This window comes from Excalfactoria chinensis, chromosome 9 (genome assembly GCF_039878825.1).
Source record: "Excalfactoria chinensis isolate bCotChi1 chromosome 9, bCotChi1.hap2, whole genome shotgun sequence".
Taxonomy (NCBI): Eukaryota; Metazoa; Chordata; class Aves; order Galliformes; family Phasianidae; genus Excalfactoria; species Excalfactoria chinensis.
The window spans coordinates 5,659,735-5,803,913 of record NC_092833.1 but is presented as its reverse complement, the minus strand read 5'-3'; the positions used below and the strand labels follow the sequence as shown (position 1 = coordinate 5,803,913).

The following is a 144,179-nucleotide window of genomic DNA, read 5'->3' as shown; positions in this document are numbered from 1 at the left end:
AGCTGACAATTCAAATTGCATTTGAAAAGATATGCTCCACTGTTATTTGTCTTTTAACTTGGGATTCCTTGTTTCAGTCAGTCAGGCAGTAAACGACAAAGCAATATAAACACTGCTTAAAATAAGTAATATTTGAATTTTCATTCTGGTCTAGGAAACATTCTACCTGCCACATCAGAGCATCTGATGATTAGTATGTCAGCCTTGCTCCTCTCTTTAATCTCTCTGAAAAGCAGCAAATTGTTTATGAATTGCAATTTGGCAGTTAGTAAATTTGGTGGGTTTCTTTCATATACATTCTCCAATATTGCTGACAGTTACAATTTATAACACGTTATATAAGGAAACAGATGATTTGCAACTACAACTCCAGAAATCCACTGCAAATGAAGGAAAAATTGCACTGCCATCGCTGAGCACAAAGGAAAAGTAAGGGAGGGGTCCTTACGCCCCACAGACATTTCAAACTACCTCAGGTAACCCAAATCTCACCTACCGACTTGGAAGTACTACATGCACTTACCCTGGGGAAATGAAATGAATGGCCACCAGCTCCACCCAACAAGCATACTTGCTGGATATCCGCAATCCAAGGACACTGCTGACGCTTCCTGGATTGTAATGGTTGTTAAGAACTTTCAAAGCAAACAAGACTCCTGCAAAGAAGAATAAAATAACATGAGCAGAGAAGCACTTGTGCCCAAACAATAGAGAAATTATTATGATGATTTAATTGCTGAAATGACAGCTATTGAAACTGGAACATCATGCAGTTGCACAGCACCAGAAAGCAATACTGTTGCATGTCGGAACAACAGCTCTGTTTTTGGTTTTGTTGTTTTTCAGGAATACTTTTCAGCCACTTAAAGATTGAAATTACGTATTTGTGTAACGTAGCCAATTCAAAGCTCCTTTTAAAATACAACTATTTATTGTAGCTATTCAAGTAAACCAAATACAACAAGATGTAAATGGGAGTTCTATTTGTAATAAGGGACGAACTTAATGAACTCAAAACGTTCAGTGAGCTGAGAAAAGCCACGACTGAAAACAAGACAAATGCATTTGTGAAGCTCGGCAGTACGCTCAAAAAGTCTGAGTTAATGGAAAAATCATCTTACATAGACTCCAGAATCACTTGCTTCTGCAAAAAAAAATGAGATAAACCACCTTTAATCACAGTAATTTATTTCTAATTGATTGCAACTGTTTTATCATGCAAATAAAGCCAATATGACAGAATGAATTCACATTACTTATCAGAACATCCAAAAAAGGTTATGAAACTCTCAGGAGAAAATGCAATCACTTGGAAAAAAAAATAAAAAATAAGGAAAAGTAAAATACTTAAATATGGAAAAGGCAGTCGAGTTGGACATGAATAAAGATATACTAAATCTAAACACAAGACAAAGGTTTCCCCCTCTTCTAACACCATGGGGAACACAAGACAGCAAAACTCCTTTCTCTATCTAGTGAGGTAAGCATTCTTATTTTAGGATAGTACAGACAAAAGTTCCTTTGAACATACGTATGCTCACATTTATTGCTGCTGACAGACATTATTCAGAAACTACACATTTACTTGAGAGCAGAAATATTTGATAGCAGCACATAGTTCAGGAGTGTTCCCGTATCCAATCCTCCCTTGGCCCACCAGAATATCCTATGTACAGCTTCAAGTTTTATTATTACTTTTGAGGTCTAGCAGCCTACTGGAAGGGCCTAGGCCCGCTGTACCATCAGGTTCCTGCAATGGGAAAAAGGGCCTGGTCCATTTCATCCAGTTGCAAAATAAGGAAATAAATTCAGGCATCCTAAAACTCTTACGAGATGAAAAATGAATGGGTCATAAATACGTATCCAATCTGGCTCCTAAAGAAATAGTTATTGCCAGGAAAATACTCATTTCTTCTTTAACATCTGTTCCACATATATGACACTTGCTCTGACTGAAATTACATACGTTGAAGGTCACAGTGAGAATGCTGAAGGTTTAGAAAGATCAACTACAGACACTAAGCCTGTCAGAGCTACTTCAATTGACTGCCTGAACAGAGCACGCACACACAGGCTGCTGCTCACAAGAACTCAACACACAAGGAGAACATGCTTTAAATTTCAGAAATGATTACTTCAGTGACATAATGTACACAGATGCACCCAGATGTACACCTGTCCATTTACTGCATTCAACAAACATCATATATTATCCATAATTATTTATTTTCGCATTTAAATTGGACCAACTTACCCGAGAAGCCTACAGCACAACTCATTTCATATGAAGGATCGTCCAGAATCTTCACAAGCATGAATTCCAGCAGCACGTAGACAATTCCAGTCAGCACTGAAAATACTGCAATTATGTATGCAAACCACATACTCCCAAGTTTCCTTTCCAACATTATTCCCTTCCAAAGCATGGAAATCATGTTATAATATAAATGCCAGTCATCAACGTGGTGGACAGGTGAAAGCAGTAGACGCTGCCAGTCCTGTCTGTAGAAAGCTTCCCTCACACTGATACATGATTCATGCAGCGGCCTCAGGGGATTCAGAAAGAAGAAAGTATTCAGTACAAGCACTGCGAGGGTAACAGAAGGAATGTTCTGAAGTCCTACTTGAGAAATCTGGTAAAGCAGCAAAAGCAATCCGGCACTGGCTCTTCCTTGTCTTCGTTGCATTATCGCTTCTCACTCGAGGAAACGTGAAGTTCACTCTGCTTCTGCTCTTGTTCAGATCCAACACCACACACGTTTTGGAAACACTGAAAGAAAAACACAACTGCATTATAATACATGTATTATTGTGTTCTCAGGCTCAATGATCTCTTAAAACAGTAACAAAACAAACAAACAAAAAAACCCAGCAAATTCTTCAAGCTAAACAATTGAAATGAGAAGAAAAGACAATGTTAAACTGGTCTATACATGTTAACTGGTCTAAGACAAACAAGAAAAGAAAGGACTTATATGGATAATGCAGACAGGCATCACAAGAAGCAGGAGTCTGCATCCTCCCTCCCTCGGCCCTGGACAGACTCTGTTATGTACAGTTCCTGAGTGCTCTACACACCTTCTCAATATCCTGACTCACAGTTATTACATTTTCAGGCACAAACCCTTTGAAAAACAAGACACCTGGGTAGAGCCTTGGCTCTCAGGCCTCTCACCTTTGCTATATGGATTGCTTTCAGGATTCTTTTCCCAACTTCTACTTATACTCAGTACAAGCAGAGAATGAAAACTCCAAGTTACTGTTTCAATGAGTAAGAAACACAGCTAAGGGCTTCTCCATGCAAGCTTTGGAAATGGCTCCTGCTTCTATAGATTAAAAGTAAAATTTTAGTTTCAAAGCTTGCAGTGGGGAAAATATTATAGGAGGAAAGCACATGTTAGAACAGTATAAACAAACTGAAAACTACATCAACATCTCTTCTCTGTTTTATTTATGGCAGATAAAGACACAGGACAATAACAAGGAGCTCTAAAGTTGTAGATCTTGCTACAACGACAAACTGAGAAAGCACTCCAGGGTAACTTCTGCAGGTCCGCAGAGGTGGGAGGCACCTGCACAGGTAGAACACGGCACAAAGTGACACAGAGACGGCAGAGTGGATACCTTCATCAGGACAACAGCTCAAGGTGCAAAGTTTAACATTCCACATGATGCCTATGGGGATTCACTAGATCCCGCATTCCTACAGACAGCATCTCTCTGCAAGCAGTTTTCATTGAGTATTCACAGTACTGCTAATAAATCGATGGCACTGCAGCAAAGTAAGCCAACACACAGGAAAGTCAGGGAAAACACCTCTGAACTGCGCGAGCCTGCAAGAGCAAATGGAGCTACCAAACCTGCAGTGGGCAGAGCAGAAGAAAAGCCCACCTACAGCCCAGCCTCTCATCAGCAAAAGCAGCAGACACCACTATGGCAGTTCACAGTGGGCAATAAGTGGCACTAAACAACTGATCAAATCAAATTTACGATGCCGTAATCTCTGGATTTCTCGTTCAATTGCATTTATGCTCAGCACAGCACTTGAGGAAGAACCCGCTCGCATTTTCAAAGCGAATGTAGTAGAACAGAACACAAATAAACTCATCTGCTGCAATGAAAGGAAATTCACAGCATTTTTGCTGTGTTCTAAGCTTGGTTTGAGAGGCAGCAGCAGAAACCTGCTCCATTCCAGGCCCCTGAATGCAGAACTCAGCCGTGCTGGGACCTTTAGGGAACAGATTCTAATCCTCCTGATGTAAGTACACAGCGGAGGTAAGAGCTCCTACAACACAAAATGATTGTTGTAAATGATAATCAGCAGTGTCAGACTTGGTCTGTTTTGTGTTTGTTTTTTAATGTCAAGATTATATTCCAAAGAAGTAACTGAAACTTTTGCTAATATTTAAGTAACGTCACCTTCCACAACACACCACGTTGCAATGTTGGTATCAGCACTTCCAAATATTCTTATATCCATGTGCCCAAACCTCTGACTTTTCTTTTTTGCCACTGACGCAGCTACATTTTTCCCCACCACAAAACAGCTGACGAGAACTGCTCGAATTTAAAAGCCAACCCAATTTAAACACAGGCTACGTGGAAACCCCAGCTTCTTGCCATACCACAATGTTCAGATTGCCAAATAGTACATAGTCTCACTTCTTAAAGCTTTCCCTATCTACTGACAGTCTTTCTTTTCCAGTTTTAATACTTGTAACATACACACTCCAAGGAAAAACAACCAGCACGCAGCACCATAACCATGTAGAGTGGGATGGCTTTGCACCACGACTGCAGTAACACTATGTACTGTAAATCCTTCCTACTACTGGGAGCAAACAGAAGTGGGTGCCAAAAACACTTCACGTGGTTGATTATAAATGACAAATTTATAAAGAAAAACAAATTAGTTATTTAGTTAAAGTAATTTCACTTTCAGCTCTCTGAACATTCTGAGAACAGCCTCTACTCTGTTCACTAGAGGTCTAACAAGACTTCAAACAATGAAGCATTTATTCTTCTGTTTTTTGAACTAAGCCACCCACTTCCCAACGCACACATTTCCAGCAGGGCCTGCAGCAGCACTTTGTGTTGCTCCTCGGCTGCCACGTGTCCGCATTTTTGTCACCTACTCAAGATAAAGGTCTGACAGAAACATTCTCAGAATCCTTCGGTTTGGTGCTGACCAAGAGCAAAGCATGTAACTTCTGTTTTTACTGTGACAAACTCCCTGGCTGGCCTGACAGCCATAAAATACAATGAGTTCAGATTACTGAAAAGTCATGCCATTAAGTAAATATTTTCATCATTTGGTTTCATCAAATGAAACATAGCCGTCTTTTCCTACTACAGCTACAGTTTGAAGTTGAAGATTCTCCTTAAACCACCTCTAAAAGCTCACTCTAAAACTGATTCACATTGATGTGAAACAACACCCAGCCCATCGCCCTGCTCCTCAACACCCGTGCTACAAGGTAAGCCCAGATATTACAGACAGGACAAACGCTTCTCATTTCCACTGAGGGAAAGCACAGCTGTCATTACCTGCGTTGCACATCCTGCTCTTTGGAGTCAGGTCAAATCAAAAACAAAAAACCAAGACCACACCACTAGAAACACGTAAAGGATGAAAAGGGCGAACATCTGATCCTGAGCATAAACTGTTTCAGACTGCAGATAAAGCTCAGCAGACACCCACTATTCATCTATGAAGACACAAACTCAGTACAAAGAATTATATCCAAGAAAGAACAAAACAGAAACTGCGATTTTAAAGCAAAAGGAGTTCTACACAGGAATCATCAGCTAAACGCCCTTACTATTGGCCTGAAACTATTGGCCTGAAACTATTGGCTTGAAACTTTAAGGGAGACCAAGGAAGGCAGAAGCAACAAAGCAAGAACAAATAAACGCAAGAAAAAGCACAAAGATTTTAAACACAGCGAACCACCCTGCTTTTATTTAATACATACGCAAGGAAGAGGTCAGACGCAGCTGTCAGTTACAACAAGCTTTGAAACATTCAATACAATGACATTACCAAGATCCACTATTTCCTCCTCTGGAGACAAAGCTCACATCACTTCTCACAGTGCAATATGAATCAGCTCCCCGGGTGGAACAACCTAATGTTCTTATTACGGCCTTTGTGCAGGTGTATCTATATGTACAGAGAAAGGCATTTATCCACACACACTCTTTTCATGGGTGCAGAATATTCTAGTCAGGACGAATGCTTCAGGCTTACCATCAGAAAGAGTCATTTTGGCTCACATAAATTCATATAATAGGAATTATGCTACAATTGTAGCAAAGCACAGACAGAAACAGAAACGTTCATGGATCTGCCTGTCAGGTTACCTGTCAGGTTACCTTTTAGTATCTCTCCTTAGAAACCAAGTTCACTGGAAATTGATCAATTCCGTGTTTTCCTTCACTGGAAAAAAACTCTGTTCCAAATTCACTCGGGAGCCACGTGACAGACACGTGCTGCTGCTGGTTTCATCACTTAGAAACGCTAAAAGCAGCATCGAGAGCATTTCCCCGTATTCCTCAATTTATGTGCCACGTGTTGTCAAACAGATAAAGCATTTCTGATCGAGCACAAGCAGTTCAGCAGATAATCCCTGTGAAACTGCGCACTCCTCACCTGCACGGCCACAAGGGACAGCCTGCCCTGCACACAGCTCGCCGTGGGAAGCCAAAGCCACCTGACAGCACAGCACAGCACAGCACAGCACAGCACAGCACAGCACAGCACAGCACAGCACAGCACAGCACAGCAGCCAAGTGCAGCCCGTGAGCACGTTCGGTGCTGACTGCTGGCACCGCCTCAGGCCTCTCTGCACCAAGCGAGTGCGCTGCACTCATCCTGCGAGCATCAGAATCGCACTGCCCGCCGACACCAACGCTTGTCAGCGCCTTGCCTTTCACACAGATAACCGGCAGGCTGTTACTTTTCCTGACCATCTTATCGCTTTAAGGGGAAAAAAAAAGAAACGAAAAAAAAAAAAAAAAGTGACTGCGGTTCTAGTAAAAACAACAACAAACAACAGTAATTTGTATAAATTTAGCCAAGATCCAGGGACTCAACTGCCGCGGCAGCCCGGGCTGCAGGGGGAACCCGGCGGAACGGAAGGGGCGGGGGGGACGGCCGACGATGGCAAACAGCCAGGCGGGCCCCGTGTGGCGGGGTGCCAACGCCGACCGCTCCTCACGGCTGGAGGAGGAGGAGGAAGCAGAGGAGGCAGAACAGGAGGCAGAGCAACAGGCCGAGCCCTTCCCGGGGCAGCCGGACACATCCGACACCACACAGCGGCGCGGCCGCCCCCTCCCCCCGTGCCGCCCCGCCCCGCCCCGCACTCACATTCTCTGCGCAGCGGCGGCCCCACTCCCGGCGCCGCACCACGTGACGCGGGGTCCGGTCCGCGGATTCGAGGCGCTCCCCTCAGCTGCGCACGCGCGAGAGGAGCCCCGCCCCGCCCCGCCCGCGCCTCACAGGGGCGGGAAAGCGCGGCCGTGCCCTGCGCGCGGTGAGTAGCGCAGACAGAGCGGGACCAGGTGCAGTGAGGCGATGCGGTGGTGTGTAATGAGCTCTGTAAGTCGGACGGTTCAACTACTTCAGCTTTTCGTTCAGGCACTACGGGTTCCGAGGAGAACGCATCGGTTGAGCTCGTGTGTTGCGCGAGTGGCTGCGTTAAGCGCCGTTCCCAGCTCTGCTGCAGGCGCCGGGCCGCGAGCTGCGTTACTGAGAGGGAAACGCAGTGAGCACAACGTAGGTGCCCGGATTGGGGTATCACGGCGGCTGGTGGTGCAGGTGTGAGAAAGGAACGGTACACAGAGCACAGCTACCTGTACACCGCCCTGCTGGGCTGCCAGTGCTGCAGCACTTTGGTTTCTCAGAACGTCTTGGCAATCCACACGATTATGTCATCGAATTTATCCGAAAATTGTAAGCCAATTCCAAGCCCAGCTCAGCAGACTGGCGGGCACGGAAGGGGCTGGATTCCTAGAAACAGGGTGGGGATGGAGTTAAAGGAGCAGGCTGTGCCAAAACAAGCGACTTGAGCGCGCTGCTCTCTTCCAAGAACAAACAGGAGCCAAAAGAGGACGGCATGTTGAGCACACCGCCATCCACACACCTTGTCTTAAGCCCTTCAGTTTTGGCACGTGGAGTTGTTACCTCAATGAATGCTAATCATGGTAATTCATAGAAATCAGCGGATTTGGGAGTTAGAAAATCTGTCATTCTGGCATTCCTAACATACACCGGGTTTTCTATAATTGCACCACTTTCTGCAATGGCCTCCTCAAGTTTCATGTCACTGTAACTCCAGGCTGTAATTCGTAACCATGCAGTATTTAGTGCATGAGCGTAGGCTCAGATCTTATGACTGGATGTACAAGACTTGAGGTTGTGGCTTTCTGGGACCTGGAAGGTCTGCGTTCTTAGCATCCTGTTCAATCATATATTTTCTATCTTACCTGATAACGTCCAAATAACAGGAGTCACGGGAACAACTGTAGGCTAAGGTTAAGTAAGTGAACGATTCAGGTTCTGTGTTTCACAGGCCATGTGTGTTCTTGTGCTTAATAGCCGAGTGCAGGATTTGATACTGCATTAAGCTGGGTTTTTTTTCCACGTTTTCAATAATGTGCTAAAACCCCCCGCAGAACATGGCTGTAACTTGTCCCTTACATAAATAGCTGTAAGTTTACAGCTGTGGACACATGAGAATTAAAAGCCCTGCTTCTCTCCTTCTCTGATCTATTTACCTCATGGATTTCTTTCACCCTTTTGTCTGAAAGCTCATTTTTCTTATTAAAAAATAGAAAATACCGTCTTACACACTACAACTTTTGTATGGTCAGTTTTAAAACAAGGTGACATTGATTTCTTTAGCCATGCTCATAGATTTCCCATACATGAGGTCACCCAGTTGTTCTTAAGATGCCCTGAAAGATGTTTTTGAGTAAGAGGAGCAATTTAGGTCGGAGCTGAGGAGCTGGCACCGAAAAGTACAACACGTCCAACAATTTCACTGTCCATTTAAGCAGCTGTTAACAGTCCAGGTTCTGTTTCCTATATACGCCTGACCTGATTAAGAAGAGAATTCAGTACTTTGAAAGAAAATAAGAAATAAAAACGACATTTTCACATCCCATGTACAGTTAGCACAGCAGTGACGCATTAAGGCTGCTTACGCCTTACTACTAGCTATATAATCCATGTAAATATTTATATTACACCTATTATCACTGCAAACATACAGCTTAGTCATATGTTGACCAGTAATAAAAGTGACATTGAGATCTTTCTCTTGCTTAACGGCACAAGGTTTAAACAGGTTTTAAAGGCAGTCAAGCAGGCCTCATTTTTCTGAGATACATGCAAAGGTTTTTCATCATGAAATAATTGGGAAGGAGCAGCTTACTATGGAATATGTGGATTCTGATTAAATCCATATCTGATTATTTGATTTTTAATTAATGCTGGAAATTTGATAGCATAATTGAAACAGTGCTGATGTTAATCTTGAAGAAACTAGGCAGGACTAGCTCAGAAATATTAAAATACATCAATGCAGTTACAGGAAAGGAGGTGCAGCTCTCCTGGACATTGCAGCAGGTTGGATGCTGTGGGAAAGGCATTACAGCAAAGGCATGACGATGGAAGGACTGGAACAATCTTAATGTTCATTAACAAAACAGCCTGAACCGTAATAATGCTGTATGCAGAAAGTATTCCATTGGATAGTTCTTTTTTCAGTTGCAACATAACTTACATCTCTTCATTCATAGTTGCTATGAATTGCAAAATAAAGTTGCATTCTGCTGCTGCCGGAGAGTTTTCGTTAACACCGTAGCTGTGAAAATATGTGATTATTTCCCTTTTCTGTAAAGCATTCAAATACTGCAGGTTTTTTGTTTGCCCTTTGTAATGAAATCGTAGGTTCTGATCCAATGGTGGATTTTCTGTAAATTGTTAACTGCTTTGTTGCAATGCTGTATGGGAAACTGGGAATTGTTAGTTTGCTTGTTTTTGTTTGCTTTTTAACTTTCTAGAATTGTCTTTGAATTATGGGGAGTGCACCCATAGGCCTCAGTTGCTCTAACCAGCCCCACTGAGTCCCCACACCTGCTGCTCAGGATCCCCATTTAAGATCAGTCCTGGAGTTTCCCTTTCCTTTAGTTCTGTTTTTAAAGCACTTAGCAGAGATTGTAAAGCTGCAGTATAAAGCAGAACGAGAAATGAAACGAAGATCAAATGGGTTTTATGGCTCATTTAAGTCTTTCTAACATAGGCAATATTGTAAGACTATAATCAAATACTGTAAAACTACTGAATACTGCCAAACCAGAGGGTTGCATTGTTTGTGGAGGTTGTAACTATCAGGTTCCAATTGAGAGAAATTTCAGCCATGCCTGGAGAAAAGAAAGAAGTTTTCTGGCAAATGGAATCTATCTCATCTGATCAGCTGGAGGATGGGAAAGAACAGGAAACTTTCAGGCATAGGAGGCCTTTCCCAAGTCTGAAACAGCAGACTTCAAAGTTAAATACGAATTGAGGGAGGTTTTTCTTGATTAACTTTGGAGCATCCTGGAAGTTGTGCACAGCAGCAGAGTGGCAATAGCTGTGAGTCCACTGGAGGTGATCCTTTCTCTTCTGTGTGTGTAGGAAGTAGGTGTTGTTTGAAACCAACTTAAATACAAACAAGTTTCATCCCCCTTTTCTGTGGCAGTGTTGCCGTAGCCATCATGCTCTGAGAACAGAGACAGAAGTGTGGAGAGCTGCTTGTTGGCAGAACCAGCAAATACAGGTAGAAGTTTTCTAGACCTAGAACGGAAGTGGGAGCTACTTCAGTATTGTACCTGTGCCTGCCTCTCATGGTGTGCAGCTGAGGCTGTGAAATGGCCTACTGTGATGCAGTCACTGTACAAGAAGCTTCAATACCCAAGGAGGCTGCTGTCCTCCTGTAGCTTACTTTGTTTTATTAGAAATGGTTGCTTTCACCCATCTGCTGATTGAGGTGTCTAGTTGTAGGGTTAGAAGCTTGGGACTCAGTTGGGGCTGTCTCCAGAGGCTGAAGGTACTGGAGCTCGTATCATCCTGCTTAGAGCAGGCAATGCAGCTCTGAGCACAAATAGGCAGAGCTGTGTTACCTCTCCCACAGACCATCTTGAAAGCAGGAATCTCATACATCAAAGGCCATCTCTGGAACAAAGCAGAGGCTGCAGCAGAGAGCATGTCATTGATAAGGAATGGGCTCCAACAAGGGAGTAAAGATAGTGCTTGGCCTTCTGTGTATATGCTGGTGTGAACTTGTTCAGGTTTCTGGGGATGTTCCTGCTTTCTATGTAGAAGGGCAAGTTTTCCAGGTGTTCCAGGGAGACGAGCCCTCCTTCCTGGACAGTCTAAGGATTTCCTTGGGGATTCCCCTGGGAATCTCTTCTTCCTCTACCAAAATACATGTGGGCATTTGCAGCTCTTTCCTTCAGCATCTGTGTGATGTGTATTTCTCTGCTACCTGTCACATCTCCTTTGGTTCTTCATTGTTTTTTCATTTTGATTTCTGTCCAATCAACTTGAGAAATAACTTTAACTATTTGTTTTCTTTACTGGCTTTCATTCTGTAATGAAAGCTTTTGGCACTGGGAAGTACCAAGTCCAGTTGCAATGAGGTGACTCAGCATTCTGCACAGCTGCTTGGGAAGATTTCAGCCAGGCTTTTGCTTGATTAATGAGCATTAGCCTCTTCTTGAGATAATTCTTGCTGGAGTTTGCCCAAGGGCTACAGAGTGGGCACTCGAGGGAATTGAGAGGAATAAATCTGCATTTGAGATGACTTCTCTCTTAGGTGTGTTTACTTAATGATTGCTTGCTTGAAGGTAATGCCCATAATAAGGGGGAAAAGTCAGTTGAAAGTTCTTCTGTAGTATTAGGTTGGGGGAGGTGAAATAGCAAAAATTAAAGAACTAGCCTTCCACATGCATAACCTATGCCTTATTTGAGTGTATCTATTGGTGTGTGAAAGAAAAGCTTCTCTGAAGTAATCCCATAATTCCAGAATATACATAAGAGTGCACTGAAATGAAGAAAGTACCAGAAGACAAACAAGGTCTGTTTTTAGAGTATCTGTCAATTTGTAGCCATAGTAAACAAGTAATCAGGACCTTCTTAATTTGTACAAGTTGCTGCATTTAAGGGCTGAATTAACTAAAGCATATCCCTATGAAATAACCTTTATTACATAAATCAGTGTGCTGATGGATTACTGAGTTTGCAGCCAAAATACTCCACAATGGGTGTGAAGTTTCCTGATCATCTAATAAATTGATAACTTTGGAGCCTAGTTGTGACAATTTAAATGTCATCACTATTAAACAAGTTGCCAAAATGCAAACAACTATCCTAAGTCATTAAAATGTAATTATAAAGGACAGCTGGGTCTGCTATCAATCTGGGCTGTTGGGACTCATAATGGCGAAAAATATGAAAGTTCCACACAAGCAAAATGAGACTGCTGTACGTGCCAATGAGAACCTGCATGGGAAGCAAATGCAATGTGTACTTTGTGCATAGAACGGTTACTGATGCTAGTAGAAGGCTTACGTTACAGATATGGGCAGAGAAGACAGTGGCTGCATGACATCTAGTGAATGTTTGTACCTTCTCTGTGCTTTATGTGAGAAGCCCTTTTGCTTTGGGTAGCTTGTTTCTAATGAGATGGATAGACTGGATAGCAAAGGCAATCTAGCAGAAGTTCCTATGAAGGAGGACTGCATTTGCTCTCTTGTAGAGAGCCAGCACAGGTGTTAAGCCCCATTCTGAGAACCAGGTGGATTTTAAATTATAGTTTGCCTATTTTAGTTAAGAATATTGATAGAGAGAAAAGGAACTGTCAGGCTTTGCAGGGCTGTACTAGGTCTGTTTGACAGCTGCTTTTCCTTTTAATAGGCAAGAAAAATGGAAATAAAGATGAGCAAGAATTGATTGGAGGAATGAGTGAAGATGGAAGAGAAGACTGCACAGAAAGTAAGCACTGAGAGTCAACCTGAAGCACCATGGGGTTCCCTGGGAGGAGAGGGTGCTGGGGCAGGGACTTGAGCACCAGGAGGACTGTGGGATGCCCAGCCTGGGGAACCGGGAAGCCCTGTTATCTGCCTCTGGCTGTAACTGTGCCAGCCCCCAGATGCCTTTTTCTGCCTCGGCTGTTTCTCATTATCCCTTGTTGGAGACTGCTCCCCTTCACCTGCTGGGTGCAGAACTATGATAGAGAAGATCAGTAGTTTCACCTGCACATGCCCGCAGGGTTCATAAAACAATTGCACAGAGCTAGAAGATCTGAGCCCTCCTCCAGTGAGGTGTGGAAATATCTTCCTTAGCAGGCCAAACTATATCTTAAAAAACAGTTATGAATGGCCTCCAAACAAAACATCCAGGTTCCAAGACACGCTGAAATGTCAGGCATGCAAACAGCAACCCCAGTCCTCGCTCAGGACTTACAGCTCCTGCTCTATGCGGTATAACTCTAAATTCATGCTAGTTTCAGCTGCCCAATTGGTTTTGTCTGTTACTGCATGATGCAGCATGTAGTTGTTTGTAGATTTGCTACTCTTATGTGCTGTGTAAGTGGGGGTACAAGCTGGAGTTGCTAAACTGCTTCATTGAAGTAGGAACATCAAATGGGTTCACGGTCTCCACGTATGCTGTTCATACATATTGTGGGGCTGCCAGCTTCCGTAATTAAGTCCTGTTTTCCTTGCATGTGCAGGAAAGGTAGGAGTTGATAACTGCTAATCTAAAAGAAACATTTTATATTGTGTATCTTAATGCATAAGTTACTTTTTGAGGCTTTTGCAAACCTAAATGCAGACAAAATGCCTACGAATGAATGCTACCATATTATTTGGAATACTTTGATATTCCTTTCCTGTGAACCAGCCTACAATATACTGTTCATGTGAGATAACAGGGGAGTATTCTGCAAAACGTTCCACTGTGTGTTCTAATTGGTCAGTATTCCAGGTATCAAATTCTCCATGCATCTTTTCTAATGTGGAGTAAATCCTTATGACACCTGCCTTGTGTGTTTCTGGAAATGAGATAATGATGTAGCCTACGAGTGTAATTATCCACTTTTGACCGTTCTGAACTGTATTTTTGTTAGCTTTTGTGGTTGAATCAGTTGGGATGGAGCTTAGAGAACCATGTAAGATTAGGAATGGTTTCTAATGAACGCATTTTCCAATGCAAATCAAAAGCCAAGTTGAGTGACCTTTTTCTTTTATATGCAGACTAACACATCTGTAGGTCACAACACACTTGGTTCTTTTTTGGGTGTTTCTGGGAGTGAAGCTTCAGCCTATCACTATCAACAAAAGAAATGAGATGCTAACCTGTCAAACACAGGGAAATGGATAAATGGAAACACAATAAAAGTCAGTAAAGTAGGAAATCTCATGCAGTGTGAATGATTTCCTATGTAGCGTAAGCAAAATTTGCTGCTGTTTGTTTCACACTGCTACACTAAGACAGAATAAATTTTAGTCACTAGTGCTGCTATGAAAAGCATGCAAATCCTACAGATCACACTGACTAATGGATGGATTGGTTATTTTGAAAAAGATAAGCTTTCCTGTAATTTCCATTCAGGTCCTCCCTGTGTGAGATGACAATTTACTGCTGTTTCAGGAAATTAAAATGCTTGTTTTCCGTGAACACTGAGAAGGTTTTGAAATTAACTTAGTAAAGGTGAGGCTATGTGGTATTTCTCGCTGCATTGTGAGAATCAGCAGAATGACATTGTAAAATATCCACAGTGATAGTCAGTTAGAAAGTCTGCAGGGAGTAAGGTCAAAGAAAGGTTAGCAGCTGACATCAAATCAGAAGCCAGGTGTGCTGACCCTTAATCATAGGCTTTGTGGACTGCAATTCAGCATAACATTATTGAATTCACCTTTAGATTTAGCTGGCCTGCTTTGACATATACAAACCCATATGCAAGTTAATGGCTGTGGCATCCACTTAATTATGCAAGCTTTGATAACAGATCAGTGAGGTGACCTCTGCAACCACTATTTTCAAGGTCCTTAACTGTTTGCATTTTCAACAAACAGAAAGTGGCATTCCCCATTTAGGTCACGTCAAACCATTAGTTCTGCGTGTACAAATTACAACCTGGGAATAATAATCTGCACAGAAGATTTGTTTTTGGTGATTACATTAGAGTTGTTGAAATCAGCTCTTGCATGTTGAAAGTCATCTGTTTGGGTGCTGATAGCAACTCTTCGGCTTTGTGAAGGAAACGCTCTTAGAGACAGCAGTCCCTAATACTCAGTGAACTCAAATTAAGCACATATGCAAATACTAACTTCCTTGTTGCTTGTATGATTCTGCTGTCTTTGATCATGAGATTGCTCAGTAGAGATTATTTGCCTTAATGCTGAAGTAGAAGAGGGCTCACGTGGTGCAAATGAAAGAAATTTCTTCTAGTTTAACAAATATTTTTGGATTAATGTAAGCTTTACATAATGACATATTGATGTGGTGTTATCTTTATTCAGTGGATGTGCTTCTCACTTGCTCACTTATGCAGTGCTTACTCAACAAACTGCATGGTAATCAGTAGCATTAAGGTCACCATCGGCAGACCCGCCTGTTACGCTATGCACTGAAGACACTTGGTGATTATTGCACCAATACAAAATCAAACTCATTGCTGATTCCCCTTAATGCAACTGCAGGATGGGATTTAACCAGAAGCTGATCAGGGTCTTATGCCCTTCGCAGTATGTATTGTATGTAGCTTGAATGGTACCAAATAAGGAAGATGTGCTAAAGGGTTGGCATATTTCTGAGACTGCCCAGCTCACCCTCTTTTCAGAGAAGTTACTTCAGTGGGAATTGTGTATTTCTACAGTGGAAGACCTTGATAGTGTTTGTAATGACCTGGAAACCCTTATAGAATGTTACAAACAAAACATAGTGCCCTGGAACTCAGTGGTCCGTTCCCCACGAGGCAAGGTGGTGTGGGTGGGTGGGCTGTGTCTTTAGGCCAAGATTTTTCCATGCTTGATTTTAGGGTATCTTTTGTGTTCATCAATTCCTGTTTTATTCTCTTGCATTCTGTTCTTTGCTCTGATTAACTGTTGCTATGGGAAGAAAACTATTTCTATCTGAAGAAAAGTCTTGGCTGTATAAAGCTGCTTCTATAGAGTCAGCTGTAGTCCACCACTACTCCTGTAGAAGTGTACTTCTAACAGAGAACCTCACTTCCAGGTCTTAAGGCTTCATTGTCTTTACCTTTTTCATGTATGCATATTGTCTTTCAGATGCCTGCTGTGCATTAGTGAGAGTTATGAAGTGCAAGATTCCTAAAGTGTGGAGCAGATATCCCTACTGTTTTGCTGCTAAGTTGGCATGAGTTGTGTTGTGTAGGTCTCTGATTGACTGGCAGAAGTAGACGATAGAATCTAGTTCATCAGCTGCACCCCTCATAGAGAGTGCCTATAGAACAACTAATGTGTTAATCATAGAATCATAGAATTACCCAGGTTGGAAATGACCTTGAAGATCATTTTAACTCTTACTCTGAACAGCTGATACCAGTGGCAGTCACCAGGTTCAGCTGGAAGAGAGCATAATGTCTCATATGTTTAGGAGTCTCAGTAAAGTAGTGCAAATAACTCCTACCAAAGCCAGACTGTGGCTGATTGGTGGAGCTGCATTTTGCTGTAGCACACATACACAGGACCCTGGTGCTTGGAAAGCTAAAAGCTGTTTAACAAGTTGGACCTATGTTTTATACCAGGTTTGCTACAGCACAGAAGTAACAAACGAAATGGGATCTACAGTAGCTTAATTAAAGTCAAAAGAAGACATTTGAAGTTATTTAAATATGAAAGTGTTTCATAATGAAAATGAATTCCTCTGGGATATTATTTTGTCATTTATTTTTCCACCAAATGGGCAGCTTTGGACTGGAGGTTAAGAACGAAAGCTGGATGCTTCTGCTGAAATTCTCCATATAGGAATAATTACCGAAGGCAGCATTTTAATTTATCTTTTAGTTCCAGACTTGACAACCCTTTGAGACAATTGGGGTGAAGCAGACCTCTCCATTAACTTCTTTCAGGTTGTTCTGCAGACTCGGGAAGACATTATTTATACTCTCCTCATGTATTTAAGTTGATCTTTGTCACTGTGTGGCCAGAAACATCTGCTTGAAACAATAGAAGCTGAGAGTGAATTAATTCCATCCTCTAGAATAGTGATTAACAGTAACAAACTGCATAGCTATAGAATCGTGCAATACCTGGAGCCTTGCTGATAGTACGGATAAATGGAGGATTTCATTGTATTGAGATGTCAGTCTCAAATCTGTCATCGTTGCTAAATCATTTTTAAAGGATTAAAAAGCCCTAGAGGTATCCTGTCCTTGTGTAAATTCACAGTTCCTTTGCTATCTCCTGGGTGCTATTTTTAGAGATAGTAGAAGAAACAGACAAATCAGCCAGGCAGCTATATTCACGCTCATAGCTTAATCCTGTGAAAGAGGGAACAAGCGACGCATCTGCGGAAATCAGAAAATCCTTAGTAGCGTGTTCAGGTTTTTATTTTGGGTAAAAATATTCAAGCTGGAAAACTGTGATCCTTAAAGATTTCAGCATGAGGAAGCAAGCAAAGGACCTGCAGGTGGACACAGAAGGGGTGGGGTGTCTGCAGGCAGCCCCTATGAGCACTGTCAGTGACTATCAGGAAATGACAAGGTGCAGAACGTACAGAATAAAGTCAAATATTTTGCTTCACACTATTTGCACTAGCTTTGTGTGTATAATAGGAGGCAATAAATACAGAAATTATGTGAACAGCTACAGGAATACAAATGCTGCAAAATTATGGAGATATTGGGTGAGAAAATAAGTAAAGCTGCTCTATAGGTACTTGATGTAAGGAACCTCCAACAGAGCAGCAAAGGTACAATTCCTGCAGGGACTAACCTCAGGTTCATCTTCTGCAACTCAATCTTTGTTTTAGAGCTTTGCCTCGAGCTTTATTCTGACACAGGATGCAAAGTCAAGAGTGTGGTCATGCTGCTCCAGTAGATCTCCTCATAGCACTGTAGTCTTATGAAGGGAAGGCCCAGAAATCAATCAAATGCAAACAACTTATTTCAAGGGTCCCCAGCTGTTTCTTAATAGTCTTGATTTCCCAGATTTCACAATCATGTTCTGCTGGTTCCTTCAGTCTGCCAGACTCCATCAGTAGACAAGTGTTTTATTGCCTACCTACACCTAGAGACAAGGAACACAAGTACTGACCACTGAGACCCTCCTCTCCTTACTTGGTTTCATGTCTTGGGTGACAAACATTGGCTTGCTGTTCTTTCAGCATCAGTGAAAACACGTAAGTCTGAGTAAGGATGCTGTGAGAAGAGGCTGCTTTGAGACTGTGTTTGGATGGTATGGAAAGGCATTGTGTGCTCTGATAGCTGCTGGCTACTAACAATTCTCAGTAGTGCTTTGTAGAAAAAAATCTAGTACATGTATAATGGCATAATAGGAGGGGAGGATGTATTCATGTAAATGAACTAAAACATCCCCGAGAATTAATAAATTAAGTGGTTGGAAATGCCAGCAGAGGATAATAGGCACGGAGACCTTCTGCTTGTCAGCAGAGATGGTGAATTGGTTGGACTTGCTGTAGCATTGTGCATGCCAAAGAGAAGCAGAATCATTTTCAGTGTGAGAAAATCACCTAATAGCAATAACTCCAGAGCAATAGGTTGTATTCATGTATTTATCTTGTTATATGTTTTCAGTGCTGTTATTAATACTTGTACGTGTGTTTTATGTGAATGCATAGTGAAAGAATCAAATCAGAAGCCTCCAATTTATTCAGTAGCATTTTGGCAGGCACTCTATTATGAAAAACCTCCTAAGAATTCAACCTGAATTTCTTAAAAGGTCTGAATTGGGGTTTCTAAATGTAAAAAAAAGAGTGAAAATGGGCTCCAAATTTTTCAGAGCAATTAGTGGAAAAGATGGAAATCCTGCTCTGTTTTTCTAAGCTACGTCATACTGAATATTGTATTAGGGCAACAAATAGCTTTCTCTAATATGGTCATACACACTGAGGAGACCAGTATGTATTTAATACCCTTTAGTTTAGAGAAGTTGGCTTAATTTTTGATAAATGTGATGTTGACAATGACAGCACTCTGTCAGAACTTTTTTATTTATAATGTTGGGGATTAAGCTGCAGGTCCTGGGTTGGTTACAGACCATGGCTGAAAAACAGCAAAAATGCAAGAACCCGAGAACTCCCGTATAGGAATGGTATAACCCATCAGTTCTCATTCTGTAACCCCGGAGAGGCTGTGCAGACTGCATGGGACGTAGTTGAGGTCTTCAAAAACAGCTGTCAGAATTGGAAAAAAATAATTAAAGTCAGGTGAACGTTTGATTTGTAATGTTTGTTTTTCAGTCCTTGTGTCTCATTCTTCTCCCAGGAGAATTCCTTTAATTCAGCTGATGCATCTTCGCCAGATAAACATTTGTGCATAAATTACTATTTCCATTTCTCTATGTACTACATTTTCCTTTCTGCTGGAATATTTTCAGTACAAACAAATGGAGTTTACCTTGGTCCTGGAATGAACGGTATCTTGGATCTTCTCGGTTTACTAATGAAACATTTGAACTGATATACAAGAACATACTTTTATATAAAATGAGCTCAATAATTGTTTTATAGCTAGATCAAGACTTGAATGACAGTCCCTATTTCACTTCTGGTGAGCAGAAAGAAGCAGTATTTCCCTGTTATTAAGCTCCCAGCAATCTCAAAAGACAATTTTTGGAAGGAAGTTTCATTATCCATGGAAAAAGCAGTTCTTCAAAGTAGTTATTAGAAACAAACAATGTAACAGCACTGTGGGAGAGTTTTATTTAGGGATAAACATACATATTTTGGTCTGGTAAGCAGCTTTTTGTTGCATACAGGTAGCCTGTGTTGCTCATTAAAGATAAGAACCGGACCTTTTTATGGTGCTCCTAGAATCACCTCTAATTCAGGCCATCTCAAATGGAAAATTAAAGATGAAAACCAAACCCTATTATTTTTAGCACAATCCTTTTCAAACCAGCCTGTTTCAGTCGATCTTGGACAAATAATAAACCAGTTCTAAGACTATTCAGTAATATAATCTACGTACAATTCTTCAATAATTTAACAATTATATTAGGAATGTTACCCCACAAGGCTGAACTGCTGACTTTCATAGACGAGCATCTGATTTTCTTGCTCATTTCTAAAGCATTAGACATCTTAAAGCACAGAGAAATAATATTTTAGGAAAGCAAATAAACCCTTATTTGCATTTTGATTATCTTGCTCATTTGCATTAAAATAAGTTGCCATTACCATTACTGCATCTCCCATCAATGTGGTTTCCAATGATTGGAGTCCAATATCAATATTGTTTTGGCATTGCTCATCTTCAAAAGCCCCAAACCCAATATTTATACCCAATTAACTGTTCTGTGCTATCCATTTGAACCTGGTTGATATTCTTAATCCTGTCTTTTTGGGGTGATCAAGCTGTTCCAAGACTCCGAGTCAGGCACACTGTGCCGTTCCAGGTGCCAGGCACATCCCAAGTGTTCACATAGACTGACAGATGTGGTCCATGGAGCACCTTGGTCCTTCTGGAGGAGTATCTGCAGTGGTTCCTCGCTGTGTCCTTCTGAGTCTATGAAATGTTTGCAGAAATCAATTCAGCGGGCGTTTTTGAGAACACACTTGTTGTGACCTGTTAATTAAATTTGACCATATTGAAGGAATAATGGTAATGATGGTCCAAGTAGCGACTATTCATTTCCATTAGGGTGGATCAATTTCTTCAGAGATGTGCCCCAAAATGACTGTTTGATTTGGCACGCATCATTTGAGTGGCAGTTACTGAGGCAGCATTTTAAAGGTATGTAGTGCCTTTTATTCTATGCAGGAAATCTGTTCTCAGAAGTTAAGAGAATCTGATAGATTTGAGCTGGGCTGTTTAGAAAAGGAAACATATGATTAGTGGCGATGGAGAAAACATTAGTGTTGAGTTTCTTCATGCAGACCAAACTGAAAACTGTCAACTGGATTTTCTTTAACTTGTCTTAAATTTCCTTTTGTCTGGGATCAGTCAATTTTGAGTTCTGGAACTAGTAGGAACATGATCTTAACATGAACATGGAAGTTAAGTTCTTCCAGTGCTTTCCTTTGCATCATAAAATGTGCGTACATCCAGTTGAAATGACTTCATGGTAAGTTTGGTTCAGTCTAGAAAAACCATTTGCTATGGAAGGCAGCATGATTACAAACTTCAGGGTATTATTCACACACACAAAGGCTTTTTGCATGAGAGGTGTAATGTAAAATAATGTAAAACAGTTTATTTCTAGTGAAATTACTGTATTACTGCTGCTTGAGTTATACAGGAGCTCACAGATATTTTCTGGGTCTTATCCCAGAAACTGCTCAGCTAGTATGCTTTAGGAGAGGTATGGGATTCTCAGTAAGTCGTTTACTTTGTACTTTGAATCATTCCCTGTCCAATAGATCTTTTAAAAACTTCATCCTATAGTAACTTAAAGGAGCATTTGGCAGATTCATAAATGTCCCTGTTTAAATAATGTAGAATGAATACTACTGTTTAGAAATGAATGTTTCCTAAAGCGCAGAGAACTCCACTGGCCATCTTTCACAACATGAAATCAGTTAGTAGTATGTGCAAAACAAATGATGCTTTGTCCAATGAAAGCTCCTGTATCACCGGTGTGATCTCAAAAGATCCAGCACTTAGTCTAGTACTGTAATGAATTTCAAAATCACACTTAGTGATGGGATTGGCTTATTCTGACTAGGAAGCAGAGGCTGGATTGTGCATCCTGACTAGAGAAATAAAAAGCCGAAGCACTGGAATAATAAAAATCACCATTACAATACACTTAGACTAGTAATCTCTATTGTGTGCCATGCATGTGAATTTTCATGATTTGATCTGTTGGAGTCCAAGTTCTTGGTTTGTGGTCCCCCTCGACAGAAGGTAATTCTAAAAAAAAAACATTGCAAATTGCGTCAAATAATGGTTCAAAAATAATGGAGTACTTCTTGCAGTATTTTGTCTCACTATAGGTTGGGTTGTGGGTTCAAACATGGGAGATGCAAAGAGTTGTAACTCAATAGGATCAACCAAAACACCTGTGAAGTTTGCTGTAAAGGCATTAGCACGTGCTGGATAAAAAAGCTGATCTGAGCTTGGTGTTATTGACAGAGGCCAACAGCTGTGTAGATGCATGTGCAAATACTGCCCATAAATAGTTACGCTTAACTAACAAGCTCCCAGCTTCTGCAGATCTGTACCCGGTGCAGTTTTGGAGCTGGATGTGGTATCTTTGTGTTGTGTGGACAGAGTTTTCTCCAGGTACCTGCCTGCTGATGTTTGAGTCACTGCATCCTTTGGTGATGATTTCCTGAGTTCACTGACCTTATCTGGAGAAGCAGCTTCATATTGATTTTGAAGCTTATTGTTTTGTGTCTTTTATCACGTGTCTTGAAACAATCCATCTTCTCTTTCACTTTCTCCTTTCCGGGAACAATATTTGCAGATATGTCACATTGCTCCCAAGGCATTCTTTTTCCAGCCTGAAAAATCTTAGGCTGTTAAGTCAGATTGACCTACCTTTTATCACATATTTTTGTCTCTTTGAATTCTTTAATAGTGTTTTCAAGACTAGAAAGTAGAATTTCCCATAGGCAGGCCAAGGCAAAGTATACAATAGATGTCTTCTTTTACAAAACGTTATCCTTTACCCTTTAATTACTAATGATACATTTGTTCTTGATTGGTTTTTTTGACCTCTGTAAGAGAACTGAACTGATGTTTTCATAGAGATGCCTCCTACAATCCTAAGATCAGCTACATTTGACTAAGTAGTTGGCTCAGTTTGTCACTGAATATACAAGGTCAGAGTTGCTTTTTCCTCTGTTCATGTTTTATAGAAGAGCAAGCATAGCACAATGTGATGCGACTTTTCCGCAGCTCTTTGAACCTACAGTAATTCTTTGGAAGGCTTAGGAAGTATTTTCCATTTACAATCAGTGTGCTGCAATTAAGTTTTCCTATTGCATGAGTGAAAGCTCAAGGAAACCTGGATCGTAGGTGGAGCCTGTGGAACAAGTCCTGGTCAGGTACTGGCACAGGCTGCCCAGGGAGGTGGCAGAATCACTGTCCCTGAAGGTGATGTACGTGTACTGAGGAACATGGCTTAGTGGGCGGTATTGGTGGTACCTGGATGGTTAGACTAAATAATCTTAGAGGTCTTTCCCAAGCTGATGGCTCTGTGATTCTTTGCCATCTTCAAGCAACCATGAGCAAAACTGCCTACTTGGCTTCATTTTCACACTCTTTAAGGACTATCCTACAGGGGCTTAAAAAAAAGGGTGGTTTTATGCAAGTCCCTCAGTCAAAAGCCACCTGAGACCATTGCCTTCAGACCTGCACAGACAAAAATTAGTATAAATTGGATTAAAGATTCTGTGACTTCGCTTTTTAAATTCTTGCTCCAGGCAACTTTGTCTGCGGAGAAGGAAAAAGAATTAAAGCAAAAAAGAAATCTGCGAAGCATTGACACCTTTACAGAAGAGATTACAAGATGGAAAACTAAAGATAATAGATGCAGAGCTGAAGGTTAATCAGTGTAGTTTGGGAACTATCCAAAAGTGCTGCTTAGCTTCCTGTTGGTTTATTGATGCTTCTCTGGGACAGCCAGATTCCCAAGTGGAAAGCATAGGAGCGATGTTTTATCTTTCCTTGCTTCTTTAAACAGAGCCATACTTAAGGAGGTAGAAAAATAATAAGATATATATTAAGCCTATTTTTAAGATAAGAGCTGGTTAATTGACTATGACAGATGAAATATTTCATGTAGTTAGTGCATGTATGTACTCTGTATGTTGGTACCAGTAAAACCAGCCAATCCACAGAAAATACACTGCAGAAACAATTCTAGTAAGCAACAGATGGAAAAGATGACTAAAATGTTTTTTTTGTTCTCGTTACTGTGACACAGTTAAGCACAAGTGCTATCAGATAAGCTTACTGCTTGTAATGGAATACATTTGAAAGCTGTCATTAGCTGTTCCATCAGTGTGCTTGATTTGCCTCAGAGATGACAGTACAAGTTGGGGATGTAAGATCTTCTGTTCTGTGTTTCTGCTGTACTCATGATATTACTACCACTCCTTTAATAGGAATCAGACAGCTTGTTTACTCAAGTAATGATTTAACCAGCTTACAGCCAACTGTGCTATTTTTGAAAGCCATGCAAGTTTCATCCTGACTGTTGAACGTAGAGGAAAGTAAATACTACAAATGAGCTTAAGCAAATAAAATACGCAATGAAGTCAGCCTTGGAACAAGGGCCAGATTGTAACTGTCAACGTGCAGAAATACCTGGTGAGAGGGATGCAGGGCTGGGTGCTTCTCAGTGATGCCCAGTGGCAACAGGCACAGAGTGGGATACTGAGAATCCTGTTCAAACACAAGTCTTCCTTACGGTGAGGGAGGTCCACCACTAGAGCAGTTAGTCTAGTGAGGGATCTTCATGCCTAGGGCTGTTCGCAGCCTAAGTGGACAAGGGCCTGAGCAGCCTGTTGCACTTTACCCTGTCTTGATTTACTGCCAGAACATTCTGTCACGGGAATCCCTGTGATATTAATTGTGCAGCCTGAACTCTCACAGGTTCACTGTCAAAGCCGGGGGGATATTTATATGTGAACAGTAAGGATGCGTTCTTCTTGGTCTGCTGGTCTGTGTGCTTACCTTAGTGAGAAGTGTGGTGTTTCAGAGCCTTGGAGCTCAAGGAGCAAACAAAAGAACGACAAAAAACAAACCCAACCCAACCGCTCTGAGATCTGCTGTCGGATGATGTAAGCTATGTCCAAAAAAGCTCTTTGAAGATATGCTAGAAGTGTTGGCTACTGTCTGTTCTGATGGACAAAATACGTGAATCCGTATGTGAAGTTTGAAAACTCTTCAGGGACACAAAGTGCGTCTCTCTGAAAAACAGCCAAGAACAACCAAAAGTCAGTGTGTCTGTCAGGCCGGTTATGTTGCTGTTGGGGAGAAGGAAAGTAAACAGAGCACGTGCTGTGGCCAGGACCACCTCCTGCTTTCACCCCCAGTTCTGTGTCCTTGTGCGACACTGCACATCAGGTGGATTTTGTCCTCCATCAGGAGATCGTTCCATTTGTGTGCTCCATCGCTTGCCAAGTGCATCAGGATCCTCTGGAAGTCAAAGATTGGGGCAGAGCACATGGAAGTTATTACTTAATAGCATTGCCTGATATGTGCAGAATATCTAATTAAAACTGCATGTGTTTTCCATGCACAAACATCCCTCTGGAGGGACAGGGAAAGGAGGGTTAGGATCTCTCCTCTCCCCGTAGGAACCAGTGCCTTACAGTGTAACGTGACTGTAGTTCTGCCCAATGGCTGAAGTCTGTTCCACTGTGCCCTGACATGGGGAAAGAAGTTCCCATCATCCCATTTTGAGCTTCTCAAGGTACATGGAATGGATTTGTTTTCAATACGAATGTTTGTTTCTGTCACGGCAAGCTACTGTGTAGAGAAAAGAATGAGATGGTACACATCAGTGGTATGGCGTGGGTTGTTGTCTGCTCAATGCTTTGGTCTCACCAGGTGCGTTCTGCTCATACATTATAAAGTGTGGTTGCCTTTTAATGATGCTGTGCTTTGTGTCAGTCCTAAGATGCCCTAGCAATATGGCCTGTGTCCCCTTGCATCTCTGCACGTGTGCAAATGTGTCCGACGAACACAGTGGCAGCCTCAGACAGCTGTACAGCCACGAGGTCCTTCACAGCAGAGCTGCTAACGGCGAAAAGGCCGCTAATGGAGAAAAGGCGTGAAGGGAGGAGACCTGCCCTGAGTTCTGCCCGCAGCGGAGCGAGAGCTGCCCTGCAGATGGCAGCATTGAGCAGCGCATCTCCCGGCTGGCTGGCGGGCTTGTTTCTTTCTCGGCGATGGGAGTAATGCATGCAGAGCGTTTCAGCCCTCTGAGCTGCAGAGCACGTTGACTATTCAGTTTAATTTAGCGCAGAACGATGCGGGAAAATACGCTCTGCTGCTCGACGCTACGGGGAAAGGAGGGGAAAAAAAAGCTGCTCTCATCTGGGAGCCCCCACCCGGCGCTTTTGCCTCGCGGGGCTCCGTGCCTCTATTCGGGGCACGGCGAGGAGGGGCGGCCGCGCTCGAGCCACGTAAGAGCCGGAAACGCTCCCGAGGCGCTGCGGGGTTCGGGCCGGCTGGGCGCTCGGACCTTCCCGGCCACGGGGCGAGGGAGGGCGGCCCCCCGCCCGCCGCCTTCCCGCTGCGCTCCGCAGGGCCGCCACACTGCAGAGGCCGCCGCCGGCGGTTATAAATAACACGCCGCCGAATGGCGTCTACGCCTCCTTACTACGCTCCTCGGCCCGGCCCCGCCTCCCCGCCTTCGCCATGACTGACGGGCGGCCGCACCAATGCGGGCGCGGCCCCCGGCGGGCGGTGCGGCTCGGGGCCGGGCCCGGCGGTGGCGGCCCCCGCGGCCGCGCTGACTGAGGGCGGGGAGCGGCGGGGCGGGCCGCGGGGCCGCGGCGCTGGGCTGGCCGGGAGCCTGGCGGCGGCGGCGGCGGCGGCGGCTCCGGGGATGGTCCACGCACTGGCGCCGTCACGTGTCGTTCTGCTCGCAGCGAGCCTGAGCCGCGGCGGCGGACGGAGGGGCCGGAGAGCGAAGCGCGGCCCCCGACGCCCGTTTCGGTGCGGGGCGCCGGGAAAGTCCGCGGAGAAGCCGGCGGGGATCGAGTCGCCGCGGCCGTGCCCGCGTCCCCCGCCAGCCTGGGGCGCGGGAGGGAGCCCTGCCGCCGGCCGCTGAGGCGCTGCCGCCTGGAATGAGGAGGAGGAGGAAGAGGGGATGTTGGTGCCGCGCTCGGGCTGCCTCCCCTCCTGCCGCCGCCGGGTCGCGTTCCGTGTGGAAATGGCACTTTCTCTGCCTAACGAGATGGGACTGAATGGGGTCGCCAGCCTCCTCCGCGCGCCCGAGCGGGAGCAGCAGCAGCAGCCGCGGCGCTGAGCCTGGGGGACGGCTGTGTTGTGCTGTGGGGGCTTTTCTGCTGGTTTCTTTTTTCTTTTTTTGTATTATTATTTTATGATTATTGGGGGAGGGGTGGAAGAAACGTGCTTTTTTTTTTTTTTTTTTTTTTTTTTTTTGGGTGCAAACCCCGGACTTTGCAAAACAATCTCCGCCCCCGAGAGGATATTTAATCTGCAACAAGAATCGCAGCTCGCGGAGGTAAAGTTGAGAGAGGAAGGGCTGCCGGACCCCGCGCCTCGTGGGGACCCGAACCCCGCGGACCGAGGATGCGATTCTCCCTCCCGGCGGCTGCCCCCGGGACGCGGCTTTCGCCTGGACTGAGCGGGACCGGACTGTAACTTATTAAAGACGCGCTCACCCACGTAGGGGCGATTGGGGCACAAACAGCGACACGAACTCCGGTCTGGTGCCGGAGGCTGCCTCTGCTGCCGAACAGCTGCTCGCCCCGTCCTCCTGTCCCTCCCCCGTCCCGTTTTCAGAAGGGGATCCTGAGCTATTTTCCTTTTTTTTTTTTCTTTTTTTTCTTTTATATATATATTTTTAAATTTTAAATTGTTGCATGCATTTTGTTTTGGGTGGTTGCTGACTTTTGCAGCTGGCTCAGTTGTTTTGGGGTCTCGTGGACTGCTGGCGGTGGTAGCAGCAGCACTACCTCTCGCCATGGCCAGCCCCACAGATAACAGCGAGGGCTTCTTCTCGGATGTCAGAAAGGTGGGTTACTTGCGCAAACCCAAGAGCATGCATAAACGCTTTTTCGTGCTAAGGGCAGCCAGCGAGTCTGGACCCGCCCGGTTGGAGTATTATGAGAATGAGAAGAAATGGAGACACAAGTCGGGGGCCCCCAAGCGCTCCATCCCGTTGGAAAGCTGCTTCAACATCAACAAGCGGGCTGACTCCAAGAACAAGCACCTGGTGGCCCTCTACACCAAGGACGAGCACTTTGCCATCGCAGCTGACAGTGAACTGGAACAGGAGAGCTGGTACCAAGCGCTGCTGCAGTTGCACAACAGGGCCAAGGGCCACCACCACCTCCACCACCACCACCATCACCACAGCGACGTCACCTTTGGGGGGGGCAGCAGTGTGGGGCTGGGGGAAGTAGGTGAGGACAGCTATGGCGAGGTAGCCCCTGGCCCGGCTTTTAAGGAAGTTTGGCAAGTAATTCTAAAGCCTAAGGGGCTAGGCCAGACAAAGAACCTGATTGGCATCTACCGCCTGTGCCTGACTAACAAGACCATCAGCTTTGTGAAGCTGAATTCGGATGCGGCTGCTGTGGTGCTGCAGCTGCTCAATATCCGCCGTTGTGGACACTCTGAGAACTTCTTCTTCATCGAGGTGGGACGCTCGGCGGTGACCGGGCCTGGGGAGTTCTGGATGCAGGTGGATGACTCGGTCGTGGCGCAGAACATGCATGAAACCATCCTGGAGGCCATGCGAGCCATGAGCGAGGAATTCCGACCCCGCAGCAAGAGCCAGTCCTCCTCCAACTGTTCCAACCCCATCTCCGTGCCCCTTCGTAGCAGGCACCACATCAACAACCCTCCGCCCAGCCAAGTGGGACTCAGTCGCCGGTCCAGGACTGAGAGCGTTACAGCCACCTCCCCAGCTGGTGGTGGAGGCGGAGGTATGGGTGGCAAACCCAGCTCTTTCCGTGTCCGTGCATCCAGTGACGGGGAAGGCACCATGTCAAGGCCTGCCTCGGTGGACGGCAGCCCAGTTAGCCCCAGTGCCAACCGGACCCACTCGCACAGACACCGTGGCAACTCCAGGCTCCATCCTCCACTCAACCACAGCCGTTCCATCCCGATGCCTTCCTCGCGCTGCTCCCCATCGGCCACCAGCCCAGTCAGCTTGTCGTCCAGCAGCACCAGTGGCCACGGCTCCACGTCCGACTGCCTGTTTCCTCGAAGGTCCAGCGCTTCGGTTTCTGGCTCCCCTAGTGATGGTGGATTTATTTCTTCTGATGAATATGGTTCGAGCCCATGCGACTTCCGCAGCTCTTTTCGCAGCGTGACCCCGGATTCGCTAGGACACACCCCACCAGCTCGAGGCGATGAAGAGCTCAACTACATCTGCATGGGGGGGAAGGCCGCTTCGTCCTGCTGCAGCCTGGCAGCTCCCAATGGCCACTTCATCCCACGCACCTGCCACCCGCAGCAGCAGCCCCGCTACCCCAGCACGTCGTGCTGTCCCCGAGCTGGTAGTGAGGACGTTGCTGACTTGGACAAGGCATTCAGGAAACGGACTCACTCTGCGGGCACTTCGCCTACCATCTCCCACCAGAAGACACCCTCCCAGTCTTCGGTGGCCTCCATTGAGGAGTATACGGAGATGTTGCCTTCTTACCCCTGCGGCGGCAGCCGGCTGCCCTCCTACCGGCACTCGGCCTTTGTGCCCACTCACTCCTACCCTGAGGAGTGTCTGGAGATGCACCACCTGGATGGCAGTCATCATCGGACCAACTCCGCTCCGCACACAGATGACGGCTACATGCCCATGTCCCCTGGCGTAGCCCCCTTGCCCAGCGGCGGGGCTGCCCCTAAGGGCGGTGACTACATGCCCATGAGCCCCAAGAGCGTGTCGGCCCCGCAGCAGATCATCAACCCTGGCAGAGGGGGCCGCCACCCTGCGGCCACGGTGGACTCCAACGGATATATGATGATGTCCCCTAGCGGCAGCTACTCCCCGGACAACGGCTCCGCGGGCTACGGCAAGATTTGGACGAACGGTGCCGGCCACCACCCGAAGCTCTCGGTAGAGAGCAACGAAGGGAAGCTGCCCTGCGGCGGCGGCGACTACATCAACATGTCCCCGGCCAGCGGCTCCACCACCAGCACGCCGCCCGACTGCTACTTCGGGGCGGCGGGGCAGCCGGGCGTCGAGGAGGCGGCGGCCGCGTCCCTCCACAAGCCCATCTACTCCTACTTCTCGCTGCCGCGCTCCTTCAAGCACGTGCACCGGCGGGGCGGCGTGCCGGCGGGCGAGGAGGGCAGTCCCCAGCCCCGCGTGGCGCTCGGTTCCGGCCGCCTCCTCTACGCCGCCGAGGACTCGTCCTCCTCCACCAGCAGCGACAGCCTGGGCGGCCCCGGCGGCCCCGAGGGTCCCGCGCCGCACTCGCAGCCCCCGCGCAAGGTGGACACGGCCGTGCAGACCAAGGGCCGCCTGGCGCGACCCACGCGGCTGTCGCTGGGCGGCCTGAAGGCCAGTACCCTGCCGCGGGCCCGCGAGCAGCCCCCGTTACTGCTGCCCCCGGAGCCCAAGAGCCCCGGCGAGTACGTGAACATCGAGTTCTGCCCCGGGGACAAGCCGCCTTTCCCGTCGGCCGCCCCGGGGCTGCCGCGGCCGCCGGGCAGAGAGGCCGCCGAGGAGTACATGAACATGGAGCTGGGGCCGCCCCGCGCCCACTGCCCCAGCGCCTTCGCCGCCGCGCGGGCGGCCCCCGCGGCACGGCCGGGTCGTGGCGCGGCCCCCCCCGGGCGGGACTACGTGAGCATGCAGCTGGGGGGCTCCTGCTCGGACTGCGCCGACAGCCCCTCGCCTTCCTCGCCCGCTCCGTTGCTCGACTACGCCGACGTGCGGGCGGGTCGCTCGGCCGCCGAGAAGCCGCCGCCGGCCGCCGCCGCTTCCCCCGAGCTTCCGCGGCCCCCGGCCGAGCTGGCGGCGGCGCCGCCGCGCTCCTCCTCCCTGCTCGGGGGCCCCGGCGCGGGCAGCGCCTTCACCCGCGTCAGCCTCAGCCCCGGCCGTAACCAGAGCGCCAAGGTGATCCGCGCCGACCCGCAGGGCGGCCGCCGGCGGCACAGCTCCGAGACCTTCTCCTCCACCCCCAGCGCCGCCCGCGGGGCGACGGGCGGCGGCGGCGGCGGCCCCGGGGCGCCGTTCCCCTGCGGCGGCGCGGGGGGCGCCGAGGAGGTGAAGCGGCACAGCTCGGCTTCCTTCGAGAACGTGTGGCTGCGGCCCGCCGCCGGGGAGCCGCCCTCCGCGAGCCGAGGGCCGGGGGCAGCGCTGGAGAACGGACTCAACTACATCGACCTGGACTTGGTGAAGGATTGCGGCCACCGCCGCCACCACCTGCACCTCCCCGCGGAGGGCGCCTCCGGCCCGGGGGGAAAACCGCCGCAGCCCCGCTCCCCGCGCGGGAGCAGCCACTCCAGCGACGACCTGAGCGCCTACGCCAGCATCAGCTTCCAGAAGCGGGAGGAGCCCTAGGAGCCGGCCGGGAAGGTGAGCGCCGTGGTGCCCTTGCGGGGCGTGCCGGGGGGTGCCGTGCCCGCGGTGCCGTGCTCGGGTACGGCCCGGCTGCCGTAGCCCCGTCCCGGAGGGTGCTCCTGAGATACGACTGCTGATATCGGGTCTGGACTGCGAGGATGCGGTGTTGTGGTGTGTAGTCACGGTGTGGTCTGTAAAAAATGAAAACGTGAATTGGCTGAGAGAATGGGGCTGGAAATAGGAAGCTCCAGCTTTAATCCTCCTTTGGCCAGAGTTTGCTCCTGCGGCTCGGGAGGGCGGTGAGCCGTACTACTCGTGTTTTCCCACGTGTAGGGAGCTCTACTGGCAGCATCACCTGGCAGGGCTGTGCTGAGCTGGAACCTCAGCTCGATTTGGAAAGTGCTCTGAGTTTGGGGACGTCTCCAAAGCATTGTGTCCACCATGTGTGCTTCAGCTGATGTGGAGCATAGCTGCCCCATACTTGCGGCAGTGTTGCAGACAGCATGAGAAGCAGGCCCCAAAAGTGCACTTTTGTCATAGGCCAAACTGGTGTGTTTTGTTTTTCCCTAAAGCTTTCCAGCCTTCACTTGGGGAAGCCTGTTGCTGGGCTGTTGCATGCTGGTAGCAGGTGGCTGGTGAGTAGAAGTGTTGCCACCATCAGTGCCACAATTGTGCTCTCTAGAAGCTTGATGCAGCTCAGAGCAAAGGTATCTGGTCCAGGAGCTGGTGCAGAACGGTGCAGGTGTGGGAGTCACTCAGTGCAAGTGCCTGGCAGCCAGCTCCCTGGTTAGCTCTGCCATGACATGTTGTTAGCAGCTCTCGGTGTGTTTGAGCAGCAGCAGCAGCCCCAGCGGTGTCAGTGTGTGTTGGCACAGGTGTGTACGTGGTGATGGGAGAGGATGAGTCTCGTACTGCTCGTGTTTGTTTTATTGTAAGTATAATGAGGTATGATAAACATATTTCTTGTCTGTGTGTTCACTTGGTGCAAGGGTGGGATGCTCAGGACCACAGCTTCCATTTTGCACGGTGACAATGTTTATGGAACCTGAACAAAGGCAGACCAGGCTGTCTGTGTTTGCTGCCTGTTAGAGCAATACGCTGCTAGGTGTTGATCCTACAGGACTTGTGAAGACCAGAGGCAGTTCAGAGTTCAAAGAGAGGTCTCAGATTAGCAGAGGTGTTGCTGCTCTGGCTTGGATGGTGGCAGGAAGGAAGTGTTTTGTTTGTGTCCATGTGGCTGTTACAGTGCTCAGTGAGCAGACGCACCGTGCTGCGCCGTATTCTTTGGGGAAGCTGCCAGGGCTCTGGGGTGTTGTGGTCAGCATTGCCCTGAGCTCCTGGGGAGGTTTGCCAGGGGATACAGCATGCTGTTTTGTTGCTTCCATTGACAGGAATATGGCTGTTCTTCTGTGTGCAGAGTGAGGAAGCAAGTGTCAGAGGAATCCACTGCTGAGGTCTGAGGGAGTGCTGGATGTGTGCAGGAGTCAGAGACTGCAGGTCTGAGGGGCGGCGGTGCCACAGCTGTTCACAGATGTGCTTGCTTTGCTGTGGACACCTTGCTTTAATTGATCCCACGTGTCACCTTAACACAAAGGCTGTGGCAAAGCTCTCCGTCCTGGCAGTGGGGAGGTCACTGCCAGAGCTGTGCTGATCAGTGGGACAGAATGTGCCCACCTGTCCCAAGAACACACTGAAAGCACCTCACAGGTGCTAGTAGAGGGGTGTGGTGAAAGGTGTTGTCTAATGGAGGAACTGCTGTTTGAAGTTGGCTCTTCTTTCCCCAAATGAGGATTGGGCTAAGCAAGCAGAGCTTCTCCTGGGAGACCGGGAAGAGTCAATCTGTAATTATGTGGGTAGTCTGCAGCCATGCTGCCCTGTTCCCTCCCCATCACACAGCTCAGCTGCCTGCTCAGATGTTAACCCATCAGGCTCCCATTTCCCATGCTGGATTCCTTGCCATCAGCTGGAGTCAAGCTGCCATCAACTTTCCTCACAAAGTTCAGCCTGACTGGTTTATCAAGTTCTTGAGTTCATTAGAGGGAAAAAAAGAATTGTCCATGTCAGACCATGCTTAAATGTGTTTGCTGTCAAGTCCTCAGACTTTTGCTGCTTTGGAGGTGGAATTAGGGTTTGGCTGGGGAGTCAGCCTGTGCCCCTGTACCTGACACCATGCTTGAGAAACACTGCCTGGAGGTGAGTGGTTTATCAGCCTGCAGGCAGAGTGCTCACACATGCCTGGAACAGTTGTGAACCTTAAGGTAAACTGTGCTGTGCTGGCGCGAGCAGGGAGTGCACTCCAGGTCTGAAGCTTTGTGCACCCCTTCCATGGGGCGGCTGTGCAGGCTCCATCTCACCCTGTGTCACCCTGCACTGCTCCTGTGGTGTGGATGTGCAGATGCTTCCTGTAAGGGCAAGTAGGCAGCTGTTGTTGGTCCTGCTGCTGCTGCTGCCTAAGCATTGCAGAAGAGTAAAGAAAAACCACTTGAAGTACTGCAGGTACAGTGGAGAGACAACACCATGCCTGGTGAGGGAGAGATGGAGCTGCAGGTATCAGTAAGGGACAGGGAAAGCTGCTTGAAGTGCCCTGTCTTTGCTCTCCATCTCTTGCATAGCTGTGGGTTTTTATTTATCCCTTTAATCTCAGAAGTGGCGGAAGGACTGTGCCTATTCATTTTTCTTTCTCCCTCTCCATAGAGCAGGCTTCTTTCCCCTTTCCCCCCAGTGAAGGCCAAAACTATCTGGATAACTTTTGTTTTATCCATTCTGGAATGTTTTCTTGTTCCAGACTACAAGGCAAGGACCTCACATGTTTGCCATTCAACTCCCAGTGGGTAAAATGATTACTGCTGCTCTGCTGCAAGCCAGCGGCTCCTCTCCTTGTCCTGCTGCCCTGTCCTTCCCCCTGTCCCTGCCACTTCCAGGTTGCTGGGTCATTGCGCTCTTAAGGTTTCTTTTAACTCCTTTGAAGTGTGCTTATTTCTCTGAACATTAAAGATACTGGCTGAAACAATCATGTAGGTTTTCAAATTAAAGAAGAATCTTTCCCACCCTCAGCTCTTCTCTGCACTCTCAAATCCCATTGCTTCCATTGTCACGCACTGTGGGCTGTTTCCTAACATCTGGCCCTGTCTTAGCCTTTGTAGCTCTCTTCTTCTCTCATTCTTTCAAAAGTGCAGCAGTAAAACTGCTGGGAGCTCCCCTGCCCACGTACTTTATTCTGCTTGGGAGAACTGGAGACTGCTGCTTGCGCCGAGGCCAGCCTGTGGCTCTTTTAGTGCTTGGATCCTGTGGCAGGTGGACTTTTGTGCTGCTGTAGCCAAATCCTGCTGGAAAACGTCAGCCTGTGGCATGACGCTGAGGTGAAGTTTGGGGAGTGGTGTTGCTGTAAGGCATTTTATTCCTGCTTAGGATTTCGCATGCTCAAGTGATTAGATGTAGGAAGCACGTTCTCAGCTTTGGGATTGGTATGAGAAGAGATACCTCCTAGGAGTGTCAGGGGGATGAAGAGGAACTGCAGGTAGCTTGTGTTCAGAGTGTGCCATCAAAAAATATTCCAAAAAGGAAGGCGGTAGATGTTGGCATATGAGTAACAGGAAAGGCTGAAGCAGGATGGCAGAATGAGGCAGGTATGTGGCTTTGATCTCTGGAGCTTCAAAGCAAAGGCATTATTCCCCCGCCTCATTTCCATTTTGTTGATGAGCATGAGAACTTGTGAAAGTGAGCACTAATAACACTGCATAGAATATGTGCAGCCTGAACAAGTGGTAACTTGGCTCCCTGGCAGCTGTAGGGATGCCTCTTTGCCTAATGTGTGGTGGGGCTTTGGTGCTGTAGGACAGCAGTGCAACAGCACCTGAAAGGGGTCGTACCTTGTGTCTGGCTCTAGCTAAAGCACAGCCCTACTGAAGTGAGAAACTGAAATATGTTTTGTGTCTCATGAAGATATACACCAGGGTAAACAGCAGATTACTCTTGTATTAGTGTCCGATATAAGTGGGTTGGCTTCTTGGGGCGTTGCTTTCTATTGTATTTTATTTATTTATTTATCAATTTTCTGTAATCAGATTTGCTTCTGCAAGTTAAAAACTTGAGGTGGAACAACTGAAACACAACAATGACCACAAGATGTGTACCATTAAAATAAGCTTGTGGGGTGAGGTTCTTTCCAGAGCTGTACGAGCAGAAGTTCCCCTAGATTTGGATCTGCACCAACACAAATACCAGTGCGTTATGAAAGTTTTCCATGCGCTGTAGGCATTACTGTAGTCAAAACTCTGCATTACTTACTGTATGAGTGCACCAGTTTTCCCCATACCTAATTATCTGCTAAAATTGAGCTTGTCTCCACATATTTGCGTATTTGCAGTTGCCCTGTTTAACAAAACCACAAGCTTATAATTGTTTGTTTGTTTGTTTTTGTAATTTAGATACTAGATCCGTTCCTACATTAAAATTTAATACTTGTTTATTTCCCCATCCTTAAGTTTTAAAGACAAGTTTCTCAAGACTCCTCTTTTTTTTTTCTTTGTTTTCCTGGCTTAAAAATTACAACAGTAAGATTTATTAACCAATGCAGTAGACGATGAAGTACTATCTGGACTTGTTTGCCCCATAGCTTTCATGTTTATCGTAGAATCATAGTGTCATTAGGGTTGGAAAAGACCACTAAGATCCAACCATCAGCCCAGCCCCACCGTGCCCAGTGAGCCGCATCCCTCAGTGCCACATCTCTGTGCTTCTTGAACACCTCCATGTGTTGTGACCCCCCACCTCCCTGGGCAGCTGTGCCAGTGCCTCACCACTCTTTCTGAGAAGTTATTCCTGATATCCACCCTGAATCTCCCCCAGTGCAACTTGAGGCCATTCCCTCTCATCACTGTTACCTGGGGGCAGAGGCCAACCCCTGCCTCACCACGACCTTCTTTCAGGGTGTTGTGGGAGAGCAGTGAGGCATCTCCCCTGAGCTTCTGGACTGAACATCCCAGTTCCCTCAGCTGCTCTGCATAAGACTTGTGCTCCACACCCGTCACAGCTCCCTTGGCCTCCTCAGGGCATGCTCCAGGGCCTCAGTGTCTTTCTTGCAGTGAAGGGTTCAATGTCGGTGTTTTAACTGGTTTCTGAATGTGGTTTAATCTTGAAAATGGAACAGAACATTGTAGGGCGAGGAGGACACTGATTTTTAACCAGCAACTGTAGTCACATGTGTTTCCTTAGATGACACTCAGAAGTGGAGAAATACAACTCCTAAATTAAGAACAAAACAAATAAGAATGAGTGAACTTTGATATCCCAAAAAGTATTGTTGTGAAATGTGTGGTGAAAGGAGAGCTGCATTCACACAGAGTTTCTGTAACTGCACTATTTCCTTCTTTGCGCTGCACTGATTGGACAGTACAATAAATTCCATTGAAACAGGTTCACTGGAGTTCCACAATTTTTCTTCTGGATTAGGAAGTATAGATTCCCTTCAAATTCTTTAACGTAAATAATGTCTTGTGGAAGAGAATCTTAAATGGCAAAAATGTTGTGGCTTGTTCCAGCAGGTCTTGGGGTTTTCACTTTGTGGTAAGAGCTGCGATGCAAAACTGTTAATATTAACAAATGCATCTAAGCTCCCAATTTGTCAGAATGCTAAAAGCTGGCTTTGGGTCTTCTATATGTAGTGTGTTACAGTACCCGGTTATAAAAGTGAGCAGCCTTACTCTATTTTAACCTTCTTCTGCCTTCCAGATCAGTGGTGATCGTGATGGTCATTATTTTGAATGTGTGAGGTAAAGGTAGTGAAGGAGAGGTGGCAGTGTCTTAAAAAAAATATCTCAAGTTTAACAGTTTTATTTTCTGCTTACAGAAATGTTGGGAAATAGAACAAAAGGCAAGGTGTGAACAGATAAAGGAGATTTAAATAAGTCTGGCACTCTTTAACTAACTAAAAGATGTCTTGATACATATCTCTCTGATCATGTTTGACACATCTAGGTCATGTTCTCTGAAGGCTGTTATGAGAGATTTAACCTTGGGTAATTGCAAACTGTATTTTCTTCAGAGCAGTGTTTGATCAGGTACGTGGGGCAGCAAAAGTTGGTGTGTGTTCAACTGTTCGTATTGATTTAGGAGTCTGGTTAAGGGATCTGCTGTCAGCCACCTGAACCATACGATGAGATGCGCCCGGCCTGTGGCGTAGCACAAAGGTTTGCCCGCGTACCACTTGTCAGCTGTTGTAAGATCCCATTTATTTGGAAACCAGGGATGTGGAAAAAATGACCGATTGAGTTTTCAAGGAAGGTACGCTTCAGGAGAAAGGAAGTAGGTTATGGGGGTGTTGCACTCCTTGCAGCTAGCAGAACCACTGACGTGTGCCTGTACGTTTGAACTGTCTGAATATACATGCTATAAATTCAGTGTGGGAACATCTGCAACTACAGTTTAATTTGCTATTTCTTTGTATTTTTTATTTCCCAAGTCTGTGTCAGTTGGGTATTTCTAAGTCACGAGGGCACCTGAGCGTTGGACAAGCTTTCTTTGAAAATCAGAATCTGAGGAAAAACAGGAAATATCCATCAGCCTTCATTCTTATCCTCTTTCAGTGCTGTGGCTTTCCGTGTTGTGCACAAGTGTTTGCTAAACCGTAACTGTGAGGCGGGAACTCCTTAAGCTGGCTGTGCAGCTCAATAAAATGCACAACCAAACTCTGCAGGGGAGCTTTCCTTCGGTGGAGCAGTTCTCTGAAGGGGCAAAAGAAAAACCAGCGACTGTGAGTTCCTTCTGCCAGCATTTGGCTGAATTTACACTTAAAGCAGAACAAACAAAAAACAAACCAGCAATAACAAAAGCAACAGACAACGGAAAAACAACCCTTTATTCCTGCCATGAAATAATGCACATGTAGACATCACCAGTAACATCCGTTGTTGAACACTGTGTTCAAACGTGTATCTTGGCTAAGAGAAAGAAAGAGCCTCCAGGACTGTAGATCGAGGTGGAAGAGTTTGTTGCTCCTCTTCCTGCAGTATCTTGGTTTGAGTCTTGCTTGCCAGTCCGGAGGTGACTGCAGGGGAGCGGGGCAGAGATGTGGAGCTGGAGACACTATGGTTGGAGCCAGGGCTCTCCTGCTTCAGTTCTGACTCAATCTTCCCATACTCCAGAGGTGATGAAGAGATCTAAGTGACATCTGGTGGTGTCCACCAGGAAATCTAGATTAAAACACTTGGTGGTAATTCATCTTCAGCATAGCCTGGCCTGCATTTAAAGAGCAAGGTAGGAAAGGAATTTTTTACCCATTGAGAACAAGAATAAGCAGCTCTTTACTTTGGGTTATATCCTTGAGGATGTTTCCTTCCATAGACTGCTTGCGTTTCATGGAAGAGACTAACAGAGGTAGCTCAGCTGCACAGTTGTTGGAAGAATTAGGAAGATGAGAAAGGATCTGGAGGGCAAGAGGTGTGAGGAGCAGCTGAGGTCCCTTGGTTTGCTCATCCCAGAGCAGAGGAGCTGAGGGGAGCCCTGATGGCAGCTGCAGCTCCTCACAGGGAGTGGAGGGACAGAGCCCAAGGGAACAGCATGGAGCTGTGCTGGGGAGGGCCGGGTGGGATCAGGGAGATGTTGTGCAGCACAGGGCGGTGGGCTCCGCTCGGAGCTGCCAGAGTTCAAGAAGCATTTGGACAGTGCTCTCAGGGATAGGATTTGGGTGGTCCTGTGTGGAGCCAGGGGCTGGACTTGAGGATCCTTGTGGATCCCTTCCAACTCAGGATATTAATGATTCTGTGACAACTAGGCTTGCTCAGAAGATTTGGAATGACTTAGATTTCAATGAGGTAATAGATTGCTTGTTGTGGGAATGAGGATGTTTATGATGGCTGTATGAAGAGAAATGAGCAGTGTGGCACATCAGGGAGCTCAGCAGGTGTGCTGGGAGGAGAATGGCTGAGGCCAGGGTGCATGCAGCCGTCCTGTCCTTCACTCATCCCGTACAAGTAAGTGGTGGCTGTAGTTAGGCTGGCTTATTGGTTAGCAGCTGTTTCTATTTCCCCATTTTGCATATAGCAGCATTCAGATTTTTTGAGAAACAGCAAAATAAAATGAGGAATTTAGTTTGTTTAGGAAGCTGTAGGTTGAAAGCTGTAAATATTTTTCTTATTGAAAGTTAATATTTGTTCTAGTGTCAGTATTTTGGAAATAACGTTGTGTTTTGTTGACTTTATAATCATCTGGTGGACGTGATGCTGAATGTCCTTGAGTTCCTAGGACAGCTGATGTGGGTGGGTAGCCAGAGTGACGTACCTCTGTCTGGAAGGGAGGCAGAGGCAGGTGAAGGTAAATAGCAGAGGGTGGCACATGGGTGTGCTGTGCCTGCCGCTGTGCTTTGAGAGTGCAGCTGACGAGTATTCACTCTTATATGGAGCCAATTAATTTATATCCATGCTGGTTTTGAATGCTTTAAGCAATATCAGGGTTCTTAAACAATGAAACAAAGCTCTCCAATACATTTCATTCTTTCGGGTATGCAGCTTTTCCTCACAAGCTGCGGTAGAAGGGAAGAGCCCTCCTGGAGGTGTGCAGGCATGTAGTTAGGGCATGTTTTTTCATGCCTTTGAACTAGGTTAGGAATGTGTCTCAAGATGGAAGAATGAATAGTTATTTGGTGCTCTTAGCCTGCAGGCTTGAAGCGAGAGAGGAATGTTATTGTGTCTTCAGCGCCTGGCGCGCACAGCCGTGTTGTACGGGGACTGGCATGGCTCAGTGCCACCCTGCACGCAGCTGCTGGCCACCAGTGGTGTTTCCTCAGTCGTAAGTCTCTGGGAAACCAGGGGCATATCTTCAATTAGGAAATGCCCTTCAGAGCACAGGGACTGCAGCCTAACAAAACACTCTGATTACACTGATGTGATTCTCTGTACCCGTGTTCCCTTTTTCCTGCCTCTCTATGAAGTGCTTTCCCGGGAAGAGAATAAGTATTTACATTTCTCTGAAATTCTGTTTTGACTCTGAGTTGGTGGCAGGGTGCCCCTGGAGAGAAAGGCAAGCAGGGGCTGAGAAAGTAGGGTGGTTCAGGCTGGAATAACCCTTGGAACGCGTTCTGAAAAGTAAACCCGTATTCAGAACTAATTGTGCTTTAATACGCTGGTGTTAGTTAAACTAAGACAGACCTGTTCGGTCAGTGCTGTTCTCAAGTGCCCTCGCTGTAGAGTGTGATTTGGTGAGGTATCCAGCATTGGGGATTCAAGCACTGAACGCTTATTTTTGTGTTTTTTGGGAACAGGAGCCACTGCAGTAGATACCCAGAGAACTTTGGGTTTATTTCAATATATGACTTGTGTAATTACGTGAGTGGTTTATTCAAAGCTGAAAGTGAAAAGGTAGAAAAATGGATTTCATGACTTTGGTTGTTTGATTAATAAATAAATAAAACAGCCAAAAAACACCTTTACTAAATGTGAGATATGGAAGTCCACAGTAACCAGGCCCACTCAGTTTCACTTAGTAGATATAGAAGAGTCTTTAATACAATAAATTACTGTTAAATGCAAAGTTTATTTAGGTAAGCAACTTTTTAATGTATTCATGTATTTGAACTTTTCACTGGGACTCAGCTTGACAAGTCATAAATAGCAGATTGAACCAACTAGTAAATGATGACTTGTACTGGCCATTAATTTTATTGGTCAAGAATCTGCATAAATATACACTAATGTTATTATCTAACTGGGAATTACATCAAATGCTAAATTAAAAGGTTATATTGCAAATCAGCGTGATTTAGTGGTTATCACTCTTTGAGAATGACCATTAAGAACATAAAAAGATAAGTTTCCTCATTTGCTAATCTAAATGTGATTATTTTAATCACTTTAATTTGAATTAATCCACCATGAAGCCAAGTGTCAGTATATACATGATAATTAAATGTGCTTGAACTGATACGATCATGCAGAAATAGAGCATAGCCACAGAAAAAACCTAGTTCCAGGACCTTGTGTGATCTAGAGAGGAAAGCAGACAAAACATAACGCAGGAAGAGACTGGGAGGGTGCAAGAAGAGGACAAAGCACGAGGCCGGGGAAGTGATGCTTAAATGCAGGGAAGGGTAAGAACTGGGCAGGCCATGTTACTTGGCTGGCCTGTTAGTGGGTCGTCTTTGGGAGGGGTTTCACAAGGTTCAAGAAGGCAAAGTTGTGTAGGAAGGGGTGCAAGGAGTGAGTGAGCAGGAGGAGGAATTGGAATAGTGCTGGAAAGCTCGCATTTCAGTCAGCGTAATTGGGCTTTAATGACTTGGATGACTCATAATCTCTTAGCTTGATGGGTCGCTATAAAATTTTAAACATAGGTATGAATGAAGTTACTTACACTGGTTTCATTGTATGGTTGCTGTAGTAGAAAGCACGGATTTGCCAAGGATTGTCAAGAGGGAAAGAGAAAATAAATGGCATGAGATGTCACTAACATTTTTGCAGACATGTTTTGGAGGAAAGTTTGTATGATGATCCTTCTGCATCACTGCTATGAAATATTTCTCATCTTGCTGGGGCAGCGGGAGGAGTACTCAGTCAGTAACATACTTGAAGCTGATGGGACCAGGGCAACATTCCTCCTTTCAGAGTCTATCCCTTTAAACTTTTTTTTTTCCCCTCTGTGAGCTGTTACTACATTGTTCTGTTTGAATTAATAACAAGTCCCCATTAATTTTAATTAGCTCTGCTAACGAGTTACTTCTAAAGTGCTACAAAATGATCAGTAATTCAGCGTCTGATTTATCTCCTACGCTGCGTATTTCATCTTTTCTGAAAACCCTTCTCCTGCAGATCAGTGAAGACATCTGATCTGTCTCGATTTGAGCTTGTTTACTTCTGTGTTTGTTAGAGTAGCTCATCAGCTGTTATTCCTTTAGCAAATAGCTCCTGTGATGTTAATTGTGTTGTATGGATTTGGGTCACAGCATTTGTGTTTAGGCTGAAGAAACAGGTAGAGGCAAAAGTCTGCTGAATGCTGAGTGTTGTGAATAAGTGGGATAGCAGAACACTTAGTTGTAGTGTTTGTGTTGTAGGATTTGAATGGCTTCTGTGGCTTTGCAACCTGTGGGTCAGATCTGTCAGCCCCAGAAGCCTTTGCATGCTGGGCGGTGGTGCTGGATTTGATTCTTAGTGGTTTTATCAAAATGGGTTTGCTTCTTCACTCTTCGTGAAGGTGCTGCTATCAAATAGGAATATAGTATAGCTGCATGGGTGCTGTTGAGGACACTTTTCCATTATGGTCTGTTTTGGTTCTGGTGAAAAATAGCAAGCTGTTTCTGAGACGAGGCATCTTTCACTGGCAAAGCTGCTGCTGTAGTATCCATAGTGGTACAGCCGTCTGTGCTTGATATGTGTTCAAACAAATCTTTTCCCTCAGACTAACAGCCTCACTGACAAGCTGAGTTCCTAGTTTAGATAAGGACATGTGTATGTGGAAAGCAATTTCAGGTGAATGTGTCACTCAGCCCTGCTGCAGTCAGAAGCAGAGTGGGTCTGCACCCAGTCCTAGTTCTCATTCAGAGACGATAGGAGGATTCAGTAAATCACGGGCTGACACAAGGAAGCATAAGTCTCTCTAAAACATACTCTGCTGATGAGGCAGCAGCTCAGATGAGCACGTGAAAGAAAATTGTTGTCCATTCATTAAACATCTTGTACTTGTTCTCCCCTGTGATGTGATGTAAAAGCCAAAAGTGTGTTGTCGAGCAGACTTGTGATGGTGAGAGCAAAGCTTGCTTTAACTATTTGATGAGCTTCTAGCACTCTGATCTGCATTAGGAAGTAAGCTCTTACAGATAGCCCTGCTGCTCCACAGAATGCTTCCAGATGGAGTTTGGGTGCAGTTGGAGGATTAACATGCGTGATGAGCTACTAGAATCATCTGTGGCTTGACTTCTTGTTTCTTCCTTCACTTCATTTTTCTGTAGCTTTCTGCTTTAAGCCTTCTTTATTAAGAAGTGTTACTCCAAACTACTGTGTCATTAATTTGGCCGGAGAGGAGGAAGGTTAAAGTTCCTCCTTACCTTCTCCCCCTCTGCAGTGAAATTTCTGATTGTTTTCTTTAATGAGTCATTTTCTCTACAGCTGAAGTTAATTTAACAGCTCATCCAAACAATGGATGTTTTCTGAGCGAGGGAACTCCAGTTCTTTCCCCTTTTCTTTGTGTAAAGGTATGTCCTGGGTGTTTCCAAAAAGCACAGAAAAGAGCACAGACACAGATTTCTTAAGGTTTTGTAGAAAGAACTTCATTTTGTGTGTGTGTTTTGTTTTGTTTTTAAATAAGCTTATTTCACTCTGTTTAGATTTTGTTCCTCCTCCTCACAGACTCATAGAAATCCACTAGTCCGGATAGATGACTGGGGTTTTTTCCCATCTTAAGGGGCTCCAGCAGTGCAAGCATTTTGGCACCTTGTGGTCGGTGTGCTTGCCTGTCAGTGACAGGATTCCCCCTGGTTCGTTCTGCTGCTGCAGCTGAAGGTCACACAGCACGCTCTTCATTTGCCATCTGGCAGTTTATTATTAGCGATGGTATGGAAAGAAGCAGTCAGAAAAGCAGGACCAGAATGGCCAGCATGTCACACGTTGCAGATGTGCAGTGCAGGCTGGGTTCCTGTGGCACCTGCTTGCTGACCAGCCTGTGGGTAGTGTTGCCATGTGCTGCAGGCCTGGCTCTGTGCGTCTTCCCCACATCCATGGTTACCTTCAGGGTCCATTTATAGTTGGAATTGCTGTGCCTTAGGAAAGTAGGTTTCGTTTTGCCTTCTGAGTGCCACTATGATGTTTTAATGTCAGGTTATTGTTTGTACAGTTACCCCGAGGGCAGCAGGAAGGGATGGCTTTGTGTATGTGTATGCACACTGTGGAGAAATGTCATCTTTTGAGAGTCTGTTAGCAGAACTTCCATTGGCATGAGTGGAGGGGAGCATCCTCAGCCCTACGGACAGGGCAGATGGAAGCAGATAAGGTTTGCAGTGCTGTGGTACAGCTCTGTGTCCACAAATGTTCCATGGGTACTTTATCAGTGCTTAAAAGTTGATTGCAGATGTTCCTGAGCTCTTAATTTTTCTGGTTCATATTTCCTATACTGGAACATTGTGCGCATCAGAAGGAGGGTTGTGTGCGCTGTGCTGTTAAAGCCAATGTGCTCAAGTTCATTGTTTTCTGGAGAAAAAGGGTCATCAAAGATTGGAAATGAAAATCACGTGTGAAATATTTCTGATGTGTATGTCATAGATTTGTAAAATCTGTTTCATACTTCTGTTTGTGGAACGTGGGGTGCTCTGATTTGGCTGCATAGCACCAAGTTATTGTGTGTCAATGTCCCCACACAAGGCTTTGATTAAGCAAGAAAAAATGCTGTGATTTTAAAGGCTGGCTTGTGTACAGACTTGCACAGAGGAACAAAAAGTGTGAATTCAAGAAGTTAGCATTTTTATGTAAGCGTTTTAATACCACGCATAATAGTGGCTGTTCTGAAAGCCATGGAATAAAGGGAAATACTCCTTTCAGCCTTTGCTGAATTTTATTTATTTATTTTACAACTGGGTATGGTGTTAACCAGGGTAGGCTCGGTGACTGTTTACTTGTGGGCTGCAGGTATAGGCAGCTATGTAAGTTTCACTCACCAGCTCAAGTTCTGTGTGGCTCAGCCAGGCCTCCCTACCCCCCATACAAACCCTTTACGGTTTTGACTGCAGCATATGATATTATATTCCTGTGTTGAACTGGGCTGCTGATGTGAACACGCTGTCTTTGATTTGGACCTCTTTCTCCAACTGTGCATCTAAATATTGTAGACTTTAAAATTTAAGAGCTGGCTTTTTATTCCTGCTTTGCCCATTCAGCTTTCATCCAGGGTTTTGTCATTTGAAGTAAAAACTATCTGCTGTTTTCATCCCCTGCTTGATTATTTTTCCTTCATCTAATCCTGTATGTAGCTGAAAATACAAGTATCCTAGACTATTGGGCCAACTGGGTTTGTTCTTCTTTTGCAGCTTGTTGATAACTCTTGTTTTTTTCCACTGCATCAAAAATAAATGCCTTGTATGCTTGTGGAACCTTAATTAAACCTCTGCTTCTTCCAGCTGGCAAACAAGAGGTCGCATTCCCTACTCTGTTCCAAACTTCATTGTTTTCCACTTAATTCCTACCTTTCTCCCCAAGTGCTGCTGATCTCCGTTGGCTGGAGGAGCCCACACCTCTGGAGCACTGCTCCCTTTTGGGTTCCTTGCACATCATGTAATTGGTGATTCTATGATAGCAAAGAGGTGTTTCTAAGGCCTTACTCTGTGCAAGATGTGTGTCACTTACAGACACAACCGCTGGCACTCATCAAGTTGTGTGCCCTGTACTTCTTGGCTCAGCACAGTAACAGATAGGAGTCCTCGCTCTTTGGATGAAGTTCTCTGATCAAATGTGGGAAGGAGTGTGAGTAGTTGCACTGCTGCAGCTGTTTGTTCATTAGATGATGAGAAATAGCCCAGCTGCATCCCTTGGCAAGTTGCACACGCAGCTCATGACACGTTGACAAATATCACGCTGTTAGTTCCCTGTACTTCAATGTATCTGCTTGTCTCTTTTCTCTCTCCCAGTAGATCTGCTCGGACAGGGGCTGTCGTTTTATTCTAGTTGCTCTGCAGTCTGCAAAGTGAGGCCTTCACTTGTGTCCGAGGTTGCCATGTGCTATCACAGCACAACACAACAGTAACTGCTGTTGCTGGTGGTTGCATCTTGTCCTGCGTTGTGCTGGGCCTTGTCTGAACCTGTAATGTGCTGCTGAGGTTCCATGTCTTCCTAAGGCCCAGAGCCTCACTGTTCTCACAGACCTTGAGTGCCACTGCCAGGCCTTCTCCCTCTCCTTCCCAGTAGCTGTTCCTGCCAAAACATGCCCAGAAGTGCTGGCAGAGGGATTTTTTTCCAAGGCTCTATCATCAAGGTTATACCCAGGAATACGATGTGTGTACCAGCTTCCTTTCCTCTGTGTTTAACTTTGAATCACACATGTCATTTCTGTCATTACCTTGTAATCTGTCTTGCTGCCTCTGCTTGCTGATTGGAATTTAAGAATAACAGAGAGCTTTTTAAAAAGCCTATCTTTCATTAATCTGTAAGAATGGGGTCTTTTTTGATGTCAAGTGATATTCAGTTAAGAAGCAAATGACAGACAGTCTGCCTTTTTTTCTCTCCCTGTGAGCCCCAGCTTCTCAGTGTGGTGGAGCAGACAGACCTGGTCTCTGCCTAAGAACTTCCTGCACCTCAGAATCTGAAGAGGAAGGAAGAGCTTCTAATTGTTCCATTTTCTGACCCTGATCACTCAGATTTCAACTTTCAATGATTTCAGCAGTGCTGAAACTGGATAGCCTGGGAGGTTCATCTTTTGGGGGCACCTGAGAGAGCACCAGCCCACTGACATAGTCAGGCAAAAGGCATCCAAACGCACAGCGTGATCACTGAGCGTGCAGGAGGGAGGGCTGAGTTTAACAAACAGAGGTGCTAGGAACCAGACTTCAAAGGAAGCACACCCATCCCTTCCCCAGCTGTGCTCTGCCATGGAGGAGAGGCAGGGAGTTCTCCGGTGGAAGTTTGCTTCCTACTTTTGCCTTGGGGAAGAAGTTCAGAGAGCTCTGAAATTAACTTAGAATTTCAGAGAGGCAAGAGGAAAAGAGCAGATAATGATGAATTTTGATGCCAAACCCATCATTCAGCAGTAGAATTTTTTTATTCCATTTACACTTGAGGGGATAAAAAGGTGATGTGTTCTTTTCCCCTGTGTTTTCTTTTCCTTTATTCTTTCTTAACGTGAATTAATACTAGCTTTCTTACCCGCTGCCATCTACAGATCTTCCCCCGTGTTTATTGCTGAGAGCTGTTTGCGTTACTGAAGCATGGATGGACAGTTGCAGTATCTTTTTGTGCAGAGCATTCATGGTCCTTGTATAGCTGAAGTCCTTTCTGTAAGGTAGGGTATAGCTGTGATTCTGTTTGAGTTTTTTTCCATTCGCATATGAAACCATAAACTGTAAAGGGAACTCGATATACTCGTACTGTATTTGCAATTTAGATTGCAGAGTGTTTTGGAGTGCACATGTTTGGCTGCCAGTGAAACCACTGGCTGTGAGTCAGAAGGCATTGAACGCTGTTTGCTAAAGTGTCCTTAAGGGCGAGGTCACGTAAAGGATGGAAAAATGTTTCGGAGCATTCTGGGAAGCAGGAGGAGGGGATTTGAGTCTTGTGAGCAGGTGACCTGGGGGGCTGCAGGGTTTGTGTCAGCTTGCCTCTCCTGTATGGGCTGGATGGCCATTTTAGGTGAGGCAGAGCAGCGTGCCGTGCCATGAGCCGTGGTGCTGTGGGCTTCATGGGGCGCTGGGATTGTTCCCGCTCTGCTCCACATGGCACAAGAGATGGGGCGGCTGGTGGGGAGGCAGGCCACGAGCTCCTTCTGGAAGGTGCTGCTGCTGGCAGCGTGCTGCTGACAGGCACTCAGAGAGCAGCCTCACTGCCCGCCTGCTCGCAGTGGGAGCCGCAGGGATTTGGGAAATGGGGCAAAGTTCAGGCGCTCACCGCAGCTCGCAATGCGCCCAGCCACGCCAGCTGCCGCCCAGCTGTAGCCTCGATGTGCTTCCTCCTCAGCTCCTTTAGCTGAAGTGCATGCTGTTAGCATGCTCGGTTGCTGAAGCTGGCTCCTGGGATAGCCTCACTTCTGCTGGAGAGGCCGAGGAGAGTTGTCAGCAAGCAGAGGGGTTGGTAGCACCGGCAGGACCTGCGCCGTCAGTATAGGGGGCTGTGCACGCCCTTCAGGCAGCTCAGACTCCAGCAAACACAGTGCTCACAAGCACTCAATGAGGTGTTCTTGAAGAGTGCACGTGCAGTGTTTACTTATTTTTACCGTTGTCAATATACATACTGTTTCTTTTGCAATTGTACAGTTTGTTTTGCATTCTGTTTTCTTCAGAGTCATTAATTAGCGCTGAAGTCCTTCTCCCTTGCTGCAAAATATCAGCTCATTAGACCACCATCTTGTGTGTTTGTTTGGTGTGAATTGCGCAGGCTGTTTCAGTAGGGCCAGCAGCAGGGTTAGCTGTTTGGGAAGCTGCAGGGCTGCTGACAGGACCCGAGCTTGTCTGCAGGCTGGGCTGCACCTGACCGACAGTGCTGTGCTCTGATCTCATCTAACTGGGATGAGATTGGTGTTAAGTTTGCGCCTCTCTGCGGCGTTCATTATCCTTGTGGTCAAGCATGACCAGCTCATAAAAGATGTAGGATAATAAATAATCATCTTAAATTCACTGACCTGTCATCATCATGTGCCTCATTTCCCTTAACAACTTAATGCCGTAACAGATGAAAGTCCTGGTGCAGGGAACCTCAAATGAGTAATTGGTTCAAGTGGAGCAGGACAGATATAAATGAAAGCACATGAGCAGTGCTGGTCAGCTGAGGGCAAACATGTCCTCTGTGCTGTGGTCTGTCAGTGAGGTAGGCTGAGGCCAAGCTCTGAGAAGTAGCAAATACTGGAGTTATAAGTTTGTCTTTCACACAGCGCCTTCATTTCATTTGTCAGCTCTTCAGTTTTCTATTACAAAGTACTGCATGTTTTAAAGGGAGTTTAATGTTTTTTAATGGCAAACGCAGATGGAAGAATCCAAAAGATTTGAAACGAAGCAAAGAAGTTGAAAGGTGTGGGCTGAGCTATAATGTTGGAGACAGTTACTGTCTGTCTTAAAGAGGTTATAAATGATGTTATTTATTGCTCCTGTCTTTCTGCGGAGTGCTGAGCATTTGTGCCAGGGTAAACGTGGTAGTAGCAATCTTTGTCTCTTAACTAAGTTAGTCAAAGCAAGGATGTGCAGGATTGGGTCCGTGGAGCTGAAAGCATGATTTAGCGCATGCTGGTATCTTGAACACGTGTGTGTTGGCAACCTCGTACTAACAAGTTCTTGCATATACAGTTTTCAGAATCTTTTGGAAACAAATCCTTCACACGAAGGTAGTGAGGAAAGCAGAACTAAAATAGAAACTGTGTTACCGTTACTTTCGCTTAAGGCACTGTTCAATGGAAAAGACAGCAAATGGAATGTTGAAAGTGGAATGTCTTCTTCAGTTTATGAAATTGTATTTCAGGTTTGTGTTGTCTTGCGGAATCAAAGCGGAAAGAACATCTGGAGTTGGACAAGGAGGGAAATGATTGTAGGATGAAAGAGCATTTGGGGAAGGCTTCATTTTAATGAATGAATCCATCTTTTGTTAGAAAATGTGAACAGGCCGCAATCACTACCGCGATTGTGGAGATATTTAAATCATAAGGAAAAGGGAAGATAAAAATCTATATAAGTAGGAAAGGTGTTACGTTTTGTCTTTCTCCTTCAAGACAAGTTTGCCCCTCAATAATGTTTTGTTTTTACTCGTCTGTTGAAGCCAACACCATTCCCTGTACAGAACTGGCAAGTCAGAGCGTGCTGTGAGAGGAAATGGTGATGTGTGGTAATTAGGAGCCGAATGGCTCTTTCCCTCTTTTCTCTATGGAATTTGGAGCTGCTGGTTGCGTGGTCAAGACTGAGAGGCTGCACCGTGTTGCAACACACAGCGCAGTGCCTTGAGCTGTTCTGTTTGGTGGGCACCACAGCAGTGTTAACATTTACTGTGTGAAATTTCTTACTACGCAAATCTGCTCTTATTGATGCTTCCCATGTCTTAGCTGTCTGCTCTGAAACCTCTTGCTCCTTCCATGATCTGGAGGAGCATGTGGATCAGCGTTTGTCTGTTGAGGAGGAAGTCAAAGGAAATGCTCTGAAAATACAGCATTCTGACTTGATCCTGCTTTTTTTTTCCCTAAGTGATTCATAGGTGAAAGAGCAAGATGGGTTTTTTCTTCTTTGCTATAGAATAAACAAGGGGCTGATGTTATTGCCAATAAATAGAGTGGCACAGAATGTCCAAGAAAAAACCCTTTCACACCAGAATTCAGGTCTTTCCACTCTCTGTTTCATGACAACAGTTTTTAATGTCTCAAAACCCTTCTGGATGCTCTTTCCCACTCAGACCATATGACAGAAAAAGAGAATTTTGTGCTGTTCTCTACTGTCAGTCACGGAGGTGTGGTTATTTCTCTTTAATTTCTTTTAAAATTTGCCGCTTATTTCTGTCTTAATAAATCCTTCTGTCTTTAGTAGTCTTACCACAGTGATAAAGTAGCTCTAGAGCTTGTGATTGATCTCAGTTGCCTTTGCTGTGGCTTCCGGGCATTACTCAAACCCAGGGCTTGATTTGTTAGCTTGCACCAGCCTCAAAATAATTCCAGTTCTGGTGAAAACCAAGCAGTCAGATGCTGTGTCAGCACTGAGAAGTTCCAGAAGGCCATCACATAACGGAGTGGGGAAAAAAAAAAGTGGTAGATGGACCTTCACATAGGTAAATATGAGTCTTCAACTGTATGTTTTTTTCCCGTGAGGGAGAAATTAATGTAAACCATGGCAGTGTGATGCTGAGTTCAGCCCTGGTGACTGCAGGCTGGGGGACACCTTGATGATGTTACTGACAGTTCTCCAGAACCACTGCTTCAAATGTGGAACAACAGCAGCTAAAAACAGACAGAAAACACCAGTGATGCCTTTGACATCATCAGAAAAAGGTACTAGAACAAGAAGGTGTCATTTTGCCAGTGTTTAAACCATTGGTATGCCCATATTTTGAGCACTGGGTGCAGCTTTGGTGTCTTCACCTTAAGGAAGATGCAGTTTGGGGAAGGTACAGAGAAAGGCAGATCATAGACAGGGAGCTGAATTTGCTACATACGAGGAACAGTTTTTGTCATTTACAAGGTTCCAGTGAAGAGAGGAAAAGATGAATGGGGCAACACGATCAAGGTTTACAAAGTCGTGAATGTGGTGGGTAAGGTGAACACAGAGCTTGGTGAAACAGATTGAAGAAAGTGTTTGTTTACACAGCAGTAACTTGCAGCCAGAGGGTGTTTTGAAAACAGATCGTCTGAACAGGTTCAGGACAGGGTTAGGAGAACTTGTGGTCAGAAAGTGGCGTGAGGGAAATGGACCCAGAGCATGGTTTGTAGGCTCTCTGTAAACAGGCCCTTCTTCCCTGCTGGAGGTGTGTTCTGGGTGCTGGGAGCTGTTGGTCTGACCCAAACGGGCATTTCTGACACTGAGCCTTTGTGCTCCCTGCCATCCTTGTGTTGTGCTCCTGAAGTCATACTACCATTTGCAGCAGGGCTGGGGGTGAACCAAGAAGGCTTTTTTTTCTTTGTTGTTGTTTTCTTTTTTGGCACGTTCAGTGAGTTTTACCTCCAGGGGTGACTTTTGATCTGCTTACTTAAATTCGTCAGTATTGCAAGCTGACCTGGCTATTGCCTTACAGTAAGCTGGAAAAAATTTTCTTCCTTCTAGCCAGGAAAAAAAGGCTGGGACCTTTGTCTGGGAATGTGATTCACTGGGGTTTCACTTATCATTTTCCTTTCAGATTACAAGGAAAGGTTCAGGACAGTGCTCAGCTACCAGTGATAAAGCTGGTAGAAGTGCTGCTTGCAACACCAGAGACCCAGGGTTCGAATCCCCCCTGTGGCGCAAGTAGTAAAACTGCTGCTCTGCTACACAGAAGGCTCGAATCCCGGGAGTTGGACTCGATGATCTCTAAGGTCCCTTCCAACTCGCACGATACTGTGATACTGTGATTTAGATGTAGCTTCCTTTATGCAACAGAACTCCAAATACATTTCATCACTCGATTGGTGTGACATATTCCTTGGTGTCTGGTTTTGTCCTGCTGCACTTTGATAAATGTGGATTCTTCAGCCTCTGCCTGTTCTCAGAGTGGCCAGTCATTAAATCACAGAATTGCAGGGGTTGGAAGGGACCTCTGGAGAGCATCTGGTCCAACCCCCTATCATAGCACGTTCCCTGGAGTAGGTTGTAGAATGCTGAAAGTTGATGCAACTAGTTGGGGGGGACTGTGCTTGTGAGTGAGAGTAAAAACCTCTGTTAAAAGGCACTGAATCCTGATCTGGAGAATCTGAGCACTTCCTAAGTTAGAGTGTAAGGGAAAGCATTGCACTGTTTTCAAGTGGATGTGGTTTTGTAGAATTCTCTGGAAGTGAACTTCAGTAAAGCCGTGGCTTGTAGGCAGGTAGCACTGGTAACTGGAAGGCAGTGTGCCTAGTGATGTTGGTGATCTTCTCTGCCATATTTTTAGAAGGAATCTGAGTGGAAGTCTTCTAAAAGACGGGTTAATAACGAGAACTTGGAGTCTGTGCATGATTTTAAGATTGAAGAGGTTACAAGACTGAAAAAAAGCAGTCTGGCCAAATACTGAAAATGGCATGAGAAAAAGGAAAAAGGATGAGGGATTTTCTTTCAAAGTTTTGTTTCTGTTGGTTTTTGCTTGGCTTGTTGGTTTACTTAAAAAGAAAAACTTGACCCTAGATCCTATGATCTATTTTATCCTGCAGGAAAACTGTCTCAGTAAGAAGAGCTCGGTTCTGCCTACACCCAAATATAGTTGGGCTTTACCTTACTTAGCCTAGTGTCAAGCTACTCCAGAATTTGTCAGTGAGAAGACCATACTAGCAAAATGGGTTATTATATAATATGTGGGCTTATCCATCTGAATTTTTCTTGCTGGGACAGAGCTGTCCCAGTTATCTCGCTGGGTGTGAGCCCACTGATTGCTTCTTGCTGTCTTCTTGCCCTCCCTGACACTTTCCGCAGTGCTGAGGTTGAATTTCATAGCTCAAGATGTAAATTAAATCTTAAGTTATATAGAAGTCTGTCCTTGAAGGAGACCATAAATCTCATCAGTATGCTTCAGCTTCATGGGATGTATAAAAGGAGCCTCTGATTAGTTAATTTTTAAAGGCAGAATACAAGTATATAAAGCAAAGCTTGTTCAGTAACTTTGGAAACAAAGAAAAAATAAGCTTTTCTTCTTTGGACAAGAGAAGGTTTTCTCATTAAAATATGAATTGTACATAAAAATGTCAGTATTCCTGTGAACTATTTCTACTGTTTGCTGTTGGAACCAACTTTGTATCCTTTTTTGTACCTTTTTGAATATTTGCTTTTTCCATCCAATGCGATGAAAATGCAGTTAAATGTCAGTGCAGTATCCACTGATGAAAACTGAGTTTTAATTTGCATTGAATGAGTATGCTGAACGTATCTACAAGCCACTGCTGGTGGGTGGGGGAGAAAGCACTAACAGGGAACAACCCGAGTGGCTGGTAACATGATGAGCCCTGACACTGAAGACCTGACCTTAGGAGGCTTAGGATTTCGGATGGCTTGGTGCCAGCCGTGGCATGCAGCAGTGGAAAACAAGTGTGTGGAGAAATCCTCCTTAGTTTTTTGTTGCTTTCTAGGGTATGCCTGCTGAACAGCCCAGCAGAGTTCACTTAGCCTGCTGCCTTACCGAAGTCTTGCTCTAGTGCCGAGGGAGACCAGTGATGAGGTGGATGGTTTTGCGGCTTCTTTTTTGCTTCCTATAAATCATCAGCTGTAATGATGAAGAAGCAGGAGGGGAAATTAAGTCTTTCTCAAGGGTGGCTTTTTGTGGGAGGCTAAAGTGAATAAGTACTGGGCTGCTTTTCCCCTCCATTGTTACCCAGCGCTCCTCGCAGTGCCGCATTGCTGCAGTGGGCAGGGATGGGTTATGGTGGTGCTAGCCAGGCTCTGCCCGCTGCCCTAGCTGAGTCCCAGCACTGCCTGCAGGTACGTGGGGTTGAGTTTCATCACCTTTGGATGAAATAGAGAGGAAAAAAATGGCAGCTGGAAGTACACACCCAAGTGTGCTTTTGAGGGAGAGAGGATTTAACAAATGCAGCATAAAGAGAAGTGCAAGACTGTGGCTAAGTAAAGCTGTAAATTGCATACCGAGGGTGATGAATTCAGAGTACTCGATATCCATTCAAGTGGCCTTGCTACTTAAAGCGTAGGCATTATTCTTCTGCAGATGGATGCTTACAGATAATGTTACAGCCTGCTCACTGCTGACGGCGGAGAGCTCTCAGCCTGCACAACTGTAGCAATTCTGTTTCTCTGTTTCTATGGAAGCTGTTTGTTGTGTTGATGGTTGTTGTTGTTTTTTTTTTTTTTCCTCTCAACTATATTTGTAGAGCAGAAACTGAAATCCAATCCAGCTTCCTAATATATATGCATTCCTATTGGCAGTTGGAATGGAAGCTTTGCTTGCTTATTTAGTTCTGAGAGGTTGGCAAAAGCTGTCCAAAATACTCTTGCCTAATAATGAAGTAATTGAGCATAACACAGCATGTCAGGAGGGCTTCTTGGGCAGCTGTATCCTGCAAGCAGCTCAAGGCACAGGAAAGGCAGTGGGAGACACGCAGCTCTGCGCTGGGCAGTGGGGACAAACAGAGCTAATGTCCCCAGCTGCTGCTGCAGGATGTTACTGCAGACAGAAAAGATGCAGCTTGGTTGGATCAAACACAAAAGGAGCTTGTTAGAAAGAGGAAAAAGCATTTGATAATTTGTTAAATAAGCTGTATTCTGAGTTCTGGTTGTAACTCTGGCTTGCATGGGGCTGGCAGCCTGTCTGTCACGTTTGCTGTTAGAATGGAGGAATTATTTTAACAAAAAGACTGAGTGCTGAACTCTCCAAACCTCCATCCGGACTCCTGGCCTCTCCCTGTCACAGCTTCCTGGCGCTGCAGAGCATGGAGCCTTGCATGGTTTCTGGCAGCTCAGCGTGTCCAGGTGCTGCAGGTGGGAGAGTTGCAGGCTGGCCTCATGCAGGTCACTGGGGCTGTGAGCTGCCGTCCTGCCAGTGGTGTTTTGTACTGTCAGCTTCTCACCTCTGAAGTTCTCTGAGCAGAAAATTCCTTGTTTCTCTCGGAGCAATAAGTGAAGTGCCCATGTAATCTCTTCAGCTTTTCTGCTCCCACAAAGCACAGGGTGCTTTGGTGGGCGTGATTGCCCTTTTCTGTGTTACCAGTTCATTATGAGAAGGTCAAAGTTGTGCTGTACATTTTCAAAGTTAACTTTAGCACCTCCTTGGAACTTATCTCAAAGTCTGCGAGATTTGTGACTCAGCCCAGATCACCTGCTACAATGCAGGCTAGTTGTAAAAGGGTAGCTGGCTCCGCATGGCGTGCACTTGCATTTCACATTACTTGAAAATACACATCTTACTGCTCTCTCAGAATATGCGGGCTGACATTTGTTGGCAGAAGGTGAATTTACTTCCTTTGCTTCCTTACTCAAGTAAGAATGAGATCAGGCTCCCTACGCATCAGCTTTCTTGGCTGCGCACTTGTCTTGATTCCCCAATGGAGCTCAGCCTGACTTCTAACTTTAGTTTCACACAAACAGCCAGCACTGAAACCTAGAGGTATTGGTTTTCACTGAAGTAGATATGAAGGCTCCAGCAAGCACTGAAGCTCTGCTGAGACACACTGTGCTGCAGAGGACGCCATTAATGCTGGGCTGTGGCCACATGTTGACTTGACGCAATCTTTTCTTCAACATATTTCATCTTTAGTTGCAGAAGTTACTTGATTTTTTTAATGAAGAACAGTATCAGTGTGTCCATGGTGTTCTGCACCAGTAGTTGTTCTTAGGGCCTCTTGGGGGGATATTGCCAGAGAAACCAAGTTGTTGATTGACGACAAAATATTCTGTGAGTGGTGTAAAAACAAAATACAGAGGAAGTCTGACATTTCACTGTTGTGTTTATTTGCAACAAATATTTTTCATCAACTTACAGCTCAGCTGCACGCTCTAAAGGTTTCGCTGTAATCTCTCCGAAGTTACAAAAATAAATACCTCAAGAATAGTGCTTCCCATGCACAAGAGCCAGCAGGCTGTTAGGCGAGCTTGGAAACTTGAGGTAATTACAGCTCTCTCTCAAGTGCTGCATTTGGTTTATTAGCACGTTTGTGGGCTGGTTATCTGGTACTTATAGGTAAATTGTGAAGTGGGTGAGGAACAGGTAAGTCATGGAGCAGGCAGGGAAGGGGGGGAATGCTGGGGAACACTGCTGCAGATTGCATGGTGCAAAGAGGGAAGCTTCCGACCCTGCTCTGCTCCAGCTGCTGCAGCTGTGTGCATGGGGAGCTCCCTGCTGGAACAGGGGCTCACTGCTCAGCTTGTGGCTCCAACCAGCATGAGGAAGCTTTTCACAAGAGCCCTGAGCCTGTACTTATCTTTGTATTAAGTAAACCAATACTGAGTAAATAAAATGAAGAAAACTACTGAACATGTGCAGGGGAGCTTTTAACTCACCTAGCTGCTAACTACTATTACTTATTTTGTAACATGGTAGCCAAGCTATCACTGGGCATCTACAGGTCATTTTGTGATGCACAGGAAAGAAGATAGTTGGGTTTTGTTGACTCCAGATAGCTTTGCAAGCAGTGAATTGATATTATTTATGAAGTGTCTGAAATCCCAGCTGCAAGCTCTGTGTGAATGTGTTTATGACAGGAGATGGTGTCTGCAGGTTTGTAACCGTATCTGTCCCAATCCCATATCCCCCCCAGAAGCTCCAACCAGCTTCTCTTGGCTGCTGCTGTAGTGCAGGTAACAGAATTATGTTTGAATGTGGTCTTGTAGGAAATGACAGTGAAAGGCAAGGCGGCTGAAAGCCCTTGTTACGTTTTCAAGCAGTGTTGGTGAGCACACATCTCGACTGCTGAGCTTACCAGTGAATGTAGTGTCTTTGTTTTCGCCTTATAAGCTTCATGACCCCAAGTGTCATGAGGGCGTTGGAAGCTTCTGGATCATATGTTTGGGGTTGGTTATTTTCTAGTGGCTGATAAACGTGTGTACAGTCGGTAGCTGTAGTTAATACTGGTGGGAAATGTGGAACACACTGGAGATGTTTGAAGGAAATACTGAGAAAAATGTTACCTTCTGCTAACCCATATCAGCAGAATAAGAGTGGATGTTCTGAGTTGCATGTGCATACGTATGTACTTGATATGCTTGTATACACGTATGTATAGTATGCAATCAGTCTATGCATACATGTAGAGGGGCAGATAACAGCAAAGTTCTGCAGCCAAGGCAAAAAGTAGGCTAGCTCACAGAGAAACGCAGGCAGGCATCACCGCAGTGCTGCAGAGCGGTGTGTGCCCCTTGTCCCTGTACGTCTGTGGTGGCTTCACCCTCTGAAGTACATGAGCTGCTCTGGCTGCAGCCTGGAGTTTAATTTGCGTAATATTGCAGGAAGTGGAGTGTTTTAAAACTACTGTTGTTGTTTTGTCCTTCGTTCAGGCACAGCATGTTTTGATTTGAATGGACAATATTTTAAAGAGCGGATGCCTTAGAAATATAAACAATTGGGAAGGAAAATACAGCTGTTTTCTATTACTATTTAATATTATGCTCATCTGTGGCCTCTAAGTAATGGGTACTTGTTTATATATTACAGAATATGGATTATAATGCTATAAACGTATTGTTCCTGGTTGCACGCTGGCTTCCCTAGTCAGAAGGAAGCGGCGCAGTGCCGGCTCCCAGCAGTGCGGGCTGTGGGCTGCTCGGGGTAGCAGCTGCTGTGCCTGCCCTGGGCTGCGCTTTGGGGCAGCTGTGGGGCCCAGTCTGATGGATGCTTGTAATGCATCCTGCTTACTTGCTTTAAAGTTTGTTGTAAATGAAGACTGCAGCATTATGGTTTTGGTGTGGGGTTGTTTGTTTTTTCTTTTAAAGGAAAATGTCAGTGGACATCTGTGTTCTTCACTGGTTTAATCACTACTTTCATTGGGAACTGTGGGATGTTTCCAAAAGCGAGCTCTCCTTTCCTACCTTTCCATTAATTTTGTCATTCGACTTCCAGTGAAGCATAGCTTTGCTTAGTGGAGTGATGCTTTATATACTTGAAGTGGCCAGTTCAGCATTTACATTACACAGCTCTGAAATCTCGCATCTGTCTGGATCTATGACTACTTTTTGCTGCTTTGAGATGGCTCTGAATGAAGGAACCATGCAGGCAAATCGTGTTGTTTACTTCATTCTTGAAAGTTTAGGCTGAGAAGTAGTATAGCAGCAAGGAGCTCTTAGCATAGAATGTAGGAGGATGGCTACATCCCCCAAGCACATCTGGGAGATAGCTGCCAAACAGAAGCAGTAGCAAAGGAGAATTGTATTTAAATCTTTAAATAGAAAGTCTCTATTTACAGTTACGCAAAGATAATGCCAGCAAATACCTTGATTGCCTAAACTATTGAACTCACTGAATGGCTGGGGACTGGGATCTGCTCAGTGGAAATGCATCGGAAAGCTTTACCTAAGAGAGTCTGACCATCCTCAGGGGTGCTCTCAGTGGGACCGGTGTGCCTCCCACCCCTTCCAACCAATACTTTGAGTAGCTCTGATGAGTTGCTCGTTTTGAACAGTGACCTTGAAGTTTGGAAGGAAGTTATCTCTAAATTTCAGGTGCTGTATTTGTTTGAAAGCCATACTTTGTTATGTCAATACTCCAAATAACTGGAAATCGCCAAGCTGTATTTACAGTAGAACTTGTTGCACCTTTCACTTATTATTTCTCAAAGCAGGTGCTCCCACTGCACTGCACTTACCCCTCATCCAAGCTGCACAGGCCTTGGTGCATCATTTTCTAGCAGCTGTGACTTGTAGTCAGAAGAGAATCAGAGACAAAAAGGAGTGCTGGAAAGGTGGCTGCACCTTGCTGAAATATCAGGATACTGACCTATGGAAAGGTTCTTGTGTTTGTATTTCATTGCATTGTCTTAGAGCAAGATGTCTATAGATGCTTCAGGAGCTCTGAATTCCAGTTGTCACTGTTCTTAATTAAAATCAAGCATTTCATTAAGTATTCTGCACGGCTGGTGGCTGGAAATGAAGCAGGTTTGACAAGTTGAAAGGAACGGTTTTAAAGAGATGATGATGATGCTGTTACTGAAGCTGTGGATGAAGTGTAGTAGTAAGCTGTCACTGCCAGTACAGGAAGCAGTTTAGTGCAGAAAACAAGTGTTCCTTGTTTTTCCTCCTCCTTTCCGGGCAGTTCTTATTTCTGAGAGTTCTTGGAAGGGACCTTGCTGTGAAACTTCCTTGCTTTGGAGCCTTGGATTTGGAAGTGACTTACCTCAAGGCTTGCTCCAGGACGTGGCTGCTGGTTGTAATCTCACCTTAGCTTGGGTTACCAAGGTCTGAACAGGGAGAGCTTTCTTGAAAATGGCACTGTTGAATGTTACAGCCACTGGTACTTTTGTTCTGCTTTTCAGGCTGCCTCCTTCCAATGCAGGTGTTTGTCTGGACTGCACTCTGAAGTGTATTGCAGGCTTCTGGTTTTCAGATGATATCTAGAAGACTGAGTGGAATGTTATCCATCTTGTTTGATCTCCCACATGCTATGCACAAACCCTGAAATTTCATGTAATATTTAAGAATTGAATACATTCTTTGCACATTACGTAACAGTAAAAGTAGTGACAAAATGCTTCTCCAAGCAAAACAACAATGCAAGCAGATGATCTGTGAGCAGTGGAACCCCTTCCTATGGCTTTCTTTTTCATTCATTACACTGTCCTGTCCTGCCTCCACACACCTCTGCACTCTTCACTGCAGTTCCCAGCAGACATGGTGCTGTGGGCACAGGGGCTGCTGGGAGCACTGATCCCCACCTGCTCAGCTAAAGCTGTGCCTCTGAGAAGGAGGTCCTTACTCTGTCATGGAGTTTTACACAGCACAGGACAGCTTGATATATCTGAAATCTTGTATCTTTGTCAAAGTTCAGTTGATTTTTATGTCCTGTTTAGGTGGTCAGCTCTCTATGCTATCAATTGTCTCTGTTTTTGTGCTAACTCACCAGGTTTCTGCTTTGCTCAGATGAATGCCTTTGCCCTTTGACTGGCTTGTTCAACTGCCAGTTGAGCAATCCAATTACACTGAAGGAGAAGAAAACACGTGTGCCTACAAAGACTATTTTCAGGGCATTTGAATCAGTGGATATTTTGCATATGGCTGAACTCTCCCAAACATTTCAGCAGTGTGATACAGTTGTTAGAAGACATGATGGTAAAAGGAGGCACAGGTGTCAGATGCAATAATTTGTCCTGAGAATATTGTATATTATATAGTTTGTCTCTATTCCTATTCCTTCTTGCTTCTTTAGTTCATCTCAGTCAGCTCAGGACTAAAAGTAAGCCTAGTTCTGGAGATAAGAAACCTATGCTCCATTGTTTGCTCTACTCTGAACTACTAAGACTCAGTTTCAGTCGCTGCCTGTTGGATTCTGCATCATGAAACCATTCCTAAACTGTTACTGACGTTCAACCAGCCTAACATTAAGCTACATGGTGTTCCAGGAGCGTGGTTTTTCGTTGTTGTTTATTTTTTGCTACATAATGTGTGTTTTTGAGTAACGTTTTGAATTAATAAGTGGATGTAAAAGACTGATTAATGCAGTTTATTCTTTTGAGAGGTTTAGCTGTGCCATCAGTTCCACCTGTCATCACTGAGAACGTCAGCAGCCCAAGCAGAATACTTAGAAGTTCCTCTCTTGGTACCCAAGTTCCTGTCCTAGGTCACAGAAACAGAGAAACTCCCATTGTATGAGGTTCTGTAGTGTAGTCATACTATGTAGGAAAGGTGAATTGTTACATATTTTGTCAGGGTTAATGTTGAGTGGATGTTTTTAATCACTCATTAACCAGGACACCTTAATGGTGTTTTAATGAGATGTAATATCACGTGCAGATCCTTTTGTGTGCACGCTAAGCCTTTAATCTGTATTACTATATGCTTCAAATTTTCTGTTGACTTACACTAATAACTTCTAAAAGGTTATCCTTAATACTAGATGTGACAACTGATGGAAGATTTATGTGTCACAATAATACAGTATCTATCATCTGGTGAGATTCCTACTGATGTTGTGGTGAACAGCTTGCAGTACATGGAGAAAATTTCTGTTATATATGCTTCTAAAAAAAAGAATTACTGCATTAAAATGTTTGGCTGCAAATTTGGTGATGGGAACAACTTTTACCTACTTTGACTTTTGCTTGTGTAATCATGGTCTCACAATGCTAGATTGGCATAGAAGTTAAGTTATTACTGTGACTGTTCATCAGTTTCCCATTGGACATCATAGCAATCAAGTGAAGACTAGTCCATTTAAGCTGTTTGTGGCTTTAAAATACGGCGTTGGCAGCCATTCAGCCTTTTAGGATTTCCCTGAGCAAAACTCTGAAGAAACAACAGCAGAGGGCTTGCTTGTCTGATTGGTGTTTATAATTCGGATTTAACTCACAGCTGTATCCAGATTGGCCCTGAGTGCCTGCCAGGTGCTGCTTCCTCTGCCCCTCAGCTTCCAGCTTGAGGTGGCCCTGTTGTTTTGGATCCAACTTTGTTCTCCATTGTGCCCTGTCATCGCCCTGTATTTACTGTTTTTTTGTTACTATGGTTTCTGAAAATAAATGGGATGACAATTGTTTTGAAAGCCTAATCTATATACAAACATCCATTTCAGTGTTTCATAGCAGAGCAGATAATTCAGCCATGAACTCAGACCTCGTTAAAGTGCTCAGTATTATTTTTGAGGTTAATCCCATTGCAGTCCGGAATATCTTCATCATTAAATCAGTGCTATTAAAGGGTGGAACGTGTGCTCTGTGAATAAAAATGTATTTTCTTATGCCGGGATTTTGTTTCTTTTTCCAGTTAAGAATTCTCTTTGCATGTAGTGTTTCCTTAATTTTACAAGTGTGCTTTAATGTTGAATAATGCTTGGAATATAGGAAATTTTGCTCGTTAGGTTTTTTTAAGCATTGATAATTTTGCCCCCGCCTCGTGCATATGCATTCTTGTCCTTTAAGGCTGTACTAAGAATAGTATTGAACAGAATAAGGACATGAGTGTTTCCTTGCATACAATGCTTTCTTCTTCAGTTTGTAAATAGTATTGAGGGAATGAAGCAAGTATTCATTTATTTTTATTCTCCTTGATATACAGCTGGCCAAATACTGTATTTATAGTGCACTGTTCAGATGCTGCCCTGCATCCATCATCACGTGGGCCCTCTGAAAACACTTGTCACCCTGCTGTCTGGTCACTCACAGCCTGCCCTCTTCCATCAGGTAGAAGTTCTCAACTCGTGGTCAAGGCACTGAGAGACAGGAAGATAAGGAATGAACATCATTCCTTAGATATTCAGCTAACTGGGTGTGTTTGAGACATCGCAATGTCCTCCTCACTAGCAAATTTCATTTAGATAGTAAATGGGCAGAGAGATATTTTGTCTATTTTATGTGAGACCCAGACAGAGCAACCTGAGTGGAGCTATGTAGGGAATCAAACCAACAACGAGCTTTAGATCTCAGGTCTTCCTCCTTCTTGGTGTTTCCTTAACCCCTTGGTGTCAAGGTTGTGTTCCCCAACCACTGCGCTTTGCAGCTCAGGAATTTGTGAGCACGGAGTTTGAGTGCCAGTTGCAAGAAACTAGAAGTAAGCTGTGGATGTATGTGACAACACGTTCTTACTGAAGCAAATTTCACAGGAAGACTTGTAATATTTATTACTGTTTTGCTATACGAAGACAAAAATGGGACAAAGCAGCTAGTGCAGTTCAGTTGGTATTGGACTTCCCTGATATTTTGGTGAAAAGCCCAGTCTGTGGTTAATTAACTGTTTTCTGGTACAGCTTCGAGTTGTTACAAACTTTACTGTGTCTTTTTGCCTCTCATCGAAAGCCATTTCCTTTTACTTTAATAAAGCACTACTTTATTTTCTTTTCTGTTTCTGGTACAGCTTTTTATTAAGGCATGGCAAGTGGTGTCAAAATAACGTATGCTTTGCAGCCACCTTAGCTTTCTGAACCTTGTTACATTTTTTTCTACTTAATGACATTTCATTTCCTTTCATCCCCTCCTCTGCTTTCATAGCTGGTGTTTGAGAATGTGTTTGCCAGTACCTCCTTATTATCGTTATTATCCTTTTTGATATTTAATGTGCTGTTGTTGGGAATTGAGGAAGTGTTTCGTCCAAAATCGCTGCAGAACTTCCTTCCCACGCTGCTGCCAGAAGTGCTGCAGACAAGCTACTTAATTTGCACTGGCAAAATTTCAAAGGGAAGGTCAACCGGCCAGGTTATCCCCTGCGGGGCTTCTGTATGTCTTCCTTTTCAGTGCCATTTTTCTTCTGCCTTGTTCCCCTTAACGTCCATTGGGAGGAAAATGGCTCTGGCTAATCCAAATGGTGCAAATCTTTCCTTTAAGGTGGAACTCTTACAATTTAGCATGTGTCGTATGGTTTCAAGGTAGTTAGAGCTTGTTAGGTAGGGTTTATTGTTGCTGTGGTTTGTTCTCGAGTTTTATTTTTCACATATTGTAAAAAGATAGCCTGGCAGAAAATGAGCATTATACAATAGGGTCAGAAGAGCAGAGGGGAATTGCCGATGTTTGGCTGCAGAAATGAGGAAACAGACTGCAGTGCAGAAAGGCAAGTGGTACACAAATGAACAGAAAGATAATGAACTTGAAAGTTGAGTGACTGAGATGTATTCTGATGATGTGAAAGCTACGCTGTGCTTTATGAGTTACTGAGCTCCTCTGCTGATATAATTTGTTTGATACAGTATGAGCACAGTTTCAGTGCACTCAAGTTGGTCAAATTTAATTGTGAGTTTAAATTGGCTTCAAGTTGAGGGCGTGAGAGTGCATCTAAAGGTGCTTCCTTATCATCTGCTTCCCCATAGGGAGAGAGCAGTTGTAATGTTTCCCAGCAGTGGTGAGTTTACTGAATTCTGAACTACCATAAAAGTTATAAGTAAAGCAAATTGAAATTGAAAAAACTCCTGCTAAGAAAGTTCCTTGGAAAAATAAGTAGCGTCATGAAGATGTGTTTCTGGATGCTGCTTGGTAACGTCATTGATGCAAGGATGCAGGCAGACACAGTGCATTTTTCACCTTAGCTTTCTAGACCTAGTAGTGCGTTATGGGATCACTGGGGGAGCATGTGTGTCCCAAATCGTTCAGGGTTAGACACTGAAAACTCAGTGAACTGAACAGTAAATTCCAAAATAGTAAATGACCCCTTCTGTTGAATTTGCTACTGTTTTTGACTCATAAACAGCAGCAGTTTTGTCCCATGAAGACTGAAGCTAGTAAATGGATGAGACACGCTTGGTCTTGGGTATCCTTCTCACTAGGATACAGCACAGCTGTGGGGAGGGAGGAAGACACTGGGCTGTGAGTGGATCTATCCATGGGACACCAAAACCAAACAGTGCTATCAGGTGTGTTACAGGAGCTCAATGAGAAGATTTGGTGTGATTTTTGGAGTATCAGTTTAGAGAGACTCTGTGTTCTTAGGCTTCATATGAATGTAAATATCTTCGGCCCTGAAATAAAAGAGAATTTGTCCATGTATGTTGGACTCAGCCCTGAGCTGATTGTTTGGCCTGGGCTGCTAGCAAAGGAGGGAGAAAGATACTTTCTGTCCTTACACAGTGGGAAGAAATGAGTACGATGGTCCAACTTACAGCTTAGCTTACCCTTCCTGTATTTTACGTGTCACTGAGATAGCAACAACAAAAAACAAACATTAAAAAAACAACAACTCAAGAAACAGCCTGAATCTGGGGCTGCATCTGTTGTTTGTTTGTAACTTTTAATTGCTGCATCACTGTGAGAAAAAATGCAGAATTTCTTCATTAAATGGACTATATGGAATTCAAGGTATTTCTCTTTAAACTTTAGTTAAATCTTGTATGTTTTGAAGACCTTAAGAGAAATGAAGGCTCTGTAGCTTTGAAAAAATGAAAGATGGAATTATTTCATCAGAAATTCGTATCTTAGGTCAAATCAGTTTTGCTCAGACTTCTGACTGCACGATAGAGCAGGAGAATACCTTAAATAATTTTTCTGTTGTGAATTACTTTCAACAAAAGCTTTGTATATCAGCACCAACAGCTGACTTGTTTCCTGCTCCTTACAGGTGGAAGTGGCCAAATCTGACCTCTAGTGCTGCCACTCTCTCCTAAGCCAGATGTTTTGCTGGCGGTCAGTCCTTGGTTTCCTGCCCGTGGCAGCAGCCTTTCCTGCTGACTGCAGTGATGGGTTCAGTTTTGTCCTGTGTGAGCCTAAATCAGGTTGACGTGCTGTAAAGTTGAAATCAGATGTATGAACTCTTTGCCGAGCAGAAGCTCGTCCAAAGAATGTCTGTGGTTTACTTGGTGTTTTCCCACCATGCTCAGAACACAGGAAATGGGAGTAAGAGCTTCTTTAAGTGTGAGAACCTGATTCTGTTCACCATCCTTTTTTAAAAGTCTGTGTTTTGTTTTATTTTTCCCTGCCATCTTTCTGTCCTTCTGGAGAAGATGGGAGTGAATTTTGTTTGAACTCACGGCGGAAGGACTGTACGGCCTATTACTTGTCCTGAAGTTCCTCCATCAGTAAATGATAGGCTATGTGAAGAAGAAAAAGGGATGAAAACACCAAATCCAACTGCTCAGTCTGGTAGGAAAGGACTTGATAAGCCAAATCACCAGTAATTCTCCATTTATACCATTCAGGGGAAAGCTGAAATAGGCATTTTAGGCTACAATGAAGAAGAGCTCATCTAGACTTAATAAATGTAGATTACAGCCTGTCAAGTTAAATAGCAACGTTGTAATTACCTTGTTTAGTTCTATTTTGAATTCCTTTTGTTAGAATTCAGACCGCAATTAACATACAAGAGCAACCATTGTTTCTTCTTGCATTCCTTTACTCTTTCAAGGTCTGAGTGAGATTGGGAAAACTGTACCATATATTTGCATCTCTTTGAAAAGAAGTTATCTGAGCTAGTTTAAGTCTTGGTTGATGTTTTTAATTTATCCAAATGGAATACTTCCCGTATCTGTGTGCATGTTAGTAATGCCAAGAAAAATGTAAACAGACACTACTTAAGATCACGAGTATGGGGAAGGCAAAAACATGGAGAAATTCAGCTTTCAAGGAGATGTGCATTAATTCTTTATAGCTAGATGATGACACATGCAAATGTCACCAAGACTAGAGCTATACAAGAGTCTTTCGTCACTGCTTAATGTATTTAACCCATGTTAGATTTCTAAGGACTCTTAGTTACCTGGGCAGACAGTGGGTGCCCAGGCTCAGTGCAGACTGGGCTTGTGAAGTTCTGCGTGGGTCTTCTGCTGTATTTACTTCATGGCTGTCTCTTTAATTCTGACCCTTTGTTCCTGACCTTTTAGTTTCTCTGCTTAGTTGTGTCCATTATGCACTAAGTCGCTTCTTAATCTTCACAGAATAAGATGCACTGTATGATCCTAAAGTAAACCAAAAAGCATTTGTTCCTTTCTCATCATTTCAGATACGATGCTGGTGGGTTAGGAACGGTTTTGAAGAATACGTTTGGTTGAGCGAGGCTGATGGAAGAACTGCAGCAATTACGTCCTGTGTGCGTCTACTCTGTGTACAAAAATTCAGTTAACTTCAGGAAAGATACGTGGTGAAATTGTCGAGACCTTCTGCTTAGTGAGAGGACTTTAAATACGCTTTTCCTCCAGTTCCCCATAATGGGAATAAAGGGGACTTATTTTGAGTTACTGGATTTAAGAATGGGACTTGAGCTGTAATAGAAACTCCAGTTGGTTGTGTTGTATCCAGCCTGGACTAATAGATTGGAGCTGAAAGCGTTGCCAGCTGGAACGCGCGTTTGTGTTATCTGCATGTGTGCTGTAACAGATGTTGAGCAGAGGCTGCTTGTCAAAGGCACATTGTAGTAACTTTTAAAGATCCTTGTTTGTTTCAGTACGTTTTTCTTGCATCAGTAATTTTTTCCATAAAGTCAACCACTAACTGCATTATTGGGAACTCCAGCTAAAGCTTGTGGTCAATAGGAAATAGATTAAACACAGGTTTTCCCTTTTCCATGCTTGCCAACAGTGATGTCAGTGGTTTTAATGATCCTTACCTCAGCTCACTGTAGTCCTAGTGCTCTCTATTAAAACACTTGCCTTCCACACTGTTCTTATATGTTGTTAAGGAAATGCTTATGGTTGTTGATAAGAAACAATGAGGTATCCAGCTGATGACTTCAGTACCTTATAAGGTGCTTCCGCCTTGAAACATATTGTAATAATTCCCTGAAGAGAGAGATTATGCCAAAAAATTAAGTATTCTTTTGAGTCTAACAAAGAACATGTGTACACTAAAATCGGGGATGGGGATTTGTGCTGGAAGTTATGTGCAATCAAGAGTTCCCTGGATCAAAGCCTTCCAGGTTGGCTGTCGGCAGTTGCCCTGGAGCAGCAGCATACTCTCAGAAGGGCTGCTTTCTGGGCGCTGCTGTGCATAAAGGCAGAGCAGGCACCTCTGTCATGTCACAGCAGCAGGGGTGGCTGTTCTCTGCTGCCCAGAAAGAGATTTTTAAGAGGAACTGGGGAGATGAAAACAATCATTGCGGTCAGTAATCTCACAGGGTGGATAGCATAGGATTCATTTTTTCTGCTCGTGAAATTAGAAGAGAACTTCTCTTTCCCTGTGTTGTTTGGTTGTTGGTTGTTGTTTTTTTCTTTAAATTGCAGGTTTTACACGTGTGCATTGCCACCCCAATAACTTCAGTAAGGGGTTGTTAAATTAAACTGAAGTTTGAACGCTGGTGGTGCTTTCTTTTGTTAGGTCACAATAGTAAATAGTTTCTAATGAACTTTCGAATCTTGGTGAGCAGTAGAAATTCTTACAAATAATTTCTAAAAAGTACTTCTTAATGGTGCTGGTTACGAAGTCACTGAGGTTTGTGAACTGGAATAGTGGTAGTGTCAGAAATGACTGACAGGCTGAGCTGTGGTCTGGTAATACTTTTCCTGCTTGACAAGTAGTTTTCCACATTGCACTTCCGGACATACTGGAGGTGCAATAACAAGCATGAAGACAAGGCCCACGTCCTGCCTCCTCTTGTACCAGCAGCTGAAGTTTATATGAAGCACAGCCCGGTTCTGTTCACACCCAGCGTGACTCTGTCTTCATCTGGAGTCTTAAGCTCTCAGATATTTGAGCCTGCTGTGGTTTTTTGTGGTTATTGTGTTTTTTTTTTAACTCATTTACACATGCCCAGGACTTTAAGATTCAAGTGTCTGAGTTGCTGTAACTCTGATTTTCTTCGGTACTATTTGCTTAGTGAATTCCTCTGGGAAGTGTTTTCATTTTCATAGAGACTTGTTAACTCTTTCCTCTCCTACTCTTCCGACTTCTTAAAATAGCAGTTGTAATGCACTGGTTGAATGGGTGATGAATTGCATTAGACAAACCATTTTGTTTCCCAGATTATATATTCCAGTTGAGATTACCTGAAGGCTAGTGTAGAGGTGTCACTTTGTGTCTTGATGTTGCAAATTATTGTTTAAATATTTTCAATCTCTTAACACAGTAAGTTCCAATGATGTAGGACACCTGTCTCCTTCCTCTTGCCTCTCCTGTGCAGAGAAGCTGAGACTGGTGGCCCTACCAGTGGTCACTAAACTCCTCCTGCAGCCCTGCTGCACCCAGGATGGATTGGAAATGGGCACTTCAATGCACACATTACGCTTCAATTTAGTTTAAGCCATTTCTTTTTTGTCGTTAATCTTTATAAATCCAGTATGGCATTACTGGCTAATTTTAGGTCAGGCATAGTTGAAAGCTGCAAAGCTGTATATAGATATTCTGCTCAGAACGTTCCAGGAGGTTGCAATACAAGTGCAGAAGAAAGTTGGAAGTAAATAAGAGATCTGTGAGGTAATTCTCCGGGGAGTTTTCACAGCATACCACACATCACTTGCAAGGATAGGCTTTCCTTTCACTTGAAGGACCGCAGAAAATAAATTCTGTTTCTTGGGCAATTAAAGAATATAGGACAGGAGGTCTTTTCAGTCTTATATTTCAACATGTGTATGGGAAGTCTTTATTTGTACGGAGGACAACACACTATTTACCTATATTTTCAGGAGCTTAGTTAATATTTAATATAGAAATAGACACACATTTATGTAAAGTCTAAGTCTATCTTCATCAGTTTTTATGTGAAACCCCCAAAATGTAAATGATGGTAGTCCTCTAACCCCAGTGAAAACAAAACCAATATTCATTTCATGGGGGTGTTGCTCAGGCTGCAGTAGGTATGGCTACATCCCGCTGTAGTGTGAAGAGAGAAGTGCTGGGGTTGTACACGCTATTGCTTGTAGACTGGGATGCGGTTAGACTTGATGATCTTTAAGGTCTTTTCCAACCTGAGTAATTCTATGATTCTTTGTGGCTGCCTGCTGGTGGGCTCTGTATGGGCCTGCATTCAGCCAGGCCTAGGGGCAGCTGGAGCTCTTGCTGGTGCCCTGATGTGCAACTCTGACCCTTGTTCTTCCAGCAAGGAGATCATGACCTGCCAAGGGCTGATGAGTCTGCCAGGGGATTCCCAGTAGGACACAAGGCAGATTGGCACCGAGTTTCACTCCATCGTCCTCTGTTGCTCATGTAGATGTATCCCATAAAAGCACTTCTACTGTTGACCTACCTGTAGGAGCTTTTGTGGGGTAATCTGTATAGAAAATTACATCGTTTCTGCTTAGGTGAATCTCTGGCAAGTCTAAAAGTATTTCTGACTGATTGTAATTTCACTGCTGACATCTGTTTTAAATGCTCTTGTGATTCAGGTGCTTGAGTACAGTCCAAATGTGTACGCCGTAATTCTTCAAGGTGCTAACATTTTCAGTTTGAGTGATAACACTTTAAAAGAGGAAAAAGAAAAAGGTGGAGGGTGTCAGGGGTGATGTGATAATCACAGGAAAATGTTACAGTGCCCACGATGCTAACTTTCTTTCTCTTTCCTTTCCAGAATGACGACCTATACAACCTCAGCAAATCCTTCTTTTAACTCATGGGTATCGAGACTCTAAATGTTTCATGTTACCACAACTAGGACCTCACCTCCTCCTCTTCCTCTTCCTCTGTAAATGGGTACGATGCATCCAGTTCAGTTTGTTTACTTTACACAAACCTCAGGAGTTAGTTGACTGAGCTGCACATCCTGTGTTGTGCCAAGCAGAAGCACTGTGACACCTGGACTATGAGTCTCTCTTAATCCTCTACCGTAAGGACTTAGCTGGCCACAATGAACTGATGTGCCCACCACTGTGTCATGGTGAGAATGGGTATTTTACTAGCACATTTACACAACTTCATTTGCTGCTGAAAACCTGTATGACAAATCATCCTTGTAAATTATTACATACAAAACTTAATGTTGGTTGAAGAGTATTAAATATTTAACATAGGTTTTGATTTATACATGTACTTTTTTAATTAAAATGTAACTTTTCCTACAGCACATCTTTTTTTGATGTGGAACTGAGGTATACTATATTCTGTTGTAAACAGAGTGGGAAACCTGCTTAAAACAAGGCTTCTAAGAATAGAGTAGGGTACTATTCTTGTTTTAAGATTGTAATTCAGAAAATAATATAATACGAGTCATTGGTCCCCGGGCCTTGATTGTACAGTCATATTTGCTGATACTATCAGTTGTAAGATAACCCTGATACTGAGCTGATTTCTTTCCAGAAGAAAAGTAATTTTGTACGCCTTGTAAAATAATAATCTGTATTAACTACAATGAAGACAAACTTTACTGTACATGGTATTTACAAATGGCAACTTGAATTCATCAATTGCACAGAAACCGACAAAAAATCAGAAAAAAAAAAAAAAAGAAATCAAAGTCTTCCATTGTATATATTGTAAAGAATAGGGGGAAAAAAACAAAACAGAAAACCACAAAACAAAATGAAAACAAAGGGTGAACTTTTCAAATTAACTCTTTCCCTGGAATGAAAATGTGGGTGTTTGTAAATTCTGGAAATCTCTTTCTATATGTAATAAACTAGATACTGTTTTATCTGCTGTAGTTTGTTTGTTTGTTTTTCTTGGTAAGTTGTCTCAGATTGCCCCGCTGTGGCTTTCTTTCATTAAGAATGGCTGTGGATCACTAGTTTAGAAAGCTGAGTGTAATCAGGTGTAGTAGAGAGTGCGCTTTGTAAAGGACCGGCGGAAAACATATTCTGCCTTTCTGTGACATGCTTGGGTATTTCACTAAAGCTCTTGTTTCATTGCTCTGGGGATCTGTGGGGATACGGTCCTCCTTCCGCTTACATCAGTGCGAGAGTTCTCAGCAAGTTAAACCACTGGGAGCAAGATGGCAGCATGGAGTTTATGAACAGCGACCAAGATGATGGTCTGCAAGTCGGTGGAAGAGAAAGAATGAAGAATTCTTCTGTGACTTATTTCTGTGCTTTACTCTGGCTCTGTGTGTATAATGTTATTTTATGCGTAGCATTTGCAAAACCTTAGTTCTTTTGGGGTCTGGAGAAGTAATGAAATTGGAGATCTCAAAGCAAAATTTCAAAGCAAAACATGGGGCTATTTCTTGTCCCTGTTGGTCATTGCTCTTGATTCTGCAAAGCAACTTTATGGACCAGGGCGCATTTGATAGAATTCTTGTTATCAAGAAAAGGAAGGTGCTCAGTGCACCAGCCCTCCATGGAGGATGTCAAGCCATCAAAAAAAGGATTTATTTCCTCTGAGATATTTACAGTGTCTGGGGCTAGACTGAAGATAGTGCAGTGTCCTCTTCTGACTGCGGGATAGATGAAGGGGATGTTCCTCGGTTGTTTTTCATCTGGCCTTTAGCTTGGAGGCTTACCATTCCCCTCAACGTACTGGTATTGTAGCAATAATCACTTGTATAATCATTGTATAATCACTTTTTGATCCTACCAAGTCAAAATACTCTGTTAAGAAAGTTTTTACACCTTATGCTATTGCAGTCATTACAAATCACTGGTGACAATTACGTGTGTACTGATGCTGGCAGACTTAAGGATGTTGGTGAGTGGTGAAGCTGCAGCTTAAGATGGACCTGTGACTGCCAAGGGTGCTGCCTTTGGAAGTCTTGTCCTTTGCTGACAAAACAGTCTCCACCAAAAGAGGCTGATGCTTGATTTGTTGCTGAGTTGATACATATTGTGGCTCTTAATCTTTGCAGTCTTTGATATTAACCTTTTGAATTAGTATTTCAGCAGCCTTTGGTAATGTTTATGATTTTTTTTCCAACAGCAGTACAAATTCAGAGAAGAAAAGGAAAACAGACCACATTTATAGGCATACTCCGGTGTTGTAGACTTGCTTTCTGCATATTTAAGAACTAAGCATCCGTGTCCATCTTGCTACCAGGTGACTCTTAGCTCAAGCTATTATTCATGCCCTCTATTACATTCAAGGGCTGTGTAATGAGTAGTATGTGCTTAAATGGCTCCTATCAGCTCAATGTGTGCCGTATTTTAGTTACATAACCTGGCTGTGCAATAACAGAGATTAATGCTGCAATATGCACAGCATTCACATTTGCTTTTGAAATGATTAGCTGAAGCTGGTACTTGGTAGGAGCTTAAGTACAGCATGTCAGCTAATGATTGAATCAGTCTGGATAGATGCTTGAATGCTTTGTTCTGCAACTTAGCTCACCTAAGCTAGCTTACTTAAAGAAGTGAAAATGAGCAATAACCGACCCTCACTCTCTTGAAGTCATTTGTCCATCTCTTGTGTGACCTGCCACCCCTCTTTGGAGACAGTATATGTTTTTGGTGTGCAAGCCAGTCTGGTTCACTGGTGTAAGGTGGCAGTATTCTCACTTGCCCAGTTCGTCTTGTGTGTATCTGTTCACTATTAATTTAATTTGGGTATGACTTTGAATATACCATAAATGAACTCTTTTTGAACCTACTGGATACCCGTATGAAACTCTCCAGGCTATAGGATGGAGAATGGAAAAAACAAAAAAACAAGGAAATGGAGAAAAAAAAAATGGGACTTTCAGTTTGTAGAAAAGCACTTTCTTTTTTCATATTTTGTCCTGTGAGATGTCACTGTTCACATAAAGGATAAAATGAGGAACCGAGCTGGGATGAGGACGACCATGATCTGCCCTGTTCACTTCTTTCCAAATACATGTTCTGAAAGAACGTTTATATATGAGAAGAAAAGGCGGAGGCTGCTAAAAAAAGCAGCATTGTTAGGTTTAAATATCTTCAGATTGCAAGTTTTGAATTCTACGTTTGGGCTGGTAGCAATGGGATAATCCAGTGTTTGTGTATGCCTGCAGTGGGTGGGCCCCTGGGAGGAAGATGGGACATAGGACGCCTTGTACCTCATCATTTGTGCCAGCAGGATGGAGGATGTTTTCGGTAAGAAGCTCTGTGACGTTCTGATCTTTTTATCTGAATTGATTGGTGGGTTGAAGAATGGTGGTTTGTGTAACCAAGATGCATAGGGGGGAAAAAAAAGGACATAGAAAAGTGACTGCTTTGGAAATTCCTGCAACATTTTGTAACCTATGGAAATGTTCTTATTTGGTGGGTTCCCCTCTGGCTGCTGGGACCCCTGAATCTGTCATTTCTGCTGTACTGGGATTCTTCACAGTAACATGTGGAGACTGGGAGTAAAACTATAAAATAAAACCTATGTGCCCTCTGTAGATTAAACCAGTGGAATACATCGTCTTGATGTAATTAAGTTATCTGTAGGCAGATAAAGAATACTGAATCGCAATGGCAAGAAGAGTCACAGTTTCACTACTGAAAAAAGTTAGCCTGCTTTTTCAGCTGCTCTCAGGCCTCGTGTTTATCTAATGCAAATGGTGCACGTAAATGGCTACTTAGAGGAAAAAGACCTGACTGGAGAACTCCTCCTGTGTTTGCGGAAGGTAGAGTGTTGCAGGGAAAACAATTACAACAGCACCAAAGCCATAGAATTGATAGAAATACAGGAAAACATCTGTGGCGTTTTTGGAGAGGAAAGGTTCCTCCTGCAAGGTCTGTTCCTCTTTGACAATTAGAATTTTCTGGCACTGTAAATATATTTTATGTGGGAGTCACAAACTCAGCCATTCTTGTCTATTGTGTATAGTGTATTTGACACAGTTTGACTGCCTGCTTTTGTGTTCGAACCTTCTCGATGCAACAACAGGCCTGAAGGCCGGGCTGCTGCCCTGGCTGGGCAGTGCAGGGCTTGTGGCGGGAAAGGCCTCAGCGCCAGCCCTGCTTAGCTAAGAAGCCATGTCTCGTGTGGCTCTTATTGCCTGTCCACTTGTGGTGGTTTTTTGTCGTTGTTTGTTTGTTTTTAAGAAATCCTACGATCAGTTAGACTAAGTAAAATGTCAGTTATCCCATGAGCCGTTTATTGTCGATGAAGTATTGAAATATCAGAGTACTGTCCTCCTTGGTGTTACTTGCACAGTGGGACGCTGCCCCTTTAAATTCCCTCAGAGCAGGGTAGTGCAGCTTTTCCACATCTCTGAGCATTAACCAAAGGAAGAAGGTGTAGTATTTATAACTGTTTATCAATTTATTGTTTTACCTTCAGCTGGTGAATTAAGGGCAGTGTTTCAGTTCTGTTAAACTAGCATTTGGTTATCTTTCCCTCAGCACAGCCCCGGGCTGCTGTGCACTGTAGCTGAGTGCTCTCATCTCCTCAGAGGAGGCGGCTTTACCACACTGTCTGGCTTTCCTCAGCTACGTGGCAGAGTAATCGCACTCACATGTCAGTTTGCCTTTATCAGCAGTGTGTTTTGCATTAATTTCAGCTTCCCACCGTGCCCATGAGGGCCATAGTGCTCCCTGGCTTCCCTCAGTAACTCAGTCCCGCCTCGCCCCTCCGGACTCAGTGCCACCTCAGCATCCCACAGCAGAAGGTAAGCTGAAATTTTGCTCTTTCTGCCAGAAAGCAATTTGCCAGGGCTTCCTCCTTGCCTGACTCTCTATGTGTGAAGTGACCTGGTAATCTGTTGGCTCAATGCCACTCAGTCATGTGGGTAATTCTGAGGGTTGCCATCCGAGGTGAGAGATAAGGAGAAGGACCTGAACACGACACGTGTGTGAAAGATCAAGGCACTTCTGCCTGCTGTGTTATTTTTATAACGGGAGCTAACAAAGCAAGCCGTTTGTTCTTACCTCCGCCTCAATACTGTCAGATAAACCAGTTGATATTATTGTCTTAGTTCTCTGTGTGCAAAATGAGTGTGATTTTGCCTTCCTCACAGAGGTGATGGATTAGATTAGTTAAAGAAACTCATAGAGAGAATACGTGAGCTTCGTTGTTGCAGGGCAGTAACACTGCTCAGCCCTTCATCTCTCTCCAGGCTTCAGTCTCCACTTTAATACTTCCTCTGTTCTCCTCAGCGTTATCTTGCTCACTCAGATCTCTTGGCTGCTGGAAGGTCCCATTCTCTGTCCCACGATTAGCCCAGCAGTCCCTTGTTGTTGTGTTTCTTTTTAGCCGTTGCACAGTCAAGGTTTTCTCACTGGAATGTGAGCTTTTTGGGCCAGGTTTGCAGTTCTCAAAAACCTTCTTTGTAATCTATCAATGGAAGTCACAGTTGACCCTGATTGAGTAGAATATGCCAGCAGAACTTTCTGGAGACATACTGTGAGTAATATCACTGAATTAACTTTGACATAAATGACCCAAGAACTGGGAAAAGTGCAAAACTCTTAACTTGGAATTGCCCTTAGTGTCAGCCAATCATGCAACTACAGCCTGTCTGTTTTCAATGAGAGCAGATGGGCCCACAGCAGTATTTTCTTCTTCTTCTTCTTCTTTTTTTTTTTTTTTTTTTTAATTTATTTATTTATTTCTCCACAGTTTAGAGTTACGTTGTTTTATTTTTTTACATTGTTTTTGTTGAGTATGATGGACTGGTGGAATACTGTGTGGCTTTGTCTGGTTGGGTAATTTTGCTCCCAATTAGCTGCACGCCCTGATTTCCCTGGGTGTAAGAACTCTGGGAGGGGATAAAGATTAAATAAATAAAAATCACCTGTTTTTGTTTTAAACATGTTTTCCTAAGTACGGTCTGGAACATGGTAACACAGGTCACAACACTGCTCAAAAGGTGGCAACTTCCAGTGTGGGGCAGCAACCTATTAAGCTTATTTGGGCTGTATTAGAGAAGCAGCAATAAATTAGCAGGCTAATTGCTAAATGAATTTGCTACTTTCTTTTAGGGGCAGTCTCTTTTGCCCAGTGTGTTTGTTAAACACTATACTAGCTGGCAATACAGTAAAATTGTTTGTTAATGAAACTTCCATCACTGTAAAATAATCACATATCCTTGCTAAGCAAATACCACTGTGATAACAATGAAGTGGGTGTGCCAGTCCATTTTCTTAGCAGTGTTGTTATTTAAGCATTTGTCATATATAGCAGTAATATAAACTGATGTCATATAGGTTAGTTCTTTTAAGGAGAGCTTTGATGAACGCTTTTAAGCATTTGCTTGGTATTTTTTGCTACTCATTACCTTTGTATGCATGCAGAGTTGAAACCACTTTCAGAAGCTTGTCAGTGATTGATCACTTCACAGTAGACATTCAGATCGGTGCTCTTTAATCAATTCATACTTGATCTTTCTGTAGACACTTAATGTGTCACTTTCTAGAAATCAACAGCTCTTTTAGCTGCAGGGGTTGCCAGAAGTTATTTTGGGAAGCCACACGAAGTACACTCTCAGCCTGAAAGAAGACACGGCTATTAAAAAGAAACATTGAGCCATGAATGGCATTCAGTTCACATAGATAACTGCCATTATTTGCAATACTTCCCTAAAAATACTCAATAGCAATAATAAGAAAGAAAACTCAAGAAAGGAAATAAACGGTGAGTCTGGTATTTCTGCATATTCTTGTTTTAACCTGCAAACATGTTGGATTTCTCATGTCTGTCTCTTCCATTTGTAGTTTGTTAGACTAACAGAGTGAACTTAGCTTGATTGTCTGTAATTTAATAGCCTTATTGTTCTTTGATGATTCCTCCTTTAGGATACCTATATCCGGTGCTCTAGCTGTACTGCAACACCCTTAGTTAAACTGTTGCTTCTCTTAACTAAATTGTCTCTCTGAGTGTAAGAATCTGTGCATTCTCATTACTGGTGAAGGAATGGTGATGGAAAATACTCTAAAAAACCCCTCTAGGAGCAGGTTTTACTTCCTGTGCTTTTGTGAAGGAGAGTCACAAGGGTTAAAACAGGGACACGATTTTGCAGTAGTGAATACAATGGTTCCATATGATCATAACTTTAAATTACTTCTACAACTTCATCACTGCCAAAATTAATCAGGGTAATGTACAGCAGAGAGAACTGAGCTATTCAGACATGATAAGGTATCTTGACATCTTAAGGCAGGGAAAACAGCATTCGTTTTTGAGAGTAAAATAATTCTGTAGATCAGTAGTTTCCTTTGAAAATTATATTAATTATACCTTACAAAGTAATCTGTAAGACATTAGTGTTTGTCTGTTGTTTAAATACCGAGACTTACACTGAGGCTGCATAAAGGAGGAGGGAGTCATAAAGATTCTTTGCATGGAGCCAAGGGGAGACACGTGTCTCCCTGCCAGTGTTTGAGACAATAGTGGGAACTGTACCTGCATTTGTGTGGGAGAACGTCATGCACAGCTCCTATAAGCCAGTGCCATGAGACACAAAGCAAATAAGTACTTCTCCAATTGTAAATACTGATCAGTCTATTCCCTAGTTTAGAGTCATTTGAGGAAGTAGAGAATAGAGGTAATGGTTCCTCAAACCAGTAAAATTTGGCTGAGGGAAAGCTGGACTATAAATCTCAAGGTTGGACATGTGTTTATGCCAGGGAAGTAAGAGCTTAAAAACTGTACGCAACAAAGACTGGAAAAGTCCAACCAAATCCATAGTCATCATCTTTGCCCACAAAAACTGGATGACCAGAGCAAAGCTTGTCTGCTGAGGTCACCAGTGCCTGTAAAGGTGCCATGAGTGACTGACCAGCAGAAAAAGCCCCATGAATGATGTCAAGCTGGGGTGGGAAGTTAAGAGCCACTGTTCAGGTGTTCAAAGTCAACATACCTGACTCAAACAAACATGCATTTGGCTGCAATTGTCTGAATGCCTGCCTTGGCCACAGTAGCAGACAGAACTTGTCATTACTAAGTACACTCCTGCAGCCCACACAAAGTGGTCCCCATTTGGTTTTATAATTTATGAATATGTCACTGGGCATAAACACAGGGCTTGTGTGCTCCCGGCAGTGTTTAAGGCTGTATATAGGTTGTTTCACTGCAGAACAAAATCCCTACCACAGATGGTAGCGAGGCCGGAGATAAGGCTTGTAATGAATTATGTTAATATTTTTTCCCCTACATAAAGTTAAATTTTTGTAAACATTTCTTCGTTTGTATTTTCTATGCAGAATTCCTGCATCCTCTGCACCTGTGTAGAAAATCTACTGCTGCTCTTCGAGTGACGTGACCTAGATTTTAGAACAAGAACTGAACCCAAGAGGTCTTCAGCTGTAGGCTTATATTTTCACTGGATCTGAACTTTCCCAACAGTATGTTGGCCTTGATAAAGTTCTGGAACGGGTGAGCTGAGAAGGGAATTCTTGCAACTCAACCCTGGTTCCAAATCCAGCTAGCATAATCACAGTCTTGCTACTGGCCAGTAGTGTTGCTCTGGATAGCATCAAAGCATTCCTGTAAAACATTTTGAACTGCTTCCAGTGACCACTCCTGTGGTTGGTATATAGTAACTTCTGAGCACATATTAAACTGTGCCTTGTCCAAAGAGTTATGCAGTTTCTGTATGCAGACACCGGCACAGATATCCGTGAGCTAGCCATGTACCAAAAAGACCAGGTAAATGTGAAAACTGAGTAATTTGAGTGACTGGGCATCATGGCATCCATTGAGTAACTGTACTTCCAACACGGTCTGGAGTCAGTGGCAGCTTCCTGGGTAGGATTTATCATATCAGCTCATGAATCTGGAATGATGGTCTGTATCAAAAGCTTTACCAGATAGATGCCTATGGAAATGTAATTTGACTTTAATCAAATTTATTGTCAGAGTGAAAGATGGAAATGTAGATAAAAGCTTTAGGAGTGAAGAAAGGAAAAAATTAATTTGTAGGAAGCTAATTATTTTGTTTTCAGAATCCTTTTTTTCAGTCCTTTTGTGGAGTGCTGTTTCTTTAAAGAAACCAACTGGCTTGAAGCAGAAGACAATGTCCATTACAGCATTGCTTCTCTGTGTAAAGGTTAGTACAAATTACTTGTATTTAATTTCTCTAAGGACCTGAAATAAACTAAGGCCACCTGAAAGAAAATAAAAAGAATGAAAAAGTGAATAAGATAGATGTGTAATAGATAGGGAGAGACAAAACAGGAGAAGCATCAGGAAGGGGACTAACAAGGACCGTGTATAGGAATCTGTGTGCTTAAAACCAACAGATGCACAAACAGCTCCTACTGCAAGCTAACCAAAAGTCAAAAATTATCCCTGAAAACTATTTTTACATCAACACAGCCGTAACATCCATTTCTAGGAAACATTTATTCTTTAGTGAACTGCAGGGTGAATTACAAGTTATATTTGTTTTATAGGATTCCAGTTATGATTTGCTTTAAAATGCAGTTGAAATGTACACTTTGTAGAGAAGATTATTAAACAGGAATAACTCTTGGAGGAAATGTTGAATTGTTTCTATTTGAAGTATATAAAATATTCACTCAGGACTCAATATCAGTAACAGACACGTTTCTACTGCTGGGGTACAGTTCAGCAGTTTCTGTTGAAGGAAGCTTGAAATTATTTTCCTGGAGGTGATAGCCGGATCTCTGTCTGTGTAAATGAGGTCAGTCTATGACTCTTGCATCTGTAGCAGGCTGCTTAGTAAATTAGATGGGCCTTTGGTATTATTTGATTTAAGGGTTTGCTCTCCTGGAAAAGACAAATACACTGACAAGTCTATGTACTGATGTAGATGGTGCCTGGAGAATTTCTCTGAGGTGATTGTTGGTGCAGTATTTCGGATATATATGCAATACAAAAGACTGACACAGACTAGAAAACAAATTGAGACTAAATAATTATTACTTTTAGATATTAATTCCTGCTTATATTTATAGTACGGTTGATAATGAAAGAATGTGAATAGTACAAATGTATTAATTTTCAAATTAAGTACTGGATAATTAAAAAAAATATATTAATAGTACAACATTAAAAGTATTTGTATTATTTTTTTCCAGACATAAGAATTGGCCTGATTTCCACAAGTGCAAGGCAAGGACGGATACTGTCTTTTCCTTTGGGATCTGAGGTTACAGAGCATTTCTGAGAGGCAAGTCATTCGCTGCTACTTCTGAAACTAACTTCTTAAGGTATTCAGGACTATACAAAGTAATTTATATCATCCTTTGATATTGTGAATTGTTTGCAAAAGCCTTGCATTTTCAGGAAAAAAATATAGCAATTCATACGACACCACTCTTTAGAGGAACAGACTCAGAAGAAAACAAAACAAAATCACATTTGAGTGAGCTATCATGCATCATTTTGGGATTTAAATCTTTCTTCTGTGCATTTTATTACAGTTTGCAGTGTTTTTTTGTGTTGTTGTGGTTGAAGAAGATGGTGCCGATAAAAAAATAGCTCTCCCCTCCTGCTGCTTGGTGTGGACTCTTGCCTTTAAGTCAATAAACTGCATAACATACATGTACATGCACATAAAAAACAGCTTTTAGAAAGAGAAAGAGGTGAATGCTGTGAGAACCACCTCAGTGACTTTACGAACTTAAGTGCTGACTGCTCAGAAGAGTTACGATCCTTCTGTTCAATGGTGAATATTGCTGTAGGATCATATTACAATTCTTTGTGCTGTATATATTTACTTGCCTTCTTGCAATAAAAATAATCCTTCCTTTTATTATAGGTAATTCCAGTTTGTAACAGATCAGCAACTTGGTATTGTTTCTTGGACAGGGTGAGACGCTCAGTACCTATCTTGCATGGGATTTTCAGGTTATTTACTGGCCATGACTTTCTGTTCATACAACATTTGAAGTTTCATCAAAATAATTTGGAGCATACTGGGACCAAATAAACAGCAGAGCTTGAAATATCTATTTTCCAAGATAATCATGCTAGAACTTGCCAAACCAAACGTTACTGTCAAAAGCATGGCTCAGCCATAATGTGGAAGTGGTTTCATGGGAAAACTGTTTGCTCAACAAAATATCCTGTACTTGGAGAAGAGAAAGCATACCTATTTTAAAGAAGTTTTAACTGTAGCCAGTGCTGTGGCTTGTGGCTGATCTTTATTAGCTGCTATCTTTTCAGATTTTATTTCTTTATTTTCAAGGTATTATTAAAGTTGTTTCTCCATTGCTGTTTTGGAGGAGTTACAAGAGGAAACAAACTGCATTTCCATCAAAGTCTCTTCTTCTGTTTTACCTTTGAATTTTGAGGCTGAAAGCTCTATAGAACATTGAAATGATTGTGACTGTACAGTGCCTGGGGAGTTTAGATTGAAGCATCAACAAAGCATTTGAAATCTGGGAGAAATAAAGGTTACATGATGAGATTAATGGAAAGGAAGAGGGAAGAGATGGACTGGATGTTGTGCTTATCAGCTTTGCATCCAATACTGGAGACAGATTCCCAAATTTAGTAGTGTCATCTAAGAACAGCTCATGCCTTTTAAGTGGCTTAAAGGCTGAAGCTCTGAGAGGCAGTTTCCACACTTTTCATAATCTACCTGAAGTTTGTCATTAGAGTTATGTCAGTCACAGATGGGAATGACAGAGTAGGGTAGATTCCTCATCATCCTTCTTGCTCCCAACTCCACAGAGGAAAACCAGTATGAATTTTAGCCAGCTTCTAATTTAGTTGAAAATTCTTTTTCCTTCTTTTTTGTGAATGAAACAGGTGGAATGGGTGAGCACGATGGTGGAGGCAGAACCTTGTGAACAGTTTGTTGCCCAGGGACTGGGCAGCAGTAGGCAGATGCATAGCACCAGATCAAGAGGATAAGGGGATTAAGTAATCAGGCTAAATTCCTCTTCCTGATAAACTCAGTGGAAACTTTGCTATTGTCTCCACTGGCTATTTAGCAAGGATAGCTATGATTGATCAGCAGTGTTGAGTTTGTTTTCCCTGCCGTGTGCAGTTTGTTCTAGGAGATTCTGAGGAGACAGAGAGGATGGTGGAGCATTGGACTGCTGTACTTAGAGCTGGCCTTTCCAGTCCCTTTCACATTAACATTTATATCAAGTATCATACAGGTATATGGCATTTCACCTCATGAATGAATCTAGTTTGTTTTTCCTTGGTTGTAATTCTCGGAGTTGCTTTCTTTTGTTTGTTTGTTTTCTCCAAACAATGATGCAGCTGGTGTCTTCCTCTTTCTATAGCTCTCAACAAACTCTGATGGATCTTGACTATCCTTTCACTCACTAGCTTCATTGTGACTTGTCTGTGTATTACTATTTCCCAGCTTGTCATTTAGTAACTGAAAAAATGGGATATATAAGAACATGGGAAATGACGTGTCACCCTGTTGTCAAATTTGGAATTGTAGCAGCTCTGTTACACGTAATACAGTTGTGAATTAAATTTTTCCATTGACCTGGAGCTTAGAAGCGTACTCTTGGTACAGTATTTGCTTAGTCAGTTTTGCTGATCTTCGTATAAATATATCTGTGGAGTTTTTTGATTCCTATTTCTTATTTCATTTTGTTATTCCTAGTAAAGATCAATGAATTTGGCATGCTTTTGCCTTCATGGGAGGTGATATTTGCAAGCAAGGTGGCAAGTTTTGATTATAGACTGATTGGCCAAGAATACATAAAATCCTACTTGTATTTTTCAAAAAAACAGCTATATCTGAAATAATTCAGTATAGGAAGGTTTTTATGAAGCCTGTCCTTATAAGCTCTAGGATGAATGTATTTGACACTTAAAAATTTATCTTAAGAGAACTATTAAAGATGATTTTATTCTAATAGTGTAATGCAGATCTTCTTTTAGTAACTAAAAGCCTTGTCAAAAGTGCCTGCTTTCCACTGGGAATAACGTACTGAAGCAAACTTGGGATCCACCCCATTTTCAAGTTGCAACCTACCTAAGATCGCGTGATCTGTCTAAAACCTTTGAGATCTCATTCAGACTTTACAGACAAATCCTTCCTTGGTGTAATGTCTTGGATGTGATATTTCAGTGTTGGTGTTACTTTGCTGAAGTTGAGACTGTGTGTGTCAAAATCAACTTTCGAAGGGAAAGGTCTGTTTCAGCTATAGAGAGGCCATTGTCTCTCCAGAATAAAGTAGTAGATATTTCAGAAGTGCTTTGAAGTTGTTCCAGCCTCTTCACGGAGCTGTGAAATCTGATAGCTCAGCTTTTAAGCTGTTTGTGCAAGTACAAACTGTAGTACTTGTGGAATTCATTCAGTGACTTCCAAACTGGAGCCTGGCCTGGGAGTGGGAAGAAAGCGTTTAAGAAAAGAGTAGAAAAAAGGCTTCAGTAGTATGTGGCAGTTAACTGTCAACTTTGGCATCTTTTCAGATTTGCGGCTTCATGCTTTCTAGAGATAAACTGTGAGTTTTCCCCAAGGACTGGAAGATTTTATTTTCTTTTCCACTGAAACTCTTAGAGCAGTATGACTGCAGGAGCTAAGCAAAATGCAGAACTACCGGCATCGCATATGCCATGCTCTTAGGTAGTAAATTTATGGGTGCAGAACATCTCTGGGAGCTTCTTTCCATTTACATCAATTTCTCAATATTTTCCACCTGTAAAGCAGATAAATAGGACCCCCTGTCTGTGTTACCACGCTGTGTAGTGTTTCCTCTGGATTTGCCCGAAGCCTTTTGTCTCATTAACAGGTGTATTGAGGATGTTCTGTGGGCTCAAAGCATTCCCAAGCACCCTCTGGAACAGGCAAGCTGGTGTGAAAGCAGAGAAGGAGCAACCCAAGAAGTAACCACATCCTGAAAATGTCAAATTTTCTTATCCTTTTCATTGTCACTAGAGCTGAAATGTGAGTGGGCAGCAGGGTTTCTCCTCCTGCTGTGCAGCCTGTTGCTTTTGTTTTATTTCTATAGAGATGAAGGAATGTATTCACTTAATGTCTCTTCATAGTGTTCTCTTAGCTCGCCTTGACTGTGTAGTATGGGGGGTTGTGTAGTTTGTGGGGGGTTGTGTAGTTTGGGGGGTTGGACTCGATGATCTCTAGAGGTCCCTTCCAACCCCTATAATTCTGTGATTCTGTGATTCTGTATGTTGGAGACATAACATCAGTTTTACTCCAGTCAAGTCTCATGCTAATGCAGAAACCTTTAAGATAAGGATGGTGGTGTTTTTGCTTGAACTGCCTGGCTTGTCTGGTCACACAGGCTACAGCTCAAGTTAACAGTTTGCCAGCTGCTAACACAGTTATTCTGTGCAGTAATCCAATCCCTCTGTGCAATGCAAGTGTTATTTTGCAGTGTGGCTGCTCTCAGCTAACAACCCCAGTGAGCGAGAAATGAGCGTGGCTTACAATGTTGAGGGGGAGAAAAATGGAAAATGTGCATTTCTACTTGCTGAAGACTGATACAACAGATTCATAGACATGTAGGGAAAGGTCAGAATGCTTGGGCTAAAACTGAATTGCAGCTGCCTAGAAAGGATAGCAAGAAAATACCTGAGGAATCAAGTAGGGGGAGGAAAAGTAGAAGTTTGTTACTTAATAAATAAATCAGCAAATAATAGGTGACCTAGGCAAAGGTCTTAGATGTCTTTCTGCCTTCAGCCACAAAAGAAAAAATGAATTATGACCAGATGTTAAAGCAGTTAGTTTTAACAAAGAAGCAGGAAAGAAAACAGGTCAGGTGTACTTGACAGATTATGCAAGTCAGCAGGACATGATACTATATCCTTGAATATGAAAAAATTGCAAATGCTAAGCCTGCTGGCTTTTTCTTTGTGAAATTCAGAAGAGGGGAGGGGGTCTCCTGTTGTTGTCAAGAAAGCAAATGCATAACTTGTGCTTGAAAATGCAGGAGAATCTGAGGGGAGAGAGACCATAGAGGATTTACAGAAAGGTAATACTAATTCAGCATCAACATTTTTAAATGGCATGAATTATTATCTGATACTTTGCAATGTTTATTGTCCCTATTAATATGATAAATAACTATCATATTACCCCTGCATGCAACTGGTTTAGTGGTTTTGGTGGAACCTTTTTCCAAAGATAAGCTAGGATGCAGTCCCACGCATCTATCATGATCTATCATGAATGAAAACATGGTAAAGTGAGCATACAACTGACTGAGACATTCCTGGGATGAGCCAGTAAACAGGGATTTACAATTTCTCATCTAAAGACTGCCAAGGGAGGTCATGAAGACTTTGTTGCTGGAGTCTTTTAAAAGCAGTGCAGATAAATGGCACTTGATTGCACCTCTGAGATAGGATATGGACTAGATGATTTCCTGAGTTTCCTTCCACTTCTTTGTTCCTGTGACTCTGTGATGTGAGGCTGACTGGGGAGATATTAACTCAAGCACAAATAACTCAAGTTAACTGCTCACTGAAGACAAAACTCTGAGCTTAATAGAGGTCACTTTAAAACCTGGCTGGTAAAACGTGGTTTCATACGTGGTAATAGTGTCCCCAGAGGAAATCCAAAGATGAGTGGTAGTTTTGAGTGTGATGTGGACTGATTGGAGAGGCACCAAAGGAGTAAATGATCAGACTTCAAGAAGACAAACCTAGAAGGGAGACGGAAACTATTTGGATTGTTGGAAGAATAACAGGCAAGAGGAAATATTGCAAGAGTTATCAAATACAGAAAAGGCTTCTATAAAGAAGAACAGTATGTTGTTTACGGAGAGTAAAAGTTCTGCAGTAGATGGAACAAAACTTATGGAAGTAAATTGTAGCAGAAGAGACTCAAAGGAGGGGAGAGAAACACCTGTCCAATGCAGGAATAGCAACGCCCTGGAAAGGATAGATAGAGTGACTGCAAAATTCACAGTGACCATAAAGAACAGATTGGAGAAATATCTGTCTAGAATGACATGAAGATACTTGTTCCTACTTTGGATCCTGGGATGGACAGGATGTACTTTCAATGTCCCTATCTGAATTCTTTTCCAAAGATCTTACTTCTCTTCAGTAAGAATGTTTTGCCTTGATATTTGAGGTACATAGGGATTAGATTATGTATTCTTCAAAATAATATTGCTACTCTTTGTTCCTAAAGAACCTCTTGGCCTGGCAAGCAGGAAAAGCAGCCACATCTGCACCTAAGATTTTCTCATTTCCATTCCTTGTTTGTCAAGGAGTATCTGCTGGATAACCTGTCCTCTACCCTACTGCGGCTAGCATTGCAGCTTGTGTATGGAATATAAGAGATACTGTTTTTTTTGCATGGGTGACTGCAAGCTGTGAACAGCTAAGCCATATTTAATATCCAGTGGTTGCAAATGAAGCTGTTTTATGCAGTTGCTGCATAGGAGGATTCCTATTTAGCATTTGCAACAGTTCTTCAAATAACACCTATGCTTAGGCTAGTTGCACATATTCAGATTCTTGTGCAAGACAAATCTTCCCCAGTTACAGCTTGAGTTTAAATTTTCGTCATCTTTTTGGTGTAAGGCTGACGGAGAACATGATGTAAATTTAAAAAAAAGGAATGCAAAATATAGCTCATGTTTGGGCAATGTCAGATAAGTTTTCTGAGGCTAGATCTGCTAAAATACTGCAAACTGATCTATCATTTCTGTTTAAGAGCTCAGAAGTAAGCAGACAGTTTGGATCAGGCAACAGTCTACAGCTATGTGTCCAAAACAAGAGCTTTTGTTCCAAACTGGGCTGATGCATGTCATCAAATATGCAAAGAATGCAGGGCCGTTTGTGGTGCTACTACAGATACCATCACAGGAAAGCCAAGCACACAAATTCCTGTTGAAATAACACTACAGTTAAGATGAAGGCAATCTAAATAAATCGAAAGGATGCCATATTCTGCAAGTGTGCTGCCGTTTGATACAAAATGATCTGTTTTTCTTTGAAATCCACCATTTGAAGACATTTCCCTTGAGCAAGTGCCACGGTTCAGGCAATTAGCTGTGAAACCCTTCAGGGTTGAAGGGTTGAGGTTAGTTACAAGAAGGGGGTTAAGAGAGTTGAATCAGCTAGTGTGATTTCAGGGAAAATCTATGAAGGCTGCATCCCCTACGTCAAAACATGATGCTTTTCCAATTGACATTGTTTTTAAAACTAAACATCCGTATATGTGAGATCTCTTTGTGTTAATATGTATGAACCGGAGGACATCTTGCACTGGCTTGTGGAAAAGCTCTGTCAATTGCTCTGAGCAATCTTCTTGCCCAGTTCAGTGGTATTTTTGTAACAACACCACAATTAACAGTTAAGATTGCATTCATACTTTAAATTGAAGTGGGAATTATTTTTGTTGTTAGGCATGGAAATAGTGATTGAACATAACTAAAAATAACACTGTTTTCTTTCTAGAAAATTGTATGGAAATATATTCATTCCTTTGGGAATTCAAGCGAATTTAGAGTAACGCTCTTTAAATTTTATAACATCTGTAATACTTGAACTGTCATTTTAGTGCTTGAAACTCTAGGCAGGCATAAATGGAAATTCATTCCAATAGATTGACTACCTTGAAAATATTTTAAATGAGCAAAATTTCTAACACTCTGCATCATTAGTAGTAGCAAAAGAATTAAAAACAAAACAAAACCCACAAAGCACTAAATCTGCCAAATGGCATATTTGAGCTCTGACACTTGCCAGTTTTGGAATTAGCTTCTTCGGGCAGCTGGTAGAGTTAGTTTTCAGTAAAGCAAATATTTTGCAGAAGTGAATTTATCTTTCAGTCCAGAATTTGAGGCATCACAGGGAGTTACATTTCTTTGTCAAGCCTGCAGCTCGAGAGGTTGCTGTGTCAGGACCACCATCTGTTGATGCTTGTCAGTGTGCTGTAGTGGGAGATATTTTTCATCACCCTTTGGGGATGAAGTAAATCTCTTCTGCTTGCTGTATGCAACTTTAAGATATTATAAGTACACCTGGAGAATTGGTGTTCACAGCTACAAGAGCTGCTCCAAAAGTATTGCCTTCAACTGTTTGATGTTGGTCTGCTGTCAGGAGGCAGATTTTGGTAGTATGGTATGGCAGTAGGGGTTGAAGCTTTCAACCAGTATCCCTTTACATTTTGTTTCTATGTGAGAGATGACAGCAGAGGGGCAGCCTGACATGGTGTCTGACATGGAATCGTTTATGAAGCAAAGGTTTGTCATTGAATGGCACCGAATGATATTCACTGACACTTGAATGTTTATGGAAACCAAGCACTGGGTGTGTGCACAGTGAGGTGGTGGGTGGTGCATTTAAGCACTGGCAACAGTGGTATATGTGAACAACAAGCCATGTTCTGGGTGGCCATGCACAGCTGTCACACCACAAAATCATAGAATCATAGAATTACTCAGGTTGGAAAAGACCTTGAAGATCATCAAGTCCAACCGCAGCCTAACCAGTAGCCTATCTCTTAAAATGAGGAGTATCTCAATTAGCATGCCTGCATGAATCAGCTAACGGTGGTGACTGTGTTGAAAAGCAGTGTTTTGTATCTGAGACTTTGTTCTATCATAATGTTGTTTTACTCTTTGTAGCTGTTGAAGTTTCAACAGAAATATATAGGAGGCATTGCTTTCAGAGGGATTTATATATTAAGCAATTATCATGTCTGATTATAAGTTCTCCATTAGGAGAAGCCTCTCGGTTTGACCCAAACTAGCCTGCAATCAGAATGCTGGGCATCTGGGTACCTGGAGGTACCTGAATGGTGTTGCAGAAATAAAAAAGGTCTGGAAAATGCTGATTAATATGTAGAAACAAGTGGGTGGGTTGCAGCAGAGGGGGTTGGTACCGGTGGTGAATGGGAAGCAAAGCAGATTAAACTCGTTCTGGAAAGATTTGCTGGCAAAGGCGACGATTTGGATCGCAAGCCCTGTTAATCTATCTCATCTGGAGGAGACACTGCAGGGGATCGCCTCTGTGTTGAAAAAGTAGTTGAGTGATATAAAGTCACAAATTCAACACAACTGGCATTTTACTGTTTTTCACTCAAACACTTTTTCAATTATGCTCCTTTTCTGTAAGCCTCTAATTCATGGATCAGACTAACAGATTTTCCTGCATTTTTTCTTTTACTGGAAACTGTGCTGATACTAACCAAAAGAAAATGAAGAGAAAGGGACAGTTTATTTCTAGTGTCTTTATCTTCCACCAATGAAAAGACGGGTAGTAAAATCTCTCTCTTAGCAGAACTGACTTTGTGTTTTAATGGATAGGTCTAGTCTGAGCTAAAAGAAAATTTCTCAATATATTTTTGGAGAGAAGACTCCCAATGCTAATGAGCAGCCGAATCTGTCTCAGGGAAACAGTTTGTTACTAAAAATAGATTGCTGCCTAACTGTAACTAAAATCAGATTGCAGAAACCGAGCTATTCAGAGTCCTGATTTCAGCAGCAGATGAATCTATTACAAACAGCTTTGATTATTACATAGTTTAAAATGTGCCGACTGAGCCCTGTTTTGAAATTAATCCACTTGTGAGCTTCCATCAAATAGGCTTACAGCATTCTCTGCAGATTTTCTTCAGACTCCCCAAAGCCAGTGAGGAACCAGCTCATGGTTATGAGGCCAAAAAAGAAAAGCACTGCACACAGTCTATTTATAGGAAGTGAAGCAAAACTGTGTGATAAAGGGCAAATGAGAGCCTACAATGACAAGCCTCTCTTTGTTCCTGGTTGTGTGGTCATTATGTGCAATTTTTTTACTATGTGGTGTACCAGAGAACTTAAATCACTTGACTGCAGCCTTATTCTGAGTAGGGAGCACTCCAGGGGTTCTTTCCTGTTTACAATATGCTCGCTTGTGGGTGTTGCTCACTGAAAGGCTTTGTTTGCAGGAGTTTCTGCAGCATCCAGGGCTCCTCCTGCAAGTGCCTGCAGAGGTGATGGCCAGAGGTTGCCCCAGGAGAGTTCCATGTATGACACTTGGAGTCACCTTCTGCCTGAGATGAGCACAGCTCATAAGCCTCAGATGCTTGGTACAAAAGAACAAAGACCCACCTGCTCTCACACTATGATATCTAAAAGCATGGAAGTAACAGTAGAAGCATGGAAGATAGAAGCCAACCTTTCTGGACTGATTTTGTGAGTTACCACGCACATATTACTGATGTAAGTGTTCTTGTTTTCTATTCTTTGTTCTCAGTACAAAAAGCTAAGAACTTCTCTGTCCTGTCAATTAATCATCCCAGCCTTGTCCAGATATTTCTGCAGTTAGTTCAGATCTAGTATCTGGGTTGAATCTCCACAGAGTGCTTTTAAGAAATTCTAGCTGTGAGAAATAAACCCTGACCTGAGTGCCAGTTCTGTGGCTTATACCCAACGCCATTTTCAACTCTTCCAGAAATGTAGGGGCTGCCAGTTTTTCCTGCACTCACTTTAATTAGGTATTTTACTGCCTAAGTGTGATGTCTTTAAGAAGAGGAATAGTGGAATAGTGCTGAGAAGAAGCTATATGAATTTTATTCTTGAGGTCCAGGAAGATTAAAATGAATAACTTCTGAGATAGCTTTCTTTCTTGTTCTTCTTCCTTAATGCCTGTGATAAAGTTGGAGGGAGGCTGCAGAAGCTGGATAGTTTGTCTCCCAAATATAGAGAATGTTGTCATTTCAGAGTATTTTCACAGACAAGTGGATTTATGGCAGCAGTCAGTTTACTTGAACATTAACAAGCACATTTGCAGGTTTGCAGTGTGTGTGCTACCTAAGCTCCTCATCAGCTTCTGTAGATCAGACCATCACCCAGTCTGTCATGTCTCACCTTTGCCAGATTCCTCTTCAGTCCTTGGAGCTCACATATTTGCTTAAAAATATGAAGACTCCTTCTGCATTGTGACAAGTGAAAGAATGGATAAAACATCAAGGCTTTAACACTTAGCAATGCTGTATGGGAGCTAAACGCTGCAGCTAGGAAGCTGAGTAGCAAGGATCAACGAATGTGATGCATCTATCTGTATTCCCATATGTCAGTCTCAGACAATTTCACAGATTTGCTAATGGGAACAAGGCTTTCAGTAAAGCTTCTTCAGAGCCCTTACAGAGATGTGAATGTACTCCAGAACCTTGATGAGTGATAAGAGGAAACACTGAAAGACAAATTCCCACTTCTGATTCTTAGACACATGACCTCCTTCTTAAGTCAGGAGTCACTCTGAGTTCAAAGAAATCAGTGTTGGCTTCCTCCCAGGATGCGAATTCTTGAGAACTGTTTTATATGCCTGTGTGTGTATGAATGTATACACACACATATAATGCTATTTTCAAATACTCAGTGGAAATTTAATGGAGTTGCAGGAACAGAAGAATGGAGAGCTAATTCTGAATCCAGCACATAACCCAAACACTGGCTGAGTTGATGCCAGAGAGGAAGGCAGAGCAGGAAAGCCAACCCCAATACAAAGTTTGGGGCTGCACTGCAGAGCTTAGTCCAGTCAGATGGCTAGGAAAGTCTCCACCTTGTTCTGCTCTTCAGGACTCCTTGCTGAACGTTAAAGCTGACCTAGACAAAGAAAAAAGTGCATTAAAAAGGTTGGAAGCATCTTTTCAGGAGTGCATTCTGCAGAAGGTGTATTGGCCAAAATTTTAAAGGTTGATTTTGAAATACTGAGTTACGCCACAGCAGCTCATTGCAGTGGTTGCTCAGATATGTTGTGCTACGATTTTCCTCTGTGCCCTGGATATCCCAGTCAGACCAACGCAGCCTTTACAACCAGCAAATGTGCAGATGAAGCAGAGCAGTAAGTAGATGCTTTAATGGGAACTGTGTGTGCCCAGTTGTGTTCAACCAGGACTGGGAGCTCCAGACAGCTGGGGGGTGATGGCTGCTTGGAGCTACCTGACCTTGGCTTTGCTCCCCTCCCATAGGTGTTTCTGAGCATGCTGAGTTTCAGCTCTGTTCTTACTGTCTGTTGTGGCATCACCGGTGTTTTTTCACTTGTTGTCATTTGTGCATAAAGCCAGTTCAGCTTCTCTTCTGGAGTTAGGATACAACCAGAGCTGCTGCCAGTACACTATAGATGGAGGAACAAAACAAACCCCCAGATGCTAGTTTCCTCAGCAACAACCTGGGGTGAGGGTGATTCCAAGAGAAGGGTTCTAAAGCTGCAGTGCTGGAACCCAAAAGGGCACAGATCTGCCTCAGTACCCCACCTGTTTCAGCCGGATTCTCAAGTCTTGATAGCGTGGAACAGGATGATCCCATTCACTACTATCACCTTCAATATAAACCTGCTGGAGCAGATAGCTCTTCACAAAGCCACGCTGTACTCCCACTATGTACTAACAAACAACACTGTGCTTGTAAAAGTCTTACTGTTAATAGACATGTTTTGAAGCAATTATTGATTTGTAAAGTATTATATAAAGTGATGTGTCTTTCCTGAAGAATGGTTGAAGCTTCAAAACAAAGCATTGAGCCTTTTATGTATTTCTCCTTCCTTTGCTGTTATTATGACAAAGACTACTGCATGAAGATTTTTGGCTATGTTCATCATTCATAGAATTCATCTACTTCTATTCCTCATTCCTCATCTGAAGTCAGTGATTGGAAAGTTTGGGTAGGTATCCAGGTGCACTTGCCTGGTTTTAGGTTTAAGAGCTTCAAAAATATACTGGGATTGCTGGCCTTGGACTCCAGCCCACAGCCATATGCAATTCTGATGCAACATGTCTAATTCTCTGCATTGTTACCTCCCTTTACGGTGCTTATATACTGCAATAAGGTCTAAGGGAACATCATTGTAGCCTGAGTTGTATGTTAGCACACATACAGCTCTGCATGTATATAGAGGCAGGGAGATAGGAAATGCACTATGATACTTAGAGTGCTTAATGTGTATATATTTGCATAGTAAAATCCAGACTATTCAGTTTCCATTCTTACTGGGGCTTGTGTGATTACTTAATCCAGAGCCTCATTCCATGCTCTCTTACTGCTGAGGCTAGTCAGCAGGCAACCTGTGTGCAGCTAGTCCCTATACATATTATTCTTTTCCCCGCTCTGTGTTATGCTTACTCTTCTTCTCCTTTTTCTTTTCTTTTTTTTCTTCTTTTTCCTTTTCTGTCTCTTCTTCTTCTCTTATTCTTCAGTTTGTTCCTCTTCTCTCTGTTTTTTTTTTTTTCTTTTGTTATTTTTGATCATGAGCTGCTTAGATCAGTAGGCTCTTTGCCTGCATGTTTACACTACACCTAGTAGTATGGCTCTGATCCCAAATTTGGATCTGTGTGCTAATGCATTGTAAATAATAATAAGCATAGCTGCTTTGGCATGCAATCAGGTTGGAATTGCTGCAGCTCTATTGTGCTTGTGAGTACTACCCATTGCAAGACTGTTTGCTTATTTTTTTGCCCCAAAGTTACTCTGTGTACTGTACAAATAACCCCTCAGCACAACAAAATAATACATAGCAAAAACTTTAAGTTGTGCCAATGGTAAATGCATTTTCTTGCAAGAGTACAAGTATTCTGTTAGTGTTTCTTGGCTTGTTAGACATCTTGGGAAGTGTAAATATAACTAACCCAATCTAGGATTTCATAAAGGAGTTTGCTGGTGAGTCTGAGGTCAGAAATCCCCTGAGGCTCAAGGGATAAGTAAAACAGGTGCTTTCCTGGAGTCTTAGAAGTTGTGCTACAATTAGTCTCTTCCTTTCCTTTGGGCTTAATAATGTACGAAGGGCAGTACATTACAGCTATTGTAACGTTTATAATAAGAAAATATGCAAATACAGCAACAACATAATGTTTCCAGGATGTTTAGCTAGTAAATGTGTACAGAATGGCCTCCAAAATTAGGACTCTTCCTGTCAGTCCTGTTATTTATGATGGCATTAAACCTACTGATTATTATCGGACATATTTCTCAAGCATTAAAAAAAGAATGATAATCAAATGTTTTACTTTCTCATCTTTCAGTCAGGAACAAAAAGGTTTGGGGTTTGGGAAGTTTAGTTGCTGAGAATAAACAAATAAAGTTGTAAAGAACACACCTTGCTAATATGATTGCTCCTTATTAGCATAATAGTTTTCAAATAAACAACCTGCTAATGTCTCTAATAAGCAATTACTCTGTGATGAAAACTGCAAATGGAACCCACTGGTGGATAACAGATAACAGTAAAATCTGTCAATAAAACAAATATTGTTCTGCCTGAACAGCTCTCTTCTTTGCTCCAAGAGAAGAACAGAGCTGCCTGGGTATTTTTATAGTCAGATATTTGACAGCCAGACACGTGACAGCACTGCTCTTCTAATATTCTGCTATGACATATGGAGTCGTTACTCTTTATTAACTTAGTGTGATAACTTAGTTGGAAGCAATGTGCTTGGAGTACTTGGGTCAAATTAAAACCACAGTAGGATGAATGTTTGTCCAGGAACAGTGATTTACCAGATTATTAGAGTTCTCTTGCTTTCATAAAGCGAAGTTCATAGTTAAAAATTCAGTCCATCCTATCTCTAAAACATGCAAATGAATGGAAATTTTCTGAGAAGTCTTTTCTCCTTGCTATTCTAAAACATAAAAAATAATTTCCAGTGGCAAAAAAGTGTTAAATGTATGCAACAGTCTCACTTTCCCAAACAGACAGAAGTGTGAAAGATTTTCATAATTTTTCAAGCATAATAGACAAATTATTTTCAAAACATTTGCAGATGCTATTTGCATATTTGCCTACTTGCTTTACTATTGATTAGGAAGCTGTGCTAGCTGTAATCTGTATTCCTACCATCATTCTACCAAAATCATTTTGCTTGTGTTCTCTAAGCTTTCAGGAAATAAGGATATGGAATATGAGAGAACCATAAATCCCCAGGCCTGGGTCCTCCCTGGATTCCATGGTGAGTATTAGATTTTCATTTTATGTATAGCTTTGGAGGAAAGGGATCATTTGAAGGAAATCGTGCACCATTCTTATCTTTGTTCTACTTCTGGACTGACATCATGGTATGAAAATGCAAGGAATGTACAGTAAAGCCCGGTGTGGGAAGAAGATCTTGGCAGAGGGATGATTAATGGTGCCTAAAAGAGAGAAAACAGTTATGTAATAAATACAGCCCATGAGATTAAAATTGAAGAGAGCATCACAGGTGCAGATTGTAAACAGGCCCTGGAGGAAAGAGTATTGGTCTTTTAAAGATGGACAAATCTGTAAACAAACTGATGAAGCATAGGAAATATCCTTTCATATAAATTTTTATGGTACAAGTCAGTACATGGAGAACATAAGCACTGTAAGTGTTTATAAACTCATAGAACGTCCATACTGTAGGAAAGCAGCACAAATAGTGCCACAAAGTAAATTTATACAGAGCAGGGAAGATACACAGTCTGATGGCTATTTGCTTTTTTGACTTTCACAAAATGATATGATTTCTGCCTCTCTGGTTTTGTTTTGTTCATTTAGCTGCTCTCAGCTATATAATTGTTCTTCTAGCTTGTAAATATTATGGTCAACCTCCAGCAAAGTTTAGATGAGGCCAATCCAATGTAAACAAGTGTGTCTGTGTCAGTGATGTGAGTAAGCAAAGCTATCCCTTTTAAATTCCCCCCCCCCCCCTTTTCCTAAATCCACTGAGACTATGGGAGCTTTGCCAAACCAATTATGATAGCATAAAGTCTAAAGTTCTGGGATATGTTATTTTAGTTTAAATTTTATTTGCATTTTGTTTTTTATATTTGATGTGTAAAATATCCAGTGAAACAAGAACAATGGAGCAGAACAACTTCTGGGGAGCATCCTTGCTTCTGTCTGCACTATGCATGCCTGGCCTTACTGCCTACAAACACAGTGCAGTGTTAGTACGGGTGTAAATGGGCAGAGCTGAGGGGCCCAGAAGGGCTGAGGGTTAATGGTGTGAGTTATCAAAGACTCCCAATTAGCTGTGGTCTTACATGTTGCTGAGGGTCTGTGCACACATGACATGGCAGTGTTGTTGTGTGAGGATCTCAGATCCTCAGATCCTCTGCTTGATTGTGCAGGGTCTGCAGTTTTCTGGCAGGGCTCAGGCTCACTTCTGCAGCAGCAAGAAGACAGGTTCTATGGATCAGCAGCACTACTGGGGCTGCTACAGTGCATGTGTCATGATGGAGTCACTGAACCCAGCGCTTGACAGCCATGAATTAAAGTAGTACAACATGGCATTCTTTTTTTATTATTATTTATTTATTTTATTTTTTTTTATTTGAGCAGGTTTGGCAGTGTAATATTTCACTGTTCCTCTGTACAGCTCCCAACGTGCAGAACATTCTGTCAGTGCAGTAAATTAATCCCAGGGGCTTTTTGCTGCATGAATGCAAACACAAGTGTGCAGGTAGGTTTTCCCAGCACACAGTCTTCTCCCAGTCCTTTTTGAGCCAGCTGCTGCTGTGCACCAGGCACAGGTACTGCCCCTGCCCTGCACCCAGCCTTTCCCTATCTCCTGGCCTTCTTTTCCCAACTCAGTTTCCAAGTGCCAGAACCAGAGCAGTTTAACACTAGTAGCAACCTGATGTCCCATGCCTCGTTCTCCCATAGGAAGGTAGCTGTATTTCGTGGTGGTTTGGTCACAGTTTTCAAGTAGGTATGAGCTAACCTTTAAGGAAAAAAAAAAAAATCAATGAACAAAGTAATCATTGAAATGCTATTGATCTCCTGGGACTGGAGGGTGGGACGTGTCTGACATTTTGCATTATCTATGGGAGAGGAAGGAGTTGAGCTGTTTTTTTCCCACAAGAAGTACGTCTATTTTTGAATGCAAAGTACTTTCTTTGCCATGGGACCCAAAACAGTTTTCATTCACTGACTCATGGCCTCTGGAGACTTTTTCCCTGAACTTAGGAGGCAAATGCTTTAGTGATTTGCAGCTGGAAAAGTAACAGCCCAATTAGCTGGAAGTGTTAATTTAAAGGTAAAGATGTGACCCTGTTTACTGCTATTTTGATTTGAAGAACCAGTTTCTACCAGCACTGTTCTTTGTTGTTTTCCTATGGAGTTGCTGTAGGTTTGATCATAACAGCTGTTGGATGAGAATCTCAAAGATTTGTATCAACAACATATGATTTATTCTGTAGCTCTTGCAGAGGGAGCCAAAATATGATTTCACACTTTCCTGTCTCTCTTTAGGGTGCTTTTTCTTTTTTTCTCTCTTTTTCCTTTCTCTTTTTATAGTATAAAAATAATTCAGGAATTATTTGCTATTAATTAGATTTGCCCAATAGTCTATGTACTTATCTATTTATTAGTGCTTAATGATTAATCTTCCTTTCCTAAGAGGCAGTCCTTCCAAGGCCCAGGCAGGAAATTTATCTGAACAGTCTTCAAAGTTGCACCTCTCAGACTTGCAGAACAAGTGTGGGTCAATTTAGAAGCTTATGGCCTCAGTTTGATTCCATGTGCTTGGATAGCTTGTTTCTTTTGAAGGATGAAGAACATTCAAACAACTGAAAACTCCTTTCTGTGTCTGTGGAAAGTCTGATGGTTGAATCCTAGTCTGCCTTATTCCCATGGAAGGTAAAGATAAGGTGGCAAATGCGCTCTGTGAGCTGCTAGTGTCTGTGCAGCCTAAGAGAAACAGCAAGTATGGGACTCTGGCAATTGACCAGACATCTAAGCATGTTTTTGTTTCACTGATTACACAGAGACTGCTTAAGCTCCAGACAAAGCCTAAATAAAATAAAATAATAAAATATTAAAGAATGCAATGTAACAATATTTAGACTCCCTCCACGTTGCAAAATCCGCAATAGACTGAACCATTGACTGGATATGCACAGCTGCATTTCTTCATACTTAGTGTTGTTCTTATATCTACACACCTAACCAGTTCTTTAAACTACACTCCAGGCATAGTGAAGTGGAAACAAATATTAAAAAAAAGAACACCTGCAGAGATCAAGTCTCTTGGCTTTTGATCTTAGGTGGTTTCGTCAGTTTGAATTCTCTGTCATAATGCAGCTTGTAAGTTATAAAGGAGATTCCAAAACGGCACGTTGCCATGAAATATTTTTACTGTTAATAGATAATGAAGAGGTAAGACTCTTTAATCCAGAATTCAAAATGCAGCTTCAGATTTCTTACTGAGGAGATGGCATCTTAATTGAGCTTCACATAGGAGATGAACAGGCAAAGTTTAAGCTATGCTTTTATTCCATGAGGTGTGGCTGTCAGGTGCAGTTGGTTCTTTTGAGAAATGTAGTAAAGAATTTTAGCAAGAGAACAAACCATTTTTTGTTGACTGCTCACCAAAGTCCAAGTTTGTTGTTGGCTCTGTGAAGCTTATCTTGATCAAGGCTATGGGAAGCTCAGTATGGGAATCTATGAGATTTCATACCCCTAGGTATGCAAGCAAGCATATCTACAGGACTGCACGCTGGAGTGGTCCTAGCTGTATGCTGTAGTGTTTGTTATCAAACAACTGAGAACTCTTTGCATCATCTCTTTTACACTGGTGTACAGGCTGTGGGCACACTGTGGTCTGAAATTGTGTGAACTGAACTACCAAGTCAGTACTTTGTATCTTTGGTGAATTTCAATCTTTGATTGAAATCTGTTTTTGAAGTAACAACTACTATATACAAAGGATCTAATGATCTAATGCGACTGCTGCTACTCAAAGATTATGTGCATTTTTCATCCTGCTCTTTAGGATTAGCCTCACGGGCAGGATCTTTGCTCAAACTACTTCCTGCGGATGTTTCCATTATTTGCCAGTTACTAAAAGGAGGCCTCATAACCACTACAGCATTAAGAGCAGACCTTAGTACAATCAGTAGTTTAAGCAGCTCTTTCTATTCCTCCTGCTTTCATGGCATATTATAAAAGTGTCAATCTCTCACTGCTATCTAACATGCAAACATCTGCCCTAGATCCATTTCCTGTTGGGCAGTTTGCCAGGAATAACAAATTTAACTTCATCTCTCAGCTTAAGAAGTCTCACTTCACTGAGTAGAGTTCAAGTGCAGTCTATTACCCTGACTGATAGAGGAGTCCTTTGATGTTTGCTTCTGGAGTGGCTTATACAAGCCAGGGCTTCCTGTAGGAAAAAGAACTGCAGCTGAAGGAAATACTTGATTGATCAGGCAACCTCTTTCTCTCACTTTTGTTTGAGAGTGCCTGAGTGTCCAATGACAGAATCATGGCAAGACACAAAGAGAGAGGCTGGATCCTGATGTAGCAGGTATGGGAATTTTCACAGCTGATTTCCATGGAAGGGCCTGATAAACATACACAAACTGACTCCCCTCCTTTCCTAATGTAGCTGCCATTTCAGAGATCTAAAATCCATGGAATGATTGTGTCTTTCCTGTGGTGGATGTGAGCAGAGTAGCAGGTAGCAGGAGTCTCCCCTCCTAGATTATCAGCCTTTTAATTTCAAATGGCACATGTATCTTGTGTGGCCTGTACTAACAACAGTGTATTTTGCCTTGGATATTGATAGCTGTCCACTTCCTCCAAAGCAAATATTCTTGCAGAGTGGTGCTAAGATTATTCTCTTAAACGGAGATCTACCCAACTCAGATCTACCTTTGGCCTGCACTTGTCAGCCAAATTTAATGTACCTTCATTATGTTTGCTATTGCTTGGTAGCAGGGTGGTGAGTGTTTTTAGCCCATAAGCTTAGGATGCCTCTTTGAGTGGCAGAGCTGCAAATTCTGTAGATTCAGGACTGTAAAAAAATAGGAGCTTTAAGCATGATGAATAAGAAAGGGTCTCTGTTACAGGGGCTTCTTAAGGAGGCTGTAAGGGAAACTGTTGATCACAGCCTGAACCTCTGATTAACCATCTGAGGCAAGCGATGAGTCAGCTGTGGGAGCACAGGTGAAGGTAATTCAGATGTGCTCCCAGAAGGGGTGGAGCTTGACCCCACTTCTCCTAGATCTCATTTAATGGCTGACCACCACTAAGGTAGCATCTCTTTCTGGAGACTGCTCCTTTGTGGAGTTTTTGTGGTGAGCATCCATCTCAACTGAAAGTCTCAGCACTGGTGAGTCTTTTCTTAGGTGCTCTCTGGCTATCCATTTACTCTGTAATTACATCTATACACCTGTATTGTTCCAACTATACATGGACAAATAGATCTGTTTTATTATGGTGCTCTGTCAGACTGACATATCAAAGTATTTTCCTTCCTTGTTTACAAAACTACAGTAATGCATAAGTAATAGAGATATTTAAAATCAGGAGCTCATGCTACATGAATTTTAAACATGCTGTGTGTGTAACCTTTCATTAATGAGTTGGTGTAGCAGAAATGCTGAGTCATGGCCTGAATCAGTGATTGAGCACCTGGTGGTTGGCAGGGCCAACCCAGAGGAGCTCAGGTGCATGCAATGTACCTGATTGACTGGAAGGGGAGGAGGCAGGATGCACCCCTTCCCAGACCTCATTTAAGGGCTAGCAGTGGAGGCAAGGGGAACTTGCTGGAAATCCCTGCCTACCTGAAGCCTTCTAAAGGTAAGCAGTTTCTCTTCTTTGTTTTTTGTGTCCACAGCTGCTGTATTTGGGCTTGTTCTTATTTGCTGTAGTCTAAGATTGTGCTGCCCTGCTACTATCACTGTACTTTCTATCTCATTATAGTATGTATAGCATTGCAATTGGCACTGGCTGAATGGGGCCTCTTCTGAGGTAAATGTATCTCCAGTGGTATGTTAACTGTACAGTACCTGAAACACAGTTACTGTTATCCTAAACCAGGTGTCTTGCCACCCATTAGCTATTCTTGGTTTGGAAAGAGGTAACAGCAGACCTCATATAAGAGTTCTTGCAAGATACCTGCTGTTTTTTAGACAGTTGTTATGAACTGTTGTGCTTGTTATCTGAGCTTTTGTGTTTGAAAGCTCATTTTATTAGTTTATCATTCAAAATTGCTTATACCAGGCCGATGTATGTCCATTTACAATTCTCTCTGATCTTTGTAGCTGTGGCCACAACGCCTATGTTGTGAATGCCGCATTGCTTTCTAGTCTGTGATGTTGCTCCTGAGCACAGTACTGACTTGCAGAACTCTGTGCTTTAACCAAAGGGACAACTAAGCTGTTGTTCTGGAACTCTACTGTGTCAGAGCTGTGCTAATAGCTTCGTATTAATGATAAAAGTCTTACTCCACTTCTTACCTCCAGGCCTCGCAATTCAGTTATTTCCCTTGAGTTGGATGTGTTGGGTGATTGTCAAATGTTTATTGAGCTGATTCAATTCGCTAACTCTGTGTAACACTGTCACTGTTGGCCAAAAGGAGGGCATGGGGAGGGTTGGAGGAAAACAGCCTAGATTTTGCAACTAGATGTTGCAATACCTGTGGATATTGCATGATTCACAGTGTTGCAAGAGAGTCCCTTGAGCAGAGCTCATTCAATTTGCTTTGTAAGAGTTTCTCCAAAGTATGGACATTATAAATTATGAAATTACCCACTATTCACTACATACGAAATAACAAGATATTTCCTAAAATATTTTATGACTGTATATACTGAATGACTGTATGTACTGATTGTGTAGAAGCAGCTTTTCCTTCAGCCATATCCATGCTTGGTTTCTGCAATAATTTTGGTCCTGAACACTCTGACTCAGTTGTAAAGTTGAACACCTTAATAAGATTTGTACAGATGTTTATTTTGGAAACCACTGTTTTCTCCCTTCACAGCTCTGGTGTAGCAGGCAGTTTTGGGGTTCGCTCTACATGACTGAATAAACCTGGGAATTGTTCTCCCTTGTTACCTGGTGTTGCTATCCTGCTTTCAGGTTCTAGTCTCCTGCCCCCCCAGAGAACTACTGAAACTTTTTGCAAATAGCCCCAAGAGTGTGACCTGCGTAGCAGATGCTGACATTTTCCAATCAGCAGTATTATTTTTAAGCTCTGCTGTGTCATCAGCTGGTCATGTATCCTATTGCTTCATAGACCCTGCTGCCTACCTTGTGCCTGTAGAAGCAGATAGCACAGGCTACAGGCTTTCAGATGGGGAAAACAAGAGAGGATAATTCCTCTTTTTCTGCTTGCCCCTTCCCCTCTTAGAATCAACAGGTCTATTTTGAGTTGGAAATGGAGTCTAATTTCAAAAAGGCAGGCAAAAAGTGACTACAATTGATAATGCTTTCTTGAATGTAGATAGTTCTGTGACCTGGCTTCTCTGAGTACCTCCTGTAACCCATGATGCTCTTTCTTCCCCAGATGGCACTTGCTGTCCCAAAAATGCTGTCATTTTCCTGGGGATTGTTTTGAAAGGAATTGTGATTTATTTATTTATTTTTTCCAGTATTACCCCCAAAATGTACTTTCTTTGAGAACTCCATGTGCTACATTTGATGTGGGCTGCAGAGTTAGTTTGTTGTTGTTGTTTTGTTTTTTGCGCTGTGATAGTTTTCTTGCCTTTCCACAGAAATGCTGCCTGTCAGCTAGTTTAGCATCTGTGCATTTAATTTCTAATCCTGGAGCTCAACAATACTTGTTTCTCAGACTAAGGATGGGTAAAGTGATGGTGCCTCACTAAATGGAAACATGCTTTACCCTTCAAGAGACTCGCATTTATTCAATGTGTTCCTTGAAAAAAGATAAAAATGCCAGAAACAAAGATCTGAACTGAAGCAACTTGTTTGCCTGGCTGCAGGCTGACCCTTCCTTCAAAGTGCAGAATGGTTGTGTGGTCAGACTGTCAGGTGAGCGTCCAGAGTGTGAAGAAATGAATTTTGAATGAATACACTTTAAAATAAATTAAGCAAAAAGTTGAATTGGCCAACTCTCAATCACATTTCCTTAGGTTCTACTCATTTAAAGAAAATACAAGTTCTTACTTTCTCATGAACTCTCTTCTAGATGAAACATTGGAATGAATTCCATTACACTCATCTTGTGCAGGTAATAAATATTGCAGGACTCCTCTGGAAAAAATTAAGTGATAAAACTCTACTATCTTTGCCAAGAGTCTTGTTTTTTCACTCAATGAAACACATTCCAGGGTGGTGGAAACCAGTTTCTGGTTTGTAGCAAATTTTATTGTTGCTGTTTTTTAATTGGTTTTCAGACTTCAATTTTTTGGATCATCAGGCTTGAAGTAGGAATCCAGACTCAACTGGTTTTTGACCTGGGAAAAGTCTGGAACAAGGTATTTCAAATGAACAGCACTTTCCTTGGAAAATTTCTGACGGAGTTAACTCTAATGCTTCATGCTACTGGTCAATTGAATTTGTTGTGTGAAAGATCTAGACTTGGTCCCAGCTGCTGAAACCTTCTGTTTCCTCTGAGCATACTGAAGAAGTGTGCAGGCCCCCCAGATTTCCCTCTGCAGTCATCTCTGGACAGTGGTGACCAGAACTAACTGCAAGATTAGTTTTGATGTGTAGATTTTGTGGCTAAGTGCCATTGGTGGTAAACATGAAATATACTTAGTTTTACACTGAGAAACATAGCAGCTCTATAGCAACGGGACTCCTAACTGCCAGCGTTTCTCAACTGCCATTTTACTTCCATAGTAACTGGGATAAGTCCTTGGGGGGGGTGGGGGGAAGCAAACTTGACAATAAACATGGCAAAATATGAAGCCCCTTCTCTATAGCAGCAGCTGCTTTTTTAATACAATTGGCAGTGAGTAAGCAGGCAAGAGCGTGCAACATCTTTGTTCCCACTGAGTAGCTTGGTGAGCCACCCTCTATGAGTAAGGGTCATTTAAGAAATTCCTGCCCCAGCAGATTTTTCTTGTCCCAAATTTTTTAGCTTGTGTCATGTTGCGGAGCCAGCATGTGTGCTGCCCCCAGTTTCATCCCTGTAAGTAACCCTGTGGAGTTGTGGTTGCCCATGCTTCAGCCTTGTGGGAAAATGGATTCTCATGGCACACCTTAGGCAGCCAGCATAGCTGGAGGGCATGTAACCTTCCCATCTGTTGGCCAAGTAACAGCACATCCTGTCTGTGTGCTGAAGAGTTGCTTCTTTTTCATTAATTAAAAAGGAAAGAAGAATATGGTAAAATTACTTGAGTAAAAAAAGCCCTATATATGATGAAGGATGGGTTGGACAGCTTTCCACCAAGAATAAAAGGAAAATGAGAGGTCCTGTTCAGGAAGGCTGCCTTTTAGGATAGTTTGTCTTCTTTCTTATCAGTTGCTGGAGCATCTTGTGTTTTGCTGAGCATGAAAGGAAATCTAAGCATCAACCACAGAAACTGTAGGTTGCTCCAGCTAACACCTTTGAATTCAGTCTTGGGAACTTTGTTTGCTGTGCCTGAACCTCCTCCATGTACCTCTACTGGTATGAGCATTTGCTGGTGAAGGTGTTACTTGGAAATTGGTTTTGAGTTTGTCTTTGATTTTCATTCTGTGGAAATACACCCCTCCTAAACCTTTGGAGAAAGCATGAGAGAAAAGGAAAACTGCATGCGATAGAGGCAGTTTTTGCTTCATTATTGAATAGTTTGGGCGAGAATGAGGATTGTGAAAGTTTTCTGATGATTGGGAAGATATTAATTTCTTTGGAAGAGTCTTTCTTACAGAAGTGAAATTCTGTTTTTGGCCGATACTCCCCAGGATGTTGCCAGCTTTCTAACAAGTCTGGTAGAAAGCACATGGGCTCTGGTGTTCTGCAGGGCTGCACTCCTTGACTTGTTTTGCCTTTGTGACGGTCCCCAGCTTTCATTTCATGTTTGAGAAGTCTGCACAAAGGTGAAGGCTCTGACATCATGCTGTGCAAGAGCAAATGGAAGCTACCTTTGTTTGATTTGCTAGTGCCCAAGACTTTGTTAATAGAGATTGACAGTGTAACTCCCATTAAAGGTGGCAATCAGAGGTCAGGAAGTATATGAGTTATCCAGTATTTGAAATATCCATTTAGCTTCTGGGAGCCACCATTTGATCTTGAGCAGAATAGAGAGATGAGTTCATTTTATTTTTTAAGTGTCATGTAGTTTGATGACTTCACTCAACATCTGCATTGTGTAGGGGTACCTGTAACATAAAGGACAAAAGGAAAAGCTTGCCATTTCCTGTAGGCATTTTTACATATAACCAATATATTAAAAGCTATTGGATTTTAAAAGTAAGAATACTGTATTGTTGAATGCCTGAAAAAATAATTTAGGCATTATTTTAGTCCTTGGCAAGACTAAAGTGAGTATTGTTTAAGAAATCTAGAATGCTGTTTCTGCAGTGACTTTCTTAGGACTCTTTACAGAGCCAACTACAAGGAATCTGTTCATGGATGAACAGATGTGCTTCAGGTGTGAGTAAAACCTTTTTAAGGTGCAGAAGGACTCTAAATGTTTTAACTGGAATTTAATCCACACAGTGTTGAGATAACCCAGTAAACATGCAAAGTTCATTAAGTAACTTTCCTTATACTGCAACTATATGTACCAACAGAGAATTCTCTCTCCTCACCTTCTCAGGTTGTTTAAATTGTTTGAAAAGTGTTAAACATATCACTTCTACAGAGCTTTCATCCTTATGGAACAGTATTATGTTGCTCTCCTTGCATAGTTCAAGTTGTCTGCAAGAAAGGTATAAGTGGAGGGTGAAAGAACCTGGAGAAGTCTGGAGATACTCAAATGAGTCAAGCAAAAACATGTTTTGGGAGGAAGAGTTGCTACTCAAAGCTCTCATAAGGGAAATACCAAACAGCAATTCTTGTCTTTTCAGGTGACAAAATGATTTTGGCCATCAGTTTTGTTCTTAATCTCATATCCCATCACAAAAATGAAACAGGCAGCAGCAAAAAAAACCTGAAAATTCTGAGCCTTAACATGTCCCTAACTGGAAACAAGTATCAATAAGAAACAAAATCATCCCTTTAGTAGGGAAATTGTTGGCATGGGTCATCTATTTTGACAAGTCTTTTTCTCTAGTGTCATTTGTTGTTTTTGCAGCTATCTCTAGGAATGATCAAGGAGGCTGGTATGGAGAGCAGGAAAGAGGTCACACATGAAGCATGTCTTCTATGCTGCTTTTAATTGAATCTTCCCTGCTGACCTGCCAGGCTAGTGGCTTTTCTGGCTACAGGCAGTGCCTTCAGAGAAGAAGCCAGGTTAGCATGACAGCTTGGCTAGAGAAAGGCAAAAGTCTTCTGAGATATGGCAGGAGAATTGAAAAAAAAAATAAGGGAAGGAACTTGTTGGAAGAGGAGACAGAAAACAGATCTGGAGAGGGGAAGGCAGCCATAAAAGGTTGGTAAAATGCATAACGAAGGAAGATGGGACACAATCTTTCATTCTTTATGGAACTTTGTTTTTATACATGTGACCGTTATGGCTGCATAAGCTGGTCTTATGCAGCTAGATATTTTTCCCTGGAATCTTTAGATCTATTCAGATCATTTATTTTATTTTTCAATACTTTTCATAGTTCCTTACTTGAAGAACTCAGGCAACCTGTGAGTGATAGTACTAAGGAAATGCAAAGTGGCTAACAAAATGGCCAGAGAGCATGACTTCCTTGTGTTTAGAGGGACATACATCTCTCAGTCTGCTTTTAATTCAGTGGTTATGGTGAAGACATGCAGATATGAAGAAGAATTGGCATCTTTCCTACCTCCCGATGTCATTGTCCCTGGTGGGAGGACAGAAAGAATCCAGACCTGTTTATTTCGAAGATCCCTCTTCTGGGGCGTACTCCACAGATCTTGAAGTATTTTCATATATCTTTTTAACTGTGGTTTCACTTTTTCCTTGAATTCTTATTTAATTGTGATGAGAAATTATTTACTGTTTCTATTTTGTAACTCTTTGTGTGATTTGTAGTGAATATGAGGGTGAGTCCTGTTTTACAGGAAAGGTGAGGTTGAAAGAGGCACGATAGTGTTGACTCTGTGGTCCTACTGTACCTGACTGTACCTGACCCACTAGGAAGTTCAGAAGCTGTTTGCTCGTAGTAGCAAAGGAATAAGTGGTTTGAACAGTTCCCTGCTTTCTGCTTGCCTGCTTATCAAAAGCTGCCATCTGATGTGTTGCAAATCTCCTTCCTGATGCAAGACTGTTGTGTCCTGCTGGCTGTGGCCCACCACATGTAGTCAGTCCCTTTGTGTACTTGGGAGTATCCTGGCCTCACCTCTGCCGTGTCAGTCCTGCACCTGAGGAAGTGCGGAAGCATTGTTCCTCACCAAAGGAAAAGGCATGGAGATTTCAGGGCAGTTTTTAAAAGATACTTCTGGTGTTGCTATTTGCATTGTACCATTCAGGACAGAGCCCAGTTCTCACAGGCAGGAGAGTGAAAGTGTTTCTAAGCTTCTCTCTGTCGCATCAACTTGTCAGGAGCATCTTTGATTGCTGTTTTTTGTTCTCACACTGGTTGAGTCAAATCCATTCCAAATTACTGCTCTGACATTCAGACCTTCCAGGCAAACTGCCAGTTGTAGCACCTTATTTTTTTGTTAGAAAAAGAGGGGGGGAAAAAAATAAATCACTGACATGTAATTAACAGAGCCACATCAAATTTGAAATCTGAATGACACCCATTATTGAATAATGAGCTTCAAATCTTTTGTTACAAGTCTTTTAACACAGCAATGGTATGAAAAGAATCAGAGGATAGGAACTTGTCTGACACCAATCCTGAATGTGGACAAATGCTCTTGTTTGTTGTTTCACTAAAGGCAGACCTCTACAGGGCATGGAAAGCCTTGGAACAAAATGCTAAAGAAAACTTAGTAGGAGGGAGTATATGCAGCAGTAAGACATCAGACACTCAGAAGCCCCCAGTTCTGTTTGCAGGTGCTGCCAGCATGGCTCCAGAAATGCCACATAGCCTGGCTGCTGGTCAGGCTTTGAACGTAGAGGTGTATGTGGAGCTATGAACTGTGGTCCTGCGAGTGTCGCACTTATGCTGGCCATAGGGCTGTCAGACGTCTGTGGGATATGTGAGGTCTCTGACCACTGTGCTGCACCTAGCTACAGTAATGGGAGGAGGGGAGGAAAGAGACTAAAATCTTACGTAGTTTTCTTCCAGTTGTTGAATTTCTACTGGGTCTCTGTGTATAAGTTTTTGTAGAATTTGGACTGTAGATTTCTAGAAGGTGAGCTCTGTCTTGAGTCTGCTTTTATGAAGTACTTATCAACATCCGGTTTTCTGTCTGTAGAAATTATTTCTCAGAATACGAAATGTTATAAACAAAGGTGTAACTTGTACCTGAATGCCAAGCTGTTAATTGCTCTTTTCAGTTAAGAGGGAGTTTTGATGCCATAAGATTTCGCAACACTGGAAGTTAATAATTGCAAATTAAATTAGAAGCCAAATTAAGCTTAAGTAAACAAAATTCAAATTTGATAAAACAGTTTTATTTTGTAAGGTTATATGAGGTAAAAGATAGTTGTTTGAACTGCCCTTTCATCTGTCCCACAATATTGGGTTTATTACTTGCAATGCAGGTAAATTTGGAGGGATTCAGAGGAGAGAGATAGAGGGTCTCAGACTAACATATGGAAATGTAGAAACAAATGCAGATTAGCAGAAATTCTAGGGCAGCTCAGAAGTGTTTTAAGGAAGTGTTCTAGTACGGTTTTAAGACGATGAGAGGAGAAAAACAAACATTTCACTGATTTAATAAGACAATTTGCAAAAATGTTGACATCTGTTTTTAGTGGTAACTGAAAGCTGAAGAGTTTGGGGAAAAAGCTGTTTCAAAGCTGTCTCTGTGGGCGGTCAGAATGTTCTTTAGTGCCACATCCTAGGGTCTGAACAAAGCTGGTTTCTATGCAAAAAGTATAAGATGTGATCTTTTCCATGTCTTTTGTAAAATAGCTGGGCCTCTATTAAAGTGATTACGATGCTCAATGTTTGAAGCTTTGCTCCATTAATGCCATTATTAATTCAGAAAATTATCAAAATTTTTCTTTCTTATCTCTGAACATATTCCCTAGCCTGAGAGTGAGTTGGCCCCTTGCTCTCTTGCTTGGACTCATTCCTGATCTGAATCAGTTTCCACTCAAGCTCCTGCACTGTCTGAAGAATACTTGCCTGCCTGGCCTGACAGGATGCTGCTACAAATTGAGTGTGCTCAGGGATTTCTCTTAGCATTTGAAAGGTCCCATTTAGTTCCTCTACACTGAGGAATCCTGTCAGCAAGCAAGATCTGGAGATATCTCTGAGTATTTAGAGTCTGCTGAGACACAACTGTGTTTCACAGAGTATCAGCAAAGGAATTCCCCTGACACTTTCTGGAATAGAAGTGGATGAGTGGAAGATATGGCTAGGTGCTTCTTGAGGTGGATCTCTCTGGAAGATCTGCTTAGGTTTATGCTGGTGAGAAAAATCAAATTCTCTGGTAGTTTTATCAGTAGTCATCATTCTATAGCGTTACTTCTGATGTTATCTAGCTACTGTCCGTCATTGATCCTATTCTTGCAGGTATGTTTGAGACCAAAAAAATAAAGCTTGACTTAATGATCTAGGGCAATAGCACAATGCAGTGTGATAGTGTTACAGAGTTTGTGAGTATCCCATGTGTCCTGGGGACAGATGAGTACAAAACTGGTTGAAGTCTTTATGTGCTCCAGCTGCTCTACCTTGTGTCCACTCACACAAGAGACAGGAAAGAGCTAAAATGTAGAAGAATTAATTTAATTCTACAAATGGTCAAATGGAACTTTTACTACAGTCCTTTAATATCTAACGTGTTGAGTTGAAAATGCATCTTGTGTTACACTTTTTTTTTTATAGACATAGAACCTCTCACTGAAATTTTATATCTGATGCAAATTCCTAATAGGTTTTCTTCCAAAAAGCATGCAGGATAAAAATGTCTAAAATAGTGCCTTTCTAAGTGATGAACCTTGAGCAACAATGATCCAATAATGCCATGCGCTTCCTGCAATTGCATATAGTATGCCCATGTTAATACTTACATAGGACTTTAGTAGTTCAGAAATGTTACTTGTCTTTAAGAAGTGTGTTGCCAGTGAGGTGGGCACTAGATAGCTGTGTTGTGCTCAGAAATCAAGTTATTTCAGTTTATTTTTTTTTTTTTTATTATCGGGTTAGTTGTATTTAGATAGGATAGGAGAAGATAAGGTTATGGGAAGAGGCTGATGTTAGAAAACCTTGTGTGCTGTGTTAGATTGAGTTAGTAAAATGCATGGCATTCTGTAAAGATAAAGAAGTCCATTCTTGTTTGTTAGCAGTTACTTGTACTATCTTTTCTTCTACTCATAGTAATTCTTCATACCCATTACAATCTCATTCAAGTCTGTTCCTCAGCTTTAGTTGTTGTTTATTCAGTTTGGCATGCTGTCTTGGAGAAGAATGACATAAAAGAAATGCATGGAGAGGAAAATCCACTTGACCTCATAGACTTGTCCCCCCCCTTAAGTTTATCTTAAACCTTCAGTTTTCTGTTTTGTCATTATATCCTTTAATCCCTTCTCTCTCCATAAAAGTGCCAAGATGTCTCCAAGCCGCTTAGACTGCAGTACTTGTTTCCATCCTCTTATTTGGCAACTAATTCCATGAGTTCATTATTCTGACCCTGAGTGAAATAGTTTTGAATTTCCGGTATACACAATTATTTTGGGTTATGACTTTTGACTTTTGCACCCCTCACCAGAATGCATCATTTAAGTCTCTTCATCAGCTCTGCATGCTGTTAGCAGGTCAACTCAGTGTCAGTATTCTTCTGACAGCATTATGCTAGTCAGAATTTCTTCTTACGTCTTCTCTTGGAATGACTGCAGCAAAAACTGGGATCTTCTGTTCAGAGGGCATGATCTTTACACTGCTGTTCGTGTTTTCCTAAGTTGTGGGATTGTATACAACATATGAGACAGTTAGGTGCTTTAAAAGAAAAGTAGAACTGAGCTTGGTTGTGCATTTTATGCTCTCCATCAGTGTGCTGGACTGCATTCTGTTCTCCTTTGTGGCAATAGAGTTAGTAGCACAAGCAATTTTTGTACATGATCAGAGAGCAAGAAGAGATTATAACATGAGATTCATGCAACTCTCTGGTACTCCAGACTCTCTGGTCAATTCGCACATGCAGTAAAAATATTCTAGATGTATCTAGTATTCACAGCTTAAAACATCAATGGTAAAACCAAACTAATTAAGAAGTACTAGACACTAAATATTCAGAATATTTACTGCATACAGATACAGTTTACCCAATTCACTTTCTTCTTTCTTTCACCCGTTCTTCTCTGTGGCTGCAGGGAGTAAAATAATATTAAATTTTATTTGTGTTGCTTGGACTGTTTATTGTAATGATATCAAGCACTCCTGTAAAATAAACTGGTTGCCCTGAGCCACTTACTTTGGCCAAACATTAGTCTACCAGTACACATTTTTAAGGAAGACTGATTTGATAGGAAGGAGTTTAATTGAAGGTGCTAAATGAACATACAGATGGGTTCCCATCTGGAACTGTTTTGATGTTTGTGTGAAAGTCAATAATAATCTCCTAAGAATTACTCTCAGCCAAGAAAGAGCAGAAAAAGGCTTACAACATTGAAGCGGTATTTACTATTTTTTATTTCCTTCCTTAGCTTACTATCAGCCATGGGAATTTACAAGCTTTCCAACAAGGCTGAGGAAATCCAGGAAACCACAATGACAGACCCACTTGAACAGACCATTTCATGAGAGTGATTTAAGAAAATAGAAAATATTTTATATCAGAGGCTGAAGTTGTGTACTAGAAACATTACTGATAATACAAAGTTCAGTGTAATAAAAGGAGTGTTTCTAATGCACAGCTGGCAAACATTTGTTTGCATCAGTAGCATTTTTCACATGAAAGGCATTCTAAGTGATTCAGTTTCCTCAGAGATGAGTATAATTTTAAATTTTGGGCATGCTATTTAAATAAGCAGTTTGCTTTTCCCTTTAGATATTCATTTATAAACAACAACAAAAAAGGTCTGCCAAGAAAAATCTATTTTTGTTTCTTTTTTTGCTATGCAAGTATCAATAAGCATTATGTATGAAGTTTGATTGCATGAACAGTGTGAATTGTTGCTGAATGTGAGAGAAATAATCTTATTTTGAATTTGTTGGGTTTGAAAATTCTTGCTGCTATTTTGACCCAAAATAAGTAAGATGAGGAAGGAAGCCTTTCTGGAAGTACATAAGTAGCTGTCAGTGAGTACCAGGAAGCGCATAGGCACTTCCTGAAAAGGGGGGAGAAATGTAATGTAAGGAATTCCTTGCAGACCTCAAAGAGACATGTAAAAAATCTCTAGCTTGAGTTTAGAGTAAGGATTTGGTGCTATTACTCTCCCCTCCCTTTTTTTTTTATTTATTTATTTTATTAAAATTTGTATGCCCAGGTGTTCTTTTTCTTCTCTAGCAGAAATTCAAATAACAGCCTACTCAGATGCTTTTGGGAGAACTTCAGACTTCATAGGGAGCAGAGGAGTTAGTCCTGCAGTAAGTGGAGTTAACCCCACAGTATTAGCCCAGTAGTGGCTACCCAGAGTCATCACTGTTAGAAAGCCTTTGTGGTATTTGCACACCTCTCACCAGTTGGAAGGAGTTGTTGCTGTTGGATGGGGTTGCACTTCTCCCCTGAGAAGTGATGCCTGTTCTCAAGAATCTCGTCTTTTTATTAACTTGCTTATTTTCATGGCTATAATGTTTCAATTGCATATTAGTTCTGTGTTAACTTTTCAGAGCCTGACTCTGGGAAAGTGTCATATTCAGTACTGTTGTGTGTAGCTTCCATGGAAGCCCATGTGAAGTCTCACTTGGTTCCACTCAATTTCAGGCCAACACTTGTGTGTGTGTGTTGCTAAGAGCATAGGATACAGGTATCAAGGCTCTCAACTGCCTTGTTTTTGACAGGGTGCTGGAAAGAGTCAAACCTGGTGCGTGAAGGGGCTTTACAGTGATATGTGAAAAGACTTGGCTGGAGATTCTTCTGCATACGCACCTGCTCCCTAACTGTTAGAAGAGCCTCAGCAGAAGTGATCCATGTTGATCTCCAGATTTGTCTGCTCCAGACTTCTCTATCCCACTCATCTTCCAATTGCACCAGAGACTCAAAGCTCTCCCCTGTCACTTTCCAAGCCTCATCTTGATTAACAACGGACAGAGAGGAGTACACTATTATCTGCCTTAGGTTCAGAGCCAGTTCAGAGCAACGAGTACACACATTGAGACCGGACAATAGAGGAGTTCCAGGCCAAGAGAATCACCTTCTGCTTTCCATTTTAGAAAAAAACTCTGGAGCAGAAAACCAGGCAGTATGGCACCTCAGTGCAGAGGTGTAGTCAGTGTGTTTATTTGTCCCACAAACTATTATTGTGAGTTGAGATAAAAAAAAAAAAGAAAGTTACCTGAGTGGTTTTAAGATCTCAAGCAGATTTTCAAAGAGAGCAAAATAAAATTAACATAATACATATGCAAATTAGTAAGATGCAATCTGAATGTAACCTCAAGTGTAACACTGGTAGGAATAGCTGAACTATTGTAGTTTCTGAGGTAATGCTTTTGTATCTTTGCCTGTGGATTGTCATAGAGTAATACAATCATAGAATGGCTAGGGCTGGAAGGGACCTCAAGGATCATCAAGTTCCAACACCCCTGCTGCAGAGTTGCCAGTTGCTAGACCAAATACTAATTAGATTGCCCAGGGTCCCATCTGACTTGACCTTTGCCTCTATGGATGGGGCATCCACAGCCTCTCTGGGCCTGTTCAAACACCACACCACTCTTAGTTATTTTTATTATTATTTTTTTTTATTTTTATTTTTATTTTTTATTTTTTTGCAAAAAAGCTCCTTGGCATTTAATCTAAATCCTTCTTTTGGTTTAAAACCATTCCTCTTTGTTTTATCACCATCTACCTTATCTACTATCTTGTTTTGGATTGCTTCTGGAAAATGTTGTTTTCAACTGTGCTGTACTTCTTTTTTTCATATTTTCCTGAGTCCCATGCTTAGACTTGGTTATGTTCATGAACTGAACAGTTTCCTTAACTGCTATTTGCAGGAGATAATAATATCATAAGAAAACAATGTTTGGGCAGTGATGCCCATTCCAAGTATGTTTTTTGTAGTAGTAGACCTTCATTTAAAAAAAAAAAAAAAAAAGGGTTGGGCCCAGATAAAAGCATATGGGCCCACACTCTCCAAACTGTGAGTATCCTTCACAAGGTTTTATTTTTGCTGGATCCTACAATGTGGTTTCTAGTACACTCAACATCAAGAGCTATTAAATTAATAGAATTGAGGCCATTTCCCTTAACACAGTGCTCAATTTCTTCCTTGTAAAAAATAATAGTGTGAGATTTTTTTTTTTATTTTTTTATTTTATTTTTTTTGTAGGTTACGTGCAATCGTCAGTATTTTGCAATTTCATTGGAAGATGCCTGAATTTATCAACTGACTTCAGGCTTAATTAGCTTATTAGCTTGTCTTGTAACTCTGCATGCCCTTTAAAGTTTCAGGTGTTGTTGGTTTTTTTTTTGTTTTGTTTTTTGTTTTTTTTCCTCCAAATGTTGCCTAGAGTATTATTTTGTAGATGCTTGGTGACAAATTCTGCTTATCTTGAATGCAGTTGAAATAACTATTCTTACGCAGAACCTAATTTTCTGTGCATAAAATATTATGCTGGCACCAAAGTAAACAGAGCTGAAATGGCTAGCAGGCCACAGCATAACAAATCAGAACGATTAGTCATCCTCCTTGGACGCAGATGAGTCACTTATGGTCAAGACACTTCTGGGAAAACTAGATAGCTGGTAAATGTGTTACCGGCTGGCTATCAAAGTCCCTGTGCCATACCAGGAAATGTTCCTGATTTGGGCAATACTTCTCTTCCTGCAATGATGAAAATAAACCAACTGCTTAAGAAGTCAATCTCCTTTCTTCAATTCTGTGCTACCAGTTTTGTCAAGCCAAATAGTTACTGTGATATTCAAGTGTGCTTGAGGACTAACAACAAATGTATTAAATGAAATACTATCTGCAGTGTAACATGTGGCCTTCTATGTTTCTAGTAAAGGAGGGTTACCTCGTGCTCTTTCAAAGTAACTTTTCTTATGCTTTACTTTTGTCCAGCTTATCCAGACTGTAGTTTCAGAATAAACTATGTGCATTTTCTTTTATTACACCACATTGTACAATGATGTGTAGAATTAAAGCCTATGCTCTTATCTTAGTAAAGATCACATTTTGCTCCATTATTGGGATGTACACCCAGAAAACCGTTTGTTTGACTCCTTCCTTTTCAGACTTGTAGTTAAGGGCAGGCATGAAGTGCTTTGTTGACTTGGGACTGAGCAAAGATGCTCAGTCTTTTCAATTTTTCTTAATCTGTGGTAGAATAATCCTCATCTCCTTTTTATTTTGATAGGCAGAGCTGCTCAGGAGATCTACAGTGCCCTTTGCCTGTTATTTATAATTAACTCCCCCCAAATAAATCATTAACTCCTTCTATCTTTGCCTTTTTCATACAGTCTTATTTCCAGTACCTTCAAATATGGCACAAATATGGGTGACTTCAGAGAATTTGTCATGACTTCACTGCAGATGAGTTTAGTAGGGAGTTTGCTACTTCCCTCTTCTCCCTCCCTTCCATCTGCCTCTGCCTATTAGCATTTCCCAGTATATCAGCTGGGATCTGTTGAATGTTGTGGCTGAATCCAGGTCTGATCTAATCATCAGTCTCATACTTCACAGCACATTCCAGTGTGCTCTCTATCTCGTGTGTACATGTGTGTCAGAGATGTAGTACCACCCACAGGTCTGGGATGAACAGAGTTGAAAGAAGTGTTGTCTGGAAATGTTCCAATGACGCCAAAGTGTACAAACAGATCTGTTGAGGCTGAAACATTTGGAATTGCAAGCATTTTTGCTGAATTGCTGCAGCTTTGCTAAAGAATGTAATCTTGCACCTGGCACATGGCTCTTTTGGAAAAGTGAGCTCAGTGCCCCTTGGAGTCTCAGTTCTAAGGCTGACTGATACAGCCTGCTCTGCAACAGGTGATTTTGGGTACTCATCATGGGGGCAGCTTGTCTTGGGGATATGTTCTGGAAGGTGGGTTCCTTGAGTTTGGTGCCATGCTCAGCTTTGGAGCTGTAGATCTCAGAAGTTCCGTGTGTGTAACCACGTTCTTTGTAACTATTCTCTACAGTGCTAAATCAGTGAACTGAACACATTTCTAGCTCTGTGCTGCATGACCTTCTTTGTGCTTGCTTCTTTCAAATTCCAATAGAACAGGCATTTATAAAAAGAATAATTGTGGCTCAGATTGTTGTCAGTGAAATTTTTTGTTGTTGTTGTTGTTCAGTGAGCCATGAGTCTGAAGTTTGTTTTTAAATGAAAGGCTTTTTTAACCTACCAACACGATGTGGCTGATGCACCTGTTCTCTCTTGCAGTGGTGGAAGTGCAGCTGAAGACACGTATCTGACTTTTGTTTTGACTTTTTGCTGTTTGGATCTTCCATGATACATTTGAGAATTTTGCAATGTGTGGACAACTTGCAAACAAAGAGGAAAAAAAGTCATCAAATGATCTAGTCTGTAAGTACCAGTTATTTCCAGGTAATAAATAACTTAGTGCAAATAGATAAGATGATCTACAATGCAATATATTTATATACACAGCTTCTCATTGCTCTTTTGGTCGCTTATGTACCTTGGCCAAATCTGTACTTTGTAAACCTATGAAAGATTTGATACAGTTTCATAAGAGAAAAAAGTTTTGTAACAAAAGAGTTCGATTATTCTACTCCAGCAGAGATGGTGGAGGATTTGATATAGCTGGTTTATGTAAATGCGATTTTAAGGTTTTTTTTTTATGAGGGATCTTTTTGACACTCAGTATTTAGAGAGCATGGCAATGGGCCTTTTAGAAACCTTAAGGCAAGATATATGTCCTGTGGTCTGTCCAAAGTTGGATAGGATTCTAAGTCTTCAAACTGATACATCGTGTATATGTATCCTGGGAGATTCCAATGTTGAACTGATCCTAGTCTCGTGATAAAGCTCTGTTAAGTATAAAGACTTCAAAATGTAGGCCTACTGTATAAGGTACATTGATTCAAAGTCATCAAGTAAGGGTTGATTTGAAGACAAGCGCTTCTAGTATGTAACACATAGCAGGATTGAACAAATGCTCAATTACTTTGTTTTCTTTGATACTTTTACTAGGAGCAGGGAAAACATGTTACAGTCATAATGGATACTGTGATACTGTTCTCAATGACGTAGAAATCCTGGTAGTATACAGAAACTGAATCTGATTGGTACTTTCCCTGTCTGAACAGATAGCTCTAGTCATCATGTACCATTATTATTTATTTCTTCTCCTGTAGTTGTGAATGGGACTACAGAAATATAAGCAATAATGTCCATTTCACAGAATAAGACTGAAACTGCAGTGCTTTCTTGGTCTTGATGTTTCTCAATTGTAACATAAAGTCCAAGCACTCTGTAACAAATCCATGCAGAAGTATGCTTCTGGATTCACGTATCTCTTTTAGATTCATGTTGCAAAGAAAACTGCTCTAATAGAAACCATTTCCACAGAGATCTCTTTGTGGGATTAGGACTGTAAGCAAGCTGTGACAGAAATGCCAACTGTGACATAGGATTGCATGTCAGCACTGTGGGAAGACAGTGAAAGACTGGTTCCTGTGCAGCACTTCTCATTGATAGATTCTAAGTGCCATTTTATATGGAAAGATAGTGATATCCTGAGGCTGCCCAGCAGATAAGTGATGCATCTGGGAATCAAGTCCAGGTGTCCTGAGTCCCAATCCACATGATTTGTCTGTGATTCAACCTGGGGACAGAATGCTGGGTGAGCAGTATTTATTCTCTTATTTTGATCCCCCGTATTTTTAAGAGCATTCTGTGCCCAGGCCTCTTGCAAACTTAAAACATGTTCCTTAGTAGAGCCTGGAAATTTTCTTTAAAGTTGTAACACTTGTAAAATGCTATTTCTCAAACTTTGTGCAACTTGGAAGATGGTGACCTTCTGGCACTGTGTTAGCTGTGGTTCCGTGTGCTGCTCCAGTCTCACCAATGACTGGCTTTGAGAATAGAGCATGCCTGGTCTTGCCTCAGCCCTGTGCCAGATTTCACCCCAGCGTCCTTGCTCTGAAGTTAATGGGTTTAGCAATATGAACTTGCTGCATGTTTCTCAGTCTGGAGCTAAACAGATTGCTGCACTTAAAAGCCCCACCACCCATTGCTACAAATCTATTAAACATCTCCAGTTAACCATACAGCCTCCTGCTTCATTCAGCAGCTGAGCATGTAAATTCCTGTGACCAAATAGCTGCAGTTAACTGCTTTCACATATGCTCCCACCATGCCCATCTCGAAAGGAGAAATCCCAGAGCAGAGTTGCCCTGCAGGCAGCCAGCCAGTGACCAGGGCATGACTGAAGAACAAGGTGCCCCTTGGGGCCTTGCCCTTCACAAAGAGCTCACTGGGAGCAGGGCCGAGGGCAGCCCAGGCAACACTGAGACTTCTGACTCTTCCTCAAGCCCTGCTCCTGGCACTTGGGGCCAGAGGATGCAGTGGGAGGCCAGGCTGGCAGCCAGGCATTGCCAGGACCTGACCCTGTCTATTGATGTGGCTCCCCAGGCCCTGCACTGGTCACAGCTCAATGTGCCCAGGGATGTACCCTCCCACACCCTGCAGGCCAACTGCATGTGTGGAAGGGAAAACTGCTTTTATTTTTCTGGCTGCAGAGGGGCTGTTACTGAAAATGAAACAATACATATCCTGGTAGGAAACACTGCCATAGCTCTGAGGGCTGCAGGGCTTCTCTGGCTGCCCTGCCGTGCCCTGCCCTGGTGGCTGTGGGGCAGGGCCATATGTGCCCACTGTGGCAGCACACTGCTGGCATCCAGCTGTGCAGAGGGGTGGTGGGACCCAGAACTGTCCCAGTGGTGAGGTGGTGGGTGCCAAGGCACGCCGCAGTGCTTGCTGGAGGTAACTGGCCACGTTAGAAACAAAAGGGCTGTGTCTCCCTAGTCTGGATGCAGGGGCCAGAGAGCCCTGTGTGAAAGGCAGTGGTTAATTTGAAGCACAGGCAAAAATAGCAGTGGTGCTGGGAGCATGTTTGCCTTGGCTGCTCCAAGCACCGCGCCGCTGCACCGAGCAGGCCCCTGGCTGCCGTCCAGGCTGTAATATTTCCTTTTGCTGTTGTTCATAAAGGCATTCAGGAAAACAATTGAGTGCAATGAGTGCCTTCCCGTTCCGGTGGCATGTGAGCCTCCAGCCAGCATGAGTCCAGGCCCTGCCTGGCCCAGGTGGTGCTGGGGCCACTCTGTCCCATAGAGGGCTGCAGGCTCTGGGAGAGCTGCCTTTTGAAAGCTGTTTCTCCCACCCCTCAAGGCACAACAGGATTTCTCCTGGCAAACAAAAGAAAATGTCACAGACATATTTTGGCATGGGGGGTTATGGGTATGCAATATAAAAGGATTTATTGATGCTTTAGCTGTTGCTTTTTAAGTGAGCTGATAGCCTGGGTGGGAACTGCAGTGCTGTGAAGATGATGGTGTGGTTTTCCGCTGTGGGAGGAGGAATACACTGTAGTGCTATGGGGCACCTTCATAGCAGGATTTATTTAAGAAGCCGTGTTGAATGGGTTAGTTTAAAATAAAACAGCCACTCACCTCACACGGTTAGTTGAGTATAAAGTCTGTGCAAAAAGCAGGCCTCAGGCTACTGAAGATGTCAGCTATGCAAAGGAGATCATATGGAACGTAAACTAGTAAGGACAGAAATGCTCAATTTACATGGCATTTGCATTACTGGAGGCATGGCAGCAATAAATGTGAATGCAAGGGAAGCTTGACAAGCCTTTCTCTCCTTGTATATGTACCACTGCACCATTTGTACTGGAGCCAGCCAGGTGCTGGGAATGCCACATCATACCTAAGGGGAGCTTCAGGGCTGCCAGGGACCTTGTAGAATCCTGGCTTTTACTATTCAGCACTTGCTGAAGTGCTAAAACACCACCAACTTAAGGACAGCAGCTTGACATCCTTACATGAATTGGAACAAATCTATCAAGGTCATGTTTATGCTCATTAATAGCCCTGATTCACTGCTGGAGTGCAGTCTTTGTTGTAGCTCTGACAGGACAAATCTCAGTGTACAGAAAGCACCTGGCTAGCCTTGTGCTGACTGAGTTAATGGAAAGTGAGGTCAGCAAATCCTGGACTGATGACAGCATCTAAGAGGCTGATGTTTCACATCTGGGATGGCCAACTGGTGGTCCAGGAATTAAACCAGGCCACAGAGTGTTTTTGTTTCTGGCTCTTGGGAACATTGGCCCTTTCACATGAATGCCTATAGGGGCACAGGAGAGGATGTGTAGCTTTCTCTCTTTAAAGACAGAAGCTGAGAGTGTGGCAGTTTTCATCTAGTGTAATGTTGCCTGACCATTTCCTTTGGTGTTCCTGCCTGTGAATTCTCGTACTGAACAAAGGAGTTCTCCCTGTACAAGTCAGTCCTCCATCTTTTATATCAGCATTGGTTCTGGCAACTAAGGTACTGGCAGTCAGAACTATAGCTAGTTAAGCTAAGCCAGGAGGGGATAATCAGTGGTAGTGAAGACAAAGGATTAGAGAGCTTTGTGATCATTTGTGTAAAGTTTGTTCAACCAGCAACTAAATGTTTTGATGTCCTTGCTCTAAAGAACATTCTGTATTACGGTGACCTTACATTTATGTCTTTTCCAGGTCATCTGAGCCTTGTCTAGACCCGTGCCTTTAAAATAAACAAACTCCAAGAAGAAAATCAATACCTTAGGTGGAAGAGTTCATGCATTTCAGAGCTTCAGGTGAGCAAGATGGATTGTGTTTTAACACATGTCAATCTGTTGAGGAGAATGCTGTTGGTGAGTCAGTGAAGTTTTTATTCTGGACTTTAGCAGATGAAATAGTTCTGACCTAAGTTTCCATGAAGATCTGACATGGTAAGCCATTACAAACATGCTTCTATATCCTGATGATGGGACAAGCTGCAGAGTTCTGCTCTGCTGTGCAATACTGAAGGGTGAGGTGCTCTCCTTAGCTGAGTACAGCCCACAGAGGCTTGGAGAGAGGCAGCTACCTAGACTGCTACATAGTAGTGAAAATGGAGACACAAACCTGGGCTGCAGCATGTTTTTAGCTATTGCCTGCTATCTTTCTTTGGGGAAAAAACTGCCTGCTGAGTGAAGCCTTGCACATGCTGATATGGCACATTCACTGTTGCTGTAACTCAAATTGTTTAGTTCAGTGATCCAATTTAAAGGTGATTCTTAGTTCAGGAGGCATAAATGCTAAAAGTGTAACTTTGAGTAGTTAAGTCATGCCTCTCATCAGAATTCTGTTAGGACTGGGTTTTGCAGAAATGACCATTGTATTGGCATAATCTTATTCTTCTGAGCTAAAGGTCACCTGACATCTTGTTGCTGACATTTGCATTGGTAGTGGGAAGACTATAGCCTTATGGGCAGGTTCAGTAGTTATTCAGGACAGAATTCATATTTCCACTGTAGCTGATGATAATACCTTTGGCATATTGCGGCCTGAAGATATATTAATTATGCATTCAGGTGAGCAAATGCATTTTCACTTGGAGGGGTAACCATCCAAGGGGGATTTGCTGGTGTGAGTAGATATTCCTTGTTAAAAAAATTCTAGGAGTGATTTGAAGTCCAAGGCGAACACCTGCCCGCAGCCTCTTCTTTGTCATAGCCAAGCAGTCATAGAGGTCCCTTGATGAGTCCCAAGCTATCCAAGGTGGATTAACTTCTATTCTAGAGATTTAACACATTAGAATTAAAAAACTTAGTGCCAGAGATTGTTAAAGTAAAACCCAGCATATACTCAATGTATACTCAAATTCAGCTGATCCCTTTGGTGTAAATAGTTTGGGCAAGTCCTTTGCACTTTTCCCAGGGTCTTAAAAATGCATGTTGATTATTTTTTTTCTTTAATGCTGGCAAGTGATTTATACTATTTTGTGTTTCATCATTATTCTGGCAGAGTAGGAACTTGAAACTTTACCTAGCAAAGAAATGACTGCACAAGCTGCAGTTTTCAGGTGCATTTTTCTTCTTCCATATCAGAGATGAGTGGTGGATATGTGCTACCTCATGCAGAAAAACTTCATTGTTCTTGTTGCTGATTGGATTGGAGGAGGGTGCACTGCATGTTTCTGCTTGGAGCATATCTAACAGTACCAGAGGAGAGTTTTAAAGGACAGTTCTGAGTTTCACACCTTTATGGTGAAAACACTAGCAACTGTGTTTCACTTTCAATGAGCTTGTAATGTTCCTTAACCTCTCTGAAGCTTTTCTTGAAGTTGTGGCAGTCCATGAAATGGGCTTGTTTTTGGACCTATAAACTCTGAATTCAAACTTTATCACTTTTGGAGCTCAACAGAGCACCGAGTTTGTGATAATATTCACAAAGCTATGGATCATTGCAAATCGCTTCCTACTATTTGACAGCTTCCTTTTTAGCAGTTTCAACACTCTAGATATCTGCCTGCAGCAGTGTATGATTCTAATCACTGCTATGATTTCATAATCCCCCTTTAATTCAGCAAACATTCCAGATTATCAACATATGTGATTTGTATTTTGGGAGAACACAGTGCTGCAAATTGTTCCTGTTGTCAGGCTTTTTAGGTTTTGTAGCTGAAAGATGCATATTGTTAACTAGAGGTAATTTCATAGATATAGTTTATAAATATATGCAACTATTTTGGGCTGCAGAGATGACATTCTCCTCAATGAATCTAAGAAGGAAAGCTACAGAGTTTAAAGCCAAATTCAGCAGGAAGAAAGAAAATTGCTTCCATATATCTTCTGTATGTCATTAAATGGAAAATGAGATAATTCTTCTGAACATCTGAAAACTAAAAAGGAGGTCTATTCTCCTCTCAGTTTCTGTGGATAACTTCAGCTAATTTTTGTGGCAGTTGTGCGTGTTGATGGGAGAAAGGATGCCTCAAGTAGGGACGATAGAGTATACATATATTACTAAATAAAATGCTCATTTTACTTAGGATAATCCTTCTTTGTTCCAGATATATGTATGCATTCCTCTTACAGCAAATATTTCAGTTGTCAGGATGACTTGATATGTTTGTTCTTTGATGTCAAATCGAGTTGCATCACTGTGGAGTGGTTGCTACAGAAACCCCAGCTTGGATTTTACATGTATTGAGTTCAATCTTTTTTACTTAGAGAAGCTGGATTTGAATTTTCCTGTAAAGAAGTTCTCAGTAAAATGGGTAAAACCTCTAAAACTGCAGCAGTAAGCATGGCAAAAATACCCAGATAGTGAGATCAGAGACAATAAGGGAAAAATCAAAGTCCAACAAACAAAGTCTATCTCTTGATAAAATGCTCCCTTTTGTAATTGAAACCAGAGCTAAATTAGATCAATACCAAAATATTAAAGTGTGCCAAACCTGTTTTCTGTAAGCTTTGCTATAATTGGATTCTGATGTGAGAGATAGCTTAAGTAGGCAAAGTCTGTTGACTCAAGACCATGATTATTCATAAAGAGCTCCCTGCTAAGGTATACAGTACTTTTATCTGGTGTTTCTTGAAGAATTAATACATTTCTGTCCTTCCCCTCCATGCGGATACATTTGAAGTCCATATCTTGCCTACAGTAAATCTCTGTCTTACTTAACAAGAAACTATTTCACTGTATAAGTGAAGCATATTGACAACAGATTTAACCCAGACAACTCAGCTTTATTCAATCAGAAGAATGCTGGCCTGGTTTCAGGTTTCTGGGATCCAGGCACAAAATGGACATGCCCCAAGTAGAATCCATTTGTTTTCCCATGAATGCACCTAGTAGGAGGTCAAATAAAAATAAATATTTTGGCTGTTCAGAATGAGATAGATTACTGGAGTATTGTGATTCAACTGGAAATGTGATTACAACAAACAGTGGTAGCATCAGAAATATGTTCTGGTGAGAATAAGAAGCATTGTGTTTTGGTTTTTTTCCTCTCTCTTTTAAACTGAGGTTATTCCTTGTCATCACCAATGAGATTTATGAGAATATCTACATATATCTTAAAGCTCTTCATCTCTTCATAGAAAGCATTCTGTTCAGGACTTATGGGAAAATAACTTTTTGTTTAGCTTGATAGGAGACTTTTTAATGGAGAGACAACTTATATGAAAGAGTAGTTTATGGACTTTCCCTGTGATGGTAAGAATAAATAAACTCAGATCCAGTATACCAGGGGCCCCAGATGCTCTGTGGAGCTCCACCAAACAATGGAATAAATTGTGCAAGGGCAGTTTGTCCCTAATGTTTTTGGCTATTTGATTTTGTTGAGGTTTTGCTGGTGTTATTCAGATACTCACTATAATTTATACCGTAACGTGGAAGAAAACCTGCATACTTGCCTGCAGGGGAGTGAATGCTCACTGAAACAATCCTTTGAACATAATAAAAATGAAATCCCCAGGTAATAAAAAAAGAAAAAAAAAAAAAATCCCCAGCTTTTATGAATAATGCATTGGTGGAGCAGGAGGGGAGGAAGTGCTTTTAAGATTTATTTTCCCCCACCCAACCTGTTGGCAGAAATTAATCTGGGTTGAGAATGGTTTCCTATGCTGTGAATGTGTTCTCAGGCTTTTTTTTTTTTTTTTAAGGTTTGGCCTAAAAGCCAAAACACAACCAGACACTAAATAGTGGTAATTCTGATTTATGCCTTTGCTTGTTTGTTTGTTTTTCAAGTCTGTGGGTGTCTCCCCCTGTGTATTGACCATCTGGTTGTGGATTTGACTGCTTGGGATGTGCCTGGCATGCTGAAAAATAACACAAAATTGCAAAGCGGTTGGAGGCCCACAAGGATGGCTTGTATTGGGGTCCTGGGTGAGCTCTGAGAGACAGCAGGTGCTGTGATGGGAAATTCAGGATGGCAGGGAGGATTTCTCTCTTCAGCTGTTAAATACATGGGAAATACTAGAGGGAACACTATAAAAATAAATGGTACTTATTGAGGTGATACTGAAAGTGAAACACTTTTGTGTTACTGTCTCAATAGAAAGCCTGTCTGAGAATTTTTAGTGGGTTTGCCCTATAGCAGTGAGTCAAATTCAGCGTCGGAGAACGCAGCTGTGTAACGGTTGTCAAACGGCCTAAGTGAATCTTAGTTTCAGTACAGTTCCCATGAACAAGTGTCCCAGTTGTGAAAATTGCCACGGTACCCAGCTCCGCACTAATGATTTCTGTCAGTGTGAAGCCCATGCTCCATCGCCATTGCAGAAATCCTATACTTTTGCCATCATTTCATCAAGTGACTTGGACATGCTTTGGTTTCCAGTTCTCTGTCACTGAAGTAATTGCTTTGTAGGATGGGAGAAAAGAAAGAAATCTGACAGTTCCCAAATTGAGAATATTGGAGGAAATTTCCGTAACGTGTGTGAGGGGTATACAACAGGCAGCAGAGAGTCGGTTCTCCCAGGGTTCAATTTCAGAGAGTCACAGCGGATGTGGTGCTCTTATAGCCAGTTAAACTTTGAATAATCCTTTCAGGAATAGAATATATTTTCTGTGACTATGACGGTGCCAAATCATTTTAAGTTGCCAAAAAGCTGCTTTGGAAGGACTTGAGGAAACCACAGCTGGGAATTGTGTCACAGATATAAAATGAGATTTATTTACTCGTCCATATCCAACACTGAAATAATAAGGAGGACAGGAACAGATGAAAGAAACATTTGCATTTTTTTTTTCCCTTCTATTTACAGATTTTCATCCTTCTTTTCTAATTTAATTTTATTTATATAGAGTTTCTGTAGAAAATGCACATTTTCAACAGTGGCTTAAACTTCTTCTCACCGAGGTCATTGGCCAATTGATACCAGGAATGATTCTAGTGATTCAATTCATACTCTGAGGGGTTGTGAGGGAAAGCATCATGTGCTTGGCAACTCTACAGCATCTCAGGGATTTCATAGTGCCATGTTTTGTGGGTGAGCCTGTTTCCAGGTCTGTGTTCACTGCTGCTCTTTTCTGTATGCTTGCTCTGCCTCTGGGCCTGACTAGTTTTGTTGCTTGATGTCAGAATTCAGGTGGTACCTGGGAACTTCTACTTCCACAAATAATGGATATATCACCATGATATTTAAATGCTATTGAAATACTTACATATTTTGTGGGTTGAGAACATCCTTCCTTATGCTAAGGATATTTGTAGTCTGCCTCTGTTTCAGACTTCTTTGTTGGACAGTGCTTTGGAACTGTAGCAGTAAAAACCTTGTGGGTTTTGCTTGCATATATATACCTAATATAGACCCACTCCCACAGTTCTGTATCCATGGAGCCTAGGTTTTTTTTTCAGGGTAAATTAAAAAGAATCAGATCTGCAGATGATCATTTTTGTGTGTCTACTTTTAGGTGTTGCTTGTATTTGCGTAACTGACCAAATTATAGATTTAGGAGGATGTACTATGCTCTATTCTGATTTTCCTACTCTGTTTTACTGAGAGATAATTTACCAAGAAACCTCTTTTCTATCCTGCTGTATCCAGAAGCTTTCATGTCTTAGAGATTATAGGGAATATTGTAATAATGGCAATCTGGAAACATGATACAGCTGAATATGTGTGTGTGTGTGTGTGTGTGTGTACATCCTGCCTCACTGTATTCATTTGTGTTTCCGAAAGTATTAGTCCAATAAATTTTGTATTCTGTTAATATGAATTATTTATTAAAACACTCTGGCTTTGCACACCAAATGAAACATATTAAAAAGCAATGACTCTTTTTTTCCCCCAATTAATGCCCATTAAAAATAGCAGTTAATTTATCTCTGAGTAACTGATTTAAACATTTGACAGGTATCTACTTTATGAACGGTAACTGCCAAGGGAGGAAAAAATGAGGCAGAGCAAAGACATGTAGAATGCTAATTGTTATAGGTTCCACACCACTGGGAAAGAAATATGGAGGGCATTTTTCTACATAAATGTAGAGACAGCAGTATGGGAAAGAATCTGGAATAGGAGGAAAGGTCTTTTGAACAATGAAGGCATTTTTAAGGGCTCCCTGAGAAGCAATAGAATACTTGTAGGGTACAGCATGGAGTCCTTTGTGGGATCAAGGCTCTAGGATTGTATCTATCTTATCTGGTTACTTTATGACACATGCAGATATTTCTGTTAGGCTTTGTGTGAGTAAATTGCTGAAGCATCAGTTCTGTAACCACTGTGCAAAATGTACTTGCCACCATTTCAGTGAAGTTCCATCTGCTTCTGTGGGAAGTGATGTCCTGTTTTATGGGCAGCTATTCCGACAGTTTTGAATTAGGAACTTATTAGGGATGCGGATGGGGTTCTTGAAACCTGTGTTGAACACTTCAGAAAAAAATAGCAAGCTGACAGATGAGCAACGTCTCCATTTTACTGTGCCACAGACTGACATACTCAAGACCAGACCATCCGGAACAACTGCATGGAGTGAATGCATGTCTAGAGCAGTTTAGCTGATCTTTTCATGTAGCAAAGGTGTATGTAGCTTCAACATTAGAAAAGGAAGTTGTTTGCTTTCTTTTTAATTTTAATTTTTATCTTTTAGCTCATACTGCTTTTGTAGCATCTTCAAGCACTGCAGGCTTTGGAACTCCCACTGAGTGTTTCACTGAACGTAATCGGTTTAACTTTTCCTCTGGTTTTCATATCTGTAGTTTGGCCTCAATATTACTCTGAGGTGGATTAAGCACTTCCAACATTAACTAGCAACAACTTCGTTGTTTTTTTTTCAATCAAATTTTGGGTCTTAGCATATTTTTTGCTTTAAAGCACTTACTCCTCTTAGAGAGTTTGGACTTCTTTTTCTTGCTTTTATTTTGAAGAACAGAAAATCTTGCTTGATTAAACTGTGTTATGGTTTTGTAATTTGGTTGGTGTTGGAATTCCACATCAGAACATCGTGTAGGATAATGGGAGTTAGGGGGACAAGTTTTTTTTACTGTGGACTGCCTTAAATGGGCACGTGGGGAGCGGGGGAGGTCGGGAAGGGGACGGGGTTTCTGGCCCGGCTCCCTGCGAGAAGACAGCGTGGTCGGGACTTCCCGCTTCCCGCAGCCCCGACGGTGAGATTTGGGATTTGGTTTTCTCCTTGTTGAAACTCTCTCGTTGTTGTTTAGTGTTACTGGCTTTATTAAACTGCCTTTCGTTCTCAGATCATCCTTTCTTTCTTCATTTTTTCCTCCTAGACCCATTCGCGGTCTCCCTTCCCTTCCCCTCTCCCGGAGCGCACGTGGCCGGGCCGCACCGAGCCGTTAGGGAAGGGAGGTTCTTTTGTTCCTGCCCCCCTGGGTTTGTTCCCCTGTCACGGAGTGAGCTCTAGAGAGAGCTCCGTGACATACTATTATGATGACTTTTAGACGTGCTTTCCTTCTTTCGTTTTGTGGTCTTGTTTAAGTTTTATTTTCGGAATCACTGCTTGAATAGGAAACCTCAGATTCAGAATGATACAGAATTATTGGAGCTGTTTGAAGAAAACATCCTGGGTGATAAAACTCCTCCAAGGAGGGAACCCCATGTGGTAGTTGAGAACAGAAAGAACTGCTCATCTTCATTTCCAGTCACAAGAGGAGTGCATGAATAAAAGTGCTTGGTTTTTAGACTTCATTCATATAAGGCATTTTCTTCTGAGCAGGAGAAAGTATTGTGGTAGAAGAACAGGTTTGTAGTTTGCAGTTCCTGTCTTGAACCCATCACAAAAACTTGAAAGATGCCTCGTGTTACCTTTGAGAAAGATAAAGATTAAAGGACACTTAAGTTATTATTTTTCTACTTTGGCTATCTCAGTAGACTAGTTTCTGGTCTGATACCTTACTATTTATCACATGCTTCCTGCAGAAGTGCTTTGCTCTTTTTAAATAATTGCATAATGGATTTTCCTGTTATGAATTTGTAAACTGATCTTTCAGTGAAGTTTTGAACTTAATGATATTCGTTACTTTACTAGATGCCAAAGATAGCAATTCTTGAAATTGTGGATTTTGATTTAAAATATTAACAAATTCCCTGCTGGAGCTAATACATCTCCTGACAGAGTACTCCATATTCCTTATGGTGCTGAGTAAAAGATCTTGGATAAATAACTTGTATGCTGTTCTCACATTTTAAATTAACTCCTTGTTAGTATGATCAGCAGAAGCTCTTCCAGTAGTTTTGGAGCCTTTTCTTGCTACTATGTATCACTGGTTTCTGTAAACTTGTAACCCTCTTGGAAACTGCTTTTTTTCTATGTTGCTTTTCTGCTTCTGCTGAGCAGATCTATGGATATTACAGAACCACAGAATTGTAGGAGCTGGAAGAAATTTCAAGAGATCATTGAGTTCAGCTTCCCCTGCTACAGCAGGTATTCTACAGTAGGTCACACAGGTAGGCAACCAGATATCTCCATTGTAGGAGATGCCACAACCCCGCTGGGCAGCCTGTTCCAGTGCTCAGTAATCAGTAATCCCTACTGTAATCCCTTCTTCCACATGTTTGCATAGAACTCTTCTTATATACAGGTTCTAGGCCATTGCTCCTTGTCTTATCACTATGCATCACTGAGAAGAGCCTGGCCTCATTCATTTTCTTTTCCATCTCCTTTTAGATATTTATAAACATTAATCAGATCTCCCGGACCCCTAGGCCTTCTGTTTCCCAGGTTACACAAGTTGCTCGGTCTTTCTTCATACAGGAGATGCTCCAGGCCCTTTATCATCTTTGTGGTCCTCCGTTGGGCCCATACAATGAATATACTGTGTTGTAATTGGCTTTCTTCTTGGCTCAGTGATAGGAGTGTGTTGCCTTCCTTTTCTTCATGCTTCTCTAGTATTTGAATCCTTCAGACTTAGCGTAGTTACAGTAAATAAATACAGTAAGTATTCAGTATTTTATAATAGAATATTTTCTGAGAAATAATAGCCTTTTAGTTCTGTCGTACTGACTGTTGGTGCCCTAGAGAGTGTTGGAAGAACAATGCAAACTTGGATACTGGAATAGATTTCCTACTAGATTTGTAATTCTGTGAGCATAACTCAGAGGAAAATATATATATATTTATTTATTTAGATAGAATGCTATTGAAATTTGTAGAACGGGTATTAATGATGTTAGAAATATTACATAGCAGATCTCTTGTTGTTAGGATTAGGGTACTATGGTTAGACCATGGTTGGACTTGATGATATTTGAGGTCATTTCCAACCTGGGTAATTCTAGGATTCTATGATTCTTCCATGCATATAAAACGTGTGAAAAATGAAAGTAAAAAACCCACTGTAGCCAGGTCTAAATATTTGAGGTTTTTTTAGTTTTCATAATAAAACAATTTTTGTTATATTGAAGCATGCAAAAAAAAAAAAAACCCAACAACAACAAAACATAATAACCTCTAACTTCCTCTATTAATTTGGTATATCTGCATTATAAATATCTGCATTATCAATCTGAGTGCTATTTGGCAGTTTTTAGAAAAATATGTTTGCATCTACATGGACAGTATTTTATGATGCATCAGCTTAATGTGTCTTAAATGGTGGATTAATAAAGTGGTTTAAAATGGAAATAGAAATGATGTCTTTAAAGAAAATTGTAGTGATTATCTCTAATAGTTTAGGAAGTAAATATTTGCTTTGGGAAATATGTCAGATTGGCATTATTTTTCTAAGTAGTTTTGGTAATACCTGTCTGCCACGCTGCATGTTTAGGGAGATGAATTGATTCTTATGGCATAGAAAATTCAGCCTTGCCAAGAGGACCACACAAAGGTCAGTGACCCAAAAGGTAACACTGCCCAGGAATGAACAACAGTCCTCCTAGGGGTCAAAGAGCCTCTCTTGGATAGTGAAGAAACAGGCAAAAACAATGCCATTTCTAAGCGCTGCAGAGATGACTATTCTAAAGTTACTTGCAAAGGAAATTCTGTCATTTAAAAACACATAGGTCCCAATAGAGCTTCATTTGACATTTTGTAATAAAAGTGTTTGAATGTGTTTAGGGAAACAAAGAAACTGCACTGCTCTGATGTTCTGCTGTGCTCTATGTCGTAAGAGTAAGAGATCATAGTTAGCAGTCCAGAGGGGTTTTCATCTATAGTGGCAGTCTGCTTGAAAGGTAGGGAACCATGCAGTCTCTACAAAAAGTCTCTTCTAATACATTGTAATCAAACTTAATGTTGGTTAATTTTAAAAAACAGATACTGAACACTTCCTGTAGACTATATATATATATATATATATATATATATATATATATATTTTACCTCTGGAGAGTACTGTGTTCAGTTTGCAATAGAAGCTTCCATCGAGGTCTGTGTTGCTGCAAAGCCTGTGTGGGCTAGCAGTTCTCAGGGTTCAAATGTTACCTTCAACCCCACTTGCTGGCATGGAAATAATGCACTATTGAGATGAAGTAGCCAACAAGATGGTAAAGAATAAAAAAGATGGAATATGTCCGTTCTGGAACTGCAGTTTGCAGCACATTTCAAGCCAAGTGAATCTGCCAGAAATGCAGTCCTTTCCTTGGGGGCAAGCAGTTCCCCCATCTCTGTACTGCTGGGAAAGTTCTCCTCACTGTTTGCATATCGTACCTTTTCCCTGGAAGCTTTACTGAAGCTTCATTTGCTTTCTTTGCAACACTTCAGTGACTTGCTTAATTCTGGGGGCAGTCTAATCCTGATTGTAAGTGGCCAGATTGGCTGCTGTGGCCTGAGGAAGCCTCTTGGCTGAGAGGACCATGAGGACAGAACTGTGACTAGCAACCAGCTGCTCTCAGGTGGGCTGAAACTGTGCTGATCCACCTGTCTGACTTTCTTGGAAAGTGAGTATGAAAGCTTTAGTGGGATATCACAGCCCAACAGTGTCCAAAATGATGGAAATTATGTCCAGATTAAGCCAGGAGTGTTTTACATAGAGATGTTGTGGGTGGAGAAACCTTTTCCTTTGTATGGTAGGATAAGTTAAAAGGCACAAAACCTCAAAGAAGCATTTCTTTACTTGATGTACTTAGTGGGACAGGGAATTCCAGAGCTTTGATGCTCTGCAATATAGAAGGAGCAGTGCTACATATCATGGATCAGGGAGCCTTCAGGATGGAGGAGGGAAAAATAGAAACAGAGAGGTGGCAAATGAAAATGCAGATTGGCACAAAGGGGTTTTGAAAGTATTCAAAGGAAATTTGGTGCTGATGTTTTGCCACTTGCTTCTGCATCTAATTGACCTATCTGATCTTGCTTACTCTCCCCACATTGTGCAGCTGCTAGTGTGGCTCCCAGCTCCCAGAAGAGTGCACATAGGGCACATTTTTTTTGTACACTCAGCTTTCCAGACACATGCTTTATAACAGGAACACCTGTGTGTATCTGAGCATTGGCTTCCCTCCACTGGAAGCACAGATGTCATGCTCAGAAGGCACACATACTGGGATTGTGTTCCAGAATAGCGTGGAAGCAAATGAAGACAGCTTTTACAAATCTTGAGGATATCTCCCTGCAGCTCTGACATGCCTTGAAAAGCAGATAGAGTTGTCCACGTAATGAGTGAGTTCCCGTTGTCCCAACTGGCTGAAATTAGTGGCAGTTGTTCCTCGGAGTTACCAGACTGGATGTCTCTCTTTCCCTGTCCTTTGCTCTGATCTGCCTCTAATTGAGGGGAGGCACCTAAGGTCCTTTGTGCAATGTGATGGGAGTGCCATTTGCAGCTATTGTCTTTGCCAGCATTTTTGTTTTTGTTGTCACAACTCTGTCAAACAGAGAACAGATAATAATAGAAAGCTGCTCCTAAGCTTCCAGGACCAGTACAGGCCTTGCTCTTCTGAGGGTGTCACTTATCTGCCCCTTTGAAATAGGAAGTGTTGATTTCTCAGACTTCTGCCTTACTGGCAAAGTTGGTTGAAATTGGTCAGTGGCTTCGGAAGTTACTGGAGGAGAGGGAATTTATAATCAGATGCAGACAAGTTGGCCTTATGTGACTACATGAGCTGTATTTCTTTAGGAATCCCTGGTAAAAAAATGTGGATAAAGTTGCAGTAATATTCAGGTTAGAGTTCGTATTGGCCTCTATTTCTTTCATAAGTTTTCCAGCATGACTTTCTAGCATGATGATGTTACTCAGCCAGAAGGTTTTTGAAACTTTTTATGGCATATGGATACTTTTTTCAGTCTAGCTTCTCCATCTTCCTTGATTTTTTTTCTTGATGAACTCATTCATCAATTGGGAAAAGCAAACACACAGAGGAGCCTGTTGGAAATGTTGCTGGCTAGATTTTATTTTATTTTTTTTTTCTATAAAGACAGTAATATTGGCGGAACTTTCTGATATATCGTGGTTCTGAAACAGCATTGAAACATTCAGGCTAGATAGATTCTTGCATGGCTTTTTAGGAGCCCCAGTGCCATGATGCTGTTCCTTGAGAAAGGAAATGTGGTCTACATCTGGGAACAGAGCTGTGTGCTATATCTAGTATGTTCAGAGAGCATTTTCTCTGTGGTATTTTTGCATTTCAGCATTGTCTATTGAACACTAATGTGTTACAAGGACTGTAAAGTCACAAGTGAAGTGAACAGAGCCTCGAGGGAAAGAAATGGGAAAAAGAGTGCAAAAAGGACGCTGACCAACGTCTGTGGATTTTGGTTAGAAGATTGAAAGTAGGTGCAACTGCTGACAGAAGACTCAATTTCCAGTTTTTTGCTCCCCACAGCATATCAAGTTAGATCTAGGTGGGTTGAATGGAGAGCTAACTGACTGGTACCCGACTGGTTTCCTTATCAGCCTTGGTGCATGTGGGAAAAGGCACTGTTTTTTGTAAACTGTAACCTTTGGCAGTCTTTGGCTCTGCATATTGAATAGAGGGATGATAGCAGATGTGGCAGGAGACACTCAGGCTTATTTGCTTCTACAAATGAAACAGCTCTAACAAGAAAGAAGAAAAAAAAAAAAAAAGTCTTTACAGAATTAGCTAAAAAAAATGTGTCAGACAAAATTGTGCTTTGAATGCTTTATAAGGGCTTACTGTTTTGCAGTGAGAAAAGACAGTCAGGTGTTGATAGCATGTAGGAGGCAAGAGCTGTTATTAGTGAGTGGGAAGAAACACATTGAGTATGATGTGGGAGTAGGGCAGATGGGATAGAATCTAGTGGCTTTTTTGGAATTACTCATTCTTATTCATCTTCCTACAAACTTACTCTCAAAGCCTCCAGTGCAGCACACCATCATCCTCCAAGGTCCCGCAGTACTGCCAAGCTGAGAATGGCATTGAGAGGCATGTTGAGTCAGCTCTGTGTGCTGTAGTAATAGAAGGTGTTCAATGAGGAGTTTAAATAACTGTTTCAGCCAAGTAGGCTGTGACTATATAGGACTATAATACACAGGTGGGATGCATATCTATTAATTCAAGCCCTCTGTGGGATGACAAAATGGTAGTATGCTAATTTTAAGGTAGTTAAAAGTGGCGGTGAAGATCCATTAATGGAACAATTTCTATGCTCACCTGCTTATGAATGTGAGGGTCTTGTTGCCAAGAGTCTGGCTATACAGAAGCCTTGGTTGGAACCATGAAAACATGTTCAAATGGCCTAGGACATGCCCTGAAATGTCTCCTGAAAGAGCTGCTGCTTGGATGTGACATATGTACTACGTGCTCTGACTGTAGACGTGATGATGCCATTAACAGAAAATACCAAGAAGGTCAATAGAGAGCTTAACACGGTGAAACCTGTTCTTTGAACTTGTCATAAGTCTATTAACTTCTTCACTAAGAGGTTCTAATTCTGAACATTCTGGACCATATTCTGAAGTACAAGAGTATATAATTTTATCATATTGTTGCTTGTAGCTGTACGCCTTCCTGTTTGTTGATTTTATTTGTTGTGAAATGCTTGTAGTTGTATTTTTACTTCTGCTGCTTTTGCCTACTAATCGAGTTTACTCCCCAAAGGACAGAGGAAGATTTATTTTACAAATTTACACGTGAACTTCCTGTGGTGGTTTTGCTCTCAGGTTTCAGCACTGGTGATGAAAGGTATTTCCCACAGTGCTTGTGAAATTTAAATGAAAATGCGCCTCTGCAAGAAATGTTTATTGCACTTCGACTTCATATGTAATATTACATTTATTGGATATTTTTTGAGGCTTAGTAGGGAATTGTTTGCTATGTCGTGACCTTTGACATTAATTTTCACTCAGGTTTTGACATAGTTACGTTATGACTATCTATACACATGGATGGATAGTTAGCCAGCTAGATATTAACATATTACAGGTCATTTCTGAGAAATTGTTGTCCTGTCTGAATAGTAATGGGGAAAGCAAAGGGAAGAGGTTGGCAGGAAAGCATATTTTCATTCCCAAACTATCAAGAGGCTGAAAAGCGAGGACAGGAGAAAGGAGACAGAAAGGAAGCAAGAAAAGAATCAGTGTACAGTTATAACAGAGGCAAAAAATAGGTTTGGGAAAAAAAAATAAATATATATATATATATATATGCCATAGATTACTTTTGTGTTTTCCTGAAGCCCAGAAAAAAAATTAAGTATGAAAAACTCAGGCTAATTGAGAGCATTATATTGACTGGCCCCAATTTTCCTTCTTTCTTTGTTTTCAATCCAGCCTCTCTCATTATAGCCTTTTAAAATAAATAAATAAAAACTCTCACTCTATAAATATCTGAAAGAGTCATTCTTATATAATAGCCCTTTTCTTGCAGCAAAATTTATCATTATAACAATACCGTCGCAGTTTTGCTGGCAGAATCACAGCCAATCAAAGCTATTACAATAATGGAACATTTCATGGTTTTGGAAATTAAATGTGTAACCATGGCACAGAAATGTCTCTTAAATCATATTTGGAGATGTATTTTTCACCAAATGATTTGCACATTATCTCATTCCATCTGAATTCTATTTTCATTAAAATTACACCATTGATTTTTTTCCCCTTTGTTTCTGCAGCAATTTTGCAATAGAGTTTCCCATCTGCTTTCACTTTTTGTGTGTTTGATCATATTTGCTCAAGAAGCAGATCTAAGCCTTATTTTATCGCGAGGCAGAATTTAACAGCTGACTAATGGTCAGACTGTAGATTATGCTGTAAATAGTTAGCACGTTAACTTGCAGGAGTGAGTAATACTGTTATTAAATGCAGTAGTTGAATTATTTTCAATAAGGATGTAAGCGGCTTAATGCAGTCAGTGTTCCAAGGCCTAGAACCAGTTCAAGGTGTGTGACTCCTCAGGAGTTTTACTTGTTCAAGACTCATGAGAACCAGCAAGACGTTTCTGAGTAAGAAAAGGTGAATATCTGTAGGTGTTTGTTCTCTGTACACATGTTGAAACCTTCCTGAGGTGTTTGCATGCACGTGGGACCATTTCTGGTACTGAGCTAAGGTGTCTGCTCATCTTTGCTGTGAGCCTTTTCTCCTGGGTAGTGCAACTTCACATGGTCTGTTAGTAGAGCTTTCTGAACAACTAAAGGGGGAGATGAAAAACCATCTGGGTAGTGCGTTCACATGATATACAGCTTTCAATCATTGAATGAGGAAATGTATTAAAAGCTCTTCTTAGTTTTCCTTTATTGCTTATGAGAATTATTTGTGGGTTTTGTTGTTTTGTTGTTTTTTTTTTTCAGCTTTTGAACTTTTATTTATATGGTGTTTGTTTTTTGTTTTTGTTTTTTTTGTCAACTGCATACATAAGATAATACAGTGTATGAATGCAGTTTGTATCTTAATTGCATTCTCAAAATAAAGTGATAGAATTTACAAAACTAATAGTGATATGCATATAGCAGTTATGGCTTTTTCCAGATGTATGTCCCACCCTTGGGAGAGCCGAGGGTATGAGTGTACAGGAGGCCAGACACAGGTGAGGTAGTTACAGCTGGGAGGGAGGTGCAGGGGCACCACACAGGGCTCTGTGAAAATGATCCCGGTGAATCAGAAGGGCAATAGGGCTTACTAGCTTGGGCTAAGTTCATCTGAGAAAAGCTCTGTTGAGCTGCTACATCCACAGGATGCCACAGGAGATCATCCCACCATCAAGAGCCATTGTTAGTTGGGTACTTCTTGGCCTTCACTTCAGGGATTTGAATACCATGCCAGAGCACTGGCCTAGTGATGGGCTTGTTGGCTGCTCTTGGGGACATGATTTCTCTGCTTAGAACTTATATGGTGTGCCCAAGAAAATGCTCCAAAGTCAGTACGTATTTCCCTGCCAAAAGCTTTGGTTTCAACTAATTGACGTTTTCTTCTGAAAAACAACTTTGTCAGAAAGTGACCAACCAGCTCTGGTTTCACACCCTCTGATCTGTCATCTTTGATCTACTTAATGAAATCAGGGTTCCAGCAGTACTTGCTGCTGGGCTGTTAAACATCTTTTAAACTGCCTTCTGCTTTCGTCTAGATTTCTCTTACTCGACTCATCTGCAGCTATTTGCTTCTCCTTAGGGAGAGCCCCGATCCTGTTTCAGTCTCTTGTACAAAGGCTGCCTGCTGCTCTGCTGGCTTTTCCTACTGTTGTTTGTTTTTGGTGTATTTTTTTGTTTTTGTTCTTTTTGTTTTTTGTTTGTTTTTTGCCGATTGTTTTTATTTCTTTTTTTTTTTTTTTTCCAGAAGCACCCATAATGAAAAAGTAATGGGAAAAAATCACAGAAATCTATTTTCATACTCAAATCAGAATTACACTGGAATTCAGGGAAGGTTCACATCGTGATTTCTCATGAGAGCTGAACCTCATTCCTGAATCCTCTGTCTGGTTTGTATTTGCAGTGCTTTCTGCAAACTGGTATTTGCAGGTAATTCTAGCAGTCAGACCACTCTCATTATTCTGACTTGTTCCAGGCTTCATTTTGCTATTTTTCATTCCTAGCTCCCCCCCCCCCCCCCCTATTTTTTTTCTTTTTGTTGTTGTTTTTCAAATTGACAAGAATTAGCACCTTTTACCCTACTGTTCTCAGCATCCTATTCCCCCAGATAAGCAGTTTCTTGTATTCTAGACACTGACTGGTGTTTGAAAAACTGGCAAAGATAACTTCTTTATGTGGTATTTCAAGTTGAAAAGGGATAACAACATATTATTGTAAGGGAAGTACAGGGAGAGTTCTGAGTGTGATGTGCTTCACGGAACAAATGCATTTGCAAATCTAGTTGCTTTGATATAATAGATTGCAAGAACGTTTTATACATATCTTTTTCATTGTGCCTGTAAGTTACACAGGGAAAAAAAATTACCCTCTAACTAAAACTGGCAAGTATTCAGAAACCACAACTATTCAGCGTATTGCCTGACCATTTTTAAAATGTATTTTGCACTTTTGGTAGATGTTGTAATGCATTCAGCACAGTGTGAAGTCTTGGCATAGATACCAGGTTCTAAAATAAGATGAGCTCTGCCTTTTAAGAAAGCAGTGTTTGCCTGTGAAATACCTTTGCTATTAAGAGCCTTTGGGAAGAAGAGCAGGAAATAGCAGCGATGATGCTGCCAGCAGTGAGAAAACAAATTTATTTTGAATTCTGACAAATTATTACAGCCAATGGATAAAGCCCTTCTTAGTGAATGCTGAGTGGGCAGGATTACACTTTCCCTGTATATACTGGTGGCCTTTCCCAGGTACCTCTTAACAGTCTGCTCTGCTCTTGGTTTGTTCGTGTGAAGGTGGGTTTTGATTTGGTAAGGTGGGCAGTGCTCTGTCTGGTAACATGCTGTGTTCCTGAGGTTGGTTTCTCCACTGCCAGCTGCTCATCAGCAGTTGCTTTCCTGGGGACTGGGCAGGCGTGTAGCCATAGGAAGCCTTCAGAAGGGACAATGGGTGGTGAGCATCAGTCCCCTTTCTTTGCACAGATCCAGCTAAAGGTGCAGAAAGGCAGAGAATCTGGAAAGTGGTTTTAACTGATTCTGCAGCAGAAGGGAGGCACTGCACTGAGCCACTTGGCCTGAAGCCCCTCTCTGTGTCGAGTGACATGGTTGGTGAAATCAGTGCTGCTGTGAGGACAGAGTGATGGTGTCCTCCCTCTCCTACAGCCAGCACTGACACTGACATTCTCCTTTTGGCTCAGACTACACTCTCTATTATGTGCCATGAAAACAAAACAAAGAGAGGAAGTAGAATAAGTGACATGGCATCCTTTCTAGCTTGTTTTTTTTATTTTTATCTGTATTTTGGTTTCTTCTCACTACACAGTCAGGTTATAGTTAGTTGGTGTAGGAAGCCTTTCTCATGCTGAATGCTAGCCATGTGTGTATGTGCACCATGCTGATCCTGGCTGTCTGAAAGAGTCCAGTGTGCCTGCAGGTCTCTGCAGCATGCAGTGAGTCTGCCTGGCTGTGTGCAGGGAGCACACATACCTCCTGAAGCTGGGGCATAGCATCAGCTGGGACTGCTCCTGTCTGCTCCTCTCAGTATGGTGCTCTGTGTGCTCCTGCCAGGACCTTTCTGCTGGATTCAGGGTGATGTCCTTGCCAGGACGGTTTGGCCCCATTACATGGGTTGTAGCCTTGTCTTACTCCACTGCTTGTGTGCATGTCCCACTGTCATGTGCCACCTGCATGGCAACCACTTCTCTCCATGAAAGTCTGAGTTTCAGGACTGAGTCCCTCCAATACAGTTGCAGTGCTCTGACATTTCTAAGGAGAGCCTGAAGTGCCACTGGGACAGAAATGACACCATTTTCTTTATTGCTGTGTGGAAGCTGGCCATGTGTGTTCTTTCCTCTCCTGAAGGCACAAATTATGACTGAAATAACTCCTGCTGGAATCCAGTTGCAGCCTGCTGCATGCCTTTGGCACTGGGTGGAGGCATGGTGGTGCCAGGAGTGCTGCTCCACCTGAGAACTACTTCATGTCCCTGTTCCTCCTGTCAGCCCTGTGTGTGCAACTGTGTTGCAGATCAGCCTAAAGCCTTTTTGGCTTACACTGCTATGCTTATTGGGCTCCAGGGTGATGTTTTGTGGCCTTGGAAGCTTGTCACATGTGTTTCCCTTGCAAGTGCTGTCCCTCTCTCAGGGTATTGGCTCTGAAGTTCTTCCAGCTGCCGGCTGCACCTTCTGATGTGTACTGCTGGGAACCTGCAACCCCTTCTCCCAGCAGCATGAAGGCTGCAGCTGTTGCTGCTTCAGGAGCTGGGGCACATGGTGCTCCTTTGGCAGGCTGGTGGGTCCCAGCTATGGTGGAGTGTTTGTGCTTGAAGGCAGCATTGGCTGCAGCTATCCAGCCAGAGAATGGCTGCCTGCGGTAAGGGAAGATGTCAGTGCTTCAAAAGGGATGAATTGTGTCCCCTGAATATATTAGGTGTGGCAGTGAGCACGGAGGTGCACTGCTGCCTGGCTGCACGGGGGGGAGGGGACTGCCTGCGGGTCTGTGAGAGCCTGGCTGGGAGTGCTCCAGGGCTGCCGCCGGGCTGGCAGCATCCCCTGGGCACTGCGCTGAGGCTGGCCCCTGCCCAGGTGTGGCAGGGAGGGGAGGAGGCCTCCATCTGGCCTCCTCTTTGTCTTTTGCACCCCTGGGAAAGAAAAGCGTGATTTAGCTCTGAAGCATTAAACAAAAACCCCTGAAACACTATCCCTTAAGAACTGTCTAACCGTTTATGGCTTAATGTAAGCATGCCCGAGGATTGATGAGGAAAGGATGTTGCTCCTGTTGGTAATTACAAGTTTGCTCCATTCAGTGTTTTCTATTCTGATCACTCCATTTCAGCATTTAAACTTTATCTTGAGTGCGTGCAAATGCTTTCTGCTGTGTCAGGAGCTTTGCTTAGCTATTCATGTGCTCAAACCCTAGGTAGGATATTTATCCTTTCAGGCAGATCAAAGACATATGTTTGGTCATTTGGAATAGGTAAGCAGGAAGAAAGAAATCTCTTTAGAGTGATGACAGTAGAACTGCTAAGTAACAAATACAGCTATGTTCGTATGTGTGCATGTTCCCCTAATAATCACTATTGCCAGTGACACAAAAATGCAGAAGAATTGAAAGCTTCCAGTTAATTGCAATGTCTGTCAGTCAACCTGTCTTGCCAATGACTTTTTTTCTCCTTTACAGTGATAAACTCTCATTTTCAAGAGAGGAGCTTCTGCCAACAGAGAGAGAATATGTAAATCTTGTTTTAAGAAACAGTTTTGACCTGGGTGATAGAACTAAAAGGAAGAATTCTTTCCTCCGCAAAAGACAAAGAACACATGAGGTAACTGGTAATTACTAGGATTCATTCATAATACATTATTTCATACATAATATAATCATGTGAAATATTGAAGATAGAATAGAAACTGCTGTGAAATGCAGGTGCTCTGTTTGTTTGTAGGTTGTGATGTGTGTGGACAGATAAATAAGCTTCAGTTTAGGAACAGACATTTTTATATACTGGAGTGTTTACAGTTCAGACAAAGAAATGTTCCAGCCGTACTGGGTCCACATGAGCAGATAAGAGTCAGCAGTGCAGAGACAAGTTTGCTCTTTGCCGTATGAAGCTATACAGAAATGACAAGGAGCTAGGTCTGGATCAAGGCAGTATAAAGCAGAGCTAGCCTGAGCTCATTAGCCTGGGAGTAATGCCATGCTAATATATCTACACAACTCCCCAGACCCGAGCTAATAGCTCAGCATGGTGCTATGCAGGGTACTTGCACCAGCTGGTGCAGGGATTTCTGCATTGTACAATATAAATGTGCCATAAGGTTTTCACACCAGCTCTGTAAAGAAAGCAAAATGACTTAAGGGCAAGACAAAGTCCAAGACTTTGAAAACCGGGGATGTTTAAATCTGGGTTCCCAAGTCCCTGTACGTACTTATGAGGAGGATTTTGATGTAAAGGTTATGGCAGTCAAGGAGAGCCTTTATAAAGCCTGCCACAGGCTTTGGATCAGACTCAAGGAAGTGCTCAAAAGTTTGAAATATGTAGTAATTCTTACTGATATAATTTTTCAACACCATTTAATTTTATCTCTGGAAAACAGACTTGTTGAGCTACTCAGTCAGCTGCTGTGCTTCCTTGTGAACTTAGCAGGAGGGACTCTCAGGCTTCTACCTCTGTTCAGTTGGCAGAGAATTTCTATGTAAAAATGATGCGTTTTCTCCCTCTCTCAAAACCATGGAACAAATAGTCTGGTTGATTTTGCTTAATAGTGACTTAACTGCCCATCTCTGGATGAAGTTGTTCTACTTTTTTCTCTAAGAACAAAACTACAAAAACTGGAGGCTCATGTTTGAGTCAAATTTTTACCCTTTTTCACTGGCTTGATTGTCTGAACCAATTCTTAACTAAGGTTGTGACTGTAGATGCCAAAAGAACAGAAAAGAGTTGATTCACAGGTCAGCATTTGTGTCAAATAGATCTGGGAAGAACTGGAAATTGCAGAACTGAACTGGTCGTGATAACCAATAGTCTTAGATTACTCAGTAAGGAAAACTGGGGAATTCAAGTTACATTTGGGCTCAGCAAGTCAGTGCACTGTAAAATCTGAATACAGGAGTCACTTTGAACCAACTGATACACTGTCAATGTTTTACAGACTGGTTCGGCACGGTTCTGTGACTGATGGGGTGGGGGGATCCATCAACCCATGGCCCAAGAAAGGGGAAGGGTTAAAAAGGGGAAAGGGTAGGGAAATGGGCTAAAAACAGTGACAACAATCTGAGGAGAGTTGATTTTCTAAATATGACAGTGGAATGTAAGATAGCACAATATAATACAATATAATTGGAATTGAAGCTAATAAATCAAATAAAAATGAGAGAGAGAAATTGTCTAAAAACTGAAGTCCTTAATCTGATGCTGAAAGTGAGATGGCTTGGGAGCACAATGCAAAATCTGACAGTGGGAATTCTGCTCAAGAATTACAAGTTTTGGCCTAGGAAGAGCAGGAGATAGGCAATTTACATCTGAAGAAGTTAAATATTTCAAAACATGTTATATAAACATCTAAATTTCCCTTAGAAAAGTCACTTCTGTAACACTGATCATAGCTGAAGCAGGGTGTGTGGAAACAGTACCTGCAAGAAATGTTTATGAGGCCCTAAGGTTAAATCCCTCTTGGGAAGAGGTAATCAATGGTAGCTCGGCTGCTATGTTCTAAAAATATTTGTGAGATAAAACTGTTACCTACCCAACAAAGATGAGAGGCTGTTGTGGCACAGATAGGAACACACAGCTGTCTGACTTAACATGTGCCTGATCGTGTGCCAGTGCCCACAAACCTGTAGTCCTAAAATTCAGATCGTGCAACATCAGCATTTTGTTTGCTGTCTGAGCAGGGAGCTATGTGCTGCTATTGCAATAGTGGCAATTGCTGTAATATACCCCAAGGACTGTTAGGACGTGCTGAGGGATTGTCAAAAGGACTACAGAATATAGGGCGATGTTTTTGTCAAAACAGTATTCACCATAAATATCAATCTTCCATGTGATCCTAAACTCCTTCTGTGATGTAACCTTGATGGTGTCTCCCTAGGGCTTTGGAGCTCACCAAAAAGTCTTACTGAGCATAATGTTTTTAAAGTGCCTTTATTCTTTCAGAGTATGCTCAGGCTGGAATGCTTTTGATCATTCTCCCTCCTATTTCACCCCTTCAAACCTCCCTCCCACAAACACAGATCTGTTGGCACCAAGTACTTTCAGTAAGCCCTTTGGCAAAACAGTTTTGGAGAATTTTGACAACAATCTGTGGTCTGTTGCACTTTCTGACTTCATCCATTTATTCTTTTCTTTTTCTTTTTTCTTTTTCTTTTCAGTTTGAACATTTTATTTCAGCTTTTCCATTTCATTTCCTTAATGCTTTTGTTGTTGTTGTTGTTGTTTTTTACTTGCCAGAACTTGTGGTGTGGCTGTGGAAAAAGGCCTCTCCTGCCCCGGTTTTCTTCTGTTGGTTTGAAAACCTCTTGTTTCTCATGGGGCAGTAAAGCTCTGGAGTTGTGTGATTAAAAAGCC

General features: G+C 42.5%; 2 protein-coding genes and 1 long non-coding RNA gene across 4 annotated transcripts in view; 2 read left to right on the top strand and 1 right to left on the bottom strand.

The window, feature by feature from the left end:
• The window catches only part of RHBDD1 (rhomboid domain containing 1), a 25,701-nt gene extending 18,260 nt beyond the window's left edge, over nt 1–7,441 (bottom strand). Inside the window, exons 1-3 of one of the 2 annotated variants that reach the window (XM_072344434.1) lie at nt 7,370–7,441; nt 2,255–2,770; nt 524–656 (exon numbers count right to left, since the gene is read on the bottom strand). In XM_072344434.1, coding sequence (XP_072200535.1) covers nt 524–656; nt 2,255–2,687 — 566 coding nt within the window. In that variant the 5' untranslated portion in view covers nt 2,688–2,770; nt 7,370–7,441. Of the gene's footprint in view, nt 1–523; nt 657–2,254; nt 2,771–6,652; nt 7,323–7,369 lie in introns of those variants that run through there. The other variant, XM_072344435.1, reaches the window with a different exon arrangement.
• Nucleotides 7,442–27,326: 19,885 nt separating this feature from the next.
• On the top strand, nt 27,327–71,262 carry IRS1 (insulin receptor substrate 1). Its single transcript, XM_072344842.1, has 2 exons — nt 27,327–31,425; nt 70,205–71,262. Exon 1 carries the CDS (start codon nt 27,865–27,867, stop codon nt 31,408–31,410), a length of 3,546 nt encoding a protein of 1,181 aa, XP_072200943.1. The 5' UTR covers nt 27,327–27,864; the 3' UTR covers nt 31,411–31,425; nt 70,205–71,262.
• A 29,000-nt stretch (nt 71,263–100,262) lies between these two features.
• Nucleotides 100,263–141,432, top strand: LOC140256424 (uncharacterized). Its single transcript, XR_011904709.1, has 4 exons — nt 100,263–100,348; nt 116,647–116,790; nt 120,972–121,072; nt 141,296–141,432. It is a non-coding gene; the product is annotated as an uncharacterized lncRNA (long non-coding RNA).
• Nucleotides 141,433–144,179: the final 2,747 nt, after the last annotated feature.

Coding starts and splice junctions, on each gene's coding strand:
- IRS1 (XM_072344842.1), top strand. CDS start 27,865: ATGGCCAGCCCCACAGATAACAGCGAGGGCTTCTTCTCGGATGTCAGA.